At 39.7% G+C, this 134,054-nt stretch overlaps 1 protein-coding gene across 1 annotated transcript; it reads right to left on the reverse strand.

Annotated features, from left to right (window-relative positions):
* Window positions 1–53,596: 53,596 nt before the first annotated feature.
* On the reverse strand, window positions 53,597–106,004 carry angpt2b (angiopoietin 2b). The gene is made up of 9 exons (XM_079830003.1): window positions 105,282–106,004; window positions 89,502–89,648; window positions 87,802–87,923; window positions 73,363–73,595; window positions 73,027–73,151; window positions 62,775–62,876; window positions 59,823–59,989; window positions 55,098–55,228; window positions 53,597–54,202 (listed from the first exon to the last, which is right to left on the reverse strand). Exons 1-9 carry the CDS (start codon window positions 105,561–105,563, stop codon window positions 54,042–54,044), a joined length of 1,470 nt encoding a protein of 489 aa, XP_079686129.1. The 5' UTR covers window positions 105,564–106,004; the 3' UTR covers window positions 53,597–54,041.
* Window positions 106,005–134,054: the final 28,050 nt, after the last annotated feature.

Here is a 134,054-nt window from a genome sequence, read left to right on the forward strand (position 1 = left end):
AGTATTATGCTACAACCTTGGCACAACTATTTTTGGGAAGGTTTCCCATTCTTCTTTGCATGACCTCTCAAGCTCCATCAGGTTGGACGGGGAGCGTCGGTGCACAGCCATTTTTAGGTCTCTCCAGAGATGTTCAATCGGGTTCATGTCTGGGCTATGACTGGGCCACTCAAGGACATTCACGGAGTTGTCCCGTAGCCACTCCTTTGTTATCTTGGCTGTGTGCTTAGGGTCACTGTCCTATTGGAAGAGGAACCTTCACCCCAGTCTGAGGTCCAGAGTGCTCTGGAGCAGGTTCATCTTTCCCTCAATCCTGACTAGTCTCCCAGTTCCTGGAACTGAAAAACATGCATGATGCTGCCACCACCATGCTTCACTGTAGGGATGGTATTGGCCAGGTGATGAGCGGTGCCTGGTTTCCTCCAGACATGACGCTTGCTATTCAGTGCAAAGAGTTCAGCCAGCTCTAGGAAGAGTCCTGGTGGAGGCCACTGTGCTCATTGGTACCTTCAATGCTGCAGACATTTTTCTGTACCCTTCCCCAGATCTGTACCATGATATAATCCTGTATCAGAGGTCTACAGACAATTCCTTGTATTTCATGGCTTGGTTTGTGCTCTGACATGCACTGTTAACTGTGGGACCTTATATAGACAGGTGTGTGCCTTTCCAAATCATGTCCAATCAACTGAATTTATCACAGATGGACTCCAATCAAGTTGTAGAAACATCTCAAGGATGATCAGTGGAAACAGGATGCACCTGAGCTCAATTTTGAGTGTCAGCAAAGGCTGTGAATACTTATACATGTGATTTTTTTTGTTTTTTATTTTAAATAAATTAGCAAATATTTCAAACAAACTTCTTTCACATTGTCATTATGGGGTGTTGTTTGTAGAATTTAGGAAAACATATTGAATTTAATCCATTTTGGAATGAGGCTGTACCATAACAAAATGTGAAAAAAGTTAAGCGTTGTGAATACTTGCCGGATGCACTGTATTCCAGGATGACAATCAGTACGTTTACATGGACAACAATACTCCGATATTAATCTGATTAAGACCATACTCTGATTAAGAAACTACCATGTAAACAGCGATTTCTAATTACCTTAATCCGGTTAAAGCCATCCTCGAATTAAACAAAAATCGAATTAAGACATGTGGAGTATTCCTATTTTAGTCGCATTATCCAAGTGCATTGTAAACATGTACACACCTTAATCTAACTATTAACGTCGTGTATGAGTTTTCGCCGCATTTTGTGACAGGACACATACACCAGGCACACACACCAGGCAAGTGCAGAGGGGAGGGCTTTGGGGGCTCGTATCAAAAGTATATAAAGTGCCCCTCTAAACAATCATCAATAATATTGTGACAAATAAAACAGAATTTGGATTATAATTAATATAACCGCGCGTACAAAACAGTAACAATGCGCTCAAATTCCCGTTTATCTTTTACGTATCTTTCAGTCTGAAATGTCGTTGCCATGACGTGTTGCTATGGTGCGTGACTGCGTGTCTTGCTTGACTGCTCACTCGGACATGGCCTCCTCTATATTTTTTTTCTTTGTGTTGTAATAATTCTGCTCATTGTAAAAGTAAAATACAATACGTTTGTATCTGTAATCCCAGATTCATAATTGTCTGCTTACAACAGCGGTCGGGAACCTCTAGGCTCGCGAGCCATATGGCCATTCAGTGAGCGCTTGTGGCTCGATGGCAGAAAAAAAAAATCCAAACAATCACGATTTTGAAACCTTAATTTTCATCATTAATCAAAGCTATTATTCGAAATGTTGGCTGTCAAGAAGGAGGCAAGATGGGCAGTGTCTTTTTCAGTCAAAAAAACTGAAAGACACAATATATACAAAAAATAAAACTAATATATATATATATAATTACATTAAAAAGTATAAAAGTCACTCGTTTTTATAAAGTCACACTGTCCAACAGCGACACCCGCAGGTAAAGTTACAGCGGGTTGCCTGAGCCCATTGATTTGAACAGACCTACGAAAGTCGCGCTATGATTGGACGCCGGACAGCGTAGCGTGGCATGGGTACGTAATGACGTACTATTAATCGAGCTATGTTCTGTAACATGTAAAATGGGAACATGAACGTAATATTCTAAAAGCAACTCATGTAAACACCTTAATCAGATTATTGTCTTATTCAGAGTAAGGTCAATAATTAGATTACTGCTGTCCATGTAAACGTAGTCAATGTCAAGATTCATCAGGTTCAAATTGTGAAAAAATGGTTGTGAGAGAGCATGAAGAATCATTTTCACACATGAATTGTGAGTCCAGACCTTAAATTTTGGAGGTGCCTACATTTTTTATCAAGATCTTGAAACATAAACTGAGAAAGAGGACCATTTAGGATAAACCGATTCACTTTCCAACTGTAGGCCTACATATGAGAGGACCGTTGAGGTGAACGCATTTGATTATACATTAAAAACACCAATGTAACATTTTCTTGCGTTACACCACTACTTGTTGAATGAAGTAGCTTGTTACTGAAAAAGCTACACAAATATGAAAACATTCACTACTGGCAATGAATGTGTTGTTAAGATTAGTTTAGATTAGTTAGCTGCTCCCTAACAGTGTCTCAAAGTAGATAAAGCCTCTGCTTTCTCAGCCACAACAGACTGCAACTAGGATTTTTCCATCCAGACCAGGCTACCTAAGGGCACTGGGTGTAGCTCTAGTTCATTTTCTACATTCATGTAATGTTAGGTTTTATGGGGAAGATTTTTCATCCACAAAGGAAGTCTACCATATCTTCAACCAAAGCTCTGTGGCTCCAACCAATCGAACACTTCCCTCTAGCCCCTATAAAGTCTCAGTCTGTTAATTTCCTCAAGGACCCAGTACCTCAGTCCAGGATTTAACCTTCCTGAGCGTACCCTTGGCCTTCTTTTGGCAACAGTACTCTTTTGACTTTAAACTCTGTTGACCTTGCTCGCCTCTAAGAGGATGTGTTACAAAGACTGCCCAACTTCAGAAACCACTCATAGTCCAGTCTGCAGTTGTCTTTCCTGACATATCCAATACATGCTGAATTTATTCTGAGATATGAGTAATTTTTTTACATTTTTATTTCATAGCACTAATGTATAAGTAATAATGTAAGTACAATTGTAAAGTATTAATTCTTAAAAAAAAGAAAATATTGGACGGTAGTGTACAGTAAAGTGTTACATCTCTGGTATCAGTACTCCATAATTGTGTTGCACTTGAACCTTAAAGGGATGAAAAGGGATGAAAATTCTGTCATTAATTACTTACTCTCATGTCGTACCAAACCCGTAAGACTTCTTTCATCTTTGGAACACAAATGAAGATCTTTTTTGATGAAATATGAGAGCTTTCTGTACTCTCCATAGACAGCTAAGCAACTGACACTTTGATGCTTCAAAAGTTCATAAAGAAATCGAAAAACTAATCCATATGAATTGAGTGGTTTGGTCCAAGATTTCTAAAGAGACTAGATAGCTTTATATGATTTAATTTAGGCTTTTATTAAAATTTCAACATTGATCATCGAAACATAAAACAGAAGCTTAACCAAACCTATTTGACGCACGAGAACAAACCTCTTGCGGAAGCTCAAACGCGCTGTGTAACACGAGAATGAAACTCATTGGTTCTTGCGGAAGCTCAAATGTGCTGCGTAACACACGAGAATGAACTTCATTGGTTCTTGCAGAAGCTCAAACGTGCTGCGTAACAAGCGAGAATGAACCTAATTGGTTCTTGTGGAAGCTCAAACGTGTTGCGTAACACGCGAGAATGAACCTCATTGGTTCTTGTGGAAGCTCAAATGTGCTGTGTAATATGAGAATGAACCTCATTGGTTCTTGTGGAAGCTCAAACGTGCTACATAACAAGTGAGAATTAACCTAATTGGTTCTTGTGGAAGCTCAAGCGTGTTGCGTAACACGTAAGAATGAACCTCATTGGTTCTTGTGGAAGCTCAAACGTGCTGCGTAACACGCGAGAATTAACCTCATTGGTTCTTGTGGAAGCTCAAATGTGCTGTGTAATATGAGAATGGACCTCATTGGTTCTTGTGGAAGCTCAAATGTGCTGCGTAACACTAAAATGAACCTCATTGGTTCTTGCAGAAGCTCAAACGTGCTGCGTAACACACGAGAATGAACCTCGTTGGTTCTTGTGGAAGCTCAAACGTGCTGCGTAACACACGAGAATGAACCTCATTGGTTCTTGTGGAAGCTCAAATGAGCTGCGTAACACACGAGAATGAACCTCATTGGTTCTTGTGGAAGCTCAAACGTGCTGCGTAACACACGAGAATGAACCTCATTGGTTCTTGTGGATGCTCAAATGTGCTGTGTAATATGAGAATGAACCTCATTGGTTCTTGCGGAAGCTCAAACGTGCTGCGTAACACGCGAGAATGAACCTCATTGGTTCTCGTGGAAGCTCAAATGTGCTGCGTAACACTAGAATGAACCTCATTGGTTCTTGCAGAAACTCAAACATGATGCGTAACACACAAGAATGAACCTCATTGGTTCTTGTGGATGCTCAAATGTGCTGTGTAATATGAGAATGAACCTCATTGGTTCTTGCGGAAGCTCAAATGTGCTGTGTAATATGAGAATGAACCTCATTGGTTCTTGTGGAAGCTCAAATGTGCTATGTAATATGAGAATGGACCTCATTGGTTCTTGTGGAAGCTCAAACGTGCTGCGTAACACGCAAGAATGGACCTCATTGGTTCTTGTGGAAGCTCAAATGTGCTGTGTAATATGAGAATGGACCTCATTGGTTCTTGTGGAAGCTCAAACGTGCTGCGTAACATGCAAGAATGGACCTCATTGGTTCTTGTGGAAGCTCAAATGTGCTGTGTAATATGAGAATGGACCTCATTGGTTCTTGTGGAAGCTCAAACGTGCTGCGTAACACGCAAGAACCTCATTGGTTCTTGTGGAAGCTCAAACGTGCTGCATAGCACGTGAGAATGAACCCTTTTGGTTCTGACACGTCAAGCAAACATACTTGAGCTTCTGTTTACCACAACTGATGTGTGAGTTGATGAATGTTTATAATTTGAATACAAAATTCAATTTGTTCATCATATAAAACGATCATGTCCTTTCAGAAAATTTGGACTAAACCTCTCAATTCATATGGATTAGTTTTACAATCTCTTCATTAACTTTTTGAAGCGTCAAAGTGGTAGTTGCGTAGCTTCCAATGGAGGGACAGAAAGCTCTCCGATTCCATCAAAAAGACCTTCATTTGTGTTCTGAAGATGAACGAAAGTTCAATTAACTTTTCCCTTTAAATTATCCCTTTAATATCCAGTGACCATGTTATGGTCTGAGAACATGGGAGGGATTCTGGTTGACCTTCACAAACAGCTCTGCCCTATTCCTTACGTCAAAACGCAATTTCGGTCTACAGATGATAAACCTTCTGTGAAACTTCAGGAGGGTCATGGCAGCATCAAACACAGCAGACTCATTGATGAAAGGCCCAGGTCTCGTTGACAACTTATTTTCCTTGGTATATCCGTCACCCATGTTGATTCCATTAGCTGTTGCTGACGGAGAGCCTGAGCGGCTGGGAATATATCAGTCTGGTGTCAGGCAATGCAGAGTGACTGAACCCTTAAAGCATCGCTTTCTTCTTTAAGAGCCCCCGGAGGTCTGCTCCACTCAGAGAAATATACAAGTGAGTGATGATAGTTTCAGTGCCAATGTGAAAGAGAGGATTACACACGACCCCTTATCTACTCTTTAAAGGGGGCGTCAAGGTAACTGTAATTATGTTTTAATGTTGTGAAACAACCATGAACTTTAGCCTCTGATTATAATGATAAAATATTCTGTGGTGACTAAAACTCCATGAAGTAAAGCTATGCCACTTATACACTGTGGCCCCCTTTACACTACCTTTCCAAAAATTGAGGTCAGTAAGATTTTTGTTAAATAAATGAATACTTTTACTCTGCAAGTGAGAGTTTCAAATAAAGACTGCTCATTTGAACTTTCTATTCATCAAAGAATCCCGTAAAAAGGTATCGTAGTTTCCACAAAAATATTAAGCAGCACTACTGTTTTAAACATTGATAATAATAATAATAATAATAACTGTTTCTTGAGCAGCAAATTAGCATATTAGAATGATTTCTGAAGGATCATGTGACCCCTGATATGTGACCCGGCATATATGCACGGGTACGTGTAAATGAACACTTTTCTGAAAACTGACATGTGTGCACAATGTTATTTTTGAAACCGGAGAGGTTGAAATGTCCGTTTTTGAAAATAGCCGCCCACGTGTAAAAGTTTATTTCAAAAACATTTAAAAAATCTTATACCAACTCAAAATTCTGAACAGGCTTTAACATGCATTTTCCGTAATTGGCTTACAATAAAAAAAAAACATTCAGTCATGTGAATAAGAAAACAGATCACTATCTGATTATTTATTGAAAAAGAGTGCTTAAAAAAATTCTGTAATCCTATTAACATCGTTTACTGAGGAGTTTTCGTAAAGGAAGGAAATGCAGGAAATTATGGAGATATCCTAGCCTAGAAATCTAGACGCACCCTAGCGTCAGCAAATCTAATTTTCAGCCAGGGTAGTCTAGCAACTCTCCGTTGGCTTGCGAGCTGGAAGAACCAAACTCTAGTCAGGCCAATCACATCGTGTATAGAGTCGGTGGGCAGGCTTAACATAATGACGGTAGAGTTGCGGCGGCTCTGCGTGCTACTTGTAAACAAAGAAGCTGGCGAACAGCGGCCTTTCGAATCTGCATTGGCCGCGACTCTGGAAGACTTGGAGTTAAGCATTTCTTTGAGAAAAGAACAAAGAACGGCACTGAAGTCATTCTTTAGAAAGGAATATGTGTTCAGAGTTTTGCCGACCGGATACGGCAAAAGTTTAATCTATCAACTAGCTCCGCTTCACCTTCTTCGTTGCTCTTGTTGGTTGTAGCGCTATCCTAATGCGTGCAGAGGGAATTTGAAAGACAACCATTTATCCCGCCCCTTGAATTGAGCCCTGCCAATGTGTGTTCCCAGACCCAACATCTTGATGTGGGTCTGGCTTATCAGGCTAGAGATATCCATCAATGTTTTTAGAAATTGGTGAATGATCAATATGCTTCAGTTAATAAAACCTCTCATGCAATACGTTGAGGGGATTTGCATTTTGTGCAGGACGAGATGTGTTGGAATGAAATGAATGTTAATGCAGGGTGTAAAGGTGGCCTGTGTGAAGTAGGGGAGCACGGGGCACAACCTAACGCGGGGTTAGTTGTAACACACATGGCTTAAAACTTTCCACACATGCCAGGATGTTTAGATGTTTTAATGATTAAAAAATGCCATTATTTTATTAAAAAAAGTTAATAATTGTATTTTATTGACAAAATATTTTAGTTTGTCTTGGATATTTTTTTGATTATATCAGGTAACATTTTAAGCTATCATAAAGTCATGTTACAATGTGCCCCCTCACATGTAACAAAGGCATGTTGTCACATTTCACTTCTATTCGTTCGGGGTATATCAAGAAAAAAGTATACACTGTATTAATGAAACAAAACTACATAATTGTACTAGACACGTGGGAAATGAATGTGGGAAAAATTAAATACTCTGAACCCCAAGTGGATTTACACAAACTGAGAAAGTCAAAAAAGCGCTCTCCCCTATATTGGAAAATGTGGCATGTAATAGAGTGCATTTATATTGTCATTGACCGACTTAAGCATCCGTTTTCTGTTTTCTCAGCCTTTGTGTGAAATGGGTCTTTCTTTGTAGAAGTGACACTGTTGAACAAGACATCTTTCATATTGATATTAATTCCCATGAAATCATGTTTCAGAAGTCCGGAGAGTAGTCTTCTCAAGCTGCTTTTGAGCATCTCAAACCTCCCTCTTCATACAGTTTGGAGGGAAAAAAGGAATATGCAGATCAGAGACCAATATTTAATCTTTAATACTGACACTTTTGAATTTTCAGTTTGCACTCTCTTCGTTTCAGATATGGTGCCAGCAATCACGTTACAACAGCTTGCCAATCGCATCAGCCAATAAGCAGCTTCGATGTTCGATAGGAGTGGGAATCTGTCCCCTTTTTTGGAGTGCAGATTAGGAAATCAATATTCTTATCCCTCTTGACATTTTTATTAACTTCATATCCTGCATATTCTCAGATGCTGAGATTGTCATGCACAGCAGTCACAAGCTGCAAATGTAATAGGAACATAAAATCAAGAAAACAGCTAAATGACCTTCCGTTTCAAATGCATCATACGCAGCTCATTTTATTTTATTCTGTCTGGAAAGAGAGTTATAGAGAGATTCAGTGAAAGCGTCAGAGCAAAGATGTGTATGAATGTGTTTCGGTCCCATTGGTACTGACAGTTCAGTTGCATTAAATACAGCAGAACACATAAATCTTTGTTTATCATATTAATAGAAAGGGCACCATATTGCCTTAAAATGTTTAGAAAAGTAGTTCATAGTGGATCTGGCATGTTCCTCATTTAGAAGTCACTTTGGCTAAAAGCATCTGATAGATGAATAAATGTATTTGCAACAGAAAATTCCATGGAGTGACACAAGGGAAGATAATGACAGAATTGCATTTATTTTTTATGTAAGGAATAATTGACTCAGGGCCGTTAAATTATTACAAATATAGTGCACACCCGTGGTGGTAATGCATTCACAACACAAAGTGGAGTGGCCGTTACATCTCGGGTGTGCATTATTTTTCAATAATTCAACGACCCAGAGTCAATTATTCCTCTTATATTATGGTTACCACACTTCAAAACATTGTTCAGATGATTTATTTCAAGACATTTGTCAGGTTTTGTCCTTAAAACGCTCTTGTGCGCAGGAACAATTCTTACGAATATAAACCCAAGCCTCCATTGCTAATTTCAAAACGTAATTTTAGAGCTAGTACTGGAGGCTTGAGCCATTGATAGCAGACTAATGCAGTTATTAATGCAGTGAGTTATTAGAGAGAGAGAGAGAGAGAGAGAGAGAGAGAGAGAGAGAGAGAGAGAGAGAGAGAGAGAGAGAGAGTTTATATGAATTACCTCAGCCTGTGCGTCTCTTTCAACAGTGTTCGGCATCAGCGTCTACTAAAACTAAACTGTAAGAACAGCACCGTTATTACCTCACTATGTACCTTCAGTGGTGTAAAGTAACAAATTACAAATACTCTCGTTACTGTAATTGAGTCGTTTTTCTCAGGAATTGTACTTTATTAAGTAGTTTAAAAACAGTGTACTTTTACTTGTACTTGAGTACATTTTAAGTGCTGTATCTGTACTTTTACTGCGCTGTTTTCCCTAAACCTGCCGTCGCTACATTATGTTTATTTTTTTTCTGTCAACGTGATAGGCTGAGACGAATAATCAGTCATGTCTCCATGCGTCACGCGTGTGACTCCCGTCAAATGTGTGACACCCTTGCGCTCATGCAGACGCGTCGAGTATAAACAAAGGCTTTAGACCAGCCTAGAGTGATAGGCATGCACGCTTTATGAAAGGGGGTTGTTGCTGGTTAATTACTTGAATCGTGAAATCGCCTTAAACAATTACTAAAAATTTACTGCAGAATATCACATTTTCTTATACACGCACAAATGTATTCTGTTAGCCATCTGCTGGAAACACTTCATTTAGCTTGATTGTTTGCCATTTTTCAAAGTGCATTAGGCACTAACCTATCGTTACGGCTAGATATTTGTCCCTTACATCGATTTCGCTCATCAATCTGCTTTCTGTCAGCTTATTGAAGTTCATATTTTAATGTTATGTGTTCTCGTGTGGCGATTTTAGCCATGTATATACCATGTATATTGCAAATAACTTTTTTATTTTTTAATTGCAAGCAAAAATAATCAGTGGTGAAAATTGTGAGTTACTCATTTCTGATTTATGAAGTGTATTCTTTTTACAGAGAAAACATCCATTGAAATTAAAGCAGTACAATGAATGTGTCTTGAAAATAAAGAACTTTAACAAAATTGTTAAAGTTCCCATGGCATGGCATTTTTCTATTATTTTATAATGTTTCCTGAGGTGTACTTATATTGTTAGTATGATTTTTACATTAAAAAATGTCATAATTTAGAAATAGAAGGCATTTTTTCGACACTGTTATTACCCCTCTGGCTGAATGCCCTGTTTCAAAGGGCGTGTCTGCTGTGAGACTTCAGTGAAAACGCCCACTGTTGTGATTGGCTGACATCTTTGCATTTGAAATGAGTGTTAGATTTTGTTGTGGAGGGAGCGTGGTTTAGCGAGGCACTGCACGCACTGCATGCATGAGAGAGAGAGAGAGACTGACTGGGCACTTGTGAACCACGGAGAGCTGGAGGAAGTTTTATTGTACTGAGTTGTTGAGAGCGCTGTGTTGTTAGCTCAAGCTTATTTTGTTTGTAGCTGAGAGTTCTGAATAAACAGTCACAGTCACAGGGGCGCCGGTAGCAATTTAGGGCCCTCTGAAAGAAAATGATTTTGGGCCCTCTACCGGACCAACCTATCAATCCAAAATCTTTGTCTGCTTTTTAATAATACTGACCAATTAAGCTCCGCTCGCTCAATCCAGAATGCCCCAATTGGCTGATGAAACATTGATTAAAATTAAGATAAAATTTATACAAAATGAAATTCACTTTAAAGAAAGGCGATGTGTCCTTTCTCACTCATGCTGTTCACTTTTCATAATCAACATAGATTGACAGATTGACAACATAGATAGACATTAAAAAAATAACATTATAATATTTAAACATAAATATAAAACGAAATACCTTTTCTTAATGGCTACAACAATATAGTAGCCTACAGTACCGAAAAATTTCATGTCGGAGTGGGATTTGAGCAAATGTCGTTTTACCTGTGAGTGGTTCATGAGAGGAGCGTTTTGCTGGATTTTGCCGGAAATGCAGAAATAAGCCATAATTTTGTTATATTTGTAACTGTTTGGTAGATTATACATTTATAATTTCTATTACATTACTACTAGTACTGTTACTACTAATAAAACCAATCTCTGGGGGCCCTAAAAGTGCGTGGGCCCTTAGAATCGTCCCAACTTTCCCCCCCTTAGCAGCGCCCCTGCACAGTCACATCGACTCTGTCTTCTTCCACCTTATTCTGCGAACTTTGTAGCACATGTAATGTACCATTACAGCCGTCAAGATGAATGAATCGTCAAAGTGTGGATTATAGCATTATTTTATGATCTATTCCTATCACATGAAAGGCTGCAGTGATGAGCATTGAGTAGACAGACAGTCTGTTGATCGCGTGAATGCAGTGATCTCGTCATTGCAGCACTTTTTCTCTCACAAAATACTTTCACCACAACTAACAGCAAACACGACGTCGACATGAATACAGTAAGAGCTTCGCTGTGCTGCATAGCAGCGTCATTCATTATAATGGCAGTTTGGGCAAGTGTGCAGATACACTCGCGACGTGTGATTGACAGTTCCGGACATTATAAAGAGTGTTCTTTGATCTCTCTCTGTAGTTTAATCACTTAAATAACAGATTTGTTTCATGCTACTCACAGAAACGATCGTTTTAGTCACTGGCTTGATTCACTGATGCATTACGCTTAGGGCATCAAGACGGCGATCATTAAACGATAATCTAGAAAGAAAGTCTGAGTGAACTTGAATGATTAGCTACACATCAGAAATCACTGATCACTGATCAGGCATTAATGAACACTGTTACTCATTGTTTGTCGCGGTGCTGTCGAATCCATATCATAAAGTCTGTTTGTAAAGCCTGTGCTGACATAAACTGAATCCATTTTCTCCGAATGCTCTGGGCGGGCAAAGCAGAGGAAGGGGAGGTAACCTTTCTTGGTATGACGTCATAACAGGAAAATTCAAGATCAGCTCATCTGCAACCCATTCTCACTCCCAAGGCGTCAAAATCCGAAGCATGGTCAAGTGCTTTCAGCGTCACAATAAAGACGCCAAAGTCACCCCTAGGCGTCACTATATTGACGCGCTGAGTGCTCCATTGATTTCAGTTGTTTACCCAATGCGTCAGATCAAGACGCATTTTATTCTTTGCATTTGTAAAAGTATACATGATTTTATTAATAGTTTATTCATATTTAAAGGTTACTTTTATATTTTGGAGCAGCTAACCCAACTCCTACCCTAAACCTACCCACTCCTAAACAATATAGAAACACATAACAGGCAAATAGAAGTAGAGTCACATCTATTTATTGCAAAAACAGTATAAAAGTATTAACTCATGTTGCATTCCAAGTCTTCTGAAGTCACACGATGTCTTCATGTAAAGAACAGAGTTGATCTTAATGTTTTAATCGCTGAGATGATGATCCCGCAGCTCCGTTAACGCACTCATTCATATCTCATTCAAATAATACACACGCCTCTTTAGTATGACGCATTCGGTCACAAGACACACGAGAACCAATGACATTTTACAATCAAAGCTGACGTAATGACGCAATTGGTCACGAGACATACTAGAGCCAATGCAATTTCACTATGAAAACTGACGTAACGGGCGGCAATATTTGAAATTTTATGTGTTCGTGATCTTCTGCGGATGGAGACGCTGATCGCTTTTGGGGATTTCCTTCACACAAATCAATCGCTTGGCCTCGGAATATTTGTATTTTTTGAATAAATTGTGCATGCAGTCGACTCTGCCTGTTATATCTGCGTTTTATACCACACAAATGGGTAGGTTTAGGGATGGAATGGGGTTGGGTTACATGTTAAAACGTGTCTAGATAGCGTAAATAAAATGATGCTGGCTGATTAAATTGAGAATCACAGTCCAACATGTCATAATGGCAAAATCATAACCCAATATATGATCATCATGACGATAACTTTCCCATGCCCAACGCGTCTGTTTCTGACGCCAAAGGTTTCTCATTGAAATGAATGGAGCACTTGGCGCGTCAATATAGTGACGCCTAGGGGTGCCTTTAGCGTCTTTATTGTGACGCGGAAAGCACTTGACCATGCGTCGGAATTTGACGCCTTGGGAGTGAGAACGGGTTGTCATCTGAGCTGTCATTTTCTCAAATTCAGAGAAAGACAGCCAGAACTCGGATTACACCCATTAAAAATTTCTAGCCACTTGGGGACCATATACAGGCTAGGGGAACTCATAATAATGTTAAAAAACCTTATAAAATGAAATTTTCATGCCAAGGGACCTTTAATGTACAACGCTTTGCAACCTTTTTTAATTAACCGCAAGAAAACCTCTACAGAATGGTTGTCATAAATGTTACCAGATTATTGGTGGCGTTCTCAAAATTACATGGCTGTATTTTTAGTGCTAGCAGTCAAAAATAAAACTTGGAGAAATATTGAAATACTGAAATACTGTTGGTGATCTCATGTTTTTTTTGTGTGTGTTCTTACTGAGAATCATCCATAAAAGAGTAAGCTACATTTTTAATTTGCAGGGTATAAGTAGGGATGGGTCGCGATTTTCGAATATTCGATTAGTTATTTAATTATAGAATATCGAATAGTATGTGCGATTATCGTCCAAAAAAAATCCCCATGTTGTCGGTGCTGATGTGGTGCTGACGCGTTCATGTAACCAGAGGCACTGCCAATAACGCACCTAAAAGCTGCCAGTCCGCTCTCAGGGTGTTTTATACTGGACATGTTTGCTGCGGTCCGAGTCTGATTCTTCCCTCCGCCTCCGCAGTGTTGGTCTGGTTTCACACTCAACTTGAACCCTGGTGCGTTTGCGTTCATCTTACGTCATCACAAACGTGCACGGGCGTGATAGAAAACAGAACGCGGGTCAATATATTGGGCTTTTTTTCAATTAATTTGGTGCTATTATGTGCAGCTGAGTAAACGACACTTGGGTTTACCGTATGTGTGTTGCTTGAAGGCGGCTTTGCTGCTTGCAAACAGACTCTTTTGAGGAGACGGTGAATTGCCATTCATTTGCTGCCCTGATTGCACTCTATGCGCGAATACACTGCAGGCTCGCTCTCGCGATCGTATCTCAGCTAAATCATCAACACTATCATCTCTTACGTGTATGTTATTGAACTAATGACATTGTAATCGGCTAAAACGCATGCGCTGGTTACTTTCTTCCACAACAAGTGCGCACCCGAGTGTTATTTGCACATTCACGTGAATCGTGGCTCAGCTCCGAGAGCAACCGAACTCCGGTTGTGTGTTCTCGGCTTCGGTACCTCAGTGCACACCAAGCTCTGTAGGTAAGCTTTCACATTAGCAATTTTTCATGCTAACCGTGCCCCATTCCGAACTAAAATGCCAGAGTAAAAACGCCCTGAGACAACAGAAGAAGAACGTCTCACGCGCACGCTGTAGACTTGTGGCATTTATCAGGTAACTTGGGGCGATGTCACATTACAGTCATATGTTTCAGCATGTTACAATAATATGACTTGAGTTGATATAGCCTATTCCCTAATGAATTAAACAGTTTGTTATCCTACAGATTGAGAGTGTGAATGGTCTCTCTCCCCCTCTCTCTCTGTTTATGTGTGTAGCCTATACATGCGTGCATGCGGGGGAGGAGTTGCGATTTTCGAATAAAAATCGAATAATTCAAAGCGATCTTCGAATATAATTTTTGCTTGAAATGCCCATCCCTAGGTATAAGGTGGAATAACATTAATAGCATAATACTCACTACTCACTACTCTTGAGTACTTTTAAAAGGGCTACCTTTTACTCCTTCATTGAGTAGTATTTAGGACAGGTACTTTTACTCTACTAGCACTACATGTTTTAACAAGTAACAGTACTTTTATTTATATATCTGTACATATTAAAATGAAATTTTGTTGCAAAAATTTTTAATAATTTGTCGTTTTTACCATTTGTTTACTATATTTATTTGCTTGTTCAGTTTCACGGTTTTGGTCCGTTTGCTGTTGTTGGCTAACATTCTAAGGTGTGCAATTATTTTCAGGGAAACGCACGGTTAAAGTAGTTCCAGGCAGGTCTTGACCGCATTACAGTTCCATATCACTTCGCCAAATGATTTCAGTTAATTCAAATTATATGGAAATGCAATGCAGTCAAGACCTGCCTGGAACTACTTTAACCGTGCGTTTCCCTGAAAATAATTGCACACTTTAGAATCCACTCTGACCTCATCACCTTTTTATATTAATTGGCCTAACTATATGAATAATATTAAGGAATGTAATGCATTCGCCTTCATTTTTCAACTGAAAAAAAAAAATGTATTATGTGTTTTTGAGTGAGAACGTATTAGTTTATTAATGTTAATCACCTGTGTGCGTGGGTGGACATAATTAATAAAAGTGTGGTGAGGTCTCTAAACACAAGTAGAGGTTTCATTGACCAAAGATAGACAGAAAAACATACGCATTAAATATTTTTAGGTTTAGAAAGCTGCAGTAATTAACACACTTTGAATTTGTATCTGTTAAGGTAGACAAGTGTTACAGGATTTACAGTGTTAAATTTACATTGATTTTTATTTACCCGTTTCTATTAAATGTCTCATGGCTCATCAGGTTGATTAATTACAGAGTAACTGTTAAATTCACATGCAGCTGTGAGATTTAATTGAGATGGAGAGAAACTATGAACACGTGTATATATGTGTGTGAATTTGATAATCAGTCTCTGATAACTTAATGGGGACATATTATGTAAATTTCACTTTTATAAGGTGTTTGAACACCGATGTGTGTCCACAGTGTGTGTAAACAACCAGCCTATAATGGTAAAAATCCACCCAATACAATTTTTTTTAATCCCCATCAATCATTATAAATCACTCAGAACGGGCTGTTCTGGATTTCCCCCATACTCCTATGTAAGAGTAGGGAAACCCCGCCCATGACTGATGATGATCTGGCCTTTTAGAATAGACACACCCCTGAGTGAGAAGCACAGAGGCCGCCATTTCTGTTTACTCGCTTGGTCTGCGTGTCTTGTGCTGAGCCTGCTCTTCATCGCGAGTTCGCTTGGTTAATGCGTCTAGCATTAAACCTGCTCTTCAGCATGTTTTAATTTGTTGTTTTGTTATAATTGTTTTTCCAATCTGTATTTGTTTTGTTTGTTTTCAGTTACACTACATTATATATTCTTTTGTTTGGTATTTGTATGTTTATGTGAAAGTGCTTTATACTACGGGGCCGTTGAATGCTTGAATCTGATTGGTTGATGAACGTTCTGAGGTGTGCAATTATTTTCTGGGAGACGCACAGCGAACGTAGTTCCAGGCAGCTCTTGACCACATTACAGTTCCATATCACTTCGCATAGTTAACTGTAATAACGGAAATAACAGGACTAAAAAAAAACACAATGACAGACGATTTTCCTAAAGTTAATTTTAATATTTACGGGAACTATAAAACGTTCAACAAATGGGCGGCAGGAGTATTAGACGGTCCAGATGAAGAACAACATAAACGGAAGCGGACATCAAAGACAGCCGGCAACAACAAAAGACATAAAATGATTAGCGAAGAACAGCTAGACATACTCGAGGGAAAAAAACACGAAGAAAACACCAAAAAAACAACAGCTTGGGCAGTTAATGTGTTTAACGACTGGCTTAAAGCCAAAAATACGTCTCTGGATGAGGTAGAGAGAGAGGGGGCATCCACTTTAAATACCCTGCTTCGAGCTTTCTATGCCACTGTCCGAAACGCATCCGGCGCAGAGTATTCAGTGTCAAGTTTTATTTCCCTTAGAGCTGGACTTAACCGCTATATATCCAAATACAACATCATTGGTCAATCGGAATTTAAGTCATCCAACGACGTATTCAGGGCCGTCCTCAAAAAGTTTCGAAAGGCTGGGAAAGACGTCAGTACTCATCATCCTCCCATTTCCACTGCTGAAATACAGCGCATTCGTCACTCTCCGTATCTGTCACCAGACACAGCAGCCGGACTGGTTCGCAAGGTCTGGTTTGACATTCAGCTGAACCTGGCGAGGAGGGGGCGTGAGGGAAATCGAGAGTTAAGACAGAAAAAGAGCCGTTGGATGAGACGCGGAAGAAATAGTCCTACTCACAATAGCGATTTAAGTACAAAAACCGGACGAATCCCTTTAAATATATAATCGGATCGATGTCTTGAGGTGTGGTAACCGTAGCATAAGCGGTATAATTGACTCCGGGCCGTTCAATTATTAGAATGATAATGCACACCCGAGGTGTAACGGCCACTCCGCTTCGCGTCGTGACCGCATCACCACCTCGGGTGTGCATTATCATTCTAATATTTGAACGGCCCGTCGTCAATTATTCCTTACATAATTATCTCTAGTTTTGGTGTTTTGAGTTTGAACCTCATTGGAGGTAGTGTTTTCTTTTCTTTTGTGTTACTATGTTATGTTATGCCTTTCAGCTCATCTAGGTTAAACAGTATTATTTATATATATTTTTTTTTTTTTAAACTGCTTTGATTAATTTTGCCTTTTGTTGGAGGAGCCGAGGCTTCAGAGCAGGCTGCTAGTAGGCCCTCGTGTGCGGCGGTGAGTGCAGTTCGTTTTGTGTCTGACCCAACGTGTGTGTGTGCGTGGCATGATGAGACCTGTGCACAAGGCGGTAAGATTTCGATATAGGAGTTTGGTGCTCACTAAAGCTCACCTGCCATTGGTAAGCCTCGGTCTCTTTTGCTCGGTTCCAGGCTCTTCTATGTGTGTCTATTCTAATCAGGCCCTATAGTATTTGAATGTTTTTATGGTCACTGCTGAATATTGTATAAATAGACGTTTGTATTTTTTGGTATCAACAAGTGTTGTCTTTGGCGGCCTGTTTTAATTTTAGTTTTAGTCTAGTCTTTCTGTCAAGCTGTCATTTTAGTTTTTATTAGTTTTAGTCATGTTCATACTCTTTTTAGTCAAGTCAAGTTTTAGTCAACTAAAAGTCTGAGCATTTTAGTCAGAATTATCCATGACTATTTTCGTGTAGTTTTAGTCGACGAAACTGATGACATTTTAGTCTAGTTTTAGTCAATGGAAAATTGTATTTCAGTCTGTTTTTAGTCTCTAACTTCATATCAAGAACAAGTAAGGATGGCACTTTATATTTTTGTGTTAGCAAATGTCCTTTCTGAATGAGCTTTCTAGAATGCTGTACGGCTAATATGGCTAAAGTTACCATAATCTCAGACTGTATAATTCACTGAGACTAATAAATGTCGGTATATTTATTACACATGACGGTGAGCGTTTTCGGGATAAAACTAACGACATAGCTCTATCCAATGTATACTCTATTTTACATTCCCACACAAGCACCTATACACCAATTTACAGATTAACATGACCGTACATGCTAGTCAATCAATGAGTTGAATCAACGTGACTCCACAACAACTAATATTACATAGATGTGTCCACTAACCATTCAGAAACGTCCAGGTACAGTCTAAAAGTTGCAATCTCTTCCTGAGTCTCTCATCTGTGTCCAACTCCAGTTCATGTAAGGCTGCACTCCACAACTAGTTATTTCTGACATTTTAGAGTGAGATTCGCTTTGTTGTTGACGTTGAATCCGAAGCTCGTGTAAAGGATCGGGGAGCAGCAGCTCATTTGCATTTAAAGGGACACATACAAAAACGGCACAGTTTTGCTAAAACCCAAATAGTGGCAAATTTGACACACTATAATAAAGGATCTGGGGGGTATTTTGAGCTGAAACTTCACAGACACATTCTGGGGACACCAGCGATTTATATTACATCTTGTGAAAAGGGGCATAATGTGTCCCATTTAAAACTCTAGATTAGAAAAAAAAATTGTGAAAATGGAGCCTTCTGATATGGTGTAACCTGGTTTTCTCTCTTCATGCCATGTTTTTACAGGCAACAACAATTACTTTGTGGGTTTGACAGAACGAGATTTGTGTCTGTGAAAAGAAAATGAAATTTTCATCCAACACGACTTCCCTAAGGATCGTCTGCATCTGTGCTGGTTGAATCACAGTTCAAAAGCTACACATCACAAGGTGCTGTAAAAATCGAACGTTTATAATCAGCGTCATCAGCAATTCATATATACTGTATGTACACCTGCACGCTTGTCGCTTTCTGTTTTGGGGAATGGAGATGTGATCGTCTCTTGAGATAATCTCAGTAAGTGCAAATGCCTTAGGGGTCTATCCTGCTGTTTAGAAGAGCGCAATGCATTTTAGGGGGCATAACTAATGTCCTTGAACATATTGCTGCTATGGCTGGTTATTCTCATCTCCAGCTAATGAGCTCTGCTGAAATCACAATTACCGTCACAGTGAATGAATTAATAAATGAATGGGTTGCACCCTGCTGGTGAACTCTTATGTCTGTCATTATATAATAATCATCAGTTTTCTCTATGTCTTCCTCCTTGTATGAATCGGACTTTGTTCATAAGGGATTAACCCACACACAATTATTATTATTTATTTTTTCGTATTCTACAAAATAATTTGAATGTATTTAATGTTGGTGAATGGAACCTTGACCTCTACAGAGTTTCTGAAAACTCATGCGTCATGAGGATGCTGAACTTTTAAAAAACTGATCATAAAAGCATTAATAGTATACAAAAACTGAATATACGTCAATCAATAAGTGAGTCACTTAAAGGGGGGGTGAAACACTCAGTTTCAGTCAATCTCATGTCAATCTTGAGTACCTATAGATTAGTATTGCACCCTTCATATCTCTGAAAAGTCTTTAGTTTTATTGTATTTATAAAAGAAAGATACGCTGTACCGAGTCTTTCCGGAAAAAAACGAGTGGCTGGAGCCGTATCGTGTGGGCGGGGCTAAAGAGTCACGAGCGCGCACAGCTATTGCGTTGAGAGCGTTTGAAAGCTGTGACATCCTTAAACGTGAGGAAAAAAACGTTATCCTAAATAAACCATGGAGATCAATCAGATTTAGCCGTACATATATGATCCAGAATCAGATCTAGAGGCTGAAATTGAACAGGAGAAGCAGCAACGACTACTATATGTCTCAATAGTATGTAAGTTACTGTAACTTATATACTTGCTTAGCGGCTTATCATGCGCAAGTTTTACAACATTTGTGTGCGTTTACTCATGGTTCATGAGGATATAATTTGGTTTATGGACTATTATATGTGATATAATGTTAGCAGTAGCAAGCGTAACGGTTTTGCACGTCAGACTAGTGCGTGTTTACATAGAAAAACAATGGAATAGTAGCGCATTTGAATGAACGAGTCGATAGCTAACAACACAAAGACATTTGAAGCAGTTTTACTCACCGCCTGCTTCCAAAACACGAGTCACGACCGTGAACCTTAATCGCTGGGACTGCTCCATCTTTCAGCATTAGACGAGCTACAAATCCAGCGTCGAACAGGGCCTTGTTTATAAAACAATCGTCACCGAAATGCACCAATAAAACACTTGCACAACTCTGTTGCTGCTCCGGAAAAACAAACTCCATCCACTGTCCCATTAACGCTGGGTTCTTTGGAAAGCTGAACAGGTTTGTCTTGCCTTGAAAACCAAAAACACACATCTTTGGTGACATTTTTGATGTTGTGAAGTCCTGTGACTGCAGCGCAGCCGAGCAAAGCGCTTTGATGGGCGTACTGCTTACGCGCACGCCCTTCCGGGAGAAGTGCCCTTAGGACCCGTATAAGGAAATTCCGCCCCATTTTACGTGACACAGATCCATACTCGAAAAAAACTTACCGAAACTTGTGAGAAACCGGAAGGAGTGTTTTTGGTACAGAAATACTCCATCAAACGTCTAACTTAATTTTTGAAACTTTGTCCATGTTTACCATGGGAATCCAAGTCTTTAACAGTGTAAAAAGCTCAGTATGCATGAAACAGCATTTCACCCCCCCCTTTAAATATCTGCATATAAATATATGCATGTTTTTTTGTTAACAAATGCTTATGATTGGATCATGCATGCCAAATCAAATAGAAATAATAACATGGTTGATCGCGAATGAATGGAGAATTACCTTTGACCCTTACTGATTTCTTTGCCAATATTTGAAACTCTATTTTCCATGATATCATTCTAAAAAAAGAAACGTATTTATAGTACATTCTGTTTCCCCCTGACACGAAGAACAGTCATCAAGCCTCTAATTACTATGACTTAAAAAAAAATAGGACTCAGTTGGAGAAAAGTACTGACTCTTGTTGGCCTGCAGTGATGGACATTTAGCTGTAATTTGAAGGTCAGCTCCCAGCAGGCATTTCACTGCTACATGTACGATTATTCACCTTTCTAACAGACCTAACCAGACCCGATGCTTATCAAACAGAAGGCTGCATCCTAGTGAGGCTGTGTCCTTCCTAGTCCTAGTCCAGTCCTTCAGAGGCTTTTAGGCTACAGTAGCCTGGATGCCAGCCGAATTTAGCCCCGCCCACAAAATGTTTTGCTCGGGCAATTCGGTCTGGACTCGCTCCATAGAGGAGGAATTATGCCCGAACAGAAACTGTTCGGACCAATGAAATTGTCAGGGCGGGCTTTAGACGATGATGGACAGATGATCAACAGTAACGTAATCATCCACGTCATCGAAGGCTCTTGGGTTGAATTTGCTCTTATCCTAAACGGAGAACTTGTTCGTATATGCGTTCACCTTTACTATTTCTCTCAGAAACGATGATCGTGTTGGTAAGTACTCTGTGTATCCTTAAATTATTTTATTACTGCCAAAGATCTTTTACACTCATCTTTTTCTTGTAACGTTACTTAATCCAGCGTGCGTGCAGACAGGGTTTCCAAGTGTTTTTGCAATGTCGCGCACAATTGCTACTCAAAACTATATCCCAAAACTATAACTTTCCGGGGGGTTCTCCGGAAAAAAATGGCGTTTGGTTGGCAAAATATGTTATTTTGGCAAGGTTGCCTGCTAAAATCCGCATTCCTGGGTTTATATAATCACATAATTGGGGTCGCTTCAACCCGCGGACATGGAGAAAAACACGGACTTGGTAACAGTGCAGTTGAGTTCTGTTGACATTTGACAACTAACGTTACGCGTCGCTCCGTTGCTCTGATTGGTTGTGGGTCTATCCAATTGAGGTCTTTCCTGGCTCGGTTGAAACACGCCCCATAATCAAAGCTCAATGGAGCGGTACCAGACTCATATTCTGACTAGAATTGAGTATGGCCACGCCAGGCTAAGGCTACAGTCCTCCTCAGCATTAAACGCTAAACTGAGACATTCTATTAAGTGTGCATGCTACATCGCATATGCGCCCCTGCATTAAAATGCTATTAATTTATTGTATTAAAAATCTTTATATGAACTGGCTTTCTATTAATGCAATACAGTGAATGACAGCCGTCTGTGGTCTCCCATTGGATTACATCCAGTTTAGTGTTAAGTGATTCATTTACACCAAAACAAAAGATAATGCCTTCATCTCTGAAAACTCTATAATCTCTGTATTTATCTCTGTAATTTTTGCTTTCCATTTCATAATGAACACAGACAAGCTTAGTGCCGACTCGTTTTCCATCAGTTCTTTCTTGTGAATTGGAGTGTGTGCAAAGGATTGTGGGTGATTTAAGGACGCTAAAGATACACTTGATGAATCCGTCAACATTAGCTACATTGACGGAGCTCAATGATGTGCCTTCCGATTGAGAAGCATCCATTCCAGCGTCAAGCAATTTGTCTGTCCACATAAGACGCAACATGATTACGAGACGTGAGAATATCAATCGAAAATCACAGCCAATCAGAAAAGCATTTGGGCGGGTTCTCTTTGCAAGCGCTCTGTACTCCCAACTAAATGGAAAAGTACATCATCAAATTCATAAATACTACACCATTTGAAAGGTTTAGTTTACCCAAAAAGGAAAATTCTGTCATTAAAAACTCATCCTTGTGTCGTTCCAAACCCGTAAGACTTTTGTTCATCTTTGGAACAAAAATGAAGATCTTTTTAATGAAATCTGAGAGTTTTCTGTCCCTCCATTGACAGCTTACGCAACTACCACTTACAAGCCCCAGACTGGTAGTAAAGACATCATTAAAGTAATCCATGTGACTCCAGTGGTTTAACCTCAATTTTATGAAGCGATGCAAATGCTTTGTATGTGCAAAAAAACATAATTTACCTCGTTATTTACAAACAATTAATCTCTAACGTGCGTTCACACAACAACATCTGCTTGGAGAACATCTGCTTCTGCATTGGAGATTAATAACTTTTTTTTAAATAACATGGCAAATTATGTTTTTTTGTACAAACATACTCGCATTGCTTCATAAAGTTGAGGTTAAACCACTGGAGTCACATGGATTACTTTAATAATGTCTTACTGTGGCTTGAAAGTGGTAGTTGCATAGGTTTTCAATGGCAGAAAACTATATAAAAATATATTTTGTGTTTTGAAGATGAACGAAAGTCTTACTGGTTTGGAACGACATGAGGGTGAGTAAATGATGACAGAATTTTCATTGGTGAACTAACCTCTTAAAAAGACATACTGAGTGACTGAAACAATCTTTCTAATAGAATACACTTGTTTATTCACATTGAGTTGACAGTTTAAACGTTGTTTTCTTTTATCTTTTTTTTCCAAGATTTTAAGTGAACTATACATGGTCGCTTTCAGTATGGCTATAAAAGTCATGCAAAATGATATTCAAACTCACGTTAGACCATTTTAACATAATCAGTACCTGAGTTTATCGTTGTCATACTTTGTGTGTTGTTGTCCCAGCCAATATGTCGCAGAAATAGAAACCATTTCTAAAATAGAATATAAATAGCGCTGTTGCAGTTGGTTAGAACAACATGGAAAATATGTTGCGTGTTGCGACATCGTGTCTGGTTGAGAACACAGTGTTACTAAAACTCAGTTCTGCAACAAATCACACACACACACTTAAATTTAGAAGAATTCTTAAATTCATTTTGAAATACTGGCGTGAATATTACACTGCAGCATACTGGTAAAGTGGCTATAAATTAGCCTTAGCTTTTGGCTGCATCCATCAAAAAACAATTCAAATCACCTTTTTCAGCCAAACACACTTGCTAAACAATAGAACAGATACACTTTTATGAGTGTCTGAGTGGAAAAACAACCACTTACACCTCTCAATCACTGAATTTGACTTTCATGGACTTGAAGAAAGACATTGAAAAAGGCTTGGTGAGAAACGGGCCCAGAGGTATCTAGCTGTGGCGTAGATAAACACCCTGAAGTACAAACATATTTAAGTTGCAGCTTTCATTCTCACAACATAAATCGTGAGAGTCTTAGTTATTTTTAAGTCCTTAGGGTTCAGTCTTGCAGAACTTGTCCTATTGGAACTTTAATAAAACACATTATGCATGCAGACAGGGTAGCTACAACATTTATGTTGTACGGCACAAAAACTTTTCTTATCGGTCATGACACTGTGTTTTGCATATTTTTTATTTAAAAAAAATGATTTGGCATATAATAATACAATTATTTAGCTATTGTTCTACGCAAACAGCTAAATCTGTCACAAATCAGTTGATACACAAATGCTGGGTTAAAAAACAACCAAAGTTGGGTTGAAAATGGACAAACCCAGCAATTGGGTTGTTTTAAGCAAACATTTAACCCAACCGCTGGGATAAAACAACCCATTCACTGGGTTAAAACAACCCAATTGCTGGGTTTGTACATTTTCAACTCAACTTGGGTTGTTTTTTATCCCAGTATTTTTTTAGAGTGATTAGTTTCGGAGAAAAATAAGCATTTTTGAGGCTTCCTAGAAATATATATGAGGATAAATTTCAACATTTTGTCTTTCCTTTTTGATGGTTTTAGAGTTTGATTTGAATTGAACATTTCATTTATACCAGTTTACTATTAGATTCCCGGGCAGCAACATAGTGTTGGCCCAGATCCGGCCTACATCTGGTACGTGTAGAATCAGATGTGGGCCGGATCTGGGCCGACACTATGTTGGTGTCTGGGTTTAACCATGTATTATGTTGCATTTTCTAATAAAGTTACTTGTGAGTAACACATTTATGCATTTTATTTAATTACCAAAGCCTTTTTTATTTTATTTTTGCACTTGACAAGTCCTGTCAGTTTTGTTAAAATTGTGGGAAAAGGCTATTGAGAATGTCATAAAGAACAATTACTGAATATACAGTTATTATCGTTAACTAAAACCAAACCATTTTGGCTACCATTGACTTCTATATTATGTGGACAAAAAACATGGAGACATTTCTCAAAATATCTTCTTTTATGTTCCACAGAAGAACATGAGAATGACATGAGTGAGTAATGATGAGTAATTTAATTTTTGGGTGAACTATCGCTTTAAACTGAATGAAGATAATATCATTCAGAAGCACTAAAATTACTAACAGGAAATAAATAAAATCTAAATAAATCAAAATACAAAAACACACAAATTACAAAACTAAAATTAAAATGAAACTGAAAATATAAAAATTAAAGATAATTCAAAATATTAAAAAAACTAGAATATAGACACTATGCACAGCAATAAAAAGTGTAACTTCTGGGCTGTAAACTCACTAATGAACTTTGAATATCATTGAGGAAAACACTCATAAGGTTCATTTATGCTGAGACTCTAGAATGAGAAGTTTTGCAAATTTGAAATGGCTCAGTGGATTCTAGAGGAGTGTCATTTACTCCCTCTCTCTGCACAGCTGCTGTATGCTAGTGCAAATTAAAAATGCTCATAGGCATATTTTATCATGCTACTCCTCACCTAAAATTAGCTGGGGTCAAATACAGTTCCTCTCATTTGGATCTTCAGAGTTGAGCTCTGGAGTGAAGACTCGTCTGACCGTGGCAAAGCTTTCTTCTTCATTCATTCTGAAGTCCTTTAAGCCCATGAGAGGCTTTAGGCGTTGCTAAAGGACCCTGCAGAGCAGATGTGCCGCCCACCTGCTATATAAACACTAATTCTGTTTCATTTGCTTCTACCCTTCTTCATCATCATCCTCCTGTTTCTCAGTCTCTCTTGGAAGCTTTGGGCTCTCAGAGCAGGTGATGCATGCCAGAGGCCTTTAAACACATACACTTTTGCCCTTCCGACACAAAGAGAGAGGCAGTCATGTGGAGGACATTATGACATCTGGCCCTTAAGTCAAGAACTGACATGGCAGCAAAGTCTTAGCAAGATGACAGCTAAGGCTGAAATACTTAATGAGTTTCCATTATGAAATCTAGATCCACCGAAGTCTTTGGGCTTCCATTAAAAAATGAAATAAAATAAAAATGTTTAATAAATAAATATTTAATAAATAAGAGAAATATATTGCCTACAATATAAAATGTACCAAATAAAAATAATAAAAAGAACAATTATTATAGTCTATTTGATAAATAAATAATAACACAATATTCATGATACCATGGATACACAAAGTTGGATATATAATACATGCCGTCTGAATTACTTTATTTTATTTTTGAAAGCATAACAATAGTTCAGTAAGTTTTAATATATTTATTATAATTGTCTGCTCAGGCTTTTTACTCACTGATTTATCATACTTATTATAAACACACTCTAATAAGTTGGGTCATCAATTACAAGCTGATTGGCCAAGTGGAATGTTTCTGGCTTCCTTTTATAAAACGAAGTTGTTCATAATGTATCACATCACCTGCCAAAATTTACTTCTCCCGGCCATCTGCTTAGGAATTCTGGAGTTTCACATGACGGAAAAGAAGCCCTTTTTCAAGCCCTCGTGAAAAATGTCCCATTTATAGCTGTTGTAACACAAACACATTCTACATCATGTTCTGCAATCTTTAAATAAAACATTTTTATGAAGAAGAATTGGTCCTTGTCTTAGTTGCTGTATTACAAACAATATATGTTAAACAGCCTCTGCTGGTTTTAGATAAATGGCACTAGTTCAGAGTTAGGAAATCATTCTTCTGTGGACTGTTGATTTGAAAAAAGCCATATAAAGCTTGAAATAACAGATAATATTACGACCTGGGATCTGCCACTTATGAGAAGACCAGTGCTTTGGAGAAGAATACCAAAATTCAGCATGACTTGCAAATGAGTTCAGGCACATCTGTGGGAAATAGAGCACTCTGCAAAGGAAGTAACCATAAAAGAGGTTTAAAATAAAACACTATGATTCTTGACATAGTATCCATTGAGAGGGCAAATTTAATGGGCTATGAGGTTTTTATTTCAAAATCAAAATGAGTGCAAAGTTAAAATGCATCAGTGTTCTTTCACCAGTTCAGTAAATTGACCCTTTGAACCTCACACTTCCTCACATTTCCAAGTCACTCTAAGAAGCTGACTCTGAGAGCTAATGGTGTTTTTGCCAGGTTTATCAGCACCTTCTCCTCTCACCGTGCTTGTTCCACTTGAAGGATTGGGATGAATTGAGAAAGGATAGATTGGAGGGTCGAGAACAGCACAGGAGCACAAAGTGGCTGAGGAACAGTGGTGGCGATGAGCTGCAGTGTGTAGCGAGGGAGCAGAAAATGTCATCAGAAGGGGGGAAAAAATCAATTGGCCTGAATTAATTTCTTCCATACATCAGATATGCCATGACAACTCGTCCGTGAGGCTCATTTCTGCAGTTTCAGATGTAAGCGTTCAATAGAGATTGAGATGGAAAGGAGGGATTTTCCAGAATTCTACTCAAGGATGTAACCGAATAGCCAAGATTTGGGATAAACAAATGTAATGGTTTAAGAATGTGTTATTGAAAACCAATACTGACCTAATGTGATTATTGTGTGAGAAGCATGTCTGCTTCAATAACTATTGTGGTGATAGTAATGGGAGAAGGGTGGCTTTTCAAAACTTTAAATCAATTGAACCAATTGCTTCACAAAACGATCCACAATTTTAAAGCACTCAAACCATCCCCACAACTAAAAGCATCAACAAGAATGCACCAAAGATATGTTGTACAAAAATAACACTTTATTTCGATAATCTACTTTAGACATTGTTCTAACCATAGACCGTAAAAAAATATGGACGACGCGACTTCATTGACTTCTGCTGACCAGAGTTGAAGTTTTCGTAGGCCCGCACACGGCGCTGACATCTTGGGACCGAGTCTGCGCAGTAGCGATCTCGGGACCGGAGTTGCGCAGTAGAGAGCAGGAAGTAGAGGCGCGATTATCAAAAGTCCGCCCACACTCTCACAGATGCAGAACAATTCATTATGATGGTGTGAAATAAACAGTTATGGAAATGTAGAAATGAAAGCTAAAGCTCCAATCTCCTCCCAAAAATCCAGAAAAAAGTCTGTTAGTGCCTCAGTGACAACTTCATTCAGAGAAGCCGTCAATCTCAGCTGTCAATCATGACGTCACACCCCCTGTTTTTATAGCATCAAATAACTAACTAAAACTAAACTTATTTAAAAAACGAACACTTGAAATGAAATCATCGTGATAAAAACTGCTTAAAATGACAGAAACCATCTTTAGGAAACAATTATTTGAAGTGTAATTTAATTGTTTAGTGTGTCTCGCGTCCATTCTAATACATGGAGAGGTGGGGGTTATGAGCTATACTGGGACCAGCCACTGGGGGGCGAGCGAGGCATGGAGGCTTCATTTTCTGAGAGGAGTGCTGCAGGCTTGGTTCTAACTATCGGTAACTTTGCAACTACATGTCATTTAAGTAATAGCAGACTGCTTAATATCTGTTAGAGCCGCATGTTTAATTGTTAAACGAGCGATTCAAACACCTACATGATCTTGATCATTTACTCATGATGGTAAATGGACTGCATTTATATAGCACTTTCAACAGACCCATGGCCACCAAAGCACTTTACATATTGCCTCACATTCACCCATTCATTCACTCATTCACACACCGATGGCGGTGTCAGCCATGCAAGCTTGGGTTAGGTGTCTTGCTCATGGACACCTCAAAACTTACATTTACATTTACATTTATGCATTTGGCAGACGCTTTTATCCAAAGCGACTTACATTGCATTCAAGGTACACATTTTACATTTTTGTAACATTACATTATTGCTTTCCCTGGGAATCGAACCCATGACCTTGGCGTTGCTAGCGCCATGCTCTACTGTTTGAGCTACAGGAAAGCTGTAACTTGACACTTGGTCAGGTGGAACCAGGGATTGAACCATCAACCTTCCGGTTAGTAGACAACCTACATGAACCACTGAGCCACTGATCTTATGCCTAAATGACAATGATTCAGCTGTGTCTATTAAACCTTTGACAAGTACAATCACAGCGGAGCATTCAAATCTGTGTTAACGCCGCCGCTGACCCAGAGACAGCAGTTGACATGTGTAGGTATGACACGGCTTCCACAACAGTATCATTACTGTCATAATTACCACAGAACTAGGCTACTAGAATAAAAGTTGGTTTGGATAAAAACACGTATGTCTATGGTAGCAATCAAAATAGAGTAAATCAACTTTTAATAAAGATTGTATCAATTACATTGTTACACCAGTAGGTGGCAACAAGTTACTTTTTTGTCAGAACCTCTAGTAAATTGCATGTTGTTTTGTTTATATATATATATACACACACACACACACACACACACATACATATCGTGATTCTCTATTTATCCAGAATTGCACAGCTCTAACATCTGCTGAAACTTTATTTTATTAACTTATTCTACTAACTCTAACCTAAGTCTTCTACTACTCTAATGAGAGTTAGTTAACATGTATTGCAAATTAATGAGTTAGTTAACATGTAATGGCAAAGTTACTTATAGTTAGTAGAATGTCTAAAGTGAACTACTGAAATAAAGTGTAACCTAGAAAATGCAAACAGCATTCTGTTCATTCTGTGGTAAATCCAAAGCAACAAAACATGAATAAAACCGCAAAGCTGGCATGTTCTTGTCTTGAATCATCTGGTAAACAGGTAAAACGAGCCTGAGACTCACAAGCTTGAGGCAAAGCGCTGTCAGGAGAAGGGCATTTGATGGGAATAGGTCCTGATGGAGCTGATATAAAATTTATTTGGGGAGCGTATGTGACATTGCCTGGATAAGAAAATATACTCTGCAATTTTTGGACCTTCTGTGGAGGCAATAACTGCACTTAAAAAAAAAAAACTGTGTAAGTTAACAAAATGCAGCTGTGGTTGCCAGAACTGTCCCGCAAAAGAATGCTGTATTTTCTTTTTTTACATCTGAAATTTCTTTTATGCCCTCACGCCAGTAAACACATCATGAGAAGAGAAGAGAAGAGAAGAGAAGAGAAGAGAAGAGAAGAGAAGAGAAGAGAAGAGAAGAGAAGAGAAGAGAAGAGAAGAGAAGAGAAGAGAAGAGGCCACAAAATGGAGGAGGAAGTTATTCTGATTAGGCCTGAACTGAAGTTTTTCTTCAGTCGATTAAGCGGGGGGAATCTATCGATTATTCAAACTTTGCAGAGCACTATTTTATCCGGTCTCTGTTTAAAAAATGTCCACACTTTAGATCAGGCTCGATATTTTTGTAATAAGGTTTGTTTTTCAGTATGTCCGGGAGCCACCATCACTGGGGAACATAAACTGCGCGACAAATCGACTAATTTACATAATCCATGTAATCGTTTATGTCGCCGCATCATTCCAGCCCTAATTCTGATTAAAGATTATGAGAGCACATGAATTAAAAAAAGTAATGATGTGCACGAATAAATAATTTATTATAAATATTGCAATATTCTAGCCTGACGTTGTCATACTCAGATTCTAGTCAGAATTTGAGTCTGATACTGCTCCATTGGGCTGGGATTATTGGGGCGTGTTTCAACCGAACCAGGAAAGAAAATGCCTCTGCACTCAATTGGATAGACCTACAACCAATCAGAGCAACGGAGCGAAGCATAGTTGTCAACAGAACTCAACTGCATGCACGCTGGAAGAAGTAGAAGAAGATGAGTGTAAACGATCTTTGCTGGTGATGTAAAAGAGAATTCAAGGATACACAGAGTACTTACCAACACGATCATCATTTTTGAGCGAAATGGTAAAGGTGAATGCATATACGAACAAGTTCTCTGTTTAGTAAACAAATTCAACCCAAGCGCTTTTTGGTGACGTGAATGATTACGTTACTGTTGATCATCTGTCCATCATTGTATAAAGACCGCCCTGACAATTTGATTTGTCCGAACAGCTCTGATTAGAGCAGGGCCGGCCCGTGGCATAGGCAGAATAGGCAAATGCTAGGGGCGCCACTCATCCATAGGGGCGCCAAAATTTATACTGATACTATTTTATTAATATTAATTCGAAATATTAACTTAACTAAGTCCCCCGCCTCTTCCCGGTCCGCCTCATCAATCTCCCCCGCCGAGCTACTTGAAGTGTGTCAGAAATATAACGCGTGATCAGTTTAACGTTGGGAATTTGTTTGTGTCGCGTCGCCTCTCGCCGCATAATGTAGACAGGATTGCTTTCATTTTTTAGGGTGCTTGGCCGCTCGCGCCAGGTGTAGACACGGTGAAAGTTGCCTGATAATTAATGACGGATGGCCGAATTGTAGTGTCAAAAAAGACAGAAGCCCTCTGATGCATGGAAGATAAGGCATACACTGCAAAAATGCTCTTCTTACTTAGTAGTTTTGTCTTGTTTCTAGTCTAAATCTAAAACTTCTTAAATTAAGATGCATTTACTAGATAAGTAAAATGACATAAGATATATTTTCTTGTTTTCTTGAAAATAAAATAAAAATTAAGTGAGTTTATGCTTAAAACAAGCTAAATTATCTTCCAATGGGGTGAGAAAAATAATCTAGTTTCTGATTGAAATCTTGTTTCTTGTTTCCGTCCCAAACAGAAATAAGATCATTTTTCTCGCCCCATTTGGCAGATAATTTTGCTTGTTTTAAGGAAAACCACTTCATTTGAGTGTTTTCCCCCCCCAGAAAACAAGAAAAAATATCTAATGTCATTTTACTAGTAAATACATCTTGATTTAAGAATTTTTAGATATTTGAACTGGAAACAAGAAAAAAATACTAAACAAGAAGAGCATTTTTTGCAGTGTTAAGACAGAGGTAAAGTGATGTAGGCTAATGAATGTACAGTTTATTTAATTGCATAGTAGTAAAATACTAATGTTCGCTAATTAATTCCAGTTTTACCACACAGCCAGTGTGATTTTGTAAATAAAAACGCATGCAATATCACTTTTTTAATAGCCTAATGTTTTTACTCTACAGTCGTGCAGTTTTAAGGGGACATATGGCAATTTTAAAATGTATTTGCCAAAATTAGTAATGATATTTATATACAGGTTTATTTAAAATAGCAACATTTTATTTAAAATTCACATTAAAAATCTACATTTCTCAGTTTAATTCATGGTGAAAACGTGAATGTGCATAGTTAAGTGGAAGATTGCTGCCATCTACTGGAAAACAAACACTTTTGCTAGTTCTCAACGAATGGTTTGTGCATGAATGCTGGATGCCATAACTCTTGCTATTTGTGTTTAGGCTGTAATGTGGCATAGGTGCTATTTTTGTATAGTTTAACTATCATCAGCCTTTTAAAAAACAAAATAATAATAATAATATCATGAACATAATGACGGGGTAGAATGGACTGGACATATAAAACAACAACAATGAAAATAAAAATAAAAACATCAATGCATTACAAAAATAAAACAGTAGTAATTCCACAACTTAGACTGATAACATGTAGTCCTAAACCTTGATACAAGGGGCACCAAGTAAAATCTTGCCTAGGGCAGCAAATTGGTCAGGGCCGGCCCTGGATTCTAGCATAGTTGCTCCACAACAGATCAAGTCCAGAGAGAACTTCCCAAGGGCGGGGCTAAATTCGGCTGACATCCAGGCTAGCAATATTCCATTAAAAATGAGAATTGTCAATTTTTTGACCTTTATACATGAAAGGTCCCTTTAGATCTACTACAATAATCATGATACTCTTTTACAGTGTGTAAACACAAGTACTGGGGCCTGTACCATGAAGGTAGTTGAACAAACTCAGGGTTACAGGATTGGTTTTGAGTTGACAAAACCAAACCAATGCAATCAAGCTTTATTGGTACCATGACGCAGCTCATCAACTTTCTCTGTCAACTCAGGCTTTGATCCTGAGTTTAGGATTTTAGCTGTGACATCAGTAGTGAACAGCCAATCACACGATGTGGATCAGTGAAACTGACATCTACTTCTCGCGAGAGAAGCAGCGAAATTGATTTCTCTCTTCTGCAGAATATTACATGATTGAAAATATTAAGAATTTAAACAAATGTACACAGGAAGAAGAAAAGAGCTGTCTATGAAAGCTGTCAACTTTAAGAAAAATCTTACTTAGTCAGTACAAGTAAAAGTTATAAAGTTAGTTTAGTTGATATATAGAGAGAATTGAACATTTAAACTCGCATGTAGTCATTTTTATAGCTTTATTTATTGATTTTAAAGCTTATTTGTATGACCTTTATATAAATTAGGCTATTTATATTAATTTTAACTATGTGCCTATTAATGATTGATTACTAAAATGATACATGTGTAAGTGATTAAGGGTGTATAATTACTTAAATGATATCTAAGTCATTCAAAATTATTATTATAATAAATAAGCATTGTTAAAAGCCAGACACTTTAGTCTTTTAAAACCATTTGCTATGTAGTGACCTTTAATTTGGAGTAGAAACAGGGGGAGTGACTTCATTGCATCAGATATGTGTCACTTTGCTCACAGCTGATTGGTCTAATTTCAGTTTGAGATCTCTTATCCAGAACATAACCTGCCCTGGAGCAGGTTAGCCGTGGAGCGTAAGTTACTATGGAGATGAACCCTGCTAAAAGCCTAACCCCTTTAATGGTACCTAAAACCCAGGATTGGCACAAACTAAGCTTAAACATATCTGGCTAGCCAGCTAAACCGGCTTCATAGTATAGGCCCCTGGTGTTATACAAAGGTCAATATAGCAGAACAGCATGTGACCCTGAGGACAATGTGCGTTTTGCGTTTGAGTACAACTGTTTCGGTCCATTTAAGAGCATTTTAAAAGGCTACAGCAAAACTTTTTGAGTGGAGGCCTGAAACAGAATTATATCTCTACCTCCATTTCTCCTCATTAAACACCCAAGGTCATTAAAAAATCACAGCTTGAGCCCCAAAGGGTTGCATTAGTCAGAAAACACAAGGAAGAAGTAGAAGAAGAAGATGAGTGTAAACGATCTTTGCTGGTGTTGTAAAAATAATTTAAAGATACACAGAGTACTTACCAACACGATCATCATTTTTGAGAGAAATAGTAAAGGTGAATGCATACACGAACAAGTTCTCTGTTTAGTAAACAAATTCAACCCAATCGCTTTTTGGTGACGTGAATGATTACGTTACTGTTGATCATCTGTCCATCATCGTATAAAGACCGCCCTGACAATTTGATTGGTCCAAACAACTCGGGTTCGAGCATATTTGCTCCACAACGGATCAAGTCCAGAACAAACTTCCCAACCTCAAATGTTGTGGGCGGGGCTAAATTCAGCTGACATCCAGGCTAGCAATATTCGATTAAAAATGAGAATTGTCAATTGTTTTACCTTTATACATGAAATGTCCCTTTAGATCTACTACAATAATCATGATACTCTTTTTTTACAGTGTGTAAGCACAAGTACTGGTGTTATACAAAGGTCAATATAGCAGAACAGCATGTGACCCTGAGGACAATGTGCTTTTTGCGTTTGAGTACAACTGTTTCGGTCCATTTAAGAGCATTTCAAAAGGCCACAGCAAAACTTTTTGAGTGGAGGCCTGAAACAGAATGATATCTCTCCGTCCATTTCTCCTCATTAAACACCCAAGGTCATTGAAAAATCACCGCTTGAGCCCCAAAGGGTTGCATTAATCAGAAAACAGATGCAGCAGCGTGAGAGAACCACAAGGGGGGCAAAGGGGAGGCAACGGTGTCCACTGGACGTATCATAGTCTATCGCTACATCGATGCGTCTGCACGTCTGATATCTACCCAGCTTTTTAAATGTCAGGCCTGAAGGTATTTGAATAAAACATCAACCTGCTTGCTCGAGTTCATCTTCGGCTCAGCTTTCACAGCCGTGGGCCGTCTCCTAGCAGTGACCTCCATCCACATTAGGAGTCTGAGAGGTGTCGCTTAAAACTCACCTTCTCTTCCACTGACCCTTCCACAGCCCTCCCAAAGAGCCACTTTACTCTCCGAACAAACAAGGAGACCTTGACCAAACCTTGACAGTGTACAGTTCATAAATGCATAAATAAATGTGCTTATTCATTATACACAAACAAGTTCATCTTCACATGCCTCTGGTTAATGACAGTCCATGTGTCTCTAAATATAGGATGTTCTCTGTAATGATGAGTAATGATGGACAAAATGGCCAGTGTAGCCAAACCTCATTACAGCTCTCCGGTCTAAGGCAACTGTGCATGTTAGCGCAGCGTGAGCTCTCTGCTAATCATTGGCCATGGCCCAGTCCCTCAGTACTGTTGTGACAGTAATGGACGCATCAGATGGTATCTGTGCAGAGGTGCAGTAAGTGCAATGTGGTATGTTTCCTTAATGCTAAAGGAAATGTAAGGTCATCTTATTTTACAGGCTTTGAATCATGTTATGCTTAAAGGCCCACCAAAGTGCCTTGAAATGCAGCATTATTCAATGTGTTGACGTAATTTCCACTGAAACAGGAATACATATCTAACAGCTCCTCCCCGTTAAATTAGCCAACAGCGTTTAGTTTATATCACAGCTCGGCCAGAGCCGTTGAGCTCGATAAAGCTGCAGTTTCCTCTTAATCTCTTACCGTTTCTCCTCCATATTGCTTTAAAATATAGCATTCGGTGTAGAATTCAAATGGGTCCTATACATTTTCTGGTCTGCGCTGACTTGCGCACATGATCCGCTCTGTGCTATCGTGTCTCTGGACTGTGTGCACTCTGTGATGGTTCACGTGACTTCATTTGCCCCAATCCTTCTCGGGACGGTTTAGATTCTAGAGAGCATTTGATTGGACAGAAAATCTGATGAGAAGCTGAAATGCAGAGTGGTCATCAAAATCATTAATCCATATTGGTGGAAGTGAGAGACTGTAAGGGTGCTTTCACACTTGGTTCGATTGCCTGGACCAAACCCGAGTTCGATTGCTCCCCCCTCCCCTTGCCCCCGCTGGACTGTGTTCATATTAGGGACTTTAAGCAACAGCTGCGAATGGAATGGCAACGGTGTTCTGACGTTGTATTGCGCATGCGCGACTTAAACTGCCACTTCGTGACGTTCTACTGTAACCGTCTACTACGGGAGAACAGCTGATTTGCCGTAGTCGTTACAACGTGAAAGATTAGGTAAGTAAATGTTATGTTTTATGGTATATGACATTGTAATTGCATCAGTATATGATTGTACCACTAGTCTTTTATTTAATCTGTGTTGATATGTTTTAAACTTAAGCTAATTTGAAAGTTTTTTTCCGTACAAAGATATGTCTGCTGTTGGCAACAACACCTCAGCATTGAGATTAGAGCTGATGTGCGCTGTCTTGTTTATGGTTGCTTAGTGATTTTTACGTTCTCGACTACGGCGAGTAGCAGTTAAAGTCACGCATGCGCAATACAACGTCAGAACACCGTTGCCGTTCCATTCGCAGCTGTTGCTTAAAGTCCCTATTATTTGGGTCCGAACCGGGGTGAGTTTGCGTCATCAAAGCAGCAACTGTTTACCTGGTTGCTTAGTAACGACAGCGAGCGTGAAGGCGGCAAAATGCATAGCGTTGCTCAACTCACTTTTATATTTTTGTTTTGAACCGTTGGTTTTGTTTCCAAATCTTCACGATGTAATGGCACTTGTGACTATCTGCTGCGAATGTACTGCAAATGCTCTAAGAAACGCTGAAGACGAGCAGAAATGAGATCTACAGCTCTCTGCTTGCAGTATGTCAGGCACGCTCGTCAGGAAAATGAGTGAAACACACACAAACACATTTTTATCAAATCATACATGATTAATAGCAGTTCACTTCCGCAATTTAGTACGATTGTGTTCACATCAGCAGCGAACCGGACCGGAGTTCACATGAACCGAACCCCAGACCATCCTTTTTAAGCGGACTAGGGTACGGTTCACAGGTGCGCACCCAAGTTCGGAAGACAACGTTCACATCATCCAAACGAACCGAAATCTGACGTCAATCGAACACGGGTGCTTACACAAAACTGCTAGTGTGAAAGCACCTTAAGTTTTGAATGCTTAAATCCTCTAAAGGCGAATTTTGTCATTGCTTTGGAGTGCATTTTTTTACTTTCTAGTCATCAAAAATCCTTGAATATCATAGTTTCCTCAAAATATTAAGCAGCACAACTGTTGTCAACATTTATCATAATCAGAAATGTTTCTTGAGAAGCAAATCAGCATATTAGAATGATTTCTGAAGGAACATGTGACACTGAAGACTGGATAAAAACGGCTTGTCATCACAGATTGCATTTTAAATATATTCAGATATAAAACAGTCAAAAAAATTAAATGTGAAGGGCTGTATTCTTCTTGGCCCTCTGAAACTCTTTCTCCTCGTGTGCTCTTCTCTCAAAGCTGTGTCTAATGTTTTCTCTGCTTAAAATAAAGTATTCTCATTAATGGGAACAATGGCGCAGTGACACATAACAAAAATGAATGTAGTGCAGAAAGATCTGTCAAATGAGAATTTTCACATTCGTGAGCTGGTTTCCCACCGTCACTTCTATTTCTAGCATCAAGCTAGGGTGGGTCGGCTGAGGACTTCAGAATCAGAGCAGTTTTCGACATTGTAGCCTATATGAATGCATCCGACTCTGTTGAACTTTTAGGTTTATATAATTCCAACATGTGCATTTGTAAGTTTAAGTGTGTGGGTGATGCTTTAACCAGAGAGCATTATCTCATCATCATCATCATCATCATCATAATCATCAGAAACAAGAAAGTCTCTTATTTTGTAGATGTCCAACTTTCCCCCTCCTGGAATGTATTGGGAAATTAAAACTTATAAATGTCAAAGCAGCAATTAGCTCTAATTGAGCCTTCTGGATGAATTCATGATGTGAGTCATGGGGATGGCTGTTACAAACGGGGCTATTTGCAGTGCTTAAGGAAATAAAGGTTATTAAAAAGCATTTCTAAATGAAATGTGATCATTGGTTTTCTGCACTGAAACTATAAATGGCAGCTCTGATGTGAAGCATTGTGAGCACAACATCTGCTGTGGGACTTACTGTACTGTGCATTTCAATTACTGGTCCGGACCCCCTTATATTCCCATCGCTCTACTACGCTACTTGCAACGTGTCTTATTTTTCAACTAAAACTTGAATCTAAATGCAATGTTCCCTTTCCACTGGCATTTTGACTGACAGCTGGTGGTGAAGTGAATTTGAAGTTGACAAGCCCAAGGCTCTATGTAGCCATTCAGTCGACAGAGCTACTTTTTTCCATTCCTTTTCTTGTGTCTCAGCACACTGCAATTGGAGACAACCAAGTACGACAGAAGAAAAATAACTTTTTTCCATAACAGTTTCCCCTGCGTCTATTTCTCTCTCTCTTCCCCATCCTCACACACAGGAGGGAGCCAGTCAACAAGTAGCCAGGGGTCATACCAATCATTTTATTTGCTCTTCTTGTTCGCTACTAACACATATGCTATTGGAAGAAGGGTGTTTAAAAAAGAGCTTACTAAATAATTAAAGCTATTAACACATGGCCTGCATTTTCCAGCTGAATCAAATATTTATTTTATGCCCTGGGTCAAAATTCTGTCATGATTTTTTATGCTTTTACTTAAGTTCTCTTTGAGGTGGAAGAAGGAGACACCTCAGATGTGATGTCAGGGTTGAGCTGGAGACAGCGTTCTAATTATACTAAAGCTGAAAGGAAGCAGATAATTAAAAATAAAAAAGCTAGCTTTTTCTCTTTTTTTCCAGTAAAGTCATAATTGCATGGATTTGTTTGTTTGCAGCAGACATTATTTTGAGTTGGGATGTGCTAATTTTAAAATTCTGGCCAATACTGATAAGCCAATAATTATTTGCATGTTATAACTGATAACCGATCAATTTCAAATAAAAAAATAAAACACTAAAAATCTATCTTACAAGAGAATTTAGGCATCACAACATTATAATGTAAATTAAACATTCATATTTATTCTGATTTGTAGTAGGATTTATTAGTGTTCAGTTTAACTTTAAAGTTCCCCAGTAGTCGGACACATAATGGAAATAAATAATATTAGACTTTTGCTTGACTACGTTATCAAACACCTAACAATGTGTTGCTAATGTTACACAAACCATGTTCCCGTTCACTGACTTCTAAAAATCAGCATCTTTACAAACGTCATAATATACATAATTCACCTTCTATATTGCTAAATATACCCGAATTTTCATATCAACAGAAAAATATACCAGGATAACCTGGCTTCTCTTGAGTTGAGACTCCCCTGCTTCGCAGCATAATGATGATATGCTAAAGCCCGCCCTCATGTTGACGTGATTGGTTACAAGTTTGTGACGTAAGAAACACCAGTGACTCCAAATCGTGTTTTTGAGTCTTTCGTACACTGAAGAAATACTCAGCAATGGTGTTCACTTATGAATTTGCACATGATTTGTCTTAAAGAGCCCCTATTATGGATTTTTGAAAATTACCTTTCATGTAGTGTGTAGTATAGTTCTAAGTGAATGAAAACACCCTGCAAAGTTTTAAAGCTGAAAGTGCAGCGTAAGTAAAGTTATTGTCTCTCAAAAGTAAGAGTCGACTCATGAGTCAATTGAATGAATCGTTTTTCAAACGAGTCGCAAGCCGTTTCGTTGTGAAGTCACGATGAATTACAATTGAAACATCACATAATGTACCTCGAAACCTAGTAGCATCTCAGAGAAACGTCCTGCTCAAGGTTCTGGTTGAATAACTAGTGCTTCCCATGTTTTCATCATCGATTCGGACTCGCGCTGGGCTTTAGTGTAAAATTGGCATCATCATTACTGTCTTTACAGTGTGTACAATCGCTGAGCTTTAGGAATAGGAAGCCTCCTCACTGTAAGCCTATACAGGTTGATTGAACCTAAAAAATGTATGGAAACTCGTTGCCCTAAAAAAGTTAATTTTGTCTTGTTGAAAAAACAACACATTTCCAGTTTAATGTACTTAAGATTTCAACAGCATTTAATTAAAAACTTTTAGTTAATTGAACTAACAGTTTTTAATTCAGTGGTATTGAAATTTTAGGTCACCATGATGGAGATAAGTGTTAGTTTTAGTTGGGCTCTTGGCCCTTGACTCTTTAACTTAGATTTTTCGCTGACTGCTTTAATTGTGTGTTCATAAAGCCCATTTGTTATGGCAAGGAAAAGCTAATTGTAAGAATAAAAGAGAATTAGTCACAATTCAGATGCATAATTTATTCATGCCGCAATGCATGGGGGAGTTTTGATTGGTGGCACCCAGCATGCACTGCAGCATGAAGCTTTTCATTGTCACCATTGTTGAGATTAATACGTTGATTCTTGATGTCTGCATGTGTATAAGTATTGCCGTAGATTAAAACCTTTTGAGCACTACATGATTTTAAAATCTTGAATATGATTCAATTACCATAACGTGCTGGATCACATGCTGTAGAATAACATAAATAACATCATGTAAATATAAAAATTGATAACACATTACCTCTATAACCAGAACATTAGAGTCTGAATGAGATTAGTGATTCAGCCACTACATGATGATGACATCATCATCAATAAGCCAAAGTCACCATATCACATTTTCTCTTTGGCTTGTCTTGGCCTAACTAAACTGTATTTTTTAAACACACAGTTAAAGCAGCCAAAGAAAAAAAAAAACGAATGTTATCGAGCCAAGGGTCAAGAGTCCAACTAAAACAAATACTTATCTCCATCATGGTGAAACAGAAATAAAGTCAATTTGATTAGTAATGCATGAAACTGGTAATGCTGTTTGTGGAGTTGTTTAATCCTCCTCTGCTGACATCTTCAGAGATTTAATGTCTTATTTTATCTTCAGTTGATTTATTTAGTTATTTCAAAATGAAAACCTAAAACAAAATAAATTGTTTAAATAAAGTCAACAGTATCGTAAAATATTTTTTTGAGTGTAAACACAGCCTAAACTTACATTTTGTTTTACTGGCTAACTGTTATACATCTAATTTATTTGGGATTAATAATGTATTAGCTGTTTGAGACCAAAATGTAAAGTTACAAGGCCTATACTCACCAGCAAACGTTGATAAAAATGCGCACAGCTGCAGCCTGACTTCAGTTCAAAGAGCCAATCAGCATCTTCCTTGTATTGCGTTGCATTGACAACCGACTAAAATAGGCTCTGTTAAGTACATTTAATTTAAACAATTAAATAGAATGAAAAAAATCATGCAAATCGTACAACAAACGAAAAACATGGAGTAATTGAACAAATCTGTTGGAGTTTATGTTTATTGTACCTAAATAATTTGAATTAAAACAATTTCAGGGCTAACAGTGCTGACAGAGCTGAAGATCAATTATGGTAATGGCCATTTGTTTCCGAAATACTCGTTGTACACGGTAGACCAATAGACTGGGCCGTCTGACCAATCAGAGCAGAGTAGGTTCTCGGAAAGGAGGGATTTAGAGCGACTGATTCATCCATCCAATCGTTTGAGAATCATTGAAGATTGTGGTGATGTGTAATGTATATTATGAGACAATGAAACAGTTTTTTGACCTTTGATACATGTTGTTGGAGACCTCCAAAACAAAATTAGGAAACTTTAAAATAGCATAATAGGGGCAAATCATATTAAAAACACCACATAGACTTATAAACAACATTAATAACGTCTCGGTTACGTATGGTAACCCTCGTTCCCTGAAGGAGGGAACGGAGACGTACGTCGGACGTACCGACGAATTGGGATCACTTCTGGGAGCCCCTATCAGCTTCGAGCTATCTACAACCGGCCAATGAACAATTGGCGTGCGAGATTTGCATCTCGCGCTCCGCCCCGCGCCGCGGGTATAAACAGGAAGCGAGAGCGAATGCACGCTGTTTTTCACTGAGGAGCCAAACGTAGTGGCTCGACCTGCAGTGATGGTACAGCAACTGTGGCGACGGGACGTACGTCTCCGTTCCCTCCTTCAGGGAACGAGGGTTACCATACGTAACCGAGACGTTCCCATTCAGTCGGTCACGTTCGACGTACGTCGGACGTACCGACGAATTGGAATCCCCTATGGAAAACGCCATAGTTACTACCACTTCCAGCGCCCAGCGATGAGCCCCACGGACCCCGATCTGATGCGGGCGGGTAGGTTCACGCAGGGAGAGTCAAAGCTGCTGTTCCGCAAGACCCACTCAGCTGACTGTATTGGATAACGCTGGGAAAGCATGCCTGTGAATGGGAGTTAATGGGAGTCATGCCCAGAGGGAGTTAACATGTGGAGAATACACGTATGGGCTGGCCGTGGGCAGCACAACATACGGAAGTCCCAGGGGTGGCCCCGGCCAATTAGGAGGGAGACAACACGTACCTGGGACGGCAGAGGAACTCTGCCGAGGGAAAGACACGGGCTAGCCGTAGGGAGCCGTACCGTGGAAGAATACACATGTGGGACCGCCGTGGGGGTCACTACATACGGAACCCAGCCTAACACAAGTTCCACCAATGCATACGAGTGTTAGACCTGCCGTCGAACGCTTCGCCACGTCCGACTGCCGCGGGTTGCGGAGGACTCAACAGGGTTCGCCGTTCCGGGGAACTCGACTGGAGCAGAATAAGCGCACGCATCCGTCTACCATAGGGGAGGGAATGGCGCAGTAAGCCGACACTAGAACGGGTACTTCGGTGTTACTGACTATGGGAAGTGAGCACACAGGAAGACACCGGCTCTACACGGAGGCTATAGAATCTAGCGAACGTGTTAGGTGTCGCCCAGCCCGCAGCTCTACAAATATCTGTCAGCGAGGCGCCACGAGCCAGCGCCCAGGAAGAGGCAACACCCCTAGTGGAGTGGGCTCTTAACCCGAGCGGGCAGGGCACGTCTTGGGACTGATAAGCCAAGACGATGGCATCCACTATCCAGTGGGCCATCCTCTGCTTGGAGACAGCCTTTTTTATTTATTTTATTTATTTATGCATTTGGCAGACGCTTTTTATCCAAAGCGACTTACAGTGCACTTATTACAGGGACAATCCCCCTGGAGCAACATGGAGTAAAGTGCCTTGCTCAAGGACACACTGGTGGTGACCGCTGGGATAGAACCAGCAACCTTCTGCATATCAGTTCAGTGGTTTAACCCACTGGACCACCACCTCTCACTCTTTCCCTTCTGCTGTCCTCCGTAACAGACGAAGAGCTGCTCTGAGGTCCTGAAGCTTTGCGTTCTGTCCACGTAAGTCCGGAGAGCACGGACGGGACAGAGAAAAGCTAGGGCTGGGTCTGCCTCCTCCGAAGGCAGCGCTTGCAGGCTCACCACTTGGTCCCGGAAGGGAGTAGTGGGAACCTTGGGCACATATCCAGGCCGGGGTCTCATGATCACATGAGAGTTACCGGGCCCGAATTCCAGGCACGATTCGTCGACCGAAAATGCCTGCAGGTCCCCTACCCTCTTGATGGAGGCCAACGCAGTCAGGAGTATTGTCTTTAACGACAGAACTTTCAACTCAGCTGACTGCAGAGGCTCAAAAGGTTCTCTCTGTAGTGCAATTAGCACCAGAGTTAAGTCCCAAGAGGGTATGGAGGGAGGACGAGGTGGATTTAATCTCCTCGCTCCCCTAAGGAACCTGACGATCAGATCGTGCTTACCTAGAGATTTTGCATCTACGAGCTCATGATTAGCGGCGATAGCGGCGACATAGACTTTGAGGGTGGAGGGAGACAGCCTTCGCTCCAACCCATCCTGTAGAAAGGTAAGCACAGATGCAACCGAGCATCTTCGGGGGTCTTCTCGGCGAGAAGAGCACCAGTCGATGAACAGGTTCCACTTCAACGCATAGAGGCGTCTCGTAGAGGGGGCTCTAGCGGAAGTGATGGTGTCAACTACCGCTTGCGGTAGGTCACCTAGAACCTCCGCGTCCCGTCCAGGGACCAAACATGGAGTTTCCAGAGGTCCGGACGCGGGTGCCATAGGCTGCCCCGTCTCTGAGTCAGGAGGTCCTGTCTCATAGGAATGGGCCAGGAAGGTGCTGTCGCAAAGAGCACTAGTTCCGGGAACCAAGTCCGGTTGGGCCAATACGGAGCGACCAACAGGACCTGCTCCTCGTCCTCCCTGACTTTGCACAGAGTCTGCGCAAGAAGGCTCACTGGGGGAAACGCATACTTGCGTTCTTCCCGGGGCCAGCTGTGGGCCAGGGCATCCGACCCGAGGGTTCCCTCGGTCAAGGAATAGAACCACTGACAGTGGGTCGTCTCTGGGGAGGCAAACAGGTCTACCTGTGCGGCCCCGAAACGAATCCAGATTAGCTGGACCGCCTGGGGATGGAGTCGCCATTCTCCCGGAAGTACCTGCTGACGTGACAGCTCGTCGGCCGCACGATTGAGCAGGCCCGGAATGTGAACGGCACGAAGCGACCTCAGATGCTTCTGACTCCATAAGAGGAGATGGCGGGCGAGTTGCGACATGCGACGGGAGCGTAGACCACCCTGTTTGTTGATGTACGCTACGGCCGCAGTGTTGTCCGTCCGGACCAGAACATGCTTGCCTCTGAGCGGCACTTTGAAGCGGCTGAGTGCAAGACGAACTGCTAACAACTCGAGGCAATTGATATGCCATTGCAGTTGAGGCTCCGTCCACAGACCCGAAACTGCAAGCCTGTTGTACGTGGCACCCCAGCCCGTGGATGAGGCATCCGTGGAGACAACGGAGTGCCTGGACACTTGTTCTAGGGGAACTCCCGCCCGGAGAAACAGAGGGTCCGACCACGGGCCGAAGGTTTGGCGGCACCTCGGAGTCACTTGGACGCGGAGGGAACCGCTGTGCCACGCCCATCTCGGGACTCGATCGTGTAGCCAGCGTTGAAGCGGTCTCATATGAAGCAATCCGAGCGGCGTTACTGCGGCTGCGGATGCCATATGCCCCAGGAGCCTCTGAAAATGTTTCAGTGGAACCGCTGTCCTGCCTTTGAACGAATTCAGGCAGTTCAACACCGACTGGACGCGCTCCTCGGTGAGGCGCGCAGTCATGGCGACCGAGTCTATCTCCATACCGAGAAAAGAGATCCTCTGCGTGGGGCAGAGTTTGCTCTTCTCCCAGTTGACCCGAAGTCCCAACTGGCTGAGGTGACTGAGCACCTTGTCCCTGTGTTCGCACAACTGCTCTCGCGACTGGGCAAGAATCAGCCAGTCGTCGAGGTAGTTGAGGATGCGAACACCATGCTCTCTCATGGGAGCAATGGCCGCCTCCGCAACCTTCGTAAAGACGCGGGGCGACAGGGACAGGCCGAAGGGTAAGACGCGGTACTGATATGCCCGTCCCTCGAACGCGAAGCGCAGAAAGGGCCGGTGTCGAGGGAGAATCGAGACATGAAAGTATGCGTCCTTCAGGTCGATCGCTGCAAACCAATCTCGGGGACGGATGCACCTGAAGATGCGCTTCTGCGTTAACATCGTGAACGGCAGCCTGTGAAGGGACCGGTTCAGGAATCGCAGGTCCAAGATCGGTCGTAACCCGCAGCCTTTCTTGGGTACAATGAAGTACGGGCTGTAGAACCCGGACCTCATATCGGATTGAGGGACCGGCTCTATCGCGTCCTTCGCCAGTAGGACAGCGATCTCCGCCCTGAGCACGGGGGCGTTCGCCTCCACTACAGTCGTGAAGTGAACGCCCCTGAACTTGGGGGGACGCCGGGCGAACTGAATCGCATAGCCGAGTCTGATGGTACGGATGAGCCACCGAGACGGGCTGGGAAGCGCTAGCCAGGCTCCCAGACTCCGAGCAAGGGGGACCATCGGCACCACAGACGTACCCGCAGCGGGGCAGCGAGGCGGAACGCAGGGATCCGGCTCAGACGGCATGGGAGTGTGCTGTGCAACACTTACCTGCATCCGCGGAGGGGACGTGCGAGCGTGGGGAGGCCGCTTGTGTGCGTCACGACAGCCGGCGTCCCCTGCTGGCGAAGGGAGAGGTACTTGAGGGTGGCGAGGCATGGGAGCGTCGACCACCGCCAAGCGCGCTCTCTTGGCACCCAGAGATATTGGAAACTGCTCTTTTATTGATGTTTTGGGTGCCGCTGGCACTGGGGCCAGCGGCGGAACAGAAAAACAAAAGATTTTCCCCCGGCCCTCCTCCGGGGGAAGGAGTGGTGCTGCAGCCATCTCCCTCAGAGCAGTCTCCTCCATCTCTGGGCGGCCCGTCTCAGGGTCGCTTGCGACGACGCTTGCCACCTGGCTTGGCAGCGGCCTGAGCGGGCTGGACATCCTTCCCACGGCCGGCCCCATGCCGTCGGCTGGTGGAAGGCTGCTGCGGTGCCTTGGCGGGGGCGGCGGCGGGTGGACGTCCTTGGCGACGAGTAGTCGGAGGCGCTGCCGCCGGCGGCGGGGTGGAGGCAGCAGCGGGCCGCCGGGGCAGGATGTGCTTGATCGCCTCCGTCTGCTTCTGGGCGGCCGAGAACTGTTGGGTGAAGCTCTCGACCGCGTCGCCGAATAACCCAGCTGACGAGATGGGGGAGTCCAGGAACCGATATTTATCGGTCTCCCTCATGTCAGCCAGGTTAAGCCAGAGATGCCGCTCCTGGACCACAAGTGTGGACATCGCCTGACCGATGGCACGGGCGGTGACTTTCGTCGCCCGGATGGCGAGGTCCATCGCCGTCCCGAGCTCCCGGAGGAGCTCTGGGTCAGGCCTACCCTCGTGCATGTCAAGGAGTGCTTGGGCCTGGTGGACCTGAAGCAACGCCATGCCATGCAAGGCGGACGCAGCCTGCCCGCAGGCCTTGTAAGCCTTCCCAGTCAGACCGGAAGAGAACTTACAGGCCCGGGACGGGAGACGTGGGTCACCGCGCCAGTTAGAGGCGGTCGCCGGACACAGTTGCATCGCGACGGCGCGCTCCACTGGCGGGATCCCCACGTAACCCTTGGCTGGCCCGCCGTTGAGGGTAGTGAGGGGGGAGGAGTCACTCGGCCGGTTTCTGGCAGAAAAAGGTGCCGTCCACGACCTCGTGAGCTCCTCATGCACCTCCGGGAAGAAAGGTGTCGGGGCGGGACGCTGAGAACCAGCGCGACCCACCCCGAGGAACCAATCGTCCAACCTAGAGGGTTCGGGACACGGTGGAGGGTTCCACTCGAGCCCAACCCTTTCGGCGGCCCGGGCAAGCATAGCAGCCATCTCAGGGTCCGGGGCAGCCGTTGCCACTCTCCCAGAGGGAGGCAGTACAGCTGACCCTTCATCCTCTGAGGACTGAAACTCCCCCTCCGATGCAGCGATCGACATCTGTTCGTCCACTGGAGCTCCAAAAGTCACCACTGGTCTCCCGTGGGAGGGTCCAGCGGGTTCTCTTGGAGCCTCTACCGGCTGCGGAGCTGAGGGATTAGGGGCCTGCGGAGGGTCGCTCGGGGGGTTTGCCCTAAACGTAATCCTCAGATCACCCTGGCCATCCAAAGAAGCAGGTCCGCCCGGGTTAGGGGCAGCCCTGGTTCGTGGGATGGGTAAGGGGACTCCCCCAGCCCGGAGGTAGGAGAGTCTCGATCTTAGCTCCGAGATAGTCATGTTCCCGCAGTGGGAACATGAACTATCCACAAACGCCGCCTCAGCGTGCTGTGTGCCCAAACACGTGAGACAGCGATTGTGACCGTCAGCAGGGGACAGGGAACGACCGCATCCAGAAACGCACGGGTGGTAAGACATCCTGAAAAGGATGGCACGTCACCCGTGAACTCTTTTGTGAGGAAACGCTCTGTGCTGAAGCACTCAGGGGGAAACGCGACAGCGCACGGGATTGTGTGCAGCCCGTGCCTGTACTCAACAGGAAAAACGCCCAACCAGACCAACAGATTTGCTGTTGCTGTTAAAACAGCAGTTTTTCTCTGCTTGCAGAGGCAGCCGATGAGTCAGCGCGATCCCGCTGAAATGTGCCGTCTCTCCAACACGCGTTTCCTGGATTCTCCGGTTCTTTGTTTCTCTTGCTTGATAGCAGCGATAAACTCATGAATGAGAGTCGTCTTCATGCGCCGTTTGGCTCCGAAGTGAATGACAGCGTGCATTCGCTCTCGCTTCCTGTTTATACCCGCGGCGCGGGCGGAGCGCGAGATGCAAATCTCGCACGCCAATTGTTCATTGGCCGGTTCTAGATAGCTCGAAGCTGATAGGGGCTCCCAGAAGTGATCCCAATTCGTCGGTACGTCCGACGTACGTCGAACGTGACCGACTGAATGGGAACTTGATTTTCACCACAGGGGGTTTTTAAGTGAGCATTTGATGAAGACAAAGGTAATTTAAATGTAGAAAATAAGGGAAATGTAGACTGGGTAAATCCAGCCTGATCTGCCGGCGATTTGATTTCGCCCTGCAACTCAGTCTGGAAACCTGTACAATCATTTCTACTGCTTCTGTTACATTTTTGCGGGAACCAATCACAGACTGGCTTATCCACCTGGCGCGCTATTGGCGGGTTTAACACGATGACGGAAAGAGAAGCAATGGGTCTTTCCAATTGCATACAGAGTCATTTGAATTATGCTCGTTTATCACGCCTCTTGTGGTCTGATTGGTTGAAGGACTATCCAATTGCGTACAGAGTCATTTAATTTATGCTCGTTGATCACGCCTCTTGTGCAGTAGAAAATACAGAGCAGACTCCCCAGACCAATGTTCAATCTTAAATTGAGCTTGGTCTGGTGATAGCCAGACAAAGGGAAATAAGCATGCACATTTAATTGGCAATCTAATATTGACCGATTCTTATAAATAAAAAAATTCAGCTAATGACCAGTATTTATTGGTCCCTGACATTCCAAACATTTCAAGGTTTGCCAAGTGTCATATACTGTCCATATACATTGCATGAACAACATACACTGTCGTGTTTATATTGCGAGTTTGCATGCATCACTAAGTGTTCTTGTCGATAGAATGCACTGTGAACAGATTATATTGTTGGTTTCCTTTCCGAAATGACACTTCAAAGTGCAGGTGAGGAGCCCCCCTCAAGCTAATCTCGGCCCCCTCTAGCCCTCCTTGTAGTTCGAAAACTAGGTGAAGGCATTATTGCTCTGCTTGCATCCTCTTGAGAAAGACCCCTCCTTTTGGAATGACAACAGCAGCGTGCATATGCTTGAGTCTGCACCCTTTTATATGTAAATATGCTGTTAGAAATAATAAGCTCAAGTAAAATGGAATGAAGTGAAAATCAAGGTTGAACAAATGAAGTGGAAGATTTACCACATTATAACATTCAGTTCATTACATGTTGTCCTTATAGCTCAACAAACTAGAGTCAGGATGAAAAACGACTGAAATAAATACAATATATTCTTCTTTTTGCATATGCAGCATAAGACACCCCCGACACAGAGAAGGAAAGACCCTAGACTTTGAAGTGCTAATAGGTTAGATCATTACCCAGCCGAAGCTGACAGATGACTGGGTTTGCGGATGCATTTGCAACAACATGCTCTCTGTGTTTCAGAGACATTAATGAGCACATTCTGATGGTCTTCCAGCCTTTTTGACTTTAACTTGTTAGTGCACATTTATTAACAGATTTGAGACGCCTTATGAGCAAGTATCACACGATTCCCCCATCAATCACCCTTTTTTTTCCCTCAGTCCTTCATTCGGCCATCTGTTTGAGACGACGGCATAAAAGAGTCGCCTTGCAATAGTTATGACTAACATTCATAAGAAGTTGCAATAAAAAAAAAACATAATAAGAGCGCCGAGGGGGAGCTGAGTGAAGACAAACTCCCTATCAGTTCTGTAATCCAAATAAGCAGCTTCTATTTGGTTCTATAAACATGGTCTGCAGTTGCTGTGTCTCAAGTGCCCCCTGCTGGCAACAAGGAACATTTAGTCTGCAACATAATTAGAGTGACAACAAACATGCTACATGAAAACAAATAAAAGGAGAGAGAACGCAAAAAATGGCCTCATTCGAGGTCAGTGGTCTCCGCTCTGCTGAGCCATCAGGATCACACCGTCCCCTGGACTCATTATGGGACGTCCCTGAGTTCACCTGTCTTCACATCCGGCCCGCCATGAGGAACTGAGGCTGGACAGAGATTTATATGTGGAATCTATGCACACCCTCCCTACTGAGAGCTCTTTCTTCTCCGTTCCCTTGCTCAAGGAGATGATAAATTCTTGGTGGTGCTCAAAGGATCTACTGGCGCAGAACCCCCTGTCAGTGTAGGGCATCTCATTTGCACACTGAACCAAGTTGGTGCTATGATGGCGTCAACAAATAATATACTCTCCAAGCCGAGGTTCCTAAAACAGGAGGAGCCAGCTGTCTAGATGTCTCCTTAAACCAAAATATGATGGACTCCCCCCCCCCCCAAGCTTAACCCTCATCTCACCAGCAGTAATCTATCACAGACTCTGCTGGACCCATAATAAAGTTGTGCTAGTTGTTATGGCACATGGGGAATGTCTTCATCTATACATGCCTCGCAGTATATTTCTGGCAAATGGCTAGCAGATCAATGCAGAATCTCATATGAACGAGTACGGCAGGTAAGTCTCCTTGCTCACTGGCCACGGATGAATGGGGTTGTAGACCAGAGCATTAAATCATGACAGTAGTAGCATGGCTAAGTGCTGAGTGTGAACACAGGTCAGCAGGCCAAGAGAGCCAGCCTCTGAGAAGTGTTTTATAGTAACAGCAGGAAAGGCCTTCATTGAATGATTCATCAAGCGATTGGCATAGAAGCAGGGCTAATATAGACTCTTAACACGCTGCATGGATGGTCAGTCTACCACAGCAGCTTTAAACCAAACCTGCTGCTTTTGCAATTATGAAAATGGCAGAGTGCAAGCATAAACAACACGTTATTTACCTCATAGTGGATTCAATGCTGTGTTTCCTGCACCGCTTTCCGGCAGAGCTGCTTCCCCACTGCTGAATATTCAGCGCCATAGCAAAAATTAACCATATTATACCTGAGTTGTGAATGAGAATGACCAAGCAGTCTGTATTCAATGCAAAAATTGAGGATACGTACTGTAAAATAATGCCAAGAAACGTCTGTCTTTTCATTGAGTTGTTGTCACGGGCTGCATGTGAAAATGATAATAAAGCACATCCTCACAAACATATGAATAATCTTGGTTTTTTTGTGTGAATCAAGAACATTGTGCGACCAGTGAGATTCCCGAACAAAATGACTCTTATGAATCAGTTCTTCTTAGTGAATCAAAAACATACAATGTGGCCAGTATAATTGGATTCGTGAACAAGTGACTCTGGGTTCTTTTTTAGTTAATGAAAAACATACAGCACAACCAGTCCTGATTCCTGAACGAATTATTCTTATACCTCTATGGTACGGTGTTGCCTCCAGGCAACATAGTCTATTTTAGTTTATTTTTAATAAAATGAAACACCAATTTATTGGTCAAACCCATCTTAGGGAGTAAGAAGTCAAATACTAACCAATGAAAGTGCAAAAAAGTGGTCACATGACCCACAGGTGTCCATTTTGTGTCCTGTTTCAGCACATGTGCACAGGTCATGCACAGGCTCCATATTTTGTCCAATGAAAAGTGCATTTTTCACTAATTTCCGTCCAGTTAATCACCCACGTCACCTTCACTGGTAAGTAAAGAAGTATTTTCAAGAACTTTACATTATATGTCATCAAATGTTTTAGAGTAAATAACAAAAAACTGTGTGTTGCCTCAAGGCAACATTGTACTATAATAGAATCGCATAAGGCCATACCAGACACACTCGGTTGTATACAAATATAGTATATATGTAAGCAAAAGCGTTAGAATTCTCGAAATATATTTGCATTTTTGCATGATTTTGTAATGCACGTATAAGATTAGTATTTCACATACTACAACAGCCCATATTATGATCTGCACATTTTCCACATGTGTTTGTTCATGTGTCTGATTAAAGAAATCAATGTTTTCAATAAATATATTTATTTTTTCTGCATGAAAATGTCAAATGTTTAAATTTGTCCGTTGTGGACAAATGACTGTGAACACAATTTAAAAAATATATATTTTTGTTAATTCCGAACAAATGACTTATGAACTAGCTCCTGTTAGTGAATTAAAAAACCTACAATTGAAACAGTGTCTGCATCCGAAATCGCATACTTCTCTAATATGTAGTAGGTGTAAAACAGTATGTATGTGACAAAAGAAGTCTGTCCGAATTCACGGAGCAGGCGAGTAGGCAAAAAGTACCCGGATGACCTACTACTCCCGGCGAGATTCTGATGTGTGCATACGATGGACACTTTACTATACCATGAGGCCACGGGAGAGGATTTGCGAATGGCAGTGAAGCGACATAACTGACGCTGGTAGGTCATATGATAATGACAACATGCCAAATGTGGCATATCTAGATTAAATTTATACTACACACATTCATACTATGTAGGACATACTTTTTTAGCACTCACAAAGTCATTGAAAATAAGTACCTATTCAACAGAGTATGCGATTTTGGACACCGTAATCTGATTTCCGAGATAATTTATTTTCTGAGCCATTACTTTTAACGAATCAAAAACACTTATGAGTCAGTTCTTTTTTGTTAAATAAAAAACGATATGACTCCCAAATGAATAGTTCTTTTATTTAAATTTTTTTTCGAAAAGATGACTTACCGGTTTGAATTAGTCGATGAATCCTTCACTGAATTAAATCGAACAAGGCTGCATTTCTCAAAAGCATTATCTTAAGTAGATCATAGAACCATTGGCACCCATGGTCTCTACAATCAACTTAGCTCACAATGCTTTTGAGAAACGCAGCCAAAAGCGGTTACAGAATCAACATCTGTCTCACTTACTGAACTTACATTATTCACAAGTTATTATTTTCAGTCATGTCAGTATCCAAATTAAGCATTTTCTTTTTTTTATTAAACATGCACTGTGAAGGAATATTCTCTCTCTGTGTGTGTGTGTGTGTGTGTGTGTGTGTGTGTGTGTGTGTGTGTGTGTGTGTGTGTGTGTGTGTGTGTGTGTGTGTGTGTGTGTGTGTGTGTGTGGGTGGACTGGTCCCTACGTTATGGGGACACAAAAGATGGCAATATCTGAAATCCTCTTCCTTGTGGGGACATTTTTTGGTCCCCATGAGGAAAACATCTTATAAATCCGATTAAGTGATGTTTTTTGAAAATGTGTGTGTGTGTGTGTGTGTGTGCATGTGTGTCTGCGTGTGTGTATAAGAGTTCCTCAAATCCAGCCCTGGAGTTTAGCTCAAACCATGATCAAACTTTCCTACCTGCAATTTCTAGTAACTCTGAAGACCTAGAAGACTTGATCTGGTGTGTTGTATTAGGGCTGGAACTAAACTCTGCTGGGCAGTGGCCATCCAGGACCAGATTTGTGTATATAAAGTACAAAAGAATTCTGTAGGAAAGCCTGAGTTGATGTCTGTTGTTTTATTACAAATATATATTTTATAATGAAGGTATTCTCTCTTAAACCTTTACAAACACTAGAATAGGAGAAGAAATCTCAGGAGATCCAAGGTTGCACTGAAAGGAGGAGGAGAGGTTAGTGTTTTACCACACAGACATCGGGCCCTTACCAAGTACAAATGTGAACATCTCAGATCAGCCATTCCAGTTCATTGCATTTTACCTTGGAAGAGCTTTGCTATACAGGCAGATAAAACATTTATGGTGCAATTTGTGTCTGCTTCGCCAGACTAAACAAACAAAATGGAGACAGATTGAACGGCTACTATGGCATGGGCACAAGCTGTCCAATGCTCAAGTTGTCCATAATTTTTATTGATGTCACCAGCTTGTTTGGATTATTTGGCTGTCAGTAAAGTCAAATGACCCATTTGTGACAGTCCCTTCTTGCTTTTAGAAGTCCACAGGCCGTATCATCATAGTGGTCATGGTCGCCATCCAGCTCGGCCCTTTCCAGTAGTACCACTTTATACTGTTATAGCGTATCACATTGGAGTTTCCAGAATAGTATATCCCATTGAGATTGGAAGGCCCGCAAGCTTCAAACCACCACCCTGCAGTGACAAAGAGCAAACGATTTCAGCTATTTCTTCATTGGGTCAATTTTCCTTCATTAATATTAAAGAGGCCATATCGATCGTTTTGAAGTGGGAATTGCTGTAAAAGGGTCGTGACATCACAACATGACAACAGTTTAGCTCATGAATATAATTTACACACTGACGATAGGTAGTCCTGGAATGGCTATTTGCATAATCTAATTCATATTTATTAGTTATATACTATAGTATAGTATTTATGGGCAATTTGGCCATTGAGATAAAATAGCAAATATGCTTCATGTTGGATTAAATATTTTTACAAAACCTTCTACGGTTTTGATTTATTGTGAGCACCAGACAAGGGATGTTACCTTTACCTGTTGGAGGTAAGGATGGAGCTTGGTTCCAGCATCTCTGATCTGTGGCTCTGTTTAACTTTAGTAAAGTTTGTTTTTAACAAGGTCCCTGATCACATCAGCCCAGCCTTCAGAGTTTTCACAGCACATTTCAGTGCAGATTGTTTATTGGTTCTGTCACTGTAATGTAGGCTTTGGAAAAAGGTTCCTGTCAAAAGATAAGTCACCGCCAACTGTATTGAACCTGAGAGCAAATCTATTTCACTAACTCTAGTGGACCTTAAGAATAAAATAAAATGGTAAAAAATATATAATATGACCCATTGGAAACGTTGACAGAAAGACTCTGTAATGCCATTATTTAATCCAAGTGAACTGCTGTTTTATTTAACAGCTGGCTGCAATACCTCTACTTCCTCAGTTGCAATGAAAATACTTGATACTGTAAAAAAAAATTTCAGTTCTTGTCTTGGGTGTTGTTGGAAAATTGATTTCCATTATATGTAATCAGATTACATAAAGTTAGAAATAATATAAATAATGGCAGATACCTCCAGTGGCCATCTGAGCACACTTGCAGCTGCACTGGTCATTGTCGTGATCCTTAGTGCTGAACGGGGTTCCTGAGTGGGTAAGACTACTGGTGCGTCCAGCTGTACCACTGAAACCCCTTGCATGGAGACTGGTGAGAAACAGACACATACAGAATATTTCAACATATGATACAGAAAATGCATTTTTCAAACTTTTTGATGCCATAGACCCCCAAATATAGTGATCCTCTTGTGTGGGACCCCCAATATAAAAGGCATTTATTTACACTTCCATTCAAAAGTTTGTGGTCAGTAAGATTTTTTTTTTTTAAAGAAATTAATACTTTTATTTAACAAGGATGCATTAAATTGATCAAAAAGTGACCATAAAGACAAATATAAAGTTACAAAAGACTTCTATTTCAAATAAATGCTGCTCTTTTAAACGTTTAGAGGTGTGAAAAAAACTATCATGGTTTCCACAAACTTAAGCAGTACAACTGTTTTCAGTGTTGATGATAAAAATAAATGTTTCTTGAGAACAACTTGTCTGACTATCACCAGACCAAGCTCAATTTAAGATTGAACATTGGTCTGGGGAGTCTGCTATGTATTTTCTACGGCACAAGAGGAGTGATAAACGAGCATAAATTAAATTATTCTGTATGCAATTGGATAGTCCTTCAACCAATCAGACCACGAGAGGCTTGATCAATGGGCAACGACCCATCGCTTCTCTATCCGTCATCATGTCAAACGCACGCCAGGTGGATAAGCCAGTCTGTGATTGGTTCCCGCAAAAGTGTAACAGAAGCAATAGAAATTAATGTACAGGTTTCCAGAATGAGCTGTAGGGCGAAATCAAATCGCCAGCAGATCAGGCTGGGTTTATCCAGTGTAGTGCAGTGAACACAACATCAGCACGTTATGATTATTCAAGTTGGCTCAACTAATAATTTTTAAGTTAATTAGTTTATCACTAGATGAACAAAAGTTTTTAAGTTGACTAACTGGAGCGATTTAGTTGAGTTAACTTGATTGATTGTGATGAATAATTGTTTTGTTAGCTCAACTTTTTTACAGTATGAATGATCATTTGACACTGACTAGCTGTTTTGCAATCACAGAAATAAATTATATTTTAAAATATATTAAAATTATTGTAATAATATTTTCACAATATTATTGTTTTACTGCATTTTTGATCAAATAAAAGTAAACCTTGGTGAGCAGACTTTCAAAAACATTTTTTAAAAACTTACCGACTTACTTTTGAACGGTAGTTTATTTTCATGCACATTAATGAATATTTATACTGTGGAAAATATCAATATTATGTGGAAAATATAATCTGGAAGAAATAATTAAGTTAAAAGTGTATTTTTATATCTTATTTGTCAGTAAAATAAAATAATTTGGAATTAATCTGACAAGTGTAAAATTAAACCGTAATCGTTTCAAAGGCACATTATTATTGTTTTTATTGTTATTTCACAAAACTTTTCGGGCCCCTAGCACACTCTCATGGCCCCCTAAATTTGAAACCCCCTGCAGTATATGCTGAATAATAATATATGCATACCAATACTTACAGAAGGCATGTTTATCTAAACATTTTTATTAACCAGAAAAGTAGTCTACGGCTAAAGGTGTGCCAGGAAAGTGTGTTGCTACAACTTTCTTTTTTTCTTTGCCACTCCTTGTATGTCGAGTTCCAGCATTAGCCTTCTTAATCAGCTCAGACATGTATCCTGTTTTAGACAAATAAACTTAAATACTATACACAAAGCATCACTTTAAGATACATTGTTTTTTTAACTCTCTTTTTACATAATCAGATGAAAGTGTCTCCATCTATTACATCCACTGTTAGCCCCAGTAATTGGACCAGCTGCAAGCCTGTACAAGATATTTCTAAGTGATTTATCTTTTTCTCTTTCTCATTTCAGAAGGCTCTAAGACTCATTAATGTGCATTCCAAAGATATTCAGCCTCCATTATCCAGAATCCATTGTTGATGATGTCTCACCAGGAAGGATTGCGAGCACACATGGTGCTAGAGAGAGGACCACACAGCTTGGGACTGCAGGAGATTGTTTTGGCAGGAAAACATCCTTTCACCATAGGTTGCTTGGCTGGGTAATCCCAAACGGGCTCAACACCCTCGAGACGATGCCAGGATTCTCAGCACGCTAATAAAATGCACACTTACCATATGAGGTAAACTAGAAAACAAACATGGTGGGATTTGGCAAGTGTTTGTTCAGCATTTTCTCTACCTGTTTACACGCACACAAACACACATTGGCGTTTCCTGATACCAATGCTGCAACACTCACCCGTAGTATTCCAAATAATTTATTTTGAGTTAAATGTAATATTTCTGGTTCAGGTTCATTCACTGTATAAGTATGCCCACAAGCAATACAGCATGTTTAATTGCATCGCTTAAGAGAGGTGTGAGATTGTTTAACTCGGCAGTTTTCTGGAAAAGCCTCATGCTTGAAATTGTTTGCCCTGTTTCTCTCTGTTAGGCAGATCTGCTCCTGGGATCAGACCAGAAGCAATAGGGATGCTGTGAGAATTTATACTTTACCCTTAATGTAGGACTTAAGGACATAATCACGCAAGTGTTTCTTAACTCAAAAAGACGAGCCAATTAAATGTGTCAAAAAGGATTTTAAATGTGCTAAATATGTAACTCACATTGTAAATCTAAATGCAAATGAAAGTCTTAAACTAATTCTGAACACCACAACATGACAATGTTTAAAATAACTCTGGCCAATTAGATATTGAACATATTCGAATTAAATGACTAATAATAAATAATAAGGAATAATTCACGGTGGGCCATTTAATTATTAGAAATAGAATTATATCTCAATAGTGGCAGCTTCTCTACTAATAGTGAAGCTGTAAGTTTAAAGGCTTCAAAAACAGTGACACAACCGAGAAAGGTATAGCTTTTCAGTTGCAAAACTAATTTACAGTCACAGAAAACGCTGACAACAATTTTCTGGTGGTGTGTGTGGGTGAGAGAGCAAGGGAAAACAGCATGCTTCCATAGATAATAAAACGTAATTTAGTGATGAATACATGGAAATGTTTTGTCATTTTTTTCACCATATTGTTATATAAATGGCTGTAAGAACCTGAAATAAATGAAATAATTTTGACAAAGTGATATGGAACCTCAATGTAGTCAAGACCTGCCTGGATTTACTGTAAAATAATAGCACTCCTTTAGAACGTTCGTCAGCCAATCAGAATCAAGTATTCAACAGCCCAGTAGGGGTTTTAAATATAAAAATAAACAGCACTCTCATCAGATCAGTTCAACTTTGACTAATACAGTGAATAAAACAGGACTGATGAAAAAAAAAAAGTTTTTTTTCTAATTTTCGGCATTTATGGTGAAGAAACCATTTCTGGGCCATTGCCAATTTTGTCCCCACCTCCGCTCACGTTTGGGATGTTAATACGTAGGAAGCATCTTCAAATGTTAAGCAGGAGTTTTCATTTTGTGAGTGGGTATTATAATGAGTCTGGTGCTGGAATTCATAATGTTTAATGTTGCAGTTGAGGAAAGAGATGGCAGGATTGCTTTTTACCGCACACAGCTCTGCTACCTCCCTTTCGCTGTTCCACAGCGTGTTATCCGTTCCAGGTAAATCACAAAACAAAACGCAACCAAATGTTGATAAACGTCTGCTGATGTACACCTGCAATTGTGGTTTATTAAAATAAAAGGTTATATTAGGGAACCCCTCGTGCTTAAAGCAAAAACACTGCCACTAGACCAAACATATCTGACCATGTCTTACCCCAAGTTGATAATAAACTGAAATGGTCGGAAAAAATCATTGTGCAATGTGAAATCAAAAACAGAAACTCAATGTACTATTGAAACTCGATTTTTTTTTTCTATGTTACTGTTGACTTTACGGTATTGCCTTGGATATGGGAAAATCCTTTACTACAGATCTGATCTCCAGATCAATTCATCACTGAAACTATTTATCAAAAAAGTCAAATAAATAACATTAAAATATTTCCACATAACCTAATTAATATTTATTAATAATAATATATTTATTATTTATAAGCATTTTCTAGTCTCAGCCCATTTTGGCTGAACGTCTGATGCATATGGTACACAAAATGGGAAACACTTCTGGAGTTAAGTCACGATCTGATTGGTTGAATTCTACAGGATTTCTGGGAGACGTGTGTGTTGCATTCTTTAATGTCTGGAAATGAAGATGTTGTGACACCAAACGCCCTTATGGAAGAAGAAAGCCATCATGTTTAAAACTGTCAGGATCAACTAAACGCTGGATTTTCAAGTGTGTGAAGTTCACAGCACAATTGTTGCGCTATTGTTGCAGTAAACTTGCATGACATTCTTGAATAAATTACACAGTGGCCTGTTATTGTGGGGAAATTGACTTTACATTCCCCTAAACATGACAATAAACAAAACTGATGCTTTACATGTCGATCAGACGTCCTTTTGCGGTCCTTGGCCAATGAAAGCTGCTAAGTAGTCCAGACCTTCTGCCATCAGTCTGAAGGACTGGCTACACGAGGCTAAGCATTTTCCATTGCAAATCTGCACTGTGCACCGACCCCACCAACAAACTTTCCCCACCACTTTTGAAAATATAGTGATGCCCATTCGTATGCATCACAACAGTTCATGAACATCTAGAGTCAAGAGAACATGAAACATTTTGGTACCTGTACTTCTTATCCTCTCCATCAATGTAGAAATGGTCATATTGAGAATAAGCCTGTTGTCCCTCTGCGTCTTTGAGGTGGACCTGGAGAATGTAGTCTTTTGATGTGGTAAGCAGGTGGATGGCATCATTTCCTAACCAGTGTTCTCCTGACGGATCTCCAAATCCCTGTCGCATAAGAAGAAAAAAATGCTTTATTTTATTGACATACACTTTTCACAATCTCTGACATACAACAGAACAGAAGTCATCCATTTCCAATGGAGAACATTTCAAAACAGAAATTTTCATATTTCGATTTTAGCTTCAGGTGTGTTGAAATATTTTTTTTTACAATTTGCGGCTAGAAACGAATAGTAAAGGTGTGAATTACCAATATTTCTGTATTAAAAATGTATATTTAAATACTATTTCTGTAATACTGTATATGCGGTTATAAATAATTCTGTCAGAAATAAAAACTTAGTTGTTCTGTCAAGTCTTCGTCATCAGTTAGGAACCTGGGTGTGCCACGTTTCTAGCATCTGTAAAACAGCATTCTTCAATCTTAAAAATATATCTAAATTACGACATATGCAATAACAAATGCGGAACAGTTAGTTCATGCGTTCATGAACTCAAAGCTAGATTATTGTAATGCTCTACTGGGTGGTTGCCCTGCTCACCTAATAAACAAACTCCAGCTGGTCCAAAACGCAGCAGCTACAGTTCTTACTAGAACCAAGAAGTTTGACCATTTTAGCCCGGTTCTGTCAACACTGCATTTTTAAATCTTGCTAATTACTTACAAAGCACTAAATGGTTTAACTCCCCAGTATTTGAGCGAGCTCTTAACGGATTATAGTCCTTCAAGTCTATTGCGATCTCAAAATTCTGGCCAGTTAATAATACCTAGAATATTAAAATCAACTGCTGGTGGTAGATCCTTTTCCTATTTAGCACCTAAACTCTGGAACAGTCTTTCTAGCATTGTCCAGGAAGCAGTCACACTCTGTCAGTTTAAATCTCTTCAACCTGGCATAACACATTATCAATTTCTATAATTCAAATCATGTTAAATGATTGTTAGGCTGCATAAATTAGGTCAGCCGGGAACACTTCCCATTACACCTGATGTACTTGTTAGATCATAAGAAGAACGGCATCTACGCAAATATTAGTCTCTCTGTTTATCCCGAGGTTTACCATAGTCAGCCGGATCCGTGCCGTATCCAGATTGAAGTGTCAGCAGAGACTGTGTCAACTAGATTATCCCCTGTAAAGGCTTCATCAACATGACAAAGTTTTTTGGTGAACGGCCAGAACGCATTAAAAGGTTTCTGTTTTCAGTTGAAAACGGTGTTGTTAGACTGTTAGACTGTTTGACTGTACAGCCAAAGCAAGTTTTGTTGCATTAATTTCCTATTATCACTGTAAAGCTGCTTTGAAACAATCTGTATTGTAAAAAGCGCTATATAAATGAAGGTGACTTAACTTGAATTATTTACATTGATTTCCAAAGGTATCGACAATCCTTTTATTTGTGTGGATATATTCAAACATTGATTATGAATTAATTTGACCATAGTGAATAAGTAGAAGATAACGGGTGCTTCACGACCGTTTTGAAAGTTCAGTGCGACTGCCATTAAGAGGTGAAATGTGACAATCGTATGCAAAAGTCAGAAATAGAGGAAAGGCTTCTGAAGAACAATCCTGGAGTTCCATATCACGTACTAGTAAAAAGACCCCCTGTATCCATAGGAAAATGTTGCATTTCCATCTGCTTGGACCAGCAAATGAGACGGCACTTTTGATCACTGTGAGATGTGGTAGTGCAGTTGGGCATTCAAATGTTTCAATGCACACATTATCAACAATCTACAGGGGCTCCCGACTCCCACGCTCCGTCTGGGGCCAAATATTTATCATTCACTTGTAAAAACATTTTTCTTAGAAAACAAGGAAAAGAGAAAACAAAACTTGCTCTCCCAGAGCAGCCATAGCAATTTATCTGTTTTCAGGTGAGATGAATTACCACTGTTTTTGCATTTAAAACTCAACAACACTAGTTTCCAAACAACTCAGCTCTTCAGGGAGATGTTACATTTATAAGTAGACACTGATTTTAAAGCAAACATTACTAACAATGTCCTAGCGAAAAGCACTCTCTTTACATTCTGTAGCTTGTTTTAAATGATGGACGCAAAGTGTGAATAATGACGTCCTATTCGAATTCAAACTGTCTTTTCTTATCTTTTTGTCTTCTCAAGACTTCAAATGACCCTGTGACCGAATTAATATATACTCATCCTCCCAGATAGGGAGGGAATGCAGGTGTAACAACAGAGGGTGACATGGGAATGCAGAGACGGCCAATCTGAATTCTCTTCCTCAACGAAAGGTCAACAGGGTCACCAATGCATCAGTATTCTATGGCTATATGCATCAGATGCCACATATGAGTTAGACTTTCCCTTTCAGTGCTGTAAAATGCCTCAGATTAATGTCAGCAGAAGTTTGCATAAATTAAGAAATCTCAATAAGGGATAGACAGGCTCCATTTAAATTATACTGTATGTCTTCATTAAAGGAGTGATCATACTTCATTGTCTAAAACAAAATCAAGAAAAATTTGTTTTTAGCTATCTTTAATGATCAAATCATTCCTGCAACTAAGTACTTTACAATGCTCACCTTGTCAGATATGAATACAAGCATGGCAATATGTGCCATCCAAAACATGACTGATATTGAGGAATTTAACAGAACCCTTTGTTTTTTTGTTTTTTACTAGATATTAGATAAAGGAAGACCTGCTTCATTCATTGCCTGCGCTAAAATAAATGATTTGACACAGAGACTTGTGCTTTAAAGTGAATTTGATAACCACATTTCCTTCTAAATCTATAGCCTAGTAATACAGTTAAATTGATCAAGTTTGGAAAAGACTCTAATTGACATTGGATCCTACCAGTTTGTAGTCATTCCAGCCACGGTTGAAATCTACTGATCCATCATAACGGTGCTGAAAGACAGTCCAGCCACCCCCTCTAGTTTTCATGTCACAGAATACCTGGTCAGAAACAACCATACAGAAACACATGCCATAAATACACAAATATACTTTTTTTGACATTTATCATTTTTTGTTTTAACGAGAGAGAGAGAGAGAGAGAGAGAGAGAGAGAAATATCACTTGTATTAGTTACTTAAAGGCACAATATGTAACTTTAGCCGTTAGAGGTACACTGTTAGCAACTGATGTAATTTTTACAATAAATTTTACAACAACGTATTGTATTCACGGTTTTCCTGTAAATGCAAATGCATGACGGGAAATTTTTGGTCAGTCCTGTAATATTATTGTAACTACACTGTAGAAGCGTTCTTTTACAGCAACCGCATAGCATTGTGGGATCGCTGCTGTTTGAATTTCGAAATTTACGCGGCCAGCCGGCCAACGGTACCAGCAGTATTCAACCATTTTTGGAAGAAGGAACATCTCAGGTATGTAACATGACATTTATTTTATAAGTCTATGGATATATTAATACCGGTGATCTGAGTGAGTGCTGTTTGTTTAGTTTGGTCAATTTCCGCGACATTAGCGTTAGGTCCCTTTACTAAAATTAGCTCGCATCGACTCGCTCGCTCCCGGTAGAAACCTCCTGAACTAACTTCACCGTTAGTTAAGTTGGATAGAGTAAAAGACGCGAACTTCACCGCTGCCCTGAACGGTCAACACCGAAGGAATCATATAAGTTACTAACGTAGACAAACTCAGCAGCAGCTGTAACACCGCCGCGGGAGTAAATTAGCTGCACATCAGCTCCTAGCTGGATTAACGTTATTTCAGACACGGATTTGTTGTAAATTATATCAGAACCAGAGCCGTTGATCTGAACGTCATCTTATCGGCTCGCCTTGTTACCTCGACGGGTACAGTCACAGTTACCTTACAGCCACAAGGCACGAGATTTTCACAATGGAAAAGCAAACATGGGGAATACAGTTGAGGCGAGCTGAACTAGGAACTAATGGAAAACCACCACAATGACGATAGCTCAAAAAATGTTAGCATCATTAATATTGGCCCACTAGACTAACGTTAGACTGTAAAAATAAACATTAGTAGCCCGGTCAGCTTCCTTAGCTCAGGTTATTATTGCATTGATTACCAGTCAGGCTATTGTAACGTTATTATGACTTCTGTTTTGCTGTCTTGTAATTGACAACAGGTGTGGGTGAAGTCTTGGATGTCTATTAAGTAAATAATGGCAGCAAGACCATCTACATTAAGGCTCATGTGAGTATAACTTGCAAATACACACACACACACACACACACACACACACTTACTTTGGCTCATTCTCTCTTCCAACAGTTATTTTGTAAATTGTTTGTGCAATACCATTGTGTTGATAATATAGTCTTCACATAGACTATCTATTCAAAATTATTCTAATATTCCATAGACAGTCTGAACCGCTATAGGGAGTTGACTGGCTAACATCCTTTAACTGTTTTAGATGGTGTAGCATACATACAGTATATTACAAATATTTGCCTTTTTTTTTCTTCTGTGTTGAGTGGACCATTTTCTTTGTCTCAAATTATATATGGCTGCCTGGCATACTGTATGAAATATTAAAATGATAGTAATTGGAATTTGCTGTGTAATTTACCTTTTGTAATGTTTACATTTTTATTCCCTAGCCCAATGCCACAGCTGCTGATATCCAGAGAGAGACCCTGCCCAGTACACCTTGCTTAATTGTGCAAGGTATATTCTTCCCTTTTTTGTTTAATAGCACTGTGCTGGAATTCTGCATGCCAATATCGCCACTTGTGTGTGTTTATGTCGTGCAGTTTTCTAGTGCTCTTTTAGTTATCATATTGTAATGCTTTTCAGGAGAGACACTATGCGGACAAGTGGATGATGTCCATGGAACGACATCAACTTGCAGTATCCTAAAGAGGCCTCAAGAACTCTTGAATTTGTCCAAAGGTATGTTTAAACTGTTTACGCACTAATAAAGAAAATAGATCTATCATTCTCATATGGAAAGTCCCATTAATCACTTCCTTTTTGTCCAGTATTATTAGGCTCTATGATATACTATATGCATTGATGTCAATAGACAGGTTTCCATCCAACTCATTTGCTCATTAAGTGCATTCGTACAAATTTGGCACACTCAAAAAAAAAAACATTCTAATTAGAGAGCATTTCCATCAGCTCTGTTATCTCAACGAAATATCGAGTCAATCCACATAAAAGTTTTTATTCACATTAGAATATTTTATGTGAATTTTTTTCCAGTCAGGATTTCTTTTTCAAATGTACATTAAAAAGTTGGATGGAGACCCAGCTATTGCCATAGTCTGACGGACAGCAGTTTAACATTACGACTTTCATTAATTAATTAATGTCAAATTTGGTGAAGTATGGTTAAGGTATTTAGCCAAAGCGACATACAATATACAGTAGATGCATACATACAATGACATATATTGAAGAAAAACAATGTAAAAGCCAATGTAATTCTAAATATTAAGTTGTTAAAGGGTTAGTTCACCCAAAAAAATTTAATCCTGTCATTAATTCCTCTTTAAAACCCGTAAGACCTTCGTTCATCTTCAGAACACAAATGAAGATATTTCTGATGAAAACCGAGAGCTCTCTGACCCCTGCATAGACAGCAATGTAACGAACACTTTCAAGGGCCAGAAAGGAAATAAAGACGTCGTTAAAATAGTCCATGTGACTCCAGTGGTTTAACCTTAATGTTATTAAGCCACGAAAATACTTTGTGTGCGCAATAAAACAAAAAAAATTACTTAATTCAACAATTTCTTCTAGCCTGTGTCAGACTCTTACGCTGTTCACATATTGCAAACAGTGCAGCGTTTTCAGAACGCTGGCTTACAATTGGCCGACACTGTTCACGTGAGCACCACGACGCATGTGCACAAGTCGTTCTGCCGTAGAACTAGGAAGTCTAACACAGATGAGAAGAAATTGTTCAATAAAGTCATTTTGTTTGTTTTTTGCGCCTAAAAATAATTATCGTCGCTTCGTAAAATTAAGGTTGAGTCACATTGGAAGATTTTAACGACGTCTTTATTTCCTTTCTGGCCCTTGAAAGTGTTCGTTACATTGCTGTCTATGCAGGGGTGAGAGAGCTCTCGGTTTTCATCAGAAATATCTTCATTTGTGTTCTGAAGATGAACGAAGGTCTTATGGGTTTGGAACGACATGAGGAATTAATGACAGGATTTACATTTTTGGGTGAACTAACCCTTTAACAACTTAACATTTAGAATTACATTGGCTTTTACAATGTTTTTCTTCAATATATGTCATTGTATGTATGCATCTACTGTATATTGTGTCGCTTTGGACAAAAGCATCTGCTAAATACCTTAACCATACTTTACGACTTTCATTAATTAATTAATGTCAAATTTTGTGATGTTAAACTGCTGTCTGTCAGACTCTTCTGTTTAAATAAATGTCCTGCAGGGGAATGAATACCAACTCTAGATAGAACAGAAACTTAACGACAATAGCTGGGTCTCCATCCAACTTTTTAATGTACATTTTAACCATTTGAAAAAGAAATCCTGACTGGAAACTGTTCAAATTCACATAAAATATTCTAATGTGAAGTTGTTGTAATATATAAATTGTTAATGTTAAATACATCAAGGTAGTTTTCTTCTATGAGCAAGTAGGAATTAGGTAACTTTTTATTTTTTTACACTGTATTCATCAACAGATATGAAAACTTGAAACTTTTTTTTTTTTTCTCTCTCTCTCTCCCAGGCGGGCAGCAAAGCAGAGAAGAGACACAGGCTCAACACAACTGTCTGCACCCTCTTAAGAACTCCTGGACTTTTGAGTTGATGGGCTAGTAGTGGTGTGAGCCTTTATAGTAAACCCCCACCTCCCCCCTGATGATGGGCTCTCTGGACATCTGGAAATGAGCTGGATTCTCCCGTGAGACTGTCATTTTTGTATGAAAAAAAAAGTGGATACTTTTATAAGTGTGTAATGTGTTGTTGCATAGTGTGTTAATAAAACAAAGAAAAGAGGCCATTGTATTGTTGTTAATTGCGGAAGACAGAAAATTACAGTATTTTATTGTAATATTTACAAATAACAGGAATATTTCATTGTAATTCTGTCCTGTAAAATTACAGGAAATTCCTGGCAACTGAGTTGCAGTAAATTTACAGGAAATTATAATAAATTACAGCATTTTACTGTAATAATCACAGTAGTATTGCTGTATAAATACAGTACTTTATTGTATTAAAAAAACAGGAAAAATACTGTATCTTACTTGCTGTAAATTTACGGCAACTAGTTGCCAGGAATTTCCTGTAAAATTACAACAAATTTTTAACAGTGTATCTTATTCAAAACAAAGGCGTAGCTTAATGACGCCTTCATTTCGCGGAATCATGGGAGTTTAATACATTAGCTCATCTGGCTCATTCATGGATGAGCTAATGTATTAAAGATTTCTTAACGTTATTGTGTAGTATGAAGCAGGGTGAGGCTGAAATTAGGCCACTGGAGCGATTGCTAATGAGAGACAAGCACAACACGGCTTAAGAGCAGTGGAGCTTTTATTATGCTGCTTCTTCCGTTCATGCGTATGTGGGATAACGCAGTGCTGGTTTATCATGTTAGATACATTTCAGTGTGTTGAAAGTTATGTTATAACGCTACTCTGTGTGTTCGCTCGGCGGCTGCTGTGAAACACTTGCTGAAACACTGCAATAACACTCAAGGTAAATCAAGAAAACAAGATTTAAACAATAAGACTAACTGTGTTGAGCTATGTAACAATCAATAGTTTTCTGTCGATTAATTAATCCAAACAGTTGCTCACCTACATAATAAAGCGTCTTTGGTGTTTCCATGGTTTCTACAAAATAAAACCGTTAATCGAGGGTAACCCGGGTATGATGTCATTGATAGGCGACACATGGAGACGTTCCGTGTCCTGGTTAAAATTCTTGGAAACATTTGGGATAATGTAAGTACACAAGTCAACAAAATATATAACACTGTTCTAGTGGTTTTTGGGTATTTTAATCTATAAACCTTACACATTGTGCCTTTAAGGAACTACATTAAAAGTTACAGTAACACTTTATTTCAATAGTCCACTTTAGACATTCTACTAACTATATTACTTTGCACATGTAATAGTAAATGTATGACAACTACCAGTCATTAAATTATGAATAGACTGACTGCTTAACCCCTAGGAGTCTGAGCTCTTTTGGGGGCCCTTTAGAAGTTTTGACATTGCTCTGACATTTGTATTTTTTTTTTCAGTTGCTTATAAACATATTAATGGCAAAAGTGTAATTACACTGTATTCAACACAAACTGGGCTACCATAATATCTAAGCAACATGTAGGTACATGCTGAGAGAATAATGTTTATGCGTGGTTTGTGAAAAAAACTAAAAAACTTGTTTTAAAATGAAGGCCTCAAAACACACAATAGATATGTGTCCACAAGACTTTTGACTAATGGGTGTATTTGTCTAGAGTTTTTGCTTCAAACTGATGTGGGAATCATTGAGCCTACTCATTCACATAAAACAATACACTGATTTAAAATGTGTAAGACACTTTTTCTTTACAAAGCCATTACGCGAGGAGGCGTGAAAGATCATGAATAATGCTGAATATCACACCTGAGAGACAAAGGACGTATAATGACCTGCATAATGAGCTGCATAATGAACAAGCTTCAGGTATGACTGAGAGGGAGCAACAGGACAAAGGAAATTTATTTTGTTGTAGTTTATTTCGAATGTAGTCAACAAAGGCCTATTATATTTAAAATGATCAAAAGATTTGACTACACTGCCAAAAAAATCCCTTGCTTATTTAGTATTCTTTCTTGTTTACAGTCCAAATATTTCAAATTCTTCAATCAAGATTAATTTACTAGATAAGTCAAATTTTCTGGGGAAATTTTTTTTTTAATTAATTTGTAATTCATTTTTTTTTTTTGTAAAAATTACAACATTAGATTGTAATCTAAATGAAGTGAGTTTTTGCTTAAAACAAGCTAAATTATCTGCCACAACAATTTATGATTTATTAAAAGCAAGTCGATCGCACCAGCGCGACTGCCGACTCGAGGGGGTTAATATATTTAATTTGATGGTCCCCCAACAGACATTCTACTGACTATAAGTAACTTTTTGAGTACTGTACATGTCAACTTATTCTACTAACTCTAACCCAACATTACAGTCTGATACTGTAGAGCTACTTGACAAGTATAGTTGCATATTGAGAGTTAGTTTACATGTAGTTGCATGTAGTTACTTATAGTTAGTAGAATGTTTAAAGTGGACTTTCAAAATAAAGTGTAACCAAAATTCCTTTTCTTTTGAGCTAATATATGTGACAAAAACATGGTTTTTAATGGGTTATTTGATAAAAAAAAATGCTGAGATACCCTTTGCAGGTGCTGTGTTTTATTAAAAAACAAAGAACAGCCATGGTAATTTTCGTTTATTTCAGTAATATTTTAGTCAGACTTCGGTGAACACTCGCAAACAATTCAGCAGTTTAGAGATTTGAATGGTCATACTACTGTAATTTCCCAGGATATGCCACAAAGCACATATCAACTCATAATGTTTTGAATAAGAATGTCTCAGAGTCAATCATGAGGCATTTCTTACCTCTGTAGGTTATATGCACTGACAAAAAGAACCGAAACTTTGACCCACAATCCTTTTTAAATGCACATCGGGAGCGAGACTGGATCGTAAACCACCACATTTGGACTTCTGAGGCAGGACATTATATTCCTGTCCACAGCAAGATCTATGAGTACACTGTTGGGTTTGTATTTAGCTAATTTGGTTAACCACTGTGCAATAAACTTGCCATACTAATCATGAATTGTCCCAATTTGAACCCCACAGTAAACTAAGTCTCATGGAGACATTTTTGGGACACGAGCACACTGGTCTCAGTGCAGTTTATATGCTTGATTGTACTCAGTGCTCTTCCACTAAAACTTTTACTATCCATTGATTTAGCATTAAACTCAATACAACTTAACAATTTACTGTTGTGTGGGGAAAATAGCAAATTAGTTGCTATGAGCAGCAAAATAAAATAATAAAAGAGCAGCTCGTTGAATTCCATCATCTGAATCCATTAAACTAATTAAAACAAATCCCATAAAGGATTTTCTTCACAAAAATTTAATATTTCCAGCCTGTGGGTGTCAAGTGAAAACATTCCAAGTAAATATCCTCTATATGATTTTTCTCCAATTTTCCCAGCTGTTTCTAGGAAAAAGTAGGCTTAAGGAGAAGGCGGAAAGCAATAAGTTCTTCTTGGCAAAAACAAAAAGTGGGATAACGTACATTTCCATCCCTTGGCAGGACCAACTCGTTTAGCAACACACGATGCTGGTCTTAACCTTCCATTATGAAACATTAAACGGCTAATCAAGGTTTAAAGACAAAGCACTTCCATTAATGACATCTGTGGAGAGGTTGCTTTTGGGGAGTATGAATTGATTTCATTCTTATTCAGCCCAACATATCTTTCTACTTGCATAACAGATGTGAGATGTTCTTTGTTTTCTGCTTCTGAGCTATTCACATCAAGATGACAGTCCTTAACCTGAGCCACGTTTTCTTTATCTCTTGAGACTGCGTATTTATAATCACAGACACTAGCCTGGATGCCAGACGAACTTAGCTCCGCCCACAACATTTGAGGTCGGGAAGTTCGGTCTGGACTTGATCCGTTGTGGAGAAACTGTGCTCGAACCAGAGCTGTTCGGACCTATCAAATTGTCAGGGTGGGCTTTATACGATGATGGACAGATGATCAACAGTAACGTAATCATCTATGTCCCCAAAGACCGCTTGAGTTGAATTAGTTCAAATCCTAAACGGAGAACTTGTTCATATATGCATTCACCTTGACTATTTCTCTCAAAAATGATGATCGGGTTGGTAAGTACTCAGTGTATCCTTAAATTCTCTTTTACAACACAGGCAAAGATCGTTTACACTTATCTTCTTCTTCTACTTCTTCCAGCGTTCATGCAACTATGCGTCGCTCAACACGTCACTTACTCCGTTGCTCTGATTGGTTGTAGGTCTATCCAATTGAGTGCAGAGGCATTTTCTTTCCTGGGCTGCATTCAGCCCCAACAAAACGTTGCAAAACGTTTTTTAAACGGAAACGGTGCTGCGTTGAACACCCTGTTCTGATGACGCAAGAGTTGCAACTATGGCAGCTAAGAAGGCCATTCTTTGTGTTCTTTTTGAGGAATTTTCGGAGCCTGATGAAATTGATATAAATACGTGTTTAATACTGCAAAAAACATGCAATCACTGCCCTTGCCGTCCAGAATAAAAGAAAACATCCCAATCCCATTTAATTAATTTTTTTTTTATCTCCTGGTAATCAATTCTTATTTTATTTTATTTTATTTCTAGTTCTTACTTTTTGAATAGCTTGTATTTTCTTTCTCATTTTTATGTAAAGCACTTAATTACCATATATGAAATTTTCCTTGCAATGAAGCTAAAAATATAAATCAATACATCATCATGTTGATATATATACTGTATAATATTTTTTTTTATGACAATCATGTCTTCTAATAGCTTCAATTGTTGCATATACATTCTGAGCTGCAGCGGACACATTTGTAAACAACTTTACTTGGACCCATTGTGTGAGCTGTCTCTTTAATTCCGCTTGTTTTATATACATGTTGCTGCTGATTGGGCTGACATTTTTGATACACCCACCAAACGAGATAAAACATGCCTCAAACCTGTTGCACACCGTTGCACACCGTTTCCAGGAAACATGACCGGAAACCGGAAACCGTAGCAAAACGTTGCGCACCGGTTTGAGCTTTGAACGTGCCCCTGGTTTGGTTGAAACACGCCCCATAATCCCAGCCCAATGGAGCAGTATCAGACTCATATTCTGACTAAAATCTGAGTATGACGATGTCAAGCTACACAGACACATTTATACAAATGTAATGTATACCAAATAATTTGCACATTTGTATCATACTGTATGAACATGATGCCTGAATTTAAAGAGACATTTCAAACTCATTTAGGGCTGGTCATTCCCATACTTGAAAATATATTTTTTTGGCCAAAATATATTTAAAATATCTGGTACATATATATTATAAATAGCACATCTTAAATAAATATATTTCATTTGAAAATATATTTAAAGATGGCCATAAAATATATGAGGAAATGTGACTAAAATATATAGTGATAACATCCTTTTTTTAAATCTATATTAGCAGTATACTTTATATTTGAAAATATTTATTTTTGCAATATGGGACATCAACGGTCAAGATTTTCCAAAGGAACCATGTGTTATCAATAACCTTTTATCAGCACTGATCAATATCCCGTCAAAATATCTTAATCTGTATCATTAAGGAAACAAAGTGAAGCAGAAAAAAAGAGCAATTTAAAACTGTCCAAATGAAAGGAGCCACCCAGCGTGCTGCTCTGAGGGGTGGCACGGTATGAAAGGGTGTTGATACTACATATACCAGCTCGCTCTCACTCACTGCATTAAACCCTGTGTTGGCAGGAAGCTCCCGAATCTTTGCCAAACACCTGGCTCCTATGCCCACAGGAAATGGAGGGGAAGATGAATGAGTGCACAGGAAAATAATGAATAACAAAAACAATTTTAGCCACATTTTTTAAATGTTCATCACCCCAAGAGCCAGCCAGAAATTAGATTTGACTCTGGAAGTCAAAGGCAAAACACAACCCTTGAGTGGTTTGCTTGTGGTTCAGTAGGGCAAGATTTTGAAATAGATCCTGTTGCATATTCACAGTTAGGCGCACCGAGAAATGGCCTGAAGGAAATGTTTCTCTGACTTCTTGATTTGGTTTTCTGATCAACATGACATTTTCATCTTTTTTCAAAGACGTAGTGAAATTGCATTATACTAAAACATGTTGTCCTTCCAGATTATAATGTAGACCTCAAAAACAACACAAAGAACTAAATGTCAGGAGAGCTCAGTTTCTTCAGCAATCAAGATACATGCCAAGATGCATGCTTTACAAAATGATTTTGTATTGCATGCAATATGTAATCTTTTTTCTTTCTTTTGTCGACTTGAAAATTGTTTAAATCTACTAACCTTAGTTTTCTGGGTGGAGTTAGGAAGATGAATGCTGTATATCCCACTTTCTGGAACTCCAGATTTCAATATCTCAGCACAGTCTCTGAACTTCAACATCTCCTTTTCAATTGGAGTTGAAATATCTGGAAATATAGGACATTTTTACGAGTGTGAAAAGAAATAAAAGTATAGGTCGACTGTTTTGAGCAATATTGATTTAAATCTCAATCTTCCAGGAAAATTGGCTGACGGACCACTGGGAATTAAAGCAATTGCTCTGTTCAGAGAGACCCTTTTGTTCCCACTTAGCTGGTCATATGCAGCTTAGCCTGATAATGTGAAGTTGGCACTAACCGTTACAGTGAGTGACCATAGCCAGTAGCTGCTGCACTGTGTCAGTGAGTGTGGCCTGCTGCCGTTGGAGCAGTGTGCTGTTACGAGTAGAGCTGGCCAGTTCTTCCTCCAGCAGACTGACCAGGTGATTCTGTCTGTCCAGCAGCTCCAGCAGCTGCTGTTTTTCCTGCTGGATGTCCTGAAGCTCCCTGCTGTGCTTGGCCTCCATGGCAGCAAAGCGATCTTCCATGTAGCTGAGAAGAAACAAACTGCTGGTTTATATACGGTCTTGCTATTTGCATAATATGAGCTTTTTAGAAAGCGATTGATACATTGTTGCTGATATAACAGTCCAACTGCACTGGGATTGTTTTACTGTTTTTATCACTCCACTTTGTGCGTTCCAGACTGTCAGTCTGTGCATTAGTTGTGGGGATTTTGCCTGAAGTTTACATCAATACAATTTTAGTCTTAAAAGCATGATGTGGATTTTTTTTTTATTGTTTTATAATGTTTCCCAAGGTGTACTTAAATTGTTAGTGGGATTTTTACATCATACAATGTCATAATTTAGAAATAAAAGGCATTTTTCTATCCTGATTTTAGCCCTTTGGCTTGAATTTGAAGGGGGCGTGTCTGCTGTACGACTTCAGTGTAAATGCCCACTGTTTTGATTGGCTGACATCTTTGCATTTAAAATATTACATAAAGTATTACCAGTGGAACCCCTCTCGAATACGTTTACTACGTTTTTTTTACTATTACAGCTGTCGAGAAGAACAAATTGTGAAAGTTTTGATTATAGCATTATTTTTAGATCTTTTCCCATCACATGAAAGGCTCATAGACATTAAAAGAAATGGACAGAGCGACTCCATAGACTTCAACAGGGAGAACTGAAGTCAGATAGAAGCACTCACTTCCTGATGGCTGAGCGTACTGTGCAGCCTCAGACTGAGCTTGACGACGTAGATGTGACGTGATCAGCCTGTCCGACAGTGTCTTCTAGTAGTTGTGCAACGTAAAATCTGAATCACCGAATCTTGCAGAGACAGAGAGGGTGAGCAGGAGCAACTTTTGATGAATGAAGCAGGATCTGCAACATCTCTATCTACGTTGATGCCTCCATGTCTCATAGACAGTAAAAGATTGCCTACGAGCATCTCCTCGGGTCTATACGGTAATTTGCTCAACAGCGCAACACAGTCGCGTGGTAATGACGCAATCGTTAGCCTATATTTTACAAAAACAGCTTCAACGGGGCGATAGTGTAAGATACAAGGTAATGGAGCCTTTTATACATTGTCGTGTTTGTTTAGAAATAAACAATGGACAAATGGAGTCTTTAAATGCCTCAGATGTAAAGATATTCACTGTCAAAGTGAGGCCGAAATGAATGCGAGTCAATGGGATGCTAACAACAGGTGATGGCTTGGTTAGCAATGGCCGCACCTATGGGTGGTACGCTTTCCGGGGGCTGGGCTATCCCCTTGGAAAGGCTACAGTGATGAGCATTGAATACACAGACAGTCTGTTTATCGCGTGAATGCAGTGATCTCGTCATTGCAACGCTATTTTTCTCACAAAATGCTTTCACCACAAATAACAGCAAACACAATATCGATATGAATACACAACCCGTTCTCACTCCCAAGGCGTCAAAGTCCGAAGCATGATCAAGTGCTTTCCGCGTCACAATAAAGACGCTAAAGGTACCCCTAGGCGTCACTATATCGACGCGCTGCTCCATTCATTTCAATGAGAAACCTTTGGCGTCATACACAGACGCGTTGGACATGGGAACGTTATTGTCATGATGATCATATTGGGTTATGATTTTGCCATTATGACAAGTTGGACTGTGATTCTCAATTTAATCAGCCAGCATAATTTTATTTACGCTATCTAGACACGTTTTAACATGTAACCCAGCCCCATTCCATCCCTTAACCTACCCATTTGTGTGGTATATAAAACACAGATATAACAGGCAGATACGACTTCATGCACAATTTATTCAAAAAGTACAAATATTCCGAGGCCAAGCGATTGATTTGTGTGAAGGAAATCCCCAAAAGCGATCAGCGTCTCCATCCGCAGAAAATCATGAACACATTAAATTTCAAATATTGCCGCCCGTTACGTCAGTTTTCATAGTGAAATTGCATTGGCTCTCGTATGTCTCATGACCAATTTCGTCATTACGTCACCTTTGATTGTAAAGTGTCATTGGCTCTTGTGTGTCTTGTGACCGATCGCGTCATGCTAAAGAGTCATGTGTATTATTTGGATGAGATATAAATGAGTGCGTTAACGGAGCGGCGGGATCATCATCACAGCGATTAAAACATTAAGATCAACTCTGTTCTTTACATAAAGACATTGTGTGACTTCAGAAGACTTGGAATGCAACATGAGTTAATACTTTTATACTGTTTTTGGTCAGTTTTTGCAATAAATACAGGTGACTGTACTTGTTTTTGCCTGTTATGTGTTTTATATTGTTTAGGAGTGGGTAGGTTTAGGGTAGGAGTTGGGTTAACTGCTCCAAAATATAAAAGTACCTTTAAATATGAATAAAATATGAATAAAATCATATCTGCTTTAAAAAATGCAAAGAATAACATGCGTCTTGATCTGACGCATTGGGTAAACAACTGAAATGATTGGAGCACCCAGCGCGTCTGTTCCGCCCTTTGGCGTTTAGTTTGTTTCCTAGTCGGACCCGTTTTAGTGACGGACCTAGTGTTCGCCGAGCAACAGCGCTGATATCACCAACGAGTCTGCGTCATTACAGAGTTTGGTCAAATCTTTGTCTGTAAGTAATTTTTCGTCAGAATTGTGGTTTCTGTATGATGTATATGTTTACATTAAGTAATGTGTGTTATTACGTTCGTGATTCTTATCATTTTGATCGCATATATGCTCTAGATTGAAGCCTTTGTTTTTTGATTCACTGATTTATCCGCTCAGCAACGAGCCTCAGCGCTTCGCCTCAGAATTATTAGTTGATTTATTTACATCTGTAGTATTGGGTAAAGTGTTGACATATAATAGCCAACTGTTTATCCATATTGAGTTACTGGGTAACTTTATTTGTGATTGTGTAAGAACAACAGACTTTACACTTCTGTAATGTTTATTTTCTGTTTATTATTTCAGTCTTACAGACTTAAATGGGGAAAAAACTTGAGAAATAAAACTGAGGAAGAAAAGAGACAAAAAGATAAAACATCAATCCTCAACAAGACTTCTGGAGTTTCTCTTCATTGCTGTTAACTATCTGTCTAGCTAGTACAAATCAGACGTCGTACATGCGAGGGCAGAATAGTAAGAAGACAGTAATGCGCCAAGTTCATCACGAAGCAGTTCAACACTGATTCAGCATTGCTGACCCATCGTCATCCAAGCAACCAGGATGGATGAACGGAGTAACAACAAAGAAATGTATCAGTCCTTGGTGACTAGATCCATCGCCCAATCAAGTAGAAAATCATCAACAACAAGCTCTGCTGCACTCAGAGCTCGAGCCAGGGCCGAAGCTGCCCGCATGCAGGTTTCATTCGCTCAGAAAGAAGCAGAGATGATGGTCGAAGAAGCAACATTAAAAGCAAAAATGCACATTCTAAAGTTAGAAAAGGAGGCCGCTACAGCCACAGCCGAAGAAGCAGTGTTTGTGGCTGCTGTGGAAAATGCAGATATAGATTCTCGTCATGACATTGACTTACCACTCTCGCCATCCAACGCTGCACAACGGACAAGTGAGTACGTTTTGCAACACAGCAGTAGTGCATCAGAACCCATACCTATGCACACATCTTCACAACCTGCAGTAGAGTCAGTAAAACAAGAAATGAGTAGTCTCAGAATTGACATTGAAGATACTCACCTACAAATAGCTCCTAAAAATGTGAAATCTCAACAATCAGCAAACGCCACACAACGTACTCCTGGAAATGTTCCTTCTGTGCAGACACAGAAAAAGAGACATTTAGATTCATGTGTGGATGCAACTTACCTGAGACATCCTGCACAACAGAGAAGGGACTCCGACAACTCTGTAAAGCATACAGCAACCACACCAGATGTCGCAAAATACCTAATGCGAAGAGAAGTGGTTACATCTGGTTTAATGGAGTTCGATGACCACCCGGAAAGCTATTGGGCGTGGAAAACTTCCTTTCAAAGCGTCATTGAGGAACTCACCTTAACTCCAAGAGAAGAGTTAGACCTCCTGATTAAATGGCTCGGGCCAGCATCTAAGGAACAAGCTAAAAGAATCCGAGCCATACACAGCCACAACTCAGCTGCAGGGCTAAACATGGTTTGGCAAAGACTAGAGGAGACCTTTGGAACCCCAGAGGCAGTTGAACATTCACTCCTGAAGAGGATAGAGGAATTTCCCAGAATCTCGAACAGAGACAATGTGAGATTAAGAGAGCTTGGTGACCTTTTGCTTGAACTCGAATATGCAAAAGAAGGAGGATACCTCCCTGGTCTAGCTTATCTTGATACGTCACGTGGAGTGAACCCCATTTTAGAAAAGCTCCCATTTAGTCTCCAAGAAAAGTGGATTTCCCAAGGGTCAAAGTACAAAGAAAACTATCATGTTTCATATCCACCTTTCGCCTTCTTTTCACAATTCATTCGTTCTGAAGCCAAAACCAGAAACGACCCTAGCTTTATGATACCTCAGGCACTCTACTCAGGTCCAACAAAGTCAGAGAGACCCACAAAATACAACAACAAAGTACCAGTGTCTGTGAGAAAGACTGGCGTGTTTCCTGAAGCCAAAGCAGCTCCTACCGGTTCTGTTGAAAAAGGAGCTACAGATCCAGATCGAATATGCCCCTTGCATAACAAACCTCACGCACTCAGAAAATGCCGTACCTTCCGCAGCAAGCCAATAGAGGAGCGTAAAACCTACCTCAGGGAGAAGAACATCTGCTTCAGGTGCTGTGGTTCGACCAAACATAGAGCAAAAGACTGTGATAAAGAAATAGTATGCAGAGAATGTGGCAGCAAGACTCACACATCAGCTTTACATCCTGGTCCAGCACCCTGGTTCTCAGAAGTTTCAGCAGATCAAGGCGAGGAGGAAGAGACTCACGAGACTCCTCCTGGAACTCTCCCTGCAGTAACGTCAAAATGTACAGAGGTTTGTGGGGGAAACACCAACGCCAAATCCTGCTGTAAAATATGTTTGGTTAAAGTCTACCCAGAAGATCATCCAGGAAAGGTAATTCAGACCTATGCAGTGTTAGATGATCAAAGCAATCGCTCACTTGCTCGCCCTGAGTTCTTCAACCACTTTGGCCTCTATGAAAATGCATCTCCCTATACATTAAAAACTTGCTCCGGTGTTATGGAAACCTCAGGGAGGAGAGCAACAAACTTTGTGGTGGAATCATATGATGGAAAGATCCAAATCAAGCTTCCAACTCTTATTGAGTGTGAAATGATGCCAGACGATCGAAACGAAATTCCCACACCCGAAATTGCTCGCTGTTTCCCCCATCTGAGACATGTAGCAGATAAGATACCACCACTCAATGAAAATGCTCAGATCCTTATCCTGCTAGGAAGAGACATTTTGCGAGTGCATAAAGTGAGGCAGCAGTATAACGGAGACCATGAAGACCCCTACGCTCAACGTCTTGATCTCGGGTGGGTTATCGTAGGAGATGTTTGTCTGGACCGGGCTCACAAACCACCCAGTGTCAGTGTGTACAAGACTCACACACTGCCTAATGGACGGACATCCATGTTAAGTCCCTGTCCTAACAAAATTCAAGTGAAAGAGACACTTAACAGAAAAAACACTCACCAACCAAGAAGTCTGGACTGCGCATTCCAAGGTGAGGAGACAGAAAAACTTGGAGCCACAGTCTTCGACAGCCACCCTGACGATGAAAAAGTAGCTCCGTCAGTAGACGATCAAACATTCCTGGACATCATGGACAAAGAGGTTTATGTGGATCAGGCGAACAGTTGGGTAGCACCGCTGCCGTTCTGCAAATCCCGTCGTCGTCTTCCAAACAACAGAGAGATGGCTCTGCGACGACTCGTATCTCTCCGTCGAACTCTAGACAGACGCACAGACATGAAAGAACACTTCCTGGAGTTCATGAAAAAGGTATTTGAGAATGACCACGCAGAACTAGCACCCGAGATCGAGGAACATCAAGAAAGGTGGTACTTGCCTCTGTTCGGGGTCTATCATCCTCAAAAACCAAATCAAATAAGAGTTGTTTTTGATTCAAGTGCCAAACATGACAGTGTATCGCTGAATGACGTGCTGCTCAGTGGGCCAGACTTAAATAATGCCCTGCTGGGTGTCTTAATCCGCTTCAGGAAAGAGAACATCGCAGTCACCGCTGATATTCAGCAGATGTTCTACGCGTTTGTTGTTCGAGAGGATCATCGTGATTATTTGCGGTTCCTTTGGTACAAGGATAACGACTTGAACAATAACATCACTGAATACAGAATGAAGGTGCACATATTTGGCAACAGCCCCTCACCATCAGTTGCCATTTATGGTCTAAGGAGAGCTGCACAAGAGCATCAGGAGGAGTACGGCACAGACAGCAAGGAGTTCGTCATGAGGAACTTCTACGTGGACGATGGATTGATGTCGGTTCCGACAGAAGAAGAAGCTATTGATCTTCTACAGAGGACTCAAAAAATGTTAGCAGCATCGAACTTAAAACTCCACAAAATCGCTTCCAATAGCAGCAAAGTCATGACAGCATTTGCCCCCGAGGACCTTGCAAAAGAGTTAAAAGACCTCGACTTTAGTGCAGATCCTCTCCCACTTCAGCGGAGCCTTGGACTGATATGGAATCTGGAGAGTGACAGTTTCGGTTTCCAAGTATCCCACGAAGAGAAACCGTTCACAAAAAGAGGCATCTTGTCAACAGTTCAGAGCCTCTATGATCCACTGGGATTCGTGGCTCCCATCACTGTTCAAGGAAAAGCTCTCATCAGAGAACTGTCTTCCAAAGAATATGATTGGGATGATCCTCTCCCTGCAGACAAGCAAGTGTCCTGGAAGTTGTGGAAAGAGTCTCTTCTGGAATTAGAGAAGCTACACATCAAGAGAAGGTATGTGCCTATCTCTCTTGTCTCATCTCAAAGTAGAGAACTCTGTTTATTCTCTGATGCATCCACTCAGGCTATCGCTGCAGTAGCCTACCTGTGTGTCACCAATGATGAAAACCAGTGCCACGTAGGATTTATTATGGGCAAAGCGAAATTGGCACCACATCCAGCCCATACAGTTCCACGTTTAGAGTTGTGCGCCGCTGTCCTGGCAGCTGAAATGGCGGACACAATCTGCTGTGAGATGGATATTGAGATGCATGCCGTGAGATTTTTCACTGATAGCAGGATTGTTCTCGGATACATCCATAACACCTCAAGAAGATTTCATGTGTATGTTGCCAACCGAGTCAATCGCATCAGGAAATCAAGTCATTCACAACAATGGCAGTATGTTGCCACTGAACAGAATCCGGCAGATCACGCCACCAGACCCACGTCTGTAGACATCCTCAGAGCCTCTAACTGGTTCTCAGGCCCTGAATTCTTGAAAAGCAGCAGTGAGCCTCCACAAAGCGAGAGCTTTGATCTGGTTGACCCAGATCTTGATGTTGAAGTTCGAGCCCAAGTTGCTGTCAACTACACCAAAGCTACAGAAGGTCAGTTCAGCTCAGCACGCTTTGAACGTTTTTCTAGCTGGACGAGACTACTGCAAGCCATCACAAAACTTATTCAAGTAACCAGAACATACTCCAAGACTCAAAAAGTGGACGCAGTTGATGCACGTTGGCAAGCTAAAACAGTTGTCATTCGTTGTGTACAGCAAGAGTTTTATGGAGAAGAGTTAAAATGTTTGGGAGATGGGATTCAGCTCTCAAAAAAGAGTCCACTGAGAAAGTTAAATCCCTTCATCGACGAGGATGGACTCCTACGGATTGGAGGACGCCTTACCAACGCTGACTTACCCAGAGACGAGAGACATCCTGTCATACTGCCCAAAACTCATCACATCGCAACTCTAATAGTGAGACATTACCATGAGGATGTTTTTCATCAAGGTCGTCATTTGACCGAAGGTGCCGTCCGGTCAGCAGGAGTGTGGATAGTGGGAAGTAAACGGCTGGTGTCAAGTGTCATTTATAACTGTGTGACCTGCAAAAAACTGAGAGGGAGGTTTATGGAGCAGAAAATGGCACCACTACCAGCTGACAGACTCACCTCAGAACCCCCTTTTACCCATGTCGGTCTGGATGTCTTCGGACCATGGAGCATTGTCACTCGGCGCACTCGTGGAGGTAGTGCTGAAAGTAAGCGATGGGCAGTGTTATTCACATGCATGAGCACGAGAGCGACACACATTGAAGTGTTAGAATCAATGTCCACTTCAAGTTTTATAAACGCCTTACGCAGATTCTTTGCTATCCGTGGGTCATCCAAACAGCTTCGCTCCGACAGAGGCACAAACTTTATTGGAGCGTGCAAAGAGTTAAAATTCAACACCAGTGATCCAGAACTGACAAGTTTCCTTGACAAGCAGGGATGCTCGTGGACTTTCAACTCCCCCCATTCGTCCCATATGGGAGGTTGTTGGGAAAGACTGATAGGAGTAGCGCGTCGCATTCTGGAAGGGATGTTGCTGCGGTCTGACACGAAACACCTCACACATGAAGTGTTGACGACTCTGATGGCAGAAGTCATGGCCATTCTTAATGCCAGGCCATTGATTCCAGTGTCAACTGACCCTGACAATCCTTCAATATTGACACCTGCGATGATTCTTACTCAAAAGATAACTCCAGTGACAGCGCCTCCAGGTGACTTTGATCATAAGGATCTTCACAAAAATCAGTGGAAACAAGTGCAGTGTCTGGCAGAGAGCTTCTGGAAACGTTGGAGACAGGAGTATCTGGTGACTCTCCAGAAACGTCACAAGTGGACTGATGACAAGCCAAACATACAAGTAGATGATGTAGTTCTGATGAAAGACAGTCAGGCTAAACGGAACGACTGGCCAATTGGACTTGTGGTAAAGACATTGCCTAGCAAAGACAACAAAGTCCGCAAGGTTGAAGTTAAAGTTGTGAGGCAAGGAACAACAAAAACTTACATCAGACCCATCTCAGAGCTTGTTTTTCTTATGTCTAAGGACTGATAAAGTGATGGACATTCTGATAAGTAATAATACTGTTCATAAATGTAATTAGTGATTGATTGTATATTTGTTTGGTTGATTAATCTTTGAGTAATTAAGATGTTGATAGTGGTATAATAATATACCAGGCGAGGAGTGTTCCGCCCTTTGGCGTTTAGTTTGTTTCCTAGTCGGACCCGTTTTAGTGACGGACCTAGTGTTCGCCGAGCAACAGCGCTGATATCACCAACGAGTCTGCGTCATTACAGAGTTTGGTCAAATCTTTGTCTGTAAGTAATTTTTCGTCAGAATTGTGGTTTCTGTATGATGTATATGTTTACATTAAGTAATGTGTGTTATTACGTTCGTGATTCTTATCATTTTGATCGCATATATGCTCTAGATTGAAGCCTTTGTTTTTTGATTCACTGATTTATCCGCTCAGCAACGAGCCTCAGCGCTTCGCCTCAGAATTATTAGTTGATTTATTTACATCTGTAGTATTGGGTAAAGTGTTGACATATAATAGCCAACTGTTTATCCATATTGAGTTACTGGGTAACTTTATTTGTGATTGTGTAAGAACAACAGACTTTACACTTCTGTAATGTTTATTTTCTGTTTATTATTTCAGTCTTACAGACTTAAATGGGGAAAAAACTTGAGAAATAAAACTGAGGAAGAAAAGAGACAAAAAGATAAAACATCAATCCTCAACAAGACTTCTGGAGTTTCTCTTCATTGCTGTTAACTATCTGTCTAGCTAGTACAAATCAGACGTCGTACATGCGAGGGCAGAATAGCGTCGATATAGTGACGCCTAGGGGTGCCTTTAGCGTCTTCGTTGTGACGCGGAAGGCACTTGACCATGCTTCGGATTTTGACGCCTTGGGAGTGAGAATAGGTTGGAATACAGTAAGAGCTTCTGTGCAGCATAACAGCGTCATTCATTATAACGGCAGTTTGGGCAAGTTTGCAGATATACTTGCGACGTGATTGACAGCTTCAGCCATTATAAAGATGGCTGATCGCTTTCATTTTTGCGGTGTGAAATAGACGCTCAGCGCCTCGTGACACTCATGGCGTTCTAAAAACGCGGTGCTCTCATTGAAAACAATTGGAAAAATATGCCAGCCGCGTAAAAAAAATGCTTTGGACAGCCTTAGTGATTTCTGAGAACCAGAAATCACTGGTTGAAGACTGTTAATATTTGAAATCAACCCAAAGAAACACACCCCTCCCTTCATTACTCCACCCCCAAAATGCACGAACACACGATGCAAGAGTGGATGTCTCGTTATCATAGCGGAAGCGAAGCAAAATAAAGCTTTGCAAAAATAAAAAGCAACCAACGACAAGGAAGAACAAAAAATGATACAGTACATGAGTATATTGTTAGTTTGTTGTTAGTTGCCAGCAACACACATCAAAAACCAATGTTACTCATGTGTGGAGCAGAGACAACGCAACCTCTGCGCCCGTTTTCAGCACTGTAAAGCTCTTCTAATATTATGTGTCCTAAACATCTTGACTGATCATATAACCCTTCTTTTTCCAGTGATATTCCTCTGACCTTTTTTCTTTTCTTTTGTAATGTCTCTCAGCCATCTCTCTTTCTGCAATCCTTCTTCAAATCTCCCACTTGCTCACTCTCTCTCCTCCCCCATTATGAGTGGACATGCCCTCTACTGCTGATTGGCTACAAGTTTGCTGTGGCGCTCCGTTCAATCCACTTTCATCAGTTTTTTTTTTTCTCCAGAAATTGCTTACTGTACCTTTAATGAGTGAGTCATTTAATCCTGTAAAGCTTGACATATGAAAAAAAAATATATTTTTTTAAATGTAAGAATTTATTGCACCTTTAGACGAAATATAAAAAAAATACTGTTTTTTATGTTGAGTATCATATTTGATACATGAGTCTTTAATGGCTCATGTAATGTGATATATACGAATATGGAACTGATACTTGAGGGGGAAAAAACTAAGAAAAATTTGCTATTTGGTGCAGTTGCTGATATTTATATAATGAAAATGTATGGCAAAATTCTGCTTGTAGTGTAAATTAATGAGATCTGTATAACAGTATAGCAGACTACTAACATAAAATACATATAAGCTAAATATAGGTTATCACTACAGTATCTTCCAATGATATGTCTTACTAAGATGATTTTTCATTTTTTTCAGAGTTTTATGATCAAAGCTCTGTGTTTTATTGTGCGGGGCAAAACGTAATGAAATGCAATACAATGATGATTGAGAGATAAAGAAGCTTGATGTATCATATTTGATGCATGATTTTTCTAGAAAGTGATATATGGATAATCAAGAACACCCAAGCTGCTTCAGTCCAAGTTTTCATATTGAAATATTACTAACAATATAAAAGGTATTATTATTACACATTATTTCACTATGGTTTCACAGCAAAAAAAGACACTTGCTAAAAAAGTATAAACTATCAATTCGATGTCAGAAGATGTGGAAGAGCAAAGTTTTGATCATGTTGATAATTTAGAGGCCTTGATGCATATACAATTAAATATGATACAATTGAGTCGATTTATTCAAGAACCCTCCTCTAAAGTACATAATTTTGCCTATAGACAAACAGTTTGTCCTATATTAATTGTCATATCAAATCCTCATTTTTTATACTTCACTCTGTGGGTAAATTGCTGTTTGTTCATTCCCGCTGCTCTCAGCAGAGATGACACCCTTGAACAATCCTCTCAGATTCCACATCACACACCTCTGTGAGCCTGAGAGGCTGGTAGACCTGGAAACACCTGGAAACCACTGCCATTCACAGATGGTGTTGTTGCCTGGGCTTCTCTATCAAAATCAAAATCAACAACACTCTGACAGGCTGTGTGAGCTGGCACCGTACCAAGCTCCAAATAAAGACAATAAATCCCACAGGCCTGATCTTTATGAGTCCGACTAATGACTTTGCAGCAGTTTTTTATTGAAACAATCCACCCACACAGATTGAACAAGCTACTTTCAGCTAGTCGAAAGAAATATTCCCTAAATCTTTCGTCACTTGCTGTTTCTGTTCTTCCAGCACATCCTTTCAAGGGGCTCTGCACTTGTGTATACCTTGTCAAATTGTTTTTAAGATGATTTGTTTTTTAGTCATCACATTGTTGTTGTTAAGCTGCAGCTATATTGTAAAGTAATCCTGTCTATTGTAAAAAAATCCTGTTCACGATATTTCATTCCTGAATAGATTATCTTACTGTCCCATTTTTAGACAGAAAGTTTATATTTCCACAAAATGCTTACATATTTTAATTTAAGTTAGCAGAAAGACGCATAATCACTGAGCCAAATGTCCCGAAAGACCAACGGAGAAAGATGAAAACGCATTTCCTTTATTACTGGTGCTCAGCAGACAATTTACTGTAACTGAGTGCCGTTTTTTTTTTTTTTGTATGAAAGGTGCTTGCTGCTCTGCAGCGTCATTGTTTATTTGAACACAATTAAAAAGTCATAAAAGAGCTGTGAAACAGGTGATCATTGTTTTATAACTTATTTTCAGTATATGAAAAAGTAAACACCTGGAATAAACAGGGGAAATTAGAAATATCTCTCTTAGATTATTGATGAGAAGTCTTTGGGCCTGTTTATACCTGATATTAAAGGGATAGTTCACTCAAAAATGAAAACCTTTTCATCGTTTACTCACCCTCATGTCGTTCCAACCCTGTTTTCTTTCTTCTTTGGAACATAAAAGCAGATATTTTGAAGAATGTTGGTAACCAAACAGTTTCGGTTCCCATTGACTTCCAGATGGACAAGAAAATTTAATGGAAGTCAATGGGAGGAACCAAGTTTGGTAACCAACATGATTCTTACTCTGTTCTGCAGAAGAAATAAAAGCATACAGGTTTGGGATGACATGAGGGTGAGTAAAGTGGTAGTTCACCTAAAAATGAAAAGTCTTTCATCATTTATTCAACCTCAATCTTCTAAAGATATTTTTTAAAGAAACCTGAGAGATTTCTCTCCCTCCATTGAAATTCCATTCCACCAAGTTATCATAAAAAATAATTCATATGAATTAAGCAGTTTAATCCAAGTCTACCAAAGAGACATGCTCACTTTATATGATAAACACATTTAATTTAGGCTTCACACTGTAAAACAGAATAAGTTGCCTCAATTTTTTGAAGTTAAGAAATTTAAAGTTTAAGTAAGCAGAACTTGCAGATTTTTATTTTGAAATTATACATTTTAATTGTTCTTAACTTGAAATATTTGAGTAAGCTAAAGCATACGTTTAACTTTAAACTATCATGTAATCTCACATTTTTAGTAGTGGGAATTTGACTAGTTTTAATTAGCTAATTAAATAAATGCCACCTTGCTAAATAGTTACACAATGTTTTGGTAGAATTAGCTTAACACTTGCTGATTGAGGACAGCAATATAATGCATTTAACATATATCTGTTCTCAAACTAAGCTCATGCTCCACTTGTCACCATGATGGTAACCCTGCAAAACCCAACATAACAGAAACTCTTCTAAATTAGCACAACAAAACATTAAACACTACTAAATCTCCCACTTAATGTTAATCTAAACATAATATAACACTTTTGGTCATTTACTGTCCCTTTTGAGTGTCATGGCAAAGCATGCTGGGAAATAGAAATCTCAGCCCAGTTTCGGTTAAATTTAAGTTAGTCTAAATGAAAAGAAACAAGTTCATAAAACTCAAAACAATAAAACAATTCAGATTGCTTAAAATGTGTCAGTTTTCAGAACTCAAAAGAAAAATACATTTCTAAATACTCATAAAAGTTGACTTGATTAAACTAATTTGTTTAATTTGAGTTGGCTCTACTCAAACCAATTAATCATTTTTTGTGTTGGGGTTTACAGTGCACATATAAACATTGATGAACATTGTACATTAAGCGATCAAAAGCACATCAAATATGGTAATCAGAAGTGCACTTGCTTGACTCATGATAACAAACCTAATTGGTTCATGTGCATCAAGCAAGCACGTTTTAGCTTCCGTTTACAATTTGCGATGTGCTTAATGTAGGTAGATCAGTGTTTAATACCAAAGTTAAATGCAGGTGGAAATGGGGTCCAAAAAAAAATGTGTTTGTGAGCATCTTTACTATCACAGGTCATTAGCATCTTGCAAGCCGTTTTGCTTTGTATCCTGTTTCAAAAACACGAATGGATGTGCTTTTGCATTTGTAATACCTTTAGAGACAGAGCTCACGTGCACGAGATGCTACACATTTGCAGACAACTCACCTGTTTTTGTCATTGAGGCGAGAGACCTCCTGGGTCTGCTCTAAGAGCTGCTTCTCCAGCCGGTTGGTGCTCAAAGAGTACTCGAGCAGCTGGATCTCCAGACGACTGGTTTGGTTAAGCACCTGCAAACAGGCCCACATGACAGACAAGCGCAAAGAGAGATTACCTTTAAAATATTTAAAGACATGAGAGAGTGATGGCTCTTTTCTTCTCCATGTACTATGGTTTTCATCATACAGGATTTAGGTTTTTGTCCAAGAAAACGCTGCACTTGAATGTTGAAGGTAGTACCAGATGTTTCCCTGCAACATTAAGGCTTCCAACTTTATCCAAGAACAATGTTTGAAGTAGCATTGTTGGAAACAAATACAGTATGTTAATGAGTTTTAATCAAGGTTAAAGGAATAGTTTACCCAAAAATGTAAATTCTGTCATTACATTTATGTTGTTCCAAATCCGAATGCACTTTCCTTCTTCCACAGAACACAAAAAGGAATAATCCAAAAACTGTGCTGGTCGCACTTTTCCATTCAGTTACAAAATGGGGACTGAAGCTTTCAAGCTTCAAAAAGGATGCAAAAATACCTTAAAACATCATAAAAGCACTAACTTCAAATTTTCTTGTGAGGAACATCTAAATATTCAACACGATCACATGAGAATGCGTATCAATAGTACGAGTGCGCAATGTCGTGGAATGTATACAAAATGAGTTTTGGCGTGCATATGGTACGCAGTTTTTCGCGTGCATATGATACGCACTTTATGGCGTCTATATGACTCATTGAAAAGATTCAACTTCAAAGATTGTTCACAGATTGGACAGTTCTCAACTTCTCATTCATTGTATAGGTGCATGAAAAAGTCTTCAAAATCTCACCTTGTGTGCTCCATGGAAGAAAGAATGTTATGGATTTGGAACAAGATGGCTAGATCACAAAATAATGGGTGACCTACTTTCTTAAGTTTTTGAAGCCATAATCAAGTAGTCCAAACACTTCAAAAAAGTCACACAGTTCAGTAGTGATTATCCCATTATGCCTGTTCATTCAAACAGCTACAGTACATGTTTTTCCAAGCAGCTCTAACACAGCAAACATACTGTAAGCCCTGAAAAGCACAGCCCAATATTTTTTCAGGCTGTACTGTGATGTTCAATGGACTGCTGACTGCAACAGAATGAAAGCAAAAACATAGCAGTGTGAAACAATCCCTCTTTGAGAGTATAAACACTATGGCTGTTTTAGTTGGGTTATTTTCACTGCTTCTCTGATTCTTTTTCAACACTACTCTGCATGGCCACTTAACCCTGCTTCTGTTGGCCATGAATTCAGATGAGTGAAAAACCATGCACACACTATCCAGAATAGGCAGCAGTGCTTTGAGTGTCAAATGTGATGCACTGAGGCTTAATTTTGTGAACTCGCTTAACTGCACACAGTTAAATATTATCAGCCATTGAGCTCCAAGAATTTAATTTGATTGTGAGTCACCAATGAAAATTATTGCGTACTATAATAGAGAATTTTGAACAAATGAGTGCATGTGAGGTGCCCAAATCGCTGCTTGTCTTCGAAATGTGGTTTAAGCAATTAGAGAATAAGCTTTTCACTGCAAAGACAGACAGAAGCTCGATGCAGTTAGAACGGGGTGCTGTTGATTTTTTCTGGATGCTGTCAATCTCATTTGATCAGCCTCACCTGTGTCTCCACATCTGTCAGTTTGCGTGTGTTCTCAGCTGATTGGCTTAGAAGATTGGTTCCGATCTCCAGCATGGTGGCTGTCTGGGTGTGAATGACATTCCGTTCCATCTCTGATCTCACATTCTCCTGAATATAGCTCTCCAGCTGTAAACATGACAAGACACATCAACAAACATACACCAGCATTTCCATCTAATATTCTTACATAAGCCAAAACTTTCAGCATGGAGAGGCATAAAAGCAGCGGCTAATCCTTCAATGTCAAATTATTTTAAAAAACATTTCAATTATTCCTAACTGTTGACCAATAATATGTGAACTGGAAAGTTAGGAATAATTAAAATTTTGTTTTAAATTGTCACCATGTTTGCATTTATTAATAATATATATACACTCACCTAAAGGATTATTAGGAACACCATACATAATACTGTGTTTGACCCCCTTTCGCCTTCAGAACTGCCTTAATTCTACGTGGCATTGATTCAACAAGGTGCTGAAAGCATTCTTTAGAAATGTTGGCCCATATTGATAGGATAGCATCTTGCAGTTGATGGAGATTTGTGGGATGCACATCCAGGGCACGAAGCTCCCGTTCCACCACATCCCAAAGATGCTCTATTGGGTTGAGATCTGGTGACTGTAGGGGCCATTTTAGTACAGTGAACTCATTGTCATGTTCAAGAAACCAATTTGAAATGATCCGAGCTTTGTGACATGGTGCATTAACCTGCTGGAAGTAGCCATCAGAGGATGGGTACATGGTGGTCATAAAGAGATGGACATGGTCAGAAACAATGCTCAGGTAGGCCGTGGCATTTAAACGATGCCCAATTGGCACTAAGGGGCCTAAAGTGTGCCAAGAAAACATCCCCCACACCATTACATCACCGCCACCAGCCTGCACAGTGGTAACAAGGCATGATGGATCCATGTTCTCATTCTGTTTACGCCAAATTCTGACTCTACCATCTGAATGTCTCAACAGAAATCGAGACTCATCAGACCAGGCAACATTTTTCCAGTATTCAACTGTCATATTTTGGTGAGCTCGTGCAAACTGTAGCCTCTTTTTCCTATTTGTAGTGGAGATGAGTGGTACCCGGTGGGGTCTTCTGCTGTTGCAGCCCATCCGCCTCAAGGTTGTGCGTGTTGTGGCTTCACAAATGCTTTGCTGCATACCTCGGTTGTAACGAGTGGTTATTTCAGTCAAAGTTGCTCTTCTATCAGCTTGAATCAGTCGGCCCATTCTCCTCTGACCTCTAGCATCAACAAGGCATTTTTGCCCACAGGATTGCCGCATACTGGATGTTTTTCCCTTTTCACACCATTCTTTGTAAACTCTAGAAATAGTTGTGTGTGAAAATCCCAGTAACTGAGCAGATTGTGAAATACTCAGAACGGCCCGTCTGGCACCAACAACCATGCCACGCTCAAAATTGCTTAAATCACCTTTCTTTCCCATTCTGACATTCAGTTTGGAGTTCAGGAGATTGTCTTGACCAGGACCACACCCCTAAATGCATTGAAGCAACTGCCATGCGATTGGTTGATAAGATAATTGCATTAATGAGAAATTGAACAGGTGTTCCTAATAATCCTTTAGGTGAGTGTATATACAGTGGCATGAAAAAGTATGTGAACCGCTTGCAGAATCTGTGAAAATGGGGATCATTTTAACTAAATAAGAGGGATCATACAAAATGCATGTTATTTTTTATTTAGTACTGTCCTGAATAAGATATTTTACATAAAAAATGTTTACATATCGTCCACAAGACAATAAAATAGCTGAATTTATTAAAATAACCCTGATAAAAAGTTTATGAACCATTGATTCTCAGTGCTGTGTGTCGTTCCCTGGATGATCCACGGCTGTTTTTTTGTTTTGTGATCGTTGTTCACGAGTCCCTTGTTTGTCCTGAGCAGTTAAACTGCCCAATGTTCTTCAGAAAAATCCTCCAGGTCCTGCACATTCTTCAGTTTTCCAGCCTCTTTTTCATATTTGAACCCTCTCCAGCAATGACTGTATGATTTTAAGATCCATGTTTTCACACTGAGGACAATTGAGGGACTCAAACACAACTACTAAAAAAGGTTGAAACATTCACTGATGCTCCAGAAGGAAACACAATGCATTAAAGGGGTGGTAAAACACATTCTTTCGAAGGCTTGATTGTGTTTGTGGGGTGCACTGTAACGTGTTCATGCTTCGTTTTTAAAAAATGTCATTATTTTTCATTAATTTGACCTTTATTCTACACTGCTCTGTCCCTCCCAAGGGGATAGCCCAGCCCCCGGAAAGCGTACCACCCATAGGTGCGGCCATTGCTAACCAAGCCATCACCTGTTGTTAGCATCCCATTGACTCCCATTCATTTTGGCCTCACTTTGACAGTGAATATCTTTACATCTGAGGCAATTAAAGACTCCATTCGTCCATTGTTTATTTCTAAACAAACACGACAATGTATAAAAGGCTCCATTACCTTGTATCTTACACTATCGCCCCGTTGAAGCTGTTTTTTTAAAATATAGGCTAACGATTGCATCATAACCACGAGACTGTGTCGCACTGTTGAGCAAATTACCGTATAGACTCGAGGAGAAGCTCATAGGCAATCTTTTACTGTCTATGAGGCAATTGGGGGGACGTGGAGGCATAAACGCAGATAGAGATGTTGCAGATCCTGCTTCATTCATCAAAAGTTGCTCCTGCTCACCCTGTCTCTGTCTCTGCGAGATTCGGTGATTCAGATTTTATGTTGCACAACTACTAGAAGACTTGCCACTGTTGGACAGGCTGATCACGTCACATCTACGTCGTCAAGCTCAGTCTGAGGCTGCGCAATACGCTCAGCCATCAGGAAGTGAGTGCTTCTACTTGACTTCAATTCTCCCCGTTGAAGTCTATGGGCTTGCTGTGTCCATTTCTTTTACTGTCTATGGTCCCTCCTTGTAAAAACGGTCTGATGGTTTCCGGGTTGTATGAAGCCAGTCCCTCAAAAATACGCTATGGGCTCAGATTGGTTAGCTGGCCCAGTGTGTTGTGATTCGCTAACCGCCTAGTGCACGTTTGTTGGAAACGTCACGTCCCTTACCTTTACCGGAGGCTGTGCTTTGGTCAGTATTAGAAACAATGGTGTCAATAAAACCATACCAATCTGAGCCCGAATCAGACCCAGAACATTTTAGTGAAGATGATCGAGCAGAACCTGTTCAACCTGTTCAGTCTTCAAGAGTAAAGATTGCGGATCTATAGTGATCGCTACTGAATGGCACTGTTACTTTTGTATTTTTAGAACGATTATAGCCAAATATCTGTCGCAAGAACTATTAACCCAAAACGAACACTAAACATTGGCTTTACTAGTAGCCAAATCACACACAGAACCATGTTTAGCATGCCTGTAGATAAACAATACATAAAAGCTCTAATCAAAGAATAATTTAAACTAATGCCAAGTTTGCTGTTGAGATTTTAACGTTAGGTGTTTGTAATGTAAGGTGTTCGTCGGATAACGTTAAGTATGAATGAGCATTTAACAGACTGGTTTGCAGAACAGCGTTGTCATCTGTTTACTTCCTTGCTACAATGTACAACCTATTACAGGAAAACACATCGACGAAAAATAAATCATACTTACAGGTTGTGGCCCGTAAACGGCTTCTGTTTTTAAATCCATTTTTCAGGACAAGCCGTTGTGCAAATCCTGCGTTGAACTCGCGAAGATTGTGGAAGCTTTCCTCCATAAAATGTGCAGTGGGAGCCGCGCCCGCCCGTCATGCATCCACACACTGGCAGTGTTTGTCTCGCGCAGCTGAACCGCGGCTCGTGAATTTCAAATACAGACAAATATTGTCCATTATGTCACATTTTCCAGTCTTCTCCTCCAACCCCTGTCTGTCTCGTGCTTTGATTTATGATGGGCAGCATATGCAGTATCTGCTGCAAATGCGACCTGTTCCCCGCTGTCTCATACACACATGCATATAACATGCTGTATGTTAAACGCACTGCAATGCACCCCCGTCCCTAGGAAGGCTGAACAAAGCAAGTACCCTATTGACCTGCAATCCGGATGAAAATAACAGCGTTTCGTCAGCATTGCAGCAACACCACTCCAGCCTACTAACCACAACAACGCAGCGATACAAAATGGCCTCGCCCCCCTTATTTAATATTCTCGGAGGAGGGGTTTATGTAAATATTGGGGCTGGTGATGTCAGCAACCCTGGAGGAATGTCTGTAGTCCCTACCGGCCGTTTGCTGTAGTCCTTAGAAATTGATTTCTTTAAAAGCAAATATCTCCCTTTGCTATAAACTTTGAACGTTGTAACTTTGCAGATGTTGTTTATACTCAAGCAGCAACATTACATGCTAGCTAAAGTTAGAATAGTGAAATCGTGGTTTACCACCCCTTTAAGAGCCGGGGGGTGAAAACCTATTAAATTTGAAAATCAAGGTATATTGTACTTAATTTGTCTTCCGGGGAAACATGCAAGTATTTTCTGTTGTTTCTGAAGGGCAGTACTAAATGAAAAATATATATATTTAAACAAAATAAGAAAAATTTGGACATCTTCATCCTGTTCAAAAGTTTTCACCCTCCGGCTCTTAATGCATTGTGTTTCCTTCTGGAGCATCAGTGAATGTTTCAACCTTTTTTAGTAGTTGTATTTGAGTCCCTCAATTGTCCTCAGTGTGAAAACATGGATCTTAAAATCATACAGTCATTGCTGGAGAGGGTTCAAATATGAAAAAGAGGCTGGAAAACTGAAGAATGTGCAGCTCTGGAGGATTTTTCTGAAGAACATTGGGCAGTTTAACTGCTCAGGACAAACAAGGGACTCATGAACAACCATCACAAAACAAAAAAACAGCCGTGGATCATCCAGGGAACGACACACAGCACTGAGAATCAATGGTTCATAAACTTTTTATCAGGGTTATTTTAATAAATTCAGCATTTTTTTTGTCTTGTGGACTATATGTAAACATTTTTTATGTAAAATATCTTCATATTATATTCAGGACAGTACTAAATAAAAAATAACATGCATTTTGTATGATCCCTCTTATTTAGTTAAAATGATTCCCATTTTCACAGATTCTGCAAGCGCTTCACATACTTTTTCATGCCACTATATATATATATATATATATATATATATATATATAGTATGTATATATATATATATATATATATATATATATATATATATATATATATATATATATATATATATATATATATATATATATATATATATATATATATATTGCTCGAAGTGGGGCGATACTCACCGGTACTCTACATTTAGCGTACCTGCACCTTTTCCTGCTTACCACTACTTCTCTCCTTGAAAACTATAAATGCAAATGCTATAGTTAAACAATAACAAGAACTATATGTTAGTTTTAAGGCTGAGTACAAGTTAGAAAGAGCTTTGAAATATGGACCTTCTTGTATTATTGATTAAACAATCCCCTAACCTCGCCCCCAACAAAGCCCCGCCCCCTCTGGTGAGTACCGGCACTTTATTTTTTCCACTTCAAGCACTGTATATTATAAAATATTTAGAAAACATTATTACAATTTAAAATGACTGATTTCTATTTGAACATATTTTTAAATATAATTTATTCCGTTTTCAGCATCATTACTCCTGTCTTCAATGTCAGATGATCCTTCAGAATTCATTCTATTATCCTGACAAATTATTAGCAGTTACTAGTGCTCACTTATTAAAAATGGTTCTGATTATCAATGTTGAAAACAGCTTGATATTTTTGTGAAAACCATGATACATTTCTTTCAGGATTCTTTTATGTGTTTTTGGTAACACTTTAGTATGGGGAACACTTATTCACTATTAACTATGACTTTTACCTCAATAAACACCTAATTTACTGCTTATTAATAGTTAGTAAGATAGTTTTAGATTTTAAGTTTAGGTATTGGGTAGGATTTAAGGATGTAGAATAATATCATGCAGAATAAGGCATTAATATGTGCTTTCTAAGTACTAATAAACAGCCAATATCCTAGTAATATGCATGCTTATAAGCAACTAGTTAATCGCGAGGATTGTGGGGTGGGGTTTGGATCAACGTCAACAGATGCCAACAGGGGGAACACTGATCTGGCTCAAATTTGCCAAAACTGACAAAAAGTAAATGTCTGTCTGTGTTTGTTGTCGTTTGTTGGTGCAGTGTGAAGTGGCCTTTAGTGCCTGAAAAGTTTACCAACAGGCCAAATAGCACAAAAACAATCAATGTGAAATGCATGGTCTGAAATCAACACTAAAACAAGTGCTGTGCAATCAATCTTACTGACAGTGCTTGACTCCCATCGGACAAATGGACTTCAGTGAACACTGGACAATTCTAATGAGGCAATACAAATATGCCCTCATCCATATCCAGTGACATTGTCCGCAACCAAATGACATCTGCACACAGAGGCCGTGGCACAGTGTACTTCATACCATATGCACAATACACGCATCTCTTAGCCATGGCTACTGTACCACCCTGCTGAGACACTGGTGTGAGTGCCCTTGGGTAAATATGTTTTGTTCGCTCGGTTTAATTCATCATTGGCTTTGATATGAAGGGAGGCAAAAATAAATAAATAAAGATCAATATGACCATTTATGCGAGCTATAAAATCGAGGCACCAAGCATCTGAGAGTAATAAGCCAATCTCAGATTGACCTGGCCATGACGACAAAAGGAAAGAGAAATCCTGTAAAATCGTCTTTGTACCATGTAATCTTACAGTTTTTCCAAGGAAAATTTTTGCCAGTCCCTAAGTAGGTGAGCTTTGCAGCCAACTAAAGTGGCATTGATTAAAGTACCTTTAATCTTGCTGTTACGCTACTTTAAGTAATGAACATTCAAAGGGTTTTAATTGAGTTAAATAATGAGGCATAAAGAAAAAAACGGAAATGAATTAAAAACCGGTCAGGTCAATTTGTATTTTCCAATTTCCTGGAAAATGAGATTTATTATTAAAAGGGGCCAAACATGAACACTCTAGCTCTTTGTGAAGCTTTACTGAAAACAATAGATCGGCCTACTCAAGGACAGTTGAGCAAGAATTATTTTATTGAGCAATCTTTCACTTCTTTAGAGTTCATTGGGGAAAAAGAAAAATATTATCTACTCATCGTCATGACGTTCAAAACTTATTTTTTTATCCCTATGGAACACAAAAAAGGTTTTGTAGAGAACATTCACATACATCTTTTCTGTACAATGACATTTCAAAGTGACCACATGCTGTCAAGAACCAGAAATGAACTGTGAAAACAGGTTTTTGACATTATGACGTTTGGTTATGAGACACTTTTGAAACAATGACGTTTGATGTTACTGACATCCAACATGTGCAATAGATGCCATATTTAACATTTAGCAGTTATATTTAATGCTCCTATTTTGTCGTTTTTGGAGATTGGCAGCCCATGGTTACTACCAGACAGCAACATAGCATCGGCCCAGATGCAGGCCACATCTGGCACATGTGGATTCAAAGCGTACTAGATGTGGGCCGGATCTGGGCCGACACTGTGTTGCTGTCTGGGTGTGAATTATCATTTTATGGAAAAAAATAACCATTCAGGTTTGGAGTTACATGAGGGTTAGTACATTTTGGTTTGAAGTATTTCTTTAATTTACTATTAAATTCTGTCTGTCTTTTTCTTTTCCTATCCTTTTTTAGCAGGACGTGTCAGTGCATCTTGGCTGCTTTAAACTGAGAGACAGAGGCTGCATAAGCAAGCAGAAGATCTGTCGTAGGAGATTATTTTGGATTACAATGCAGTGTTGAGAAAGGATGTTGGGAAGCCAAGAAACTGTTACAGCTACTGCCTGTATTCCACAGAGAGACGTGTTCTTGCCTGAAAGAGAGGTGATTTCTTTTCACCTATAAAAAAACAAATACAAAGGTTTTTTGGTTTGTTGTGTCAGTAGGCTACTATGACACAATAAGCTTGTGGTTTTTTATGCTTTTCTCTCTTTTCTGAATAGAGCCTGGGTAAATGTTTCAGGGCAAGAGGATTTGTGTTAAGGATTAGCGGTTAGCTATAGCAAGTTAGCTTTGAAAGCATAAGATCCCAAGCCTCCTCGAAATACATGAGTAGATTCTGCAAAATGTCATGAGACGAGAGACAGCATAAAAATTACCTCATGTCTCAAAGCACATATAACATTACAGTAATAATAAATGTAAACAACTTACAGAGCTCTAGCTGTACCACCTGACTGCTGCAGATTCATTTCAGCATTGAAAGTGTTGACATAGAAACGCATAAATCCGAGACTGAGGACGTGAACAACTCCGGAAAGAACCATCTCGTAATTACGGTTATGACATGATGTGAACGCAGCTTAAGCTTATTATTTTGGTTCAGGAGGAAGTGTAAAACTGATGGTGACATGGTGTGTGATGCCTACACAAGCATGTGCGCGGAGGTATGGAAATACATTGACAGGCAGATAGGACATCGTACTGGACCGTATGCAACAATTGGATGAACATTTTTTTTTGGTTCTGAGACTTTCATAGAAGATGTACATGTTTTAATATTTAGACCACTTCTATTATTGATTAATATCAGGATGTGAAGAGAGTTTCAACCAGTATAACAAAAAGTGTTTATATACAAGTCAGAATTGCGTAATATAAAGTCACAATTGCGAGGGATATAAAACGGCAATTCTGACTTTTTTCTCGCAATTACGAATTTATATCTCACAGTTCTCACTTTTTTTCTCCAAATTGCGAGTTTCCTACTTTATTTCTGACCTTTTTATTGTTTTATTCCATGGCAGAAAAAAGCTTCCATATATTCCTCTTAGTACCTTTGTTAAAAAAATAAAAAAAAATTTAAGCAATACAACTTTTTTTAATACATTTAAAGGTGCAGTGTGTGAATTTTAGCAGCATCTAGTGGTGAGGTTGTGAATTGCATCACCCAATGCTCACCCCTCCCTCTTGGAGCACATAGAGAAGCCACAGTGGCCAACACAGGACAAAAATGTTGTCGTCGGAGAGAGCATAGAGTGACTAGCGCTCTGTAGAGAAGTTTGTCCGTTTAGGGCTACTGTAGAAACATGGCGGCGCACAATATTGACTTCACTGTAAGGGAACCCGAAGTGTATGGAGATAGAAATGGCTCATTCTAGTTAATACAAGCATAACGGTACATTATGTAAGGTCTTTATACTTCACTGAAAACATAGTTATTAGGGGTGGCACGGTACATTGAAAAAAAACGAACCATTCGGTTTGCTTGTCTCGGTTCGGAGTGTGTGCGCTGCACAGTTCGACGCATGCGCAATGTATCCTCGTGCCCGTATGTTACCTCAGACAGTGGGTGTCCTTTTCGCGCAAAATAAGAGGTGAGTGTGTGTGTGGACATACAGTAAAGTAAAAGTGGAGTGCTGCAGGTCACGTCACGTGTAGAAATGCAAGTGGGAGAGATAAGGAAGGCTGGCCGGAGTTGTTGGAGGATGCGCCAGCGTCGTATAGCAGGCAGGGCAGATGCAGTGCGGAGAGCGGGAGCCGCGCGCCCGTTGCGCATACACACACTGGCAGTGTTTGTCTCGCGCAGCTGAACCGCGGCTTGTGTATTGCAAATACAGACAAATATTGTCCATTCTGTCACATTTTCCGGTGTTCTCCTCCGACCCCTGTCTGTCTCATGCTTTGATTTATGATGGGTAGCATATATCTGCTGCAAATGCGACCGTGTTCCCCTCTGTCTCATACACACATGCATATAACATGTTGTATATAAGTAGTTCACATGATAAATGTAACATTTAAAAGTTAAGATATGCTTCTAGTTTTAATAATTTAAACATGCCTTTGAAGTTTGGGCAAAAACTTCTGGCAGTGTTGTGTTTTCGTGTATTTTTTTTTTTTTAATTCACCGCGCTGGATGTCACATGGTGATGGTGAAACACACGGAACACTTCATGGTGAAATTTGTTAATCAGGTCAGCTGAATTAAAGCCACAGTGCATTGTTCTGATCAAAATTGACCCTAAAACCGTGATACGAACCGAACCGTGGGTTTTGTGAACCGTGCCACCCCTAATAGTTACAGTGAGGAAAATAAGTATTTGAACACCCTGCTATTTTGCAAGTTCCCCCACTTAGAAATCATGGAGGGGTCTGAAATTGTCATCGTAGGTGCATGTCCACTGTGAGAGACATAAGCTAAAAAAAAAAATCCAGAAAACACAATGTATGATTTTTTAACTATTTATTTGTATGATACAGCTGCAAATAAGTATTTGAACACCTGTCTATCAGCTAGAATTCTGATCCTCAAAGACCTGTTAGTCTGCCTTTAAAATGTCCACCTCCACTCCATTTATTATCCTAAATTAGATGCACCTGTTTGAGGTCGTTAGCTGCATAAAGACACCTGTCCACCCCATACAATCAGTAAGAATACAACTACTAACATGGCCAAGACCAAAGAGCTGTCCAAAGACACTAGAGACAAAACTGTACACCTCCACAAGGCTGGAAAGGGCTACGGGGAAATTGCCAAGCAGCTTGGTGAAAAAAGGTCCACTGTTGGAGCAATCATTAGAAAATGTAAGAAGCTAAACATGACTGTCAATCTCCCTCGGACTGGGGCTCCATGCAAGATCTCACCTCGTGGGGTCTCAGTGATCCTTAGAAAGGTGAGAAATCAGCCCAGAACTACATGGGACACGGTTACTGTTGGTAATACACTAAGACATCATGGTTTGAAATCATGCATGGCACGGAAGGTTCCCCTGCTTAAACCAGCACATGTCCAGGCCCGTCTTAAGTTTGCCAATGACCATTTGGATGATCCAGAGGAGTCATGGGAGTAAGTCATGTGGTCAGATGAGACCAAAATATAACTTTTTGGTCATAATTCCACTAAACGTGTTTGGAGGAAGAAGAATGATGAGTACCATCCCAAGAACACCATCCCTACTGTGAATCATGGGGGTGGTAGCATCATGCTTTGGGGGTGTTTTTCTGCACATGGGACAGGGCGACTGCACTGTATTAAGGAGAGGATGACCGGGGCCATGTATTGCGAGATTTTGGGGACCAACCAGTTAGAGCATTGAAGATGGGTCGAGGCTGGGTCTTCCAACATGACAATGACCCGAAGCACACAGCCAGGATAACCAAGGAGTGGCTCTGTAAGAAGCATATCAAGGTTCTGGCGTGGCCTAGCCAGTCTCCAGACCTAAACCCAATAGAGAATCTTTGGAGGGAGCTCAAACTCCGTGTTTCTCAGCGACAGGCCAGAAACCTGACTGATCTAGAGAAGATCTGTGTGGAGGAGTGGGCCAAAATCCCTCCTGCAGTGTGTGCAAACCTGGTGAAAAACTACAGGAAACGTTTGACCTCTGTAATTGCAAACAAAGGCTACTGTACCAAATATTAACATTGATTTTCTCAGGTGTTCAAATACTTATTTGCAGCTGTATCATACAAATAAATCGTTAAAAAATCATACATTGTGATTTCTGGATTTTTTTTTTAGATTATGTCTCTCACAGTGGACATGCACCTACGATGACAATTTCAGACCCCTCCATGATTTCTAAGTGGGAGGACTTGCAAAATAGCAGGGTGTTCAAATACTTATTTTATATACTTATACCTCACTGTATGTATATTAAATTGCATTTCTGTCAATATATCCTCATAAATACTACACACTGAACCTTTAATAATAAAAACATATTCTTGAGCACCAAATCATCATATTAGAATGATTTGAAGGATCATGTGACACTGAAGACTAGAGTAATGACTGCTGAGAAAAAAAACATCACAGGAATAAATTACTTTTTTTTATTGTAATAATATTTCACTATATTACTGTTTTTAATGTAATTTTGACCAAACAAATGCAGCCTTGGTGAACATGAGAGAGTTCTTTAAAAAACATAAAATAAATATTGGTAACACTTTACAATAAAATCTAATGTAGTTAACAAGTGGAACTATGAAAACTACTAACTAACTAACTAACAATTATCACAACCCACAGGATGAATGTAATTTAACAGAAGTCAGGATGCTGAACAAAAATAAGGCCTTCTAAAAAAAATACAAATTGTCCCTAACATGTAATACGGCATGCTTGTTCCCTCATTAGAATTTCATTGAAGAACATACAGGATTAGCTCATGTTTTCTTTACGGGGGTTCTCAAAGATCAGATAGTCATGTGGGATTATGGCATGTGATACAAATACACCGTCTCATGTGTGGCCTCTGGCCGGAAAGCCCAGTAATGCATATGCAAAGCAGATCGTCTGTGGTGTTGAAAACCCAGTACAATCCACTCAGCAGCAGGCCAGAGGTCAACGCTCTCCAATGCTCAGGAAGCTGCTGCTTCTACCGTGCACTGCACTCAATGACCGGAGAGGGAGTGAAATGATAATTTATACAACATTTGGCCTGCTGGTGAAAGCGTGCATATAGGCATGTCGAGAGTCTGTCTGGACTGCTATTTCTGAGATATAGTAGTCGCTTTACCTCCTACTGTCAGTTAAATGCATCTCGTGCCAGATGTAGGGTCTGTAAAATTGAAAGTGAGCCGACTCATGAGTGTTTTTGACCCTTTTTGAAATCCTTTGGCATGCAGGAGCATTTCTGGTGTGCACGTACGATACTAAGCCCCCTCCGTCTCCATATTTATGGAGCGATCCAATGGGAGGCCTGAATAAGGAGACAGACTATCTAGACAGCCCATAGTCTGGGTGACAAACAGAGCAGGCCAAAGCCTGGCTTGGACATTTAACATAGAGGCTGTGTGGGGTTTTTTTAGCAAAGGACAAGGCATATATTAGAAGTGTTCTTGCTGTTCAGAGGACCTAAATAACAGAATCGGCAGCGATGTGACAAGTAATGACCTTCTCATGGAAACATTGTGCAAATGGCACAGAGATAAACTGTCTCAAAACACACAGTTTATTTGAATTACTGTGGGAAATGACTGTGCCATAATGTTATCAGACTTTAAATAACCTTCACTGCAAAAACATCATTATCTCAACCATCCACACAATAATCTGCAGGTTTTAACTGTTGGTATCTCTAAAAAGACCAATATCCCTTTTAAACAGAATGTTTTGGAGATAAGCTTGATTTGTGTTAGTCCGAAACATACTGTAATAATGTTTGTCAGAGAACCTAAAAATGGTGGCATCTAAGTTAAATGGACTTATAAAAGTCAGAGGATTACTTAATATGACAAGATTGTTTTGTATATAAGGGCCTGCTAAATGAATAAATGAAATGTAATACGGTATCAACCGGTCTACAATCGATTACATCAGCAAAAGTTATTTTTAAAGGGGTTAAATAAGGTCTTCTACTTTTTACAGTCCAGGATCAATGCTGATGTTTTATGTTAGAGCTTTTACTCTGAAAATATGACAGAGAGAAATGGATCTGGCCCTTAATGGAGCTCAAATCCTTGTCTTCTCGGTTTTGAAACAGCTTCAGATACTGACAAACTCCACCGGCCTTAAAGGATTTACACATCCAAAATCTTGTTTAAACATGTTCAAGATTTACCTCTCTCTTGGTCTCCTTCCCAAATTCAATAACCTTATGAGGATAATGTGTAATGCAGATTGGGACACATCTATAGTGCACAAACATAAATAGTGTGCATAAACTTGTCCAATGTAAATTCTGGATCCTGAAGCAAAACCACTTGAGAAGATCAAGTGGAGAACATTAAGTGGCGACCCAACAAAGTATCAAAATTATTTATCGTACAAAAGTACAAAAGTCCAATGCTCTGCCTCCTATAATTCAACAGACAAACACATTGTGTTAGTCAGAAACCATGTTAGTCAGGGTTGTATTTCCTTTCACAGCTTTGTTCTTAGTTTTCAAGGATGTCACACAACCTGTTAGCATCTGACTAATTTGGCTATAGCGTCTACCAAGATTCATTTATTTTTCATTAGTTTTTGTTTTTAATTGAAATATTTAAAATTCTGCACTTTAGTTTCTAAATCGCTAAAACAAGAACATTTGGGACACCAACCATGTGAACTGCTTTGCAAAAGAAGAATGTATTTTGCAGGTCAATATACCATAGAGTTTGATTTGATGCATCTCTTTTAAAACATACGTCTATTTCAATCATGACAACTCTCTGAATAGATTTAAACAGCATTTGTTGATAAGAATCGAATGCACATAGGCTTAATTTTGGTGGACTAGATCTGCTACACTGCTGCTGCTGCTGCTGCTGCTGCACGAGTAAGGGCTACTGCCGAAACATGCACATAAATACAGTGAATAGAATGCGAGCTGCTGCAGTTCTAGGCAGGTGGTGCTGGGGAAGGGGAAGGGCTAGGAAAACGTTGAGCCAATTCGGGATAATAGGTTACACAATAACAAAGTATTTTTACTTCATTACTATAAGAACATTTTTCAAGTGTCTGTACTTTACTGGAGTATTTTTTATTTTGAGAAACATTTACTTTTACTTCACTATATTTCACAGCATATTATCATACTTTTTACTCGACTACATTTCCACTCGTTATTTTGAGTTGAAGAAATTGTCAGTTGCCACGGGACACAATAGCAGTGTCTGAATCGTGAACAAGCTGATTCTTTTCAATGAACTGGTTAAAAGTGTTCGTAAATCGCACCAAACAATTAATTTTCGAATTGAACTGTTCTCAAATCAACAACTCGCTGATTCAATTATCCGTTCAGAGCAAGTCTCCAGTGAACTGAATTCACAAGTCTGACTCATAATGAGCCAAGAACCGGGAGATCCCTGGAGTTCGGACCGATGGCGCAAAGGATAAATTACAAATGCAGAATTTTAGGACTGATCATTGTAAATGAAAATCATATTAAGGTCACGACTTTCAGTTGTTTGTGAACTCTGCTGTTGTAAAAGGGTGTTCTGTAATGCTTGAATACAGGAGGCATCTCAATGGTGTAGATTTTAAGCAAAAAAACTATAAAATAACGAAAATTATTGCACTTGCATTCTTCCCCACCATTTCAAATTATATAAAATGAGTACTGTATGTATATCGTTCATTTTAAAATGTTATGCATTTAGCCCTATGTGACGTCTGTTTTTATTGTTTGCCAACACACATTACATATTATGTATCTGCATCCACTAATCTTTCTTACTGACTAGTGCTGGCTACTGACAATTCATAATAATTAATTTAGACCCAAAAAATGCCCCCTCCCCCAGGTATTTTGAGAGGTAGGATTATATAAAATACATTATATAAAATTAATGTAAAACTATATATATGTATAAAATTACAAAATAAACATTCATTGATCAGTACTTTTTACTTTTAACATTAAAAATCAAGTACTTTTTAATTTTAGTCAAGTAAAATTGGAAAGGAGTACTTAAAACTTTTACTGGAGTAATTTTATATATGGGTATCTATACTTGATTTGTGTACTTGATCCACCACAGGTTACATAGATAGAACAAACAGATCGATTGGCCAAGCAGTTGGCTTTAAGAGAACCGATCAGCCGCTCTGAAAATTTTCATGACTGAGCTATGTGTATTTATTTTGCCAGCATATTATTAGTTATCATGTAACGTTTTGGCATTTAGAAAATTGTCCCTGCTTTCCCTGATCAGGACGAACCTACGACCCAATTTGAGAACCACTGGTGCTCTAAAAGATGAATAAGAAACAGACAGAATGAGGTTTAGGAGGATGAAGCCAATTCACTACCTTCTGCAGCCACTGTGTATTGTTCTCTGTGGCACTCTCTAGGGTCTCCAGCTTCCTTTCCTGCCAGGTGGGTTCAGCATGTGGCGACTCTGGGGCTGAAGGCGAGTCCCGCTGGAGGGAATTAGTCACCTGGAAGTCCCCCGCAGGCCGGCACTGCTCCACCTCTGGAAGGATAAAAGTGTAGCGGCAGGGGCCATGCTGCACCTGGTGCTGCTGTCTTTCCGAGCCAATCGCCACAACCACTGCCGCTGTCAGGTAACACAGACACGGCAGCCAGCCCATCCCAGGAAAACGCTGACGGTAGGAAAGATATAATCCAAGGACGGATGAAATAGTGTGGGCACTCCTCTGGAAGCAGGTCGGATGAGAGAGCTTCGCTGGGATTAGCAAACTTTCTGAAGTTCGGAGTTCTGGTTCTCGGCTACTTTCTGTATTTCTGTTTTCTTTGCTTGATGGGTCGCTCCAGAGATCTCTTTCTACAACAGAACACTTGTAGTGGTGTTTGCCAAAAAAATGCAGTAGATTTAAAAGCAACAAAATCCAGACGACAACCTGGAGAGGGGAAGTTGTTTCCTATTCCTCGCTCACTTTATGCTCAGGACAGCTCAGAACCAGAAACATCCTCTCTGTTTATTTACCCTCTGAATAGTTTTTCAGTTTCCTGCTCTCTCTCTCTCTATCATCTCGTTGCGACTGTCCGGGGTTGGAAGCTTTGAGTTTGGGAACTTCTGAACTCAGTGCCAGAGCTTTTTAAGGACTGAGTCTAACATCCCTTTTTTCTGACACATAATCACTCACCCCCTCCTTCATTCTCCCTCTCTCGCCGTCTCTTGCATACTCCCCCCTTCCCTGTCTCAACATTTTGAGATGGAAGCTGCAGAAATGCCCACAGCAACCACCACACACACACACACAAAAAAACCAAACAGAGAACATTCACTTTTCATTAACCCCCTCCTTCTCTCACGTTCTACCCCCTGCCATCTCTCCTTCATAGCAATGGTTTATGAATCCACACCTGCACTGCTACACAGGAAAAAAGGATGAACATGATGATGTAAGACATTATCAGGAGTTAAACTGGGATTTTTGAGAGGTTTGGGAGATATAATCTGATGATAATAATGGAGCTGCTTTGTGATTTTGAAAATACAGAGATACAGTAAGGTACAAAAGTCTAAGATCAAAGTCTGAGAAAATATGGGACCACTATTTTTTTCTTATCAGGAAAAAAGTAGAAATATATATTTTCTAAATTGCATAATAAATAAATAAATAAATAAATAAATAAATAAATAAATAAATAAATAAATAAATAAATAAATAAATAAATAAATAAATAAATAAATAAATAATAAATAAATAAATAAATAAATAAATAAATAAATAAATAAATAAATAAATAAATAAATAAATAAATAAATAAATAAATAAATAAATAAATAGAAAAAGTTGACTCATTTATTATTTAAGTTATTTATTTTGATGAGTTTTTTTATTTTAAAATTGACACATTTAATTAAGTTATATAATGTTAATATGCTTGTAACATGACACATAAACAGGGGGAGCACTTGACATTAATCATATGAGGCCAAGGAATCACATGACAAAGGAACCATGACTGTGAGAAGTATACAACATAAAATACATGAAAACATAAACTTGAAACAAAACCGACATTGCAATGCTAATCTACTTGAACTCAAACTCAAACTCGGAATCTGATTTTTACAGAAAATGTAACACAAAACACCCTAATGTACATTACTGACAACATACAAAAAAGGGAAGTATTTATATAAAATATAAATCATATCTGATATGGGAATGTCCTTATACTATTTTTCACCATCAATGGTAAATCATAGTTTTTATGTGTAAAAAAACATACATTTTTACAGCATTTTACAATCTGCAGTCCGTAAGTTTTGCCTCTGGGTCGTATTCTCTGTTTGAAACCTGCAATTGCAGTTATTTGCTGAGTTATCATCAGTACGTGAATTGTGCATCAGCTCCTCAGCGCGGATGAATCTCATGTTTTGAGGAGTAGCCCTATGTGCTTGTCTGGCTATCACCAGACCAAGCTCAATTTAAGATTGAACATTAGTCTGGAGAGTCTGCTCTGTTTTTTCTACTGCACAAGAGGCGTGATCAACGAGCATAAATTAAATGACTCTGTACGCAATTGGATAGTCCTTCAACCAATCAAACCACAAGAGGCGTGATCAACGGGCAATGACCCATCGCTTCTCTATCCGTCATTGTGTTAAATCCGCCAATAGCGCGCCAGGTGGATAAGCCAGTCTGTGATTGGTTCCCGCAAAAGTAGAAGCAGTAGAAATGAATGTACAGGTTTCCAGACTGAGTTGCACGGTGAAATCAAATCGCCGGCAGATCAGGCTGGGTTTACCCAGTCTACCTATGTGCGGCTTTGCTGTCAGACACCGCACCGTTGTGGATACTGTACTTCAGTACTACGTCTTGGAGTATAACCAAAATAAGAATTTTCACTGGAAAATGTCATCTGAACAAGTAAGTAACATGTCTGCCACTTTTGGGAACAAGACATTGCAATAAATCGCCCTATTAAATCTAACGATTGCTCGTATAACATCAAACCACGCAAATTATTATTATTGTTATACTTTGTTCTCAGATTATTCATGTTAACAGCATTAGCATTGCGTGACTATGTGTATTTAGTGTTTATTAGTGTTATATTTCAATTTCTGTACAGTCTAATCTTTTCCTTTTGACCACGGGTGAATCTCCAGTTGTAACTGATGATGTCATTTGGGACTTTCTAGATTACAATCCGCCATCAAAATGATACGTATTCCAGCTGCTGTGAGAAAAGGACTTTAAATGATCCACTGAAGAACATGCGGTCCGCTCCTCACGTGCGTTACTACTACTAGTAGTATACAGACGTGACGTAATGACCCGAACACATGCTTGAATTTCCCACAGAAATCCACCATACCACTCTAATTATAACACATTATTACAAGCTTACCGTTGTGAATTGGTCTAAAGGTAAGGGGATAGTTTTGAATACTGGCTTGTTGTGTACTTGCTCAAATTGATAACCAAAAAAAGTTATGGACTGCAGCTTTAAATTGCTTACAATGTCCACCATACTGTATATGGTAAGGTTAATATTGTCAACCATTTCATTTTTTCTGTAAAAATGAAATTTCTCACCAATCGCCATCGGATCTCAAACTATAGGTCTGCGAAATTTAATGTAATAAAGTAAAGCTGGAATATGTGTAGTGAATCAAATCACATCTGCACTGTACATGAAAAGGATCTGATTGACAAAAATCTGCAAGTTATTTTTTTTCTTCTTTGAATCAAACATGGAACCTCCAGATCGCTCTGACCCAATTGAACCCCCCTTACTCTCATAGTTTACAATGTAGACTTTGTGTGTTCTATTAAAGTCATCTTTCCATTACTAGTTCCCACTGACTATTACAGCTTGGCATTTTAGACTGCGTACCATCAACTGGTATGAATAGCACAAGCTCTCAGGAACATCTGAGAGATTAAATCTTCCTCCCTTCTTTCATTTGCTTTTGCCAGACACAGGACAAAATCTAACATAGTCAATCCCATTCACTTAAACTGTTTCCTTTTACACTTTTCCATGACATAATTCATAAATGGTTTACACTAAATGGAAAGTTAGTAGCTATAAAAATCCTGTGGGTATATAATGGGATTAAGTTGCCAACACAAACAGAAATTAATTGTCTATACAAGGCTCTTCTTCGACAAGAGCTTGTCTCCTCCTCTCCCTCCCTCTCCTTATCTTCTTTCACGTCTGTACCAACAGAACCAGGTTCATTTGTCTTGCTAAATTCTGTAGCGCAGCATCTAAATAAGAGCAGTCTGCTGGTAATGATGTGATGCCTCATGGATCGGGGTGTTCTAAAGAGTGTGTGGGCGATGTTTTGCAACTCTCTGAATGCCTTGATTGTCGCAGAGTCCATCATAGAAAGTGATCAAAGTATGCATAGCGGTGTGAGGGGGTAGGCAAGGTCACAGCAAGAGCTAAAAGCTATGATCAATTGCGCAGATGTGTGTGGAGAAACTTCAGAATATGATATGGTTTGTTTAGGTTCAATAGTTCATCGTAACAGAACATACTACTCATTTTCCAACTCAGACTGGTGAAAATAGTCTTGTTTCATAATTTCCAAACTCCCTTTCACACTGCAAACCATGTGCTTATGTTTTGCTCGAGTAAAAATTAAGTGATTATCACAACATGAACACAGTAGCGATTGATATTAAAGGTCCCGTTTTTCGTGTTTTTTTGAAGCTTTGATTGTGTTTACAGTGTGCAATATAACATGTGTTCATGTTTCATGTGTAAAAAAACACAGTATTTTTCACACAATTTACTTATCTGTATACCGCTGTTTTCACTGTCCTCAAAACGGCCTGAGAATTTCCTCGTTCTATGAAGTCCCTCCTTCAGAAATACGTAACGAGTTCTGATTGTGCCAGCGGTTCCCGTGTTGTGATTCGACAGCAGCTTAGCTCACGTTGCCCGGAAAGGTCACGCCTCTTACCATAACGGGGAGATGCATGTGCTCAAACTACAGCCCCTGAGGCCAAACAAAGGTTATTTGACTCCAGGATGAAAATAACAGCGTCTGGACGACAAGGCGACAAACACAACCGAACCGAACGCAACACTTCCTCTTCTCCACGAGGGAGCAACCAGACCACGCCCCCTTTTTCGCGTATTCTTGTGGGTGGAGGTTAGTCAACAAACTGTTCTACTGACGTAATTAAAGCAGAAAGTACCAGGATGTAGTCCAAACCGGCCGTTCGCTGTAGGCTTTGAAAGGGAACTTCTAATATCTTCTAATAATATAAATAAAATATCTCGCATGGTATTGAACTTTGAGCTTTATAATTTTACAGGTATTATTTATGCTCTAACAGCAACATTACACACTAACTAAAGTTTGAAAAATGGGATCACGAAGAACAGGACCTTTAAAAATGACAGAACAAAGACAACATTTTCACTTGGTATTACAATCAAATTAATCATGAACATTGTTTATTTATATATATATATATATATATATATATATATGTATGTATATATATGTATATACGTATGTATATATATATATATATTTATGTATATATGTATATATGTATATATATATGTATATATATATATATATATATATATATATATATATATATATATATATATATATATATATATATATATATATATATATATATATATATATGTATATGTTTCTGCCTAAATGAATACATGATGTTAGCCAACTACATGATTTTTATTATCTTAGAACTGTATGTACATTTCTGACTTATAGACATATATTGTAGCTTTATCAATTAAAACAAATTGATATAAGTTTAAAAAAATATTATATACTGTATATGTTCAAATCAATTTATAATAATTTTTAAATACGTCCATTTATGAACACACACATACAGTATACAAAATTATGTGTGTGTGTGTGTGTGTGTGTGTGTGTGTGTGTGTGTGTGTGTGTGTGTGTGTGTGTGTGTGTGTGTGTGTGTGTGTGTGTGTGTGTGTGTGTGTGTGTGTGTGTGTGTGTGTGTGTGTGTGTGTGTGTGTGTGTGTGTGTGTGTGTGTGTGTGTGTGTGTGTGTGTGTGTGTGTGTGTGTGTGTGTGTGTGTGTGTGTGTGTGTGTGTGTGTGTGTGTGTGTGTGTGTGTGTGTGTGTGTGTGTGTGTGTGTGTGTGTGTGTGTGTGTGTGTGTGTGTGTGTGTGTGTGTGTGTGTGTGTGTGTGTGTGTGTGTGTGTGTGTGTGTGTGTGTGTGTGTGTGTGTGTGTGTGTGTGTGTGTGTGTGTGTGTGTGTGTGTGTGTGTGTGTGTGTGTGTGTGTGTGTGTGTGTGTGTGTGTGTGTGTGTGTGTGTGTGTGTGTGTGTGTGTGTGTGTGTGTGTGTGTGTGTGTGTGTGTGTGTGTGTGTGTGTGTGTGTGTGTGTGTGTGTGTGTGTGTGTGTGTGTGTGTGTGTGTGTGTGTGTGTATACTGTGTATATATATATATATATATATACTGTTTTGAAGAATAATTTAGAATAGAATAATTTATTATTAAATAATAATACAAATAATAATAATAATAATAATAATAATAATAATAATTATTATTATTATTATTATTATTATTATTATTTAAATATTAAATTAGACATTTAAATTCTACACATTAAATTAGTGTGATCATGTTATAATGTCAAGTTTGACACAATTATACAAGTTGTGATTGTAATTATTACAATATATACAAAATGTGGCAGTTGTGTAGTCTCGGGCTCGGTGCCCCAGTCGTTCCCATGAAGGTCTCCATGACAGTTTTCAAATGACCAATTTTCATACAAACTGTGCTGTTTCGAACTAAACTGCCAGTGTGAAAGCCCCATAACAGTCTTTGTCCATTGTAAGCAAAAAATGCAGAATGTCTTGATGAGCAGAGACAGAAGAGAATTGCAAGTACTTAGAGAGCCCAGTCAGAACATTGCCGTTGCTCTACGTCAAAGACTGATATTTTACTAACCTCCCCAACAATTCTAAATCAGTCAAAGTAGTCCTTTTGCGAAGTGACACAAGCCGGCCTCTCTATTGGGGCAAAAAGGGCTTGCTTTCTTTCTTGGGCCTGTCAAAATGCAGGCGAGTGAGGACAACTGTGTTATTTCAGCATGGAGAAAAGAAACAAGGGCAATATCAATCGCCATATAATGTCTCTTTTAGTGGACCTGTCACTCTACGAACAGCAAACCAAACCAGCTCTCGCAGCAAGGAAAGAGGACATAAAACAGTCCCTTTAACAGGAACAAATCATTATTGGCCACTGTCCCTATTGTTGTATAAAATCTGTTCAGCATTCAAAAACCTGCATGACTTTCTTTCTTTAGTTGAAAAAGGATTTTGAAAAAAGACAACTGAAAAAAATAAAAGTGGATGGTGACCAGGGATTGTCAAGTTACAAAAAGCGCAAAAGCACCATAAAGCATTAAGAAGTCAAGCAGTAGAGTCTTTTTTATAGCTTTAAAGACTAAAATACAAGTTGATATTCTCTGAAATTCTTACCTAACATCAATGGCTACCATTAATTTTCAATGGAAAAGAGCAGCTTGGACATTCTGCTTTAATATAACTTGATTTGTAGAGTGGTGGGGTAAAATGCCCACACTCTGACAAAGAAATTTGCTTTATACGTTAGGGTGACCAAACGTCCTGTTTTCCCCAGGACATGTCCTGTTTTGAAGTCCTGTCCTGGCCCTAATATGACCATTTTCTATCCATACAGAGGGGGCATACTTTAAAATTTAAAGTATGCCCCCTCTGTATGGATAGAAAATTGTCATATTTTATAGTTTATAGTTTGTCATTATAAAGTTTAAATGTATTGAAATTAATAAGGAATCTTTGAGTAAACTTCGAGTATCATTTGAGTATCTCCTTGCTGGGCCGAGTGTCCTGGTTTTCGGTAATCAAAATACGGTCACCCTATAATACAAAGCATGGTTTAGCTTAAAATTAAAAAGACGAGCCAAAATAACAGATAGATATGAATATGTATTAATGAACCATTTAAAAAATTAACCTTTTTGAAAAATATTGTTAGCTGATGCTAACTGGCTGGCTAACTAGCGAGCTGATGACAATGTGAGGTCATTTTTAAACATAAAGTCCAAATATTTTTATTCAACCACCTAGTTAGATTACATTTGATGGAACAACAAAAATTTCAACGGCGGAAAGACCTCAATATAACTGCTTGTAAACTAAACAATGTCATGTAGCATCACATCTACCTCCACAAAAATATCCACTATATAGCCTATATATTCATTATATTCTACTTAACCTCTTAGTGATGTCTTGATTATTTCATGTAAGTTTAAATAAACCTGTCATGAAAATGACAGTCACTGTGTATACATGATTATATTTCAACAACGAATTGGAGAAAAAACTATTTTATTATTAGATTTAGGAGTTATTGCAAAAACTGCCTAATGGGAAGTTTACATGTTTGCGTACTGTGTTATTTGAGTGTTGATTATACCTAAAAATAGATAGCAACTGAATTTAGGCTAATAGTTTGGGCTCTGTTGTTAACCTTTAATATTAATGTGCAAGTAAGGGCTCCCTATATAGTTTACAGCAATATCTTCAATAAGCCTTTAGTTATAATTGAATTCATTTAAGGACAGACACTTTTTTTTTCAGTAAACCACAGTTTAATAAAAATAAATAAAAAGCAATTTTGTAAAACTTCTGTACCGAACCCGTTACCGAACCGTGACTTCAAAACCGAGGTGCATACCGAACAGTGAGTTGTGTGTACCATTACACCCCTAATTAAATATATTTTCCTTAAATATCAAGTACTCCCTATAACTACAGGCCTTGCTCTTCTCAAACCATATAAAACTGTGATGTTCTGCAAAACACTTTTTTACTGTTAAAAATTCTAGCCTAACACTAACGTGAAATCCGTTTTCTCTCAGGTTCTTCACCAGTGTAAGCTTCGCTGTGAAAACTTCTACATCACAAGTCCATAGCAACAACAAAAACATATCTTGATTGATTTTATCTAGTGGTTATTTTTGGAAAAACAGTATGGGGGCGTTTTACCCCACTCTACCCTACCACATAGAGGTGTAACGGACTTGTATTTTTATGCTGCAGCAATATTTACTTGTTTATTTAAAGACAGATGTAGTTTTGTTCAGTAAACTACTGTTCAATAAAAATGAAAAAAAAAATTATGTGTTAGAAGCAGGAAAAATGGGCAAGCATGAGGATTTGAGCGAGTTTGATGCTAGACGACTGGGTCAGAGCATCTCCAAAACTGCAGCTCTTGTGGGGTGTTCCCGGTCTGCAGTGGTCAGTATCAAAAGTGGGAACAGTGGTGAACTGTCGACAGGGTATTGGGCAGCCAAGGCTCACTGATGCCCGTGGGGAGTATTTGCTAAAATTGCTCAATAAGTTAATGCTGGTTCCGATAGAAAGGTGTCAGAATACACAGTGCATCGCAGTTTGTTGCGTATGGGGCTGCATAGCTGCAGATCAGTCAGGGTGCCCATGCTGACCCCTGTTTACCGCCGAGAGTGCCAACAGTGGGCACGTGAGCATCAGAACTGGACCACGGAGCAATGGAAGAAGGTGGCCTGGTCTGATGAATCACGTTTCTTTTACATCACGTGGATGGCCGGGTGCCTGTGCATCGCTTACCTGGGGAACACATGGCACCAGGATGCACTATGGGAAGGAGGCAAGCTGGCGGGGTAGTGTGTTACGTCCTGGTAGTTGTTTGTGCCTCTGTGTGTGTTCTCGTTCTTTCTCCAGCCTCCTGTCAATTTCTTAGGCATGCCTTAACGGGATGGCTATTGGTCCAGGAAGCTGTCCATCTTCAATAACCGGCATGACGTCATGATTCCAGCTGCTAATCCTGTCTAGCAAAGAGTTTTAAAAATGCTGGGACGGCTTTGCTTTCCTGTCTCTTTGTGTTTGTTGTTTAATCTGCCCTTTTGGTTAGTTTTTGTTATTTGTTTAGTGATCTACTTTGTACAGTTTTGAGTTGTCATTTCGTTTTCTCGTGTTATTTTTGATTGGATTGACCGTCTCCTTGGTCCACGGGAAAACTGGTCACGTGACGTACACTTTGCAACACACAGTGACTTTAATGTATAGACACACCAGTTTAGAAGTGAGCGCCACTTTCATATGTTTTGTTTTGTTAGAGAGGATAGGTAAGTTAGGGCGTGAGAAACGCTGAAGACTTGCTTTTCTTATTTTTCTTTTCATCAGTTAGGATAGATGATAGGATAGAGGTGAACTTGAGTTAGATTGTTTTTGTTTTGTTCTTTTCTTTTCTTTGGTGCCACTTTTGTCCTTTTCCCCGGTTTACTATTTCTACATTCTAACTATTCCTATAAAGGCCTGTCGTGTGATTGTGAATTATGGTATTGTAAACATTTATTGCACTGCTATCAGTGCTGCTCTATGGAAAATATACTGAAATGGTTCTGACCTGATGAAACAAGCTTTAAAATCATCACAAAATTCCATGATGTCATGAGAGAAGTGTATGTTCAGCATCAGTTCTTAATTTACATGAAAAAAATACATGTAAAACATATTCCTAAACTATAGCAATGGTGATGTCATACAACGCCTTTAACCTCTGACCCCACTAATGTTTCTACACAAATAGGCGCTTATTTCCATGGGGACAGGACAATGCGTACATGAAGGCTATGATTTCCAGAGCCAGGGTAATTTCACATCTGACAGGTCTTAGTGGGAAAAACCTCTGTGATCCTTTGTCTTGTCTGTGGAATTTTATTTTTGTTGAAAATGACAGTTTTATTACAGGATCTAAAAATCTTACCACACAAGTCCCGTAGAGAACTTTGATTCTTCTCCAAAAAATTCATTTTCTTAAAATAAAGCAAGATAACGTGAATGCCCCCTGAACTTGTGTGAACCCCCAAAACAGCTTTTAAAAAAGTGCTAAATGCACCTTTATCTGGAAGTTTAGATCATCTAATAGCAAATAGACAGGTTTAATAGTGTCAATAAAACAGGACATTGCTGAAAGGGGATCCAGATTTTCCAGACATGTACAGTGATCTTTTCTCTCTCTCTCTTGACACTGAGTGTTTCTGTTTTTTGTTGAAACTATTATCGAGGGGTTTAACTGAGGTCAGTGCTGATATTAGACATATATCACACACTCCTTTATTCAATATTCCTGTCAAGATGCTGTAAGCGTATCTGTTTTTAATTTTTTATATTACGACCAACAACTGCTCTGATCGGTGGATTGTAAAAATATCGCTGTTTGCTCCATTTTAAAATCCTAAACGTCCTCATTAGTCACAGCAAGCCGCTTGTAAAAAAACTGCCCCCACAAACCATTTTAAAGTGGTTTCTAAGCAATTAAAGTAATAAGTGAAATGTAGTCGTAATGTTTTAGTGTTTACATGTTAATCTGTCTGGGCTAGATGATCTCCATGCTAACAATTTAACCTAAATTATGCTATTCTTAATTCAGGTGGTTAGAGGAGTTAAAAGGAGTCGTCAATGCTAATGTTGCTAATCTCTTTTTAAATAGTTGTTATTGGATTAGATTATGCTGTCGTAACTGGAGGAGGTAGGCAGTTAAACATAATCACACTGCATGTCATGCTAACGCATGTAGCATGTTAATCTAACTTGGATATTTCTCCTGCTGAGGACCTGCAGTGGCCCTGAACATATGTGTCATGTTTAAGGCATAATGAACTTTAATGTGGTTCACATGTTGTACGAATGGTTGCTGCAGTGGTGGTTGGGTAATACGCAGCATTTTATGGATAGAGAGCTTATTAGAGCCAGCTGTCTCTCTCTTTATGCTGTGTGTGAATCAGGAAGTTGTAGCCCCCCCACCTTTGTAGCCTTTACCCTCCCTACACAATGTCCTGGAGTGTGTTCAAAAGATCTATCTCATTTTGATGTGTGTGCCTGTAGGGGACAACGGCATTCATGTGCAACCAGGGGTTGATGCTTGAACAGGTTTATATCTATACATTCACACATTTACTGGTTGTAAAACAGGTAAAACACATTTAAGTGACTTTTTTTTACAGGTGTGTGTTTAAGGTCATTAAACAAATCAACCAAAAATCTATGATGTTATATGAATATATTTATATATACATTTATGTGTATATATACACTCACCCAAAGGATTATTAGGAACACCTGTTCAATTTCTCATTAATGCAATTATCTAATCAACCAATCACATGGCAGTTGCTTCAATGCATTTAGGGGTGTGGTCCTGGTCAAGACAAAATCCTGAACTCCAAACTGAATGTCAGAATGGGAAAGAAAGGTGATTTAAGCAATTTTGAGCGTGGCATGGTTGTTGGTGCCAGACGGGCCGGTCTGAGTATTTCACAATCTGCTCAGTTACTGGGATTTTCACGCACAACCATTTCTAGGGTTTACAAAGAATGGTGTGAAAAGGGAAAAACATCCAGTATGCGGCAGTCCTGTGGGCGAAAATTCCTTGTTGATGCTAGAGGTCAGAGGAGAATGGGCCGACTGATTCAAGCTGATGGAAGAGCAACTTTGACTGAAATAACCACTCGTTACAACCGAGGTATGCAGCAAAGCATTTGTGAAGCCACAACACGCACAACCTTGAGGTGGATGGGCTACAACAGCAGAAGACCCCACCAGGTACCACTCATCTCCACTACAAATAGGAAAAAGAGGCTACAATTTGCACAAGCTCACCAAAATTGGACAGTTGAAGACTGGAAAAATGTTGCCTGGTCTGATGAGTCTCGATTTCTGTTGAGACATTCAGATGGAGTCAGAATTTGGCGTGAACAGAATGAGAACATGGATCCATCATGCCTTGTTACCACTGTGCAGGCTGGTGGTGGTGGAGTAATGGTGTGGGTGATGTTTTTTTGGCACACTTTAGGCCCCTTAGTGCCAATCGGGCATCGTTTAAATGCCACGGCCTACCTGAGCATTGTTTCTGACCATGTCCATCCCTTTATGATCACCATGTACCCATCCTCTGATGGCTACTTCCAGCAGGATAATGCACCATGTCACAAAGCTCGAATCATTTCAAATTGGTTTCTTGAACATGGCAATGAGTTCACTGTACTAAAATGGCCCCCACAGTCACCAGATCTCAACCCAATAGAGCATCTTTGGGATGTGGTGGAACGGGAGCTTCGTGCCCTGGATGTGCATCCCACAAATCTCCATCAACTGCAAGATGCTATCCTATCAATATGGGCCAACAGTTCTAAAGAATGCTTTCAGCACCTTGTTGAATCAATGCCACGTAGAATTAAGGCAGTTCTGAAGGCGAAAGGGGGTCAAACACAGTATTAGTATAGTGTTCCTAATAATCCTTTAGGTGAGTGTATATGAATATGTATTATATTATATAAATATTATACTTACAGTTTTATATTTCATAAGAATGATATTATAATATACAATTATGTACATCAATGTGTATTGTATTATACTGTATATACACACACACACACATAAATATACATCGTAGGCCTACATACATATATTTATATACCAATCAGGCATAACATTATGTAAGTTATTCTAATATTGTGTTGGTCCCCCTTTTGCTGTCAAAACAGCCCTGACCCATCGAGGCATGGACTCCACTAGACCCCTGAAGGTGTGCTGTGATATCTGGCATCAAGATGTTAGCATCATATCCTTTAAGTCCTGTAAGTTGCGAGGAGGGGCCTCCATAGATCAGACTTGTTTGTTCAGCACATCCCACAGATGGTCGATTGGGTTGAGATCTGGGGAATTTGGAGGCCAAGTCAACACCTCAAACTCGTAGTTGTGCTCGTTAAAAACCATTCCTGAACCAGTTTTGCTTTGTGGCAGGGCGCATTATCCTGCTGAAAGAGGCCACAGCCACCAGGAAACACTGTTTCCATGAAAGGGTACATGAAACATCCACATGGATGGCAGAACCCAAGGTTTTCCAGTAGAACAAAGCATCACACTGCCTCCACCATCTTGTCTTCTTCCCATGGTGCATCCTAGTGCCATGTGTTCCAGCAACGCACAATGTTTGATCAAAGTGTCACAGGTCGGGGCGGGCCAAACCAGACTGCACCCACCCCTGGAAACCCGGGAACCACCCCGAGGAACGTGTCAAGGACCAGACAGACAAGGGAATAAAATAATACCGTTTATTTATTATAGTTAAAAGGTCAATGAATTGGATAAGTCCTAATTAAAATCTTCTTCTTGCCACCAGGACAGTTCAAGAGTCTACCAACCTCCCGGGACGGGAGGGGAGGGACGTTCGTGGCGGACCGGAGGCTCGTCGGAGTGGAATCAGGGGGGAATCCCCGCGCCGTCCAGGTAGGTCACAGGGTGAGTATTCCTCTACGGGACTCAAGAGGGGAGGCCGTGGTCATACGCACCCCATTCAGACTGGAACCAAGTAAGTATGCCGATGCGAGGGCGAAGCGAGTCACTGGGGTTACTCCGGAGGGAGGTACTCAGAGGTGGGGGCAAGCGAGCCACTCTCTTCTTCTTCTGAGCAGGGTAAAGGCTTCCAAATAGGGCGTGTGGGGACCGCCAGGCGGGGGGGACACTTTGAGCGGGGCGCTCACGTCAGCTGAACACTGGGACAGACACAGCACAGTTTCGACGGTCCAACAGTATGTGAAGCTTTTCAACTGATATACCTTCTCCCCTTTCGAACAGGGTCAAGGCTTCCAATAGGGGCGTGTGGAGACCACCAGGCGGGGAGGACACTTAGAGCGGGACGCTCACTTCGGCTGAACACTGGGATAGGCACAGCACAGTTTCAACGGTTCAACAGTACACGAAGCTTGCAACTGATATACCTTTTCTTCTTCTGAACAGGGTAAAGGCTTCCAATAGGGCGTGTGGAGACCACCAGGCGGGGAGGACACTTAGAGCGGGGCGCTCGCGTCGGCTGAACACTGGGATAGACACAGCACAGTTTCAACGGTTCAACAGTACATGAAGCTTGCAACTGATATACCTTTTCTTCTTTCGAACAGGGTCAAGGCTTCCAATAGGGGCGTGTGGAGACCACCAGGCGGGAAGGACACTTTGGACGGAACACTCGGCCACCAGGCGGGGAGGACACTTTGGACGGAACACTCCACTTCCGCTGAGCACTGGAACAGTACAGCAAGGTCTCAACGGTTCAACAGTGTGTGAAGCTTTGCAACTGATATACCTTCCCTCCTTTGAACAGGATCAAGGCTTCCAATAAAGGCGTGTGGAGACCACCAGGCGGGGAGGACACTTAGAGCGGGGCGCTCACGTCGGCTGAACACTGGGATAGACACAGCACAGTTTCAACGGTTCAACAGTACATGAAGCTTGCAACTGATATACCTTTTCTTCTTCTGAACAGGGTCAAGGCTTCCAATAGGGGCGTGTGGAGACCACCAGGCGGGGAGGGCACTTTGAGCGGGACGCTCACTTCGGCTGAGCACTAGAACAGACACAGCACAGTTTCAACAGTACATGATATATGAAGCACTCAGCACTAGCGGGGCCGGGTCTTTTCAAGCCGGAAGTTGGGCAGTTGCTTTACCAAGACCCTTCGTTAGAGACAGCGGGTGGAAGACTGTATAGGAGAGGAGTGCACGGCAGACTTCTATTACTTCTCCACACACAAATTTCACTTCACAGCACAAACCGTGTAAATCTTCACTTCAGGCACTGCAATTCCACTCGCACACCGTGCATTCGGGCCAGCACTCACCCACCGGTCTTTTCTCCCACCAGATCGGATCTCGTCCTCGATCAGGGCTTGACTTTGCTCCGGGAAAGCAGAAGAATGATGCAGCGATCACCACATTCGGCAAGGAGAGGACAGAAGTTGGAGACAGATCATTAATTCACTCGGTGTAATAGTTCACTCGTGCCAAACGTTTTCCAAACTCTCCACACCACTTCAGTGTTAGTGCATATAAACAACGGATCAAATACTCATCACTTGCATCTTTCTCACTACGGACGATATTCCTCAAGTCTTCGCTGCCAAATACTTCACTCCTTCCTTTCCTCTTCCACAACTCCAATCTTCCCCACTCCACAGCCCAGCCTCAATAAAAAGAGCAACCCGCTGACAAACACAGCATCATACGGGAGGAGATCCACCCAACAGTCTGTTTTCTCTCTATTTTTAAAGCCTCATCTCAATAGGTGTCCCTCTCACAGCGTTCTCTATAATTGCCCCACACCTGCTGTCACTCAGGCAATCAGCCCCGCTGCCATGGCAACAGATTCACAGGGCATAGACCGGAGGTTCACTGGAAAATCCTGCAACAGTATTCACCAGGATCTTAGTCCCGTTCGGTTTGTTTTGTCACCCCGTGACAAAAGCATCAGAGCCTTGGCCGCCCATGACCTTGTCGCCGACTCACCACTGTTCTACCCGAAAGACTCAGGAGGCGAGAATAACATTTGAATAAGATTTATTTACAGTTTGTATACAATGAGTATCGAATAGATTAAATGATAAAGTTCTTTGGTGTAGGCCCCGTCCATAGTCCGAATTCGGAGGGTAGCGGATGCTTGAAGTTCCTGCCTGAAGATGAAGGCAGGGGTGTGCAATTTATACGCCAAAATTACTTTTTATGTGCATATGATACGCATTGTCAGCTAGGTTGAGTGGTGTGGGTTGCGTGCCAACATCATGAGCACAGACAGCGCACCAGAATCCAGTTCTCTTTCGCTCTTGAACAAACTATAACACACAGAATTATGCCTAAATGTCAGTTTTGTCAAGTATCCTCAGAAGAACAGTTTTAAATTAGTTAAATAACGTCTTAAATGAACTTAAGAGTTGTGAGGAAATGGGACACTTGTAACAGCGTGCCAGATCTGCGTCATGTTCGGCAGCGGCAGATCTTAAAGTAAAGTCACAGCAGCACTAACTTCTAATGAAGTTTGAAGCCTAATAAATGTTAAAAAGCCTTCCATTACACTCATGTTGAATGACTATAATTAATGTTTAAAATGGGGGAGGGTCTATTTCATAGAGACATCAGTAGCAGTATTAGTATTGGCCTTCATTAATAAAAAGATACAATTAAACAAATATTTAAAATATACTGTCTTTGTTTTTTCTACATTCATTTGGTGATTTACTGTGAAATTATTACATTATAAAATATATTAAAAACGTGTTTTAAACAGAAAAATTAGTGAATAATCTAGTTTAAAACAGCACTAAAAGAAAATTTACATTAGTATATAATGCCTACCCACTATCTATCTACCTTTTGTATTTATTGCATAGTATATTGTATGTTCAGAGATGACAGGCTGATAAGCAGACATGCTATTTATGACTGGATGTAACTTTTGAAACTTTGCGGTAAAAGTGGCTCTCCTATTGATTTTGTCCTATCAGTGTGGCTCTCCTGAAAAAAATAGCGAAGACCACTGGGCTAGATAGATAATTAATGAATGACATGACATTTGAGTCTTCCAGGTAGAACTACGCTAGAGCTCCCATTTCCTATATATATATATATATATATATATATATATATATATATATATATATATATATATATATATATATATATATATATATATATATATATATATATATATATATATATATATATATATATATATATATATATACTGTATACTATATACTTTTTTGGTCTCCATGAGGAAGACAGCTTATAAATCATAATAAGTTATGTTTTTTAAAATGTAAAAATGGAGAATTTTTTTTTTCTGTGATAGAGTTAGGGGATAGAATATACAGTTTGTACAGTATAAAAATCATTATGTCTATGGAATGTCCCCATAAAACCCTGTCTGTGTGTGTGTGTGTGTGTGTGTGTGTGTGTGTGTGTGTGTGCGTGCGTGCGTGCGTGCGTGCGTGCGTGCGCGTGCGCGTGCGTGTGCGTGCGTGCGTGCGTGCGTGTGTGTGTGTATGTGTTTTAGGCATATTTATCAAATTATTGAGATGGGGTACAGTAGTAGAGTATTTACTGTCAACTAGCCATGTGTACAATTTGCTATTTTTTTTAAGTGAATTCTAGAGATAGACTTGTATGTACTTTTTATACATGCCTTCAGCATTTTGTGCCATGTGTTTTTGCACTTTGACCTTTCATCAGTACTTTCTTCCTGACTATGAGCAAAGCGTCTGGTTGTAGTTTGTAACACCTGCCCTATAGACAGGAGCACAAAGAGGGTCCAACACAGCTGGGGGGGGGGGGGGGTTTCCTTCAGACCCAAATGTCCAGCTCAAGAGATGCTGAAATGTTTGCAACTGGTCTTATTATGAGACTCCTGTCAGATCTCTTTAGAGACTGAGAGCTAGTTTTGTATAGTGAGAGTTTGTCCTCTGTGCTCCCATCAATCACAAGAGGACACTGCATACTGTATATAGTGGCCTAAAGACATGCATTGTAAACTATATGAATAAGAATGATTATTACTGTAATACTGTGTGAATGAATGGCCACTATCCATTTCTGCAAATCCGTTCTCCAGAATTTACTGATCAAATTAAAATCTCAAAAGACTTATGGATTGGTCAAATCTTTAAGGATGATTTTCTTGGCCTCATTTGAACACATCATCTCGCCAACATTGTCTGGAGTACTCTGGGGGAATTGTGGCTTCATGTAATACATTCCCATCTTTCACCTTGTATAATAAACTTTGTCCCACTTTGATATAATGAGTTGCACTAGCTAAGCGATTGTAAGGAAAAATCCAATCCATCAAGTAAAAACAACTTCAATTGCCCTAGTTATAACTGTATCTTGCACAAGTAACTCATCTATAAATTGTAATCAATTGCATCAATTGGAATTACTTTTTTACTACACTCAATTAGCAAAATAGTTATTGGGCACTTAAGTGTTTTGTAGGGGTGTTTAGCGACAAAATGGAAGTATAAAACAACTTTTACATGAAACTAAACAAAATGTCTCTAAACACAGATTCCAGGAATAGTCCAGTACAAATGTTCTCAGCACAGTCTCAAATAACTATCAAAACAACTAGCGGTATCAAGGCTCTCCAGTGACTGAATACACATAACACCCTTGTGCAATACACATGTGAATTCAACTCTAAAAATAAACATTGACATGCTCTTTTCCTTTACCATGCAACACGCAACATCAAGCGCCATGGAGTTCACAGCCAAGGAACTCTACATGTCCAAGGGAAAAGACTGCTAAGCTCCCAGTCAGCTTTTTTACTCTGATGTTAACAAGTGTTTTTAGTTTCCTTTAATGGTGTCAAATGTATCTTCCTGAGCAAGTGTAGTCTTGCATCCTGCTGGGGTTTGTTTCATGGTGCCTCTGTTCCCACATAGCTGCTTTCTCTTTTCCAGCCTGTATAGGCTGCCGGGAATGTGTTCCATACTGACAAAAGGCAAAACTGTCTTCACACTGTAAAAACGACACAGAAGCGGTATCTGAAGCAACATACAGTATATGCCATAACAGAGACTATATATACTGACTGTCCTGGGACCCATAAAAAAAGTGTTTTGAATTTAGTATTTTTTCATGTCATTACATTGTTTAGAGCATAAGAAACAAATTTTTAAAAAAAACAATTTTGAAAAATGATATTTTATTCATATGTTATGATATGTCCTCTGTAGTTGACACCAGGACTCAGTTGTTTAAAAAATAAAATGACATGAAATTGCATGTATAGGCAAAAACAATGGGATTTATTTTTAATTCACCAATACATTTTTAGGTTTCAGGATTTTTTTTAAACAAACTTTGTTTAAATATGATTCTGAACTATGTTATGAAAGATATAACGGAATGCATTGGTATACCATTTTACTTTATGCAATATGTGGGTAAAATGGCCATACTCAGATTTTCCCATTCAATACAATGCATCTATACACTGCATCTAATTTGCATATTAATGTGTTCTTGGTGCAATATGTAATGAAAATAGAAGTGTAATAATGGGAGTAATAATTGGCAACATTTTTATAATAATATCTAATATTTCATAGGAATATTGATATGTAATTTATTTCCCTATTCACTTGCTATATCTCAAATTCCTGATAAACATGATTTAAGTCCTGGCGTCCTCTACAGTGGTCATTTATGAAATCAATGCCCTGTTTTGTAACAGAAAGTCATATTTTGATCAGAAACCCCATAACATTTTCCTGAGATGTTGATTTATAACAAACAATTTGAAAATTAATCCGATTTAAATTATAATTAAAAAATATGATCATATTTCCATAAGAGTGCTAAACATTAATGTCAGCCATTTTTAAAGACCAAGAAGTTGTTGTTGTCCTGGTGAAACCTGTGGTATCTCTGCAAAGCCCCGAATGTGCTCTTTAAAGGGCATGCAGACTGTGACATGTGACATGTATGATGTCAGAGGAATTCCCTAAAATATAACGTCCACTACAGTGGACAAAAGTCTATTCGTGGGTCCCAGGAGGATATACAAGAATCTCAATCACAAAAAAATGTTTAGTAAAGTTTAAAAAAAAAAACTCTGCGCACCCTGTACCCGTTTCATTTTTGAAAGTGTGTAACTTAGGCCCTGTGTGCTCTAGCACCCTGCAGACAGTTTTGGCTGTTTCCACTACAATCCAGAAAATACTGGAAAAAGATTTTTGTCTGGATCATGTATGCAAGATTTATTCAATTGAATCTGAATGGAGGAATCTTGCATACAACATGATACAGACAAAATTCTTTTTTCCACTATTTTCTGGAATCTAGTGGAAAAAAGCCCAAACTGTCTGCAGGGTGCTAGAGCACACTGGGCCTGCATGAGTTACACACTTTCAAAACTTAATTTATAACCAAAAAATCAAAAAGTGTCTCTTTTTTGGGGGGGTGGGGGGTTATTACACCTTAGACAAAATATACTTACATGTTTATCACTTTTAGCAGTGGTTTATGAAACTTCAAAGCGTTTCCTTTAAAATGACATTATGTATTTGGACCACTGTATGTGGGTGTGGGAAGCTTTTAAATTTGGGTAGGCCAAATCCAGGCGGAAATCCCAAAAATGGTCCCAGAGCTTAAGATTTTAAGGTTTAGTCAACACTTAATTTCCATAAAATCTAAGTATGTGTTTTGATACAAAATCAGCGCTCCATCTGCTTTATAAATAAAAGTATTTTTTCTTTACTGTACAGACTCTGCACAAAACAGCATCAAGAGATATTTTGAATGTATTATTTCCTACTTTTACAAGGTACTGTGGCTGTCACCTATATCATTTATAATAAATCATAGTCAATTCTAGACACTATTTGAAGGCAATTCAATCTCTGTCTTTTAACTCAGCCACCTATTAAAATCCAATTCAATTCACATTTATTTGTATAGCGCTTTTCACAGTACATATCGTTTCAAAGCAGCTTCACAGAAAATGCCTGCATCGACATTACAATTTAAAGTGATTTGTTATCAGTGGAGACCGTGTCCACGTTATGTATTTCAGAAATGTTCACAAAGCACACAGTTAGCTAACAATGTATTATTAATCAATATAAAAATAAATTAAGGCACAGCCAATGGGCTAAGTGAAATAAGAATACATGTTGTTAACAATGATTAGGGTATATAGAAAATTGACCATGGGTGCGTGTTGATGCTGCGTCATCTGAAGTCCTCGCAGGAATTGAGTCGTCTCTTCATAGGTGTTGGTCATCTGTAGTCTTTATGAGAGGCTGGATCCAGACTGGAGCTGGATTCTCTAGTTACCTCGGGATGGGCGTCCTGAGATAAAACAGAACAGGAAAATAATTAGCATAGCTGCTGTTCAAAGCATTACGCAAAGACAATCATGTGCACTGTTATAACTGGAGTACAAGGTTATGAGATGCATTATGTGAATGCTTGGCTAAAGAGATGCGTCTTTAATCTAGATTTAAACTGGGAGAGTGAGTCTGAGCCCCGAACATCATCAGGAAGGCTGTTCCCGAGTTTAGGTTCCGAATATGAAAACGTTCTCCCTCCTTTAGTGGACTTAGATATCCTACCAGAAGCCCAGAGTTTTGTGATCTTAACAGCAAGATGGATTGTAAGGCGATAGAAGATCAGTTAAATACACAGGAGCTAAACCGTTTAGGGCCTTATACGTCAGTAGCAATACTTTATAATTGATACGGAACTTAATAGGTAATCAGTGTAGAGATGAAAAAATCAGTGTTATATGATCATATTTTCTTGACATTTTGGACTAATTGTAACTTGTTTATTGAGGATGCAGGACAGCCAGCTAGTAGGCTAATGCATTACAGTAATCTAGTCTAGAGGTCATGAATGCATGAACTAACTTTCAGCATCAGAAACAGATAACGTGTTCTGTAGCTTTGCAATGTTTCTGAGGTGGAAGAAGGCTGTTTTTGTAAGATTTGAAATATGATTTTCGAAAGACAAGTTGCTGTAACACCCAGGTCTTTTATTGTAGATTCAGTAAGGCACCGTAAAAAACAGAGAGCATGTGATAGACGGAGAGAATTTTCTCCATTTGTGTTCATTTATTTGGAATGCCTGAGGAAGACATTATTCGAACGTACAATACAATGCAAATAATCTCTATTGCATTTTAGTGAAATCGTATAATAAAACATAAGCAAATGTGTCCTTTTCCTTACATACATACCCTCACGTACATTAAAGTTCATATGGTTTATAAAAATAAAATAAAAAGTTTGAACTCACAACCCCTTGAATCGAAAACAAAACTACAGCATCTCATACCCTATAATCATACCATTTTCACTTCTTTTTTTAACGTTCACAGCCATAAAACATATAGGGCTAAATTTACTAAACAGGTCCAATTAGCGTGAGACTGCAATCCCATAAAAGTGATGTGATCAACTGACAATGCAATAAAGAACACAAGCTGTGTCTCATTTTGAAAACTGCATCCTCCGGAGGTTGCATTCATCAGACACGTGCATCATTGAAGCTGACTCATTTCAGAAAAGTAACCATTACATTCCAAAATAAGAAAGAAATTAAAATGATTATCACCACACAAAGAATAAAAGTCAATTGTATAATGGTTACTTTTCTGAAATGAGACATCCTTGATGACGGATGCAGCCGACAAATGTGACCTGAGGAGGGCGCAGCATTTAAAAAGAGACACAGCTACAGATACAAACCAGCTCATTTCCATAATTACCAACGCAATTTTTAAAGAGCAGAGCAAATTAGCTCAGGGTCGCAAACAAGCAGAATCGCAACCCGTTCTCTCTCCCAAGGCGTCAAAATCCGAATTATGGTCAAGTGCTTTCCACGTCACAATAAAGACGCTAAAGGTACCCCTAGGCATCACTATATCAACGCGCTGAGTGCTCCATTCATTTCAACGAGAAACCTTTGGCATCAGACACAGATGCGTTGGGCATGGGAACGTTATCGTCATGATGATCATATAATATTGGATTATGATTTTGCCATTATGACATGTTGGAGTGTGATTCTCAATTTAATCAGCCAGCATAATTTTATTTACGCAATCTAGACACGTTTTAACATGTAACCCAACCCCATTCCATCCCTAAACCTACCCATTATTACAAATATTCCAAGTGTTCCGAGGACAAGCGATTGATTTGTGTAAAGGAAATCCCCAAAAGCGATCAGCGTCTCCATCCGCAGAAGATCATGAACACATTAAATTTCAAATATTGCTGCCCGTTACGCAAGTTTTCATAGGGAAATTGTATTGGCTCTCGTATATCTCGTGACCAATTGCGTCATTACGTCAGCTTTGATTGTAAAATGTTGTTGGCTCTCGTGTGTCTTGTGACTGATCGCGTTATGCTATAGAGTCGTGTGTATTATTTGAATGAGAAAAGGTTTTTTTTTGTTGTGTTTTTTTTTTACTAAAGGAAAGTTATATTGTAAAACTGGAATCTGAATCACACTCCGGAATAGAAGGTGGCGGTAATGCACCAAGAGCTGGATGCCAACCACCGTTTAAGAAGAAGAAGAAGAAGAAGAAGAAGAAGAAGAAGAAGAAGAAGAAGAAGAAGAAGAAGATGAAGAAGAATGAGATATGAATGAGCGTGTTCACAGAGCGGCGGGATCATCATTTCAACAATTAAAACATTAAGATCAACTCTGTTCTTTACATGAAGACATCGATTGACTTCAGAAGACTTGGAATGCAACATGAGATACTACTTTTATACTGTTTTTGGTCAGTTTTTGCAATAAATACATGTGACTGTACTTGTATTTGCCTGTACGTGTTTTATCTTGTTTAGAAGTGGGTAGGTTTAGGGTAGGAGTTGGGTTAGCTGCTCCAAAATATAAAAGTAACCTTTAAATATTAATAAAATCAGGTCTGCTTTTACAAATGCAAAGAATGGAATGTGTCTTGATCTGACCCATTGGGTAAAAAACTAAAATGAATGGAGCATCCAGCTATATAGTGACGCCTAGGGGTGACTTTAGCGTCTTCGTTGTGACGTGGAAGGCGCTTGACCATGCTTCGGATTTTGACGCCTTGGGAGTGAGAATGGGTTGAGAATCGATGATCATCAAATGCGGGTAATCTACTAGCAACACAGGCATAGCAAATTAAAAATAACATGTTTGGCAAACGATATGTTCGAATAACGTCTTCCTCTGGCATTCCAAATAAATGAACACAAGTGGAGAAAATTCTCTCCTTCTATCACATGCTCTCTGTTTTTTGCGGTGCCTCCTAGCAGCAACTATCGCAGCATGTCAAGCGGAAAATGGGTTAATAATGGCGCAAATACCAGTAAATTGACTACTGTAAACCTTAGTAAATCATGTTGCATGATTTATTTAAATACTCTCCTCTCATAAATTTTGCGTCTAAAAGCGAAACTCCTGCAAATGCATGTGCAATAAGGTCAGCCACAAAAAAAAATATTCTCTGTGCATCTTTAGTAAATCCCGACATTTGTTTTTTGGCACCAAAATAGGAGTTTGCACAGGCACAAGCTGTTAGTAGATCTGGCCCATAGTGTATGATTGGACCTGCTGGGAAAGAAAACTGGACCTCTTGGAAATTTAAGTGAATATCTGTAATAAAGACCTCCACACCTTTTTTTTTTTTTTTTTTTCGCACTTTGGTAAAACTTTTTAATGTCAGTCATTGCAATTAATTAGACAATTATGTGAAATAATTAGCTAAGCAACTTGAAAATGAACAAAATGTCTGAGTTTCAAGGAAGTTTGGAGGACCAAAACGTTCCAAGGTGTTACTTTCATGGACTAAGATAGAAGTATACATTTCTATAATAATCATAAAGCTCTGACAGAGAAAAATTTCTGGCGTGAATTCTGGTGAACATCATGTTCCCAGTGAATTATCGTTTTAATGTACCATTCGGAGCAAACAGCCCATTCCTCAAATAGGTTGTGGAACCTCACAAGATGATTTCATCAGGCAGAGAGAGAGAGAGAGGGGCGGAGAGAAAATGAGCAAGAAATCATTTAGACGGATTGATGATGATGAAAGAGGAGCAGATCTCTCTAATTGTAATACGTGGGTGTTATCACTTCCCAAGAAGGTGTCCTGCTGTTTTAATGGTTTGGACTGGAGTTCAGGAAACAAAAGAAATCTTTGGGTTAGGCTTCTGTACAATGGTTGCCAATAATAGAGAAACTCATTCACGGGCTGTTCATTATCATCAGCTTGTACGAAACCATAAATCATACACCTTAAAGGCCATTAATTTGGGTATTTCTGCCAGATATGAGGGCATGTTTTATGGTTAGGCATCAGGCTGGTGTGCAGATATTTGCAGAAGTACACAAAGCCGTGATTTTAATGTGCACAACATGAGTCTGTTTATTCCAACAGCAGCTTTAATCGATGTGCTGTTGATATCTGTGAAATTATTTGTTGGTTTTTCGTCAAGCGAATCATGTAGCCTGCAAAATTGAAAATGTTATTGATTTACTATGGTTTGAAAATGAACCGACTAATAAATATCACACTCTTGTGGTTTAAAACAACACTGTAATAAAAGTACACAGAAAGAATGAATAACCCCTTTACATGAAACGGGGTTAGTTCATGACAATTATTCATTTAAAAATGCTTGGCTTCAAAGTATATAATCATTTTCAGGAGGGTGTTTTAATTATATTTTGAAATAAGACATAACACGCTCATTTAAGGAGAATGCAGTGGTTAGGAAAGATAAGGGAGCCGTTTCATTCAAATATATACAGTCATGTGAAAATGTTAGGACACCCTATTGAATTCCATGGTTTTCTGTATCAGGACATCATAGAAAATCATCTAGTACTTGACAGGTCTTAAAATTTGGAAAATAAAACCTCAGATGAACAACAGCACATGACATATTAGTAAAAATAAAGACAAGATGTAAAAACCATGGGTGACAAAGTTAGGATACACTATCATTCAATTACCTGTAGATCCACTTTTAGCAGCAATAACTTGAAGTAACCATTTTCTGCATTATGTATCAGTCTCTCACATCATTCTGGAGGAATTTTGGTCCACTCTTTACAACATTGCTTCAGTTTATTGAGGTTTGTGGGCATTTGTTAATGCACAGCTCTTGTCACAGCATTTCAGTCAGGTTGAGGTCTGGACTTCGACTGGGCCATTGCAACACCTTCCTCCTTTACTTTTTTAGCCATTCTGTTGTAGATTTGCTGAGAATCTTCGGATCATTGTCCAGTTGCATGACCCAGTTTTAGCCAAGCTTTAGCTGTCGGACAGATGGTCTCACATTTGACTCTTTGGTAAACAGAGGAGTTCATGGTCAACTCAATGACTGTAAGGTGCCCAGGTCCTTTGGCTACAAAACAAGCCCAAAATCATCACCCCTCCACCAGCATGCTTGACTTTTTGTATGAGGTGTTTGTGCTGATCTGCTCTTTTGGTTTTCACCAAACCTGCCACTGTGCATTATGGCCAAACATCTCCACTTTGGTCTCGTCTGTCCAAAGGATATTGTTCTAGAAGTCTTATGGTTTGTTCAGATGCAATTTTGCAAACCTAAGCCGTGCTGCCATGCTTTTTTTTAGAGAGAAGAGGCTTTTTTCCTGGCAACCCTTCCAAAAATGTCATACTTGACCCATCTTTTTCTAGTTGTACTGTCGTGAACTTTAACATTTATCATGTTAACTGAGGCCTGTAGAGTGTGAGGTGTAGTTCTTGGGTTGTCTACAATTTTTCTGAGCATTACACAGTCTGACCTTGGGGTGAATTTGCTGGGATGTCAACTCATTGGAAGATTGGTGTGTGTTTTGAACGTCTTACACTTGTGAATAATCTTCCTCACTGTAGAATGATGGACTTCAAATTGATTGGCAATAGCCTTGTAACGAGGGCTGCCACCAACAACTATTTTTATATCGATTAGTCTGTCGACTAATTTATCAATTAATCTTTCGACTAATTTATCACAATAATTTTCAACAATTTTACTTAAAAACATTTCATTTAACTTGCAACGTTGGCCTTCAGTAGTGTACTAAAAAGTATAAATGTAAACAAGCCCTTGACAAAATGTAAAACTAAAAGAGTAAAAATGTAAAAAGGTACAAATTTGTAAACCAACATAACACAAAAAAGAGAATATCAGCAAATACTTTTTATATAGAATAGTGTTGTCACGATGCCAAAATTATGACTTCGATATGATACCAGACTAAAATACCTCAATACCGATACTGAATCAATACCATGGCAAAAAACTGTAAAAGTAATTGAATAATATGACAGAACTTACTATTCATTGTTTTATCATTGTTTTAGGGTTAAAAAGCCCTAAAAACTCACTTGGCCGGCATGTTCCTGCCCTGCCCTTCCCTGCCCTGCTTCACACAAAATATTAGGTACGGCCCTTTAAGAGCTGCACGGACCAAATTCATTCTAACACCCGATTTCTCATTCAACTCTGTATACGTTCACTAAAGACATATTTGACTGCGTTTACCCGAATACTCCCCAGGACGTGCATTTTTACAGATTTTTTACCAATCAAACCCAATAATCAGCTAAACTGGCTTTGCGATCTCTCTGAGTGAAAGGCATGTGCACCACACTTTTCTGTTGCTTTCTTTTTCCTGAGCTGCGCGTATATTTGACTGTTCTGCTTCCATCGTTTAGTGAACGGTGGAAGCAGAGCTCACACACATGTCCTCACTCCTGCTATCACACATCGACGCAAATTAAGAAATACTGCTCTTATTAGAGTGCTGTCATTTTTAAAGTACTGGTAATACAATTTCATATCGTTCCCAACTTACCCAGTCGACTAAAAATGTTGACGTTGACGCAGTCGATTGTATCGACCAATCGCGACAGGCCTACTTGTAACCCTTCGCAGATTGATGGCAGCAACAATTGCTTCTCTAAGATCATTGTTGATGTTAACACACATCTGAATGCTCCAGACCAACAAACTGACAAAACTTCTGCTTTTAAAGAGGTGATCACACTTGCTGGTGATCAGTTAATCAAAGGCATTTGATTAGCAGTGCCTGACCATTACTTACCGTCCTAATTCCTATGTTAAAGGGGTGGTAAACCACGATTTCACTATTCTAACTTTAGCTAGCGTGTAATGTTGCTGCTTGAGCATAAACAACATCTGCAAAGTTACAACGTTCAAAGTTTAAAGCAAAGGGAGATATTTGCTTTTAAAGAAATCAGTTTCTAAGAACTACAGCAAACGGCCAGTAGGCGACTACACACATTCCTCCAGGGTTGGTGACATCAACAGGCTCAATATTTACATAAACCCCTCCTCCGAGAATATTAAATAAGGGAGGGTGAGGCCATTTTGTATCGCGGCGCTGTTGTGGTATAAGTTAGTTAGGCTGGAGTGTTGTTGCCGCGATGCCGAGGAAACGCTGTTATTTTCATCCGGATTGCAGGTCTGGGGTACTTGCTCTGTTCAGCCTTCTTTGGGACGGGGGTGCGTTGCAGAGCGTTTAACACACAGCATGTTATATGCACGTGTGTTTGAGTCAGCGGGGAATCAGGCGCGCAGGGCTCTGCAGCACATCTAACAGAGGAAAACATCCACCGTCTTCGCGATTTCAATGCCGGATTTGCACAACGTCAGCTGCGTGAAAAAAACACTGCCGGTGCGTGGATGCACGAAGCGCGCGCTTCACATTTCACGGAGGACAACACAAA

Source organism: Gobio gobio, assembly GCF_949357685.1.
Source record: "Gobio gobio genome assembly, chromosome: 11".
Lineage (NCBI taxonomy): Eukaryota > Metazoa > Chordata > Actinopteri > Cypriniformes > Gobionidae > Gobio > Gobio gobio.

Coding starts and splice junctions, on each gene's coding strand:
- angpt2b (XM_079830003.1), bottom strand. CDS start 105,563: ATGGGCTGGCTGCCGTGTCTGTGTTACCTGACAGCGGCAGTGGTTGTG. Junction 73,596..87,801: donor CGCCTCAATGACAAAAACAG/GTGAGTTGTCTG, acceptor GTTTCTTCTCAG/CTACATGGAAGATCGCTTTG. Junction 59,990..62,774: donor GCTGGAATGACTACAAACTG/GTAGGATCCAAT, acceptor CTTATGCGACAG/GGATTTGGAGATCCGTCAGG.